At 42.7% G+C, this 144,179-nt stretch overlaps 2 protein-coding genes across 4 annotated transcripts; one reads left to right on the forward strand and one right to left on the reverse strand.

Moving 5' to 3' along the window:
- Nucleotides 1–1,333: 1,333 nt before the first annotated feature.
- Nucleotides 1,334–27,681, reverse strand: MTCH1 (mitochondrial carrier 1). 2 transcript variants are annotated; one of them, XM_033917788.1, is made up of 12 exons: nucleotides 27,499–27,681; nucleotides 24,807–24,891; nucleotides 21,666–21,772; nucleotides 17,343–17,420; nucleotides 16,212–16,269; nucleotides 16,009–16,060; nucleotides 13,449–13,508; nucleotides 13,029–13,122; nucleotides 11,951–11,998; nucleotides 11,575–11,642; nucleotides 8,482–8,557; nucleotides 1,334–5,945 (listed from the first exon to the last, which is right to left on the reverse strand). In XM_033917788.1, the coding sequence occupies exons 1-12, from the start codon at nucleotides 27,631–27,633 to the stop codon at nucleotides 5,886–5,888; spliced, it is 921 nt and encodes a 306-aa protein (XP_033773679.1). In that variant the 5' UTR covers nucleotides 27,634–27,681; the 3' UTR covers nucleotides 1,334–5,885. The 2 variants fall into 2 exon arrangements, with proteins under 2 accessions (XP_033773679.1, XP_033773678.1); XM_033917787.1 differs by having other exon boundaries at nucleotides 11,951–12,001.
- A 134-nt stretch (nucleotides 27,682–27,815) lies between these two features.
- On the forward strand, nucleotides 27,816–83,447 carry FGD2 (FYVE, RhoGEF and PH domain containing 2). Of its 2 annotated transcripts, XM_033917785.1 has the most exons (17): nucleotides 27,816–28,088; nucleotides 37,311–37,476; nucleotides 44,901–45,384; nucleotides 48,238–48,318; nucleotides 49,261–49,409; nucleotides 52,908–53,064; nucleotides 54,823–54,961; nucleotides 62,030–62,088; nucleotides 62,880–63,029; nucleotides 69,209–69,301; nucleotides 70,762–70,841; nucleotides 70,926–70,956; nucleotides 75,129–75,221; nucleotides 75,862–75,993; nucleotides 79,441–79,581; nucleotides 81,178–81,321; nucleotides 82,535–83,447. In XM_033917785.1, the coding sequence occupies exons 2-17, from the start codon at nucleotides 37,418–37,420 to the stop codon at nucleotides 82,778–82,780; spliced, it is 2,238 nt and encodes a 745-aa protein (XP_033773676.1). In that variant the 5' UTR covers nucleotides 27,816–28,088; nucleotides 37,311–37,417; the 3' UTR covers nucleotides 82,781–83,447. The 2 variants fall into 2 exon arrangements, with proteins under 2 accessions (XP_033773676.1, XP_033773677.1); XM_033917786.1 differs by lacking the exon at nucleotides 37,311–37,476 and having other exon boundaries at nucleotides 27,819–28,088.
- Nucleotides 83,448–144,179: the final 60,732 nt, after the last annotated feature.

Raw genomic sequence — 144,179 nt, forward strand, 5'->3', positions numbered from 1 at the left:
AAATATTAGCTTAAATCCAGCTCAAGTCCTCAAATGGGATCCAAAATGTAAATAACAGCGAGAATAAAGAAAATCCTATCTTAAAGAAATTATGGTAGGTTGGCAGAGATAAGGGCACCGAGACATCGACAAAAATGTTGTCCGTTGGGGAGGGTCAAAGAAAACAAATTTATGTGATTTATAATATATTACACATTTACATGGGTGACGAAGGAAAAAGGTAGCCCCCAAAGCTAAAACGCCCATTTTCATTAATAAAAATTCTTTCCTACGTCTTTGTGTATCACATGCTAGGTCTGGGAACATATTAACTTTAAATCCCAAAAATTCTTTTGTTTATTTTTTTTTTTAAACATTCGTAACCACCAACCCCCTTTTCTACGAAGCCGCGCTAGCGGTTTTTAGCGCAAAGAGCCGTGCCGAGTGCCTCACGCTGCTCCCGACACTTAGGGCTCCTTTTACTAAGGTGTGCTAACATTTTTAGCGCATGCACAAGATTAGCGCGTGCCACAGTGTGCGCTAGCTGAAAAATTACCGCCTGCTTAAAAGGAGGCGGTAACGGCTAGCGTCCCTTTGTAAAAGGAGCCCTTAGCGTTCCTATGAGCGTCGGGAGCAGCGTGGCTCCCTGCGCTAGAAACTGCTAGCACAGTTTCGTAGAAGAGGCCCCAAGTCTTATCTAAAGTAAGGGCAACTGTCAAAAGTAAAGGAGCTATTAAGGTGCATTTTAGTCAAACTTTTAATGTTATATTATCTGTAATGCACTGACAATGTTTTGGAAATTCAATAAAGATTTAAAAAAAAAAAAAAAAAGTAAAGTAGCTACTTCCCTATCAGAAACTTCTAATAAAGCCGACACGTTCGAGTCCTGGTTCACGCTTTGTTGGTTATTTTGCGCCTTACTTGGAAGGTAGTAATCTTGTGTGAAGGGAGGTAATGAAGCCTCCAGGACCTCCAATATTTCAATCAAGTAGCGTTTTAACATTTCCCTAGGAGTTATTGTAGTATTCCTAGGAAATGCTTGAGTACCTGATTGTAAAACCGCTTAGATAACCTTGATAGGCGGTATATAAAATCCTAATAAACTTGAAACTTGAATCTAAGATTATTATTTCTACAAGCATTTTCTAGTGACTCGAGTTTTCTTCTTAGATTTAGAATCAGAAAATAATATTAAATATTGAACTAGGCCAGTTACTGGGCAGACTTGCACGGTCTGTGTCTGTGTATGGCCGTTTGGTGGAGGATGGGCAGGGGAGGGTGTAGATGGCTGGGAGGGTGTAGATGGGCTGGAGTAAGTCTTAACAGAGATTTCGGAGTTGGAACCCAAGCACAGTACCGGGTAAAGCTTTGGATTCTTGCCCAGAAATAGCTAAGAAGAAAAATTAAAAAAAAAAAAAAATTTAAATTGAATCAGGTTGGGCAGACTGGATGGATCATTCGGGTCTTTATCTGCCGTCATCTACTATGTTACTATGTAGATTTGTGTTATCTCTGATTAGCCTCTCTTGTATTTGTTTTGAAGATTTTATTTCTTGCTGCAAATTTTCTACTACAATTTTAGAGTCGCCAGTCATTTGCTTTAAATTGATAATTATCTTAATCATATTATTTTAATCTCCCTTCAATCTGTTGAAATTGGGGATTAATAGGGCTCCTTTTCCTATGATGCGCTAACGCCTCCTTAGAGCTTGCGTTAGTATTTTTTGTTTAGCGCGAGGTTAGTGCACGCTAATCTTTAGCGCGTGCTAAAAACGCTAGCGCACTTTAGTAAAAGGAGCCCCTAGTCTTAACTAAATTAGCCGCGAGATCCCACAAGCTGTCTAATGGTACTTCGCAGGGTTTTTGAAGTTAAGAAAACTGTAAATGTCAAGTACTTTGCTCACCCACTGGCAAGTCTTCTTGTCGCTGTTCTGGCTGGATTAATCCAGTCCCTGGTGTTATCAAGTCTTCCGAATCCATAGTCAGGCTTCCTTGTAAGGACTGAGAGCCTGAATCTCCAGTCCCCGTTATGATCTCTCTAGCCTCCGAGGGAGGTTGCGTTCCAACTCCCGAAGTTCCTCCACCCACGGGGAACTGGTAGTTTGTGGATGCGGGGGCGATGCTCTCATGTCAGGACTGAGATTGTTTCCAAACCCTGGGAGATCTGCCCCGGTATGCCCTGCATGTGCTGGTCTATATTCCCGAAGACGGCAATCCCGGAGCGTTGCGAGGCACTGGCAGCACTTCTCCCCCTCCTCTTTGGTATTATTCCGAAGAAAATATCAGATAAAAACAATGAAAAGCGGATTTCTAGAGCAAACCCACAGGAGCATGTAACTCAGCAAACCTATCCAGCGGCCATCTTGGATTGTGATTTTTTTTTCCAAATCTCTCATCATTAGTTTTATCAACTGTAATCACCAGCTCCAAACATACCAGCTCTAGAAAATTTTCTTCTAAGTGATACTTTACAAGGGCACCTCTATCAGAACTGTTTCCTATCCAAATCTGCCACATTTTCTTTCAGTTCTTCCCAATTTCCTTACATCAACAAATTTAAAATACAGCATTATAGGGCAGCTTAGCTCTGGTAGTTCACACATACAGCAAAATGTTACAACACACAGGTAAAAATCCATGTATGTTTGTACAAAAGCCTAGATATAAGCTGTACAAATTCACCAAATAGAGACAGCTGTGCTACAAATCAATGAAACATTAAAACACCCCACACAGATGCAAGGCTGGAGATTTTACAAAATATCAATACAATTTAAAAAATGTAAAAATCTACACAATTACTGCAGGAACCCGAGGGTACCCAGTGGACTAATTTGTGAAGTGGGAGTAGTAAGAAGTTACAATGCTTTGATCACCACACATGATAGACATGTGGCTCAGCCAATCTCTAGTGAGCAAAGCTGCAGCATATTTGCACCAGAGAGGTGGAGCTTATATACTCCAAATGCAGCAGCTTTCAGTAGACTTCCGGGGCTTGTGTCATGATGACTAGCTCAGTGGTTCCCAACCCTGTCCTGAAGGACCACCAGGCCAGTCGGGTTTTCAGGATAGCCCTAATGAATATGCATGGAGCAGATTTGCATGCCTGGCCCCTCCATGCATATTCATTAGGGCTATCCTGAAAACCCGACTGGCCTGGTGGTCCTCCAGGAGAGGGTTGGGAACCACTGGACTAGCTGGTAGTATGCATTGCTACATTTGCGTGTTTCATTTCCCTTCAGGTGCACTTTAAAGTTTCCTGAAGCAGATAGGATGTCCTGACTGCACTCACACTCACCAGAGCAGTCACTTTTGCTCCATACCCGATTCCAAATCCAAGTTGAAGGCAAAGCAGAAAGGCACAGAATTAAAGCTAAAGTCCTATTATGTTAATGAAGATCTGTGAAGTCAGCCTTTCATGGCACTAAGCTCCGATAGCAGCTCTGGTGTCTGTCCTTAACAGCGCCATCAATGTCCGTTTCAACGCCCGTAGAGTTGAGATATCACAGTTCTGCTCCTCTCTTGCCCCGCCTCCTGCTCCCAAGACGCATTTTTTTCAGGCGAAACATAAGGACATAGGAAGTAAAACATAATTCCACATTCAAATAAGAGACGCAAAAAAAACTGCAGAGATCCACCTTCTCATATTCCTGTCAGAAATGAACTGATACGTCAATTATGCTTTAATACAATTCTGCCACTGTCTTTCAACAAGAACTGCCACAATTTTCTAATCAAAACCTTAAAGCTGATCTATTTTCTTTAATTAGAACGCTGTATTTGGGCCGGCTCAGAGGCTCACAAGGAAAGTCCTGGGTATCATTCACAGCAGCAGCGTAGGGAAGGAATCAGTGCACAATGGTGACAGCTAGTGGCTGGATTGAGGGCCAATAACCACAGGGTTCCTGAAAAAGCTCTAATGTATAGCCCCCAGGAGAGGTCTACCGCCTCAGTGACCAGGCTATAAGATGAGAGGAAATATTTAAATTACAGATAAATCCCTGTGAGGCACCACGGCCCAAGAGAGCCTGGTTTCAACTGAGTTGGAAGCCCAATGGAGCAGGAAGATATTGCTTTGTAAAAAGTTATATACATACACATACAGTTTTCATTCCAAAAATTCTTGGTAGGTCAGGATACTGTTCATCAAATTAATGTAAGAATTATTCAGAAACACTGCAGGCTGTCAGTTCCTTCCTCAGCCAATATAATAATCCATTCAACTATGTGAATTCAAATGCCGATATCTGCCGATTAGCAAGATCCATATGGTCTATTCCACAGTGAAATCCATTTTATATCATACTGTATGTGACCTGGGCAAATAGGAGCAGATCTCTGTAACCCATACAGAGCACTTCCTCATTATCCAAACCCAGTTTGTCTGGAACTTTCTAACAGACTGAATTTATAGCCCATCCTGTTCTCTGGAAACCCCAGACACACAAGACTGTACTAAATACTGGATCATAAGCATAGTTTGGGAAGGGGAATAGGAGCAACATCCTACCCCCCAAAAAAAGAATAAAATAAAATAAAATTCTGTAGGGGCTGGTACTGAATCGGATCCCCTCCCCCATCTCTATCTTGCCTCCCTTTCCCCTTAAATTAAACAGGGAAACTACACATATGACAAACACTTTTTACAGACTCACTATCAGATTACCTGTGGGTATCTGAAGCAGCCCTCTTTTGTTCCTTCATTCCTCTGGCTCCCAACAAACATATTCTGGGATTTGAAGTTCAACTTCTTCAATGGGACCAGAGCTACAAGTCACAGAGCTAGCCTGGGAGTTAAGTTCAAGAGAAATAAAGAAGGGCAAAGCAGGGAAGGGCTCGGCAAGCATGAACCCTCTATCCTGTTTGTTGCAGGTGGTCCGGGTCCCGTTGCATCTTTGTCAGGTAGAAATCAACCTTTCAGCCATCATGCTATGGCTTTCTTCAGGGTATGCGTTGAAGTCTGCAGAGTGACTCTGGAAATAGCGAGATTGGGAGCAATTTGAATTTTGGCGGGAAAGTCAGTTGGTCAGAAATTTGAATTTGCTGTGAAAGTCCATAGAATGGAAAAGTCTGTGGTAGGTTTAAAGATGTATCCTGTTTCACACAGAGACATTATATTACATTGCATTATATTAGTGCGGATTACAAAAGAGGCGAGCTGGACATTTCCAGAATTACAGGTTCGGATACTTGTTACACAACTATGACACTGTCCGAGATATGAGAAACTTGGTATGGCATTAGCAAGCCTTTACAAAGGTCTTGAACAGTAGGGTCTTTATTTCCCTTCGGAGGGTTTTGAAGTCAGGCGACGTTAACAGGGTGTGGGTGATATGGTGGTCTAGTTTCGCTGCCCGAGTTGCTAGTAATCCATCGTACAACCTCTTGCGCTGTGTGCCTCTGATTGGGGGGGGGGAATAAATAGAATCTGTGCTCTCCTTGAGCGTTCCGGATAAGGCGATTGTTCAGGTAGGTGCGGGCGGTGCCATTCAGGACTTTGTTTAGTAGACAGTAGAATCTGAATAATATTCGTGCTTGGAAGCCAGTGCGTGTCTAGGTATGCTGAAGTGATGTGATCATATTTGCTTAAAGAGTAGATCAGTCTGAGGGCCGTGTTTTGTACAGTCTGTTATTGTTTTATCACGCTTGCGGGGCAGGGTAGATACAGGACATTGCAGTAGTCCGGTAGCCCGAGAACTACTGGTCCCTTATTGCCTGCACCAGAACCCTCTGCAGGTAAGCCACTTACCAAAGACGACTGGCACATCCAGGCCACAAATCCTTTCACATCCAGGGCTTCCACTGCAACTGATAAACTATCTACCCAACCTTTTAAAATGTTCCCTAGACGTGTCCATTTTTAAACACTTTGCCCTCCCCCTTTTCCAGAAATGTAGAGAACTGATCTAATACTTGGATGCTGGCAGTCTGCGAAAAAAGAGAGTCGAACCTCGGAATAGCAGGCCCTGGGGAAAAACAAAGAAAGAAAGATAATTACCAAAGGAAGACAGAGTGCAGCTGAGAAAGAGAGAAAAGGGAAGGAGGGAGAACACGAGGTAAAAAAAAATGAGGAAAATTTGTGCAAATGTGATACCGTGTGGAGGAGGGGAGGGAAGATCAGGAGGAGTGAAGAGAAGCAGAATAGAAGAGGGAATGGGACTTGTACACCACTTTTTTGTGGTTATACATTCAAAGCAGTTTAAATACCTGTATATACAGGTACTTATTTTGTACCCAGGGCAATGGAGGATTAAGTGACTTGCTCAGGGTCACAAGTAACAGCGCTGGGATTCAATCCCACAACCTCAGGGTGCTGAGGCAGCAGCTCTATCACTAGGCCACGCCTCACATCATCAGCTCACGCTTGGTGTCAATATTGGATTGGAAGAAAACTGGGAATTTTCATAGACTGCGATACCGCATACTGGGTCATCTGAAAGCTGCTGTAGTATTGGACCACACAGGCCCCTTCTCCAGAAGAAGCAACACCGTCTCTGGAGGATTCATCAGAAACATGATTTGGGGCTTGAAGATAATGCTCTAATTCAGGGGAGGGCCGGAATCCAGTCGGGTTTTCAGGATTTCCTCAATGAATATGCATGGAAAGCATTGCATGCAAGTAGATCTCATGCATATTCATTGGGGAAATCCTGAAAACCCGACTGGATTCTGGCCCTCGAGGGCCGCAGTCGCCCACCCCTGCTCTAACTTGATGGGCTGTGTCTGTGTTGGTGCTATGGCACCAACTTTTTCTGCAAGTTTTATGTAAATCCCTGACCGACTACTCTATAGCACGTCTACATGTAAGGACTATTATGTCTGCTCTGCCAGTTGGAAAGTCTCCACAGTCTTGTAATGAGTTAGTACAACAGTGGCCTTCACAAATTTTTTAAGCGAGGGACATTTTGGGTCCAAAAGGGCTAAGGAAAGTCAACAAATAATTTTCCAGCTTGGGGCCATGATCCCCACAGCGCTTCTTGACATTCATTCCTACATCCCGTGCAAATACAGGACCAGACTCCGCATGCAATACACCACCAGAGAAATAGAAACGCATTTCCTCCTGAACAGTGCAAAATATAGACAGCAAATGTAAATGCTCAAAACTTCAATCACTGAATTGAAAATAAAATCATTTATGGCCACGTATTTGGACTTGGAGGATGAGATGTACGGTGTCTGCATCTATGAGACAAATGTGGTTTTTCTTGTTAAATAGAGCATTTTGGACTACAGAAATTAGATAGTTCCAAGTCTAATAGATGCTGGCACTGTCATCTCAAAGTTGGGACACTGGATCATCTATTGTACTATTGTCCCTTGATACTTAAACTTTGGAGATCCATTTGGGATCAAGTGAATGAAGTACTGCAAAATCCTGTGGCATTGACGTATGATACTGTACTATTTGGTATGTTAATGAGGGCCAAAAGTCAAATATCTTCCCATACTAATAAACTCCTCTTTATTATGACAGGGGTTGCCATACATCTTATTTTGAGGAATTGGAAAAACTGGGATCGGTTAAATTACACTTTCTGGTGGGAATCTCTGTGTCATACTTTTAAAATGGAACATATGATGGCCATACAACAGGGATAGTATAGGAAATTTCTGGATGTTTGGGAACCATTGACAAAATTCTGTAAGGACTGATAACCAATTTTATTATATGGTCTTTTTAATATACACATCCACATCCAGGGGGGGAGGGGGGCTTTGCATTGCAATCTTAAAATGGGAAAGTTATTAATTGATTCTATGTATTTGGTTTTCTTGATTATTGGGTGGGAGGGAGGGTTAAAATAGTTGCTTATTTATGTCTGTAGGATCAATGTGCTCTTCTTGTACTATTATATGTATATATATTTTATTTTATTGAATCTTTATTGATTTTCCAAACTACAACTGTGCAAAACAAATATAGGCGTTTAGGCAGAGGAAGGCCATAATCAAAACAAGGACGTTTGGTTTGGTTATGGACACTTTCCCTGCTTCTGCTTTGAACGTTTAAGGACTTAGGCCAAAAAGGGACTTAGACGGGTTTTTTGATTATGCCCCTCCACAGCTTTAGTATTAGATAGGAGTCAGTCTATATCTATATATATTTAGTGCATTTTACTGATCTCCCATTTCTGAGTTGTAGTACCCTGGTTGTTCCAAATGATTGGATCTACATCCATTTTTGGCATTAACTTTTTAGCATTCAGCTTCCTTCTCAAATCTGTCTATTTTTCCATATCTTATCCTTCTCTCCCTCCATGTGCACTATCTCCTCCCTCTCTCGGTCCTTCCCCTTTCCTCCCACCTTTCTTGCATCCATCCCCCCCCAAAAAAAATGTATATTTATATACACGCACGCTTTCTATGGATTTCTAGGAGTCTGGATGTCCTGATGACTGGACAGTGAACATTCTGAGTCAGTCTCTCTGAAAAATAAGAACATTCAGCCAACCAAAACCCTGGCTGAATAGGCACCAATTAAAGCCAGAATTGTCTCACCTGAGCAGCCAGAGATTTCCAACACTGGATCCAGGAGGAAAATACAGGAGAATACGGAGGAAGACCAGCAACGAGCCTATGTTTTCAGAGAGAAGCGAACAGCTCAGAAGCAGAACACATGGGGAAGGGAGAGGCAGGGGGGTCTAGCACAAATAAGCGGCCACTAGAAACAAGCTGGCTAATATTTAAACCCTGCAGCTGGCATTTAAGTCAGCCACATACATTCCGCATTATACATCCAGCCCTATGGCTACATAGTTTAATTTAGTCTTTGTGTGACTGGCCTAAATTATACAGATTATACGTAGTTTATTCATTTATATCCCACTTTTATCAAAGTGGGTTACAGAAATACATACATATTAATCATTGCAAACATTGATAAATAGCAGACAATTTAAAAAACCTCCCCTTGAACACATCATTCAAATCCTAAGATAAATATAAGCGCTCAATTCTCATATTTCATTTTGTCTGTTAGTGCAGTCATCTGTGTTAAGTATTCTTGACTATTGTAATATTATTTATCTAGGTGCTTATAAGAAAATCTTTTAAAAATTGAGAGTGGTTCAAAACACTGCAGTTCGACTGATTTTTGGTCTAAAAAAAATGGGAGCGTATTACTCCATATTGTCAGAAACTGCATTGGCTGCCGATTGAGGCCAGAGTTTCGTCTAAGTTTGCTTGCATTTGTTACAAATCAATCTTTGGCTTGTCACCCGCCTACCTCGTTTCCCAGTTTCCTTTGAACCACTCAAATAAGCTTTCACGTAGGGTTCGTTTGTTTACATTCCCTCCTATTAAATTATGCTGATATAAAAGGATTTTTGAAAGATCTCTTTCTTTTCAGGTTGCTCAACTGAATGTGTGGTTTGGAAAAATCATGCATGGAGCTTTCTCCTATCTTGATTTTAGGAAATTATTGAAGATCCAATTATTTGATAAATTTGTATCCTAATTGCAGTTTAATTTTTTCTCTTAAATTTTATACTTTTCTCCTGTTTAACTACCCGACGTATTTCCATTTTTTAAACTGGATTTACTTGTTGTGAACTGCCTAGAACCATTACTTGGTTAGGCGGTATATAAAAAAATAAAATTATTATTATTTACAAAAGAGATTGCGACTACCTAGCACCGCCGTCTGTGTAGTTGGACGGAATACCCTCGCTCCAACCTGGCACCAGAGCAATCTGTAAGAGTTTTAATATTTGCGTAGTGCCGCCGAAAGTTCATGCATAGGGCACAAATATATTTCACAGCCCCTGTGCAAAGGGCAGCTCTAACACTATTTATTTGTATGCTTTAAAGGGACACACATAATTGGCCTAAGTGCTTTTCTACAAGGTTGCGCTTGAGCACAAAACTGAGCGGGCGACACCTACATGTGGGTGGAACATGGGCCTGCCTCCCAGTGAAGTGAATAAGTTATGTTACGTGTGCCCATGCTATGGTTAAGCAAGGCCTATGGCTGGCATAATTACAGGCACCTAAATAGAAAAAGATGTGTCGATGATAGGTTATGCTTGTATTCTGTAGCAGTATCTGGACAGATGCTCCCTGTGCTACTTTGGGGGGCCTAAAAGGAGCCACTCCCCTCTCATAGAATTGAAACCCAACGCACTTTTCCCTCATGATTTGCGGTTTTAGGACTCATGATTTCAATTATTCTCGATTTCCTAAAACTGGAATCACCCCCACCTCCCTCCCGGACCTTACCTGGTGGTGTAGCGGTCTTTCAGGGCAGGAGCAATCTTCCTACGCTCCTGCCCCTTGCAGATTACTCATACAAAATGGCTGCCGTGAGTTCCCGTCGTAGTCTTGCTCCTGCTCCGAAAGACCGTTAGACCACCAGGTAAAGTCCGGGATGCCGAGGGGGGGGGGAAGGCGGGGTGGGTCAGAGCAGGCCCAAAAGTTATTCGCGAATTTTCAATATTTGCGGGCCAGCTCTGCCCCTAACCCCCACGAATACTGAGGGAGGAGTGTAGAGTCAATTCTCAAAACACAACGTCAGCATAACTGCCCAGAGGCGCTTAACAATTAATGTGCGCACAAACGGTTTTAGCGCTCGAAACGTACGCAGCAGCGATGGCCATAAGTTGTAATTAAATGTTGATGACATTGTTTGCTCAGAGAACAGCGTACAAACCAACCCTGCTCTTACCACGGAAAGATAAGGCAGCTCGGAGCTGGAAGGTTTGAAGAGAGGATTTCTTTCAATTTTCAGTTGAAAATCTACTCATTTTGATTTCTTTTGGAAGTGGAAGAAAGCCTGTGGAAGAAGACTGGAAGTGCCGGTACCGAGAAAGAAAATAGGGAGAGTCCAGGCAAATTCGAAAGTACATGTTGGCACTTCTTTTCTGTACTTAAATATAAACCTTCCAAATTAAAAAGAAATGGAAAAGTTTATAGTTTTACCTTGCTTTGTAAAATTCTCCGCATTCTTTTATACTGCATGCATTTTATATATTTCTTCCGCTAGATGCCTTCAATTGCTGTCTTTTTAAATAACTTGTACTGTTTGTATCTTATCCAATTGTTGTGAACCGCTTAGAACTCTCGGGTATGGTGGCATATAAAAATAAATTTATTATTATTATTATATTTAAAGGCACAGAAGAGCATTTGCTTGGCACATGTGCACAAGAACTGCGCTTATTGTGAAGCTCTTCTGCGCATGCATCAAGAATGTTCCTCCTACTTGCTTTTACCTTTAAAGTGCACACACAATTTGATTATCAAATCCTTTGAGCATTGGAGGGCTATTTTTCTGCGCTGCTCTGGAGCTTTGCCATTTGTGCTGTTGTGCAGGCTCTGAGAATTACTACCTAAATGTATAACAGCATTTGAATATAAGGTCTTAAATAGATAAGCAGCAAGGTTATAACAATGTTTTAATCCATTCAGAAAAAATGCTGCTGCAGTTCTCAGCAAGAACCTTCTCCAGAAACCCCCTTTATACAAACACACATACAATGTATTCAGGAACAGTTTTCCTCTTGGAATCCGACTGCTGTGTGTAAGTTCATCGGAGACCACCAGAAGCAACCTAGCCAAGCAGGAATAAGTGGGGTGGGGGTGGGTGGAACTTACCCACAATTATTAATGGCCATCAGGTTACCCACTAATAGGAAGGGACAGGTCAACATGGCTACAGCAATCTGTCCGAGAGAGAGAGAGAACAGTCAATCAGATGAGACCCGTAAAGAGGGAAGGAATTACACAAAGACACAGCATCTACAATGTATATTTATTTGGCTTTGTGGCAGAAGCACAAGCTCACTAGAAAACACGTGGGAATAAGCATTGAACCTCTAGGGAAACAGCTCACATCCAAGCGTACTCAAGCGCAGATATACACAAGATCTGAATTACCCTAGGTATAGTACATACAACTACAGAGGCAGAGTACTATAACCATCCCTTTTGAACAGAGAGGTTGAGGGAGGACAGGGCGACTGGCTCTTACCCCCATAATAAACTTTGTGTAGCTTCGGATCACAGAGGCTTGACGAAGCTGCTGGAAAAGACAAGACAATAAGAGACCACAAACAGGGCTGGATTTACTAACGCAACATAACATTATACTTATAGACTGCGTTACCAAATAGTTCTACGCGGTTTACAAAAGATTATAAACATAATCGTATATTTGAATGAGTCAGCTATTTGGAGAAAAGATAGGTTTTTAGCTGTTTTCCAAAATGTCTGTAAGAAACAGCTGTGAGCTGTGAGGATCGAAATTCTTTTTCAGGAGAAGCTGCCTGAGATGCTAAAGAGTGATTTACTAAAGCAGTGTGTCCCAAACTTTCTGGCCGGCGGCACACTAAACGCAGCACCCCGGCCGGAAGGCACCTGGAAGTGCGCGGTTGTCCACACGCTGATGTCATGCGCGACGTCCGTGCACGGGCCCATCGGTACGATTCAGTGGAGGGATCCGGGAGGAGGGGAGGTACGGTGAGAGGAGGAGAGACGCAGGCGAGGAGGAGACTCACTGCGAGAGGTACGTCCTGAAGGCAGTCAGTTGGCGCGGTTGACTCTCCTCTTCGCCAGTGTGCCGCGGCACACCTGAAATTTCAGGAGGCATACGGTTTGCTATACACTGTACTAAAGCGACATCTTAGGATCTGTGCACGGAAGACTATTAAACCTAAAATTCGCTTCCTATTTAATTGAGGGGGGTGTCTCTTAAATGTTACAGGTTAGGGGTCACAGTCCACATAAATCTATCCCTGACCAAGGAAGCATTTAATCTGTCCTTATAAAGAAAGCTGACTCCAATGTGATAGCAGAGCAAAATAAACAAAATGCCCAATTAAAGCCACTTAATGTCAGTTATAAATCATCAGTGTGCAATCATAAAAGGAGTTACATGAAAGTAGACTGTGCCCCACCCCCCCACTGTGCATCTGAGGTAAGCACAAAAGAAGGTGGCCGGCCTGGTTTTTTTTAGAAGTTCTTACTTTCCTTTACTCAAGTTTTGGTCTGGGAAAGAGAACCAGCATTATTTGTATTGAAAAACTGTTCCATACAAAACTCCCACTCACGTTGTCGTCCACAGCGTATGTATTGATGAAGTGGGACATGAGATTACAGCACCACAGGAAGAGCGCATCCCCTAGGAGATATGGGACCAAACCCCTGCGGAGAGAGAGGGGAGGAAGCCTGAGCAAAGGCATCAACCAGAACTTCACTATCAAAATAAGCAACTTAACTAGGTTCTTAGAACTAATTTGTAGTTAAAAAAAAAAAAAGTATCTGATCACTACTGATCCTAGATATCTCTACTGGTAGATTTTGGTATGGATAAAGACCATTTACTGTTGTTACCCCGACTGTGTCATTCTTTCTGCACCATCTGTCAACTCTCATTTCTCCTTGTCCTTTCTGCTCAAATCTATCTCCCTACACCAAAACCAACTGATGAATTTTGTTTTTTAATTGAACAGAAAATATACAAAACATACACAAAGAATCCCAGGATGCCCTCTTCTTTAAAAATCTTTCCAATGGAGCTTAACACGCTGCTGTGAAAAAGAAAGGAAAAACCAGAGTTATTCTACAGAAAAATGAGCCAACCAAGGGGACCCAAGAGATAAGGGTCAGAAACTGCATTGACCAAGTCAGAGTCAGCACAACTGAGCCCAACTAGGAATCCTGAAGGAAGGGGGTGCCAGAGCTGCCCAATCCCAGCTAGGGACTCAAGGAACTCTTTCCAAAACATAAGCTAACAATTAGAGAATGATATGGGGACAAATTTGTCCCCATCCCCACAAGTTTTGTCGCTGTCCCTGTCTCATTCCTTAACCGCACAAGCCTCGAACACTTATGACTTTAAAGTGTTTGAGGCTTGTGCAGAGGAAGACGGAGCTTAGGCATTGGTGGAATGAGGCATTATGACATCACAATCTGAGCTCTAGAATGTTGCTACTTAGGATTTTAAACTGTTTGAGGCTTGTGCAGAGGAAGACAGAGCTTAGGCATTGGTGGAATGAGGCATTATGACATCACAATCTGAGCTCTAGAATGTTGCTACTTAGGATTTTAAAGTGTTTGAGGCTTGTGCAGATGAGGACGGAGCTTAGGCATTGGTGGAATGAGGCATTATGACATCACAATCTGAGCTCTAGAATGTTGCTACTTAGGATTTTAAAGTGTTTGAGGCTTGTGCAGATGAGGACGGAGCTTAGGCATTGGTGGAATGAGGCATTATGACATCACAAACTGAGCTCTAGAATGTTGCTACTTAGGATTTTAAAGTGTTTCAGGCTTGTGCAGATGAGGACGGAGCTTAGGCATTGGTGGAATGAGGCATTATGACATCACAATCTGAGCTCTAGAATGTTGCTACTTATGATTTTAAAGTGTTTCAGGCTTGTGCAGATGAGGACGGAGCTTAGGCATTGGTGGAATGAGGCATTATGACATCACAAACTGAGCTCTAGAATGTTGCTACTTAGGATTTTAAAGTGTTTGAGGCTTGTGCAGGTGAGGACGGAGCTTAGGCATTGGTGGAATGAGGCATTATGACATCACAATCTGAGCTCTAGAATGTTGCTACTTATGATTTTAAAGTGTTTGAGGCTTGTGCAGAGGAAGACGGAGCTTAGGCATTGGTGGAATGAGGCATTATGACATCACAATCTGAGCTCTAGAATGTTGCTACTTATGATTTTAAAGTGTTTCAGGCTTGTGCAGATGAGGACGGAGCTTAGGCATTGGTGGAATGAGGCATTATGACATCACAATCTGAGCTCTAGAATGTTGCTACTTATGATTTTAAAGTGTTTGAGGCTTGTGCAGGTGAGGACGGAGCTTAGGCATTGGTGGAATGAGGCATTATGACATCACAATCTGAGCTCTAGAATGTTGCTACTTATGATTTTAAAGTGCTTGAGGCTTGTGCAGATGAGGACTGAGCTTAAAGGAATGGGACAGGGACAGGAAAATGAGTTCCCATGGGGACAGGGAAAAATTTGTCCACATGTCATTCTCTACTAACAATCTCTTGGTTACAAGAGAATCAGGAATCACATGTTTTAGGCCAAATAGTCTTTGCCATCTAAACCATTTCATCTGCCCAGTCATGATGGGGGAATTACTAGACGTAATATTTTTCTTTCCTTTGCCTTTTTAGCATCTTCCTTTACCTTGTGTCCTGTGTCGGCAGGTGAGGGCTACATGCATGTCTCTGAAGTGCCAATCCTGCAAGGTATAATGGTACCCTACTTGTGTTAAGAAGGCAGCTGAAGAACCGCTAATTACTGCTGTGTAACAGACTGCTCAGGGGGTGGGGGGTTGGTACTTAACCAGCACATGACCCTGCAGATATACCAGCTGAAAAGTTAAATTTTTATTAAAAAGTTTATTCTTAAAATTTGATAAAACGCTAATCATACATTCTAAGCGTTTAACAGTTAAAAAAATAATTAAAAAGGGGGACAATTAAACTTATTGGTGACACGACAGTACTTACATAGAAACAATAGGGTAGTAGGGAGAAATACAATTTTAAAAGAAAAGAGAACAATTACGGTTAAAAACGAGGGATCATATGAGTGATAAATATAAAAGCAGAATTTGGCATGGAAGGACCCTAAAATTATTTATCAATCATAGGCATCTTTGATTGCTGCTTATCCCCATATGACAGTGATTAACCCTTTCAGGACCATAAGGATCGTAGGCCAATTTTTGTGGTTTTGACGACATTTTTATGGTAAAAAGGGCTTGCAGATGCCAAAAAATTGATTTTTTTTGTGAAATATCATTTTTTTTTTTTTTAATCAAACTTCTGGCTTATGGACAGTGTGGCAAGTGAATCTTCTCGTCAATCTGGCAACGACGCTAATGAATGAATGTCGGAACCAGTTTGTTTACATAAAGGCAGTATCCTATGGAATCCGTACATATCAAATTTAGAACTGTAGACTATCCCAATCAAAATTTATAGGATTTTAAAGTTATGGGACAAATATGTCCCTTGGTCCTGAAAGGGTTAAACTTCTAGAATCAAGCAATGCTTACCTGTACTTCATCTCCCGGCCCACGAACTGGACCATGCAGCGGACAGAGATTACTGGGAATGAAGAAAAGGGAACGAGTCATTCCAACAGATACCATAAAGCAGCGGAGTGCCCCTCACTCTAACCAGGAATGCAGAACAATTTCCTTTTTTCCTAACATCAGGAGGAGATCATTTGCCCTGCGAGACATCCAGCGTTGCTCACCGTGAAAGGGATGGGAGATAATCCTGGATACACATTGTGTGACCATCTCGTGGGAGGTCTGGAGAAGAAGAGAACAAGAGAAGTTGGTATATCTACTTCCGCATACCCTATACCTGTCCACACTCTACACACAGTTTCCAAGTTTATTAAAATTTTGATGAAACGCAAATCAAAACTTCTAAGCGTTTTATAATTTATAATTAAAAAGGAGGCGACAATAAACAAATAAATACTCACAAAACAATACATAACCAATTAGAAACAATAGGAAAATGGAGAGAACTACAAATTAAAAGTAAAGAACACAAAGAAGGCAAACCACAATGGGGAAGCTAGGGAGTAAAGATTATAGAATAACTCTGGCTGTAAATCAAATCTATTTAACAGTCAAATGCATCTTGGAAAAGGAAGGTCTTTAGATTTCCCTTGAATTTATCTAAGTTGTTTTCTACCCTAATATGAAGAGGTAAAGAATTCCATATTGTAGGGGCCATAATTGCGAACGAGGTAGCCCGACGTGTGCTAATAATTTTCAAAGATGGTATATGAAGTAGATACTGAGAAGAGGATCTTAAAGTTCTTATAGGTTCATGTGGAATAAGAAGTTTATGGATAAAGGCCGGTTCTTTGGTGGTTTGAGCCTTGAAAGAAAGGATAGCTGTTTTATATATGATACGGTGTGATATTGGCAACCAGTGAGCTGTTTTTAGTGGTGGAGTAACGTGGTCGAATTTCTTTTTGTTTGTAATAATTTTGATGGCCGTATTTTGTATCAATTGTAGTCATCGGATATCTTTTTGGTAGATACCCTTATACCAGGGGTAGGCAATTCTGGTCCTTGAGAGCTGGAGCCAGGTCAGGTTTTCAGGATACCCACAATAAATATGCATGAGATGGATTTGCATCTCAAGGAGGCAGTGCATGCAAATCCATCTCATACGTATTCATTGTGGCTATCCTGAAAACCTGACCTGGCTCCGGCTCTCGAAGACCGGAATTGCCTACCCCTGCCTTATACAATGCATTACTGTAATCAAGCTTAGATATGCCCATTAGCCACAGGTTTACAGGCTTCTCCCACTTCTCACCACCAGCTCCTAGAAGATAAATGCTAAACTTCGTGCATCTCACCTCTCTCACCACTTTCCTGAGTGAAGTTCTCATGTCATCCTTATTAGACACGTGCTCCATATCCTCCAGAGGACAAACCTTAGCAAAAACGTAAACAAGATACAGAGTAAGAAAGAAGAAAGGAGGTACAGAGACATTCACTCGCCTTGCTGAGAAAAGAAGGGTATATGAGAGATGTATGTGACCGCCATGTCAGCATAAACACTTCCCAGAAAGCCAAAAAGACAACCAGGAGATTCCAACCCAGATGCGCCTCCTGTGTCTACACTCCAAGGCTGCCTCCACTGTACATGAAGATGTGCAGACGCCATACTTCTGCTGAACCTACACTGTGCAGGGGCATGCAGACTGTACATGGCTCCCGCACTTACAGACATAAGAGTTGCCATACTGGGACAGACTGAAGGTCCATTAAGCCCAGTATCCTGTTTCCAACAGAGGCCAACCCAGGTCACAGATACTGGGCAAAATTCCAAGAAGTAAAACAGTTCTTAAGAATAGGCAGTGGATTTCCCCAAGCTTATGGACTTTTGTTTTAGGAAATTTATCTAAACCATTTTTAAACCCTGTTAAGCTAACTGCTTTCATCACATTCTCTGGCATTGAATTCCAGAATTTAATTACACACTGAGTGAAGAAATATTTTCTCCCGTTTGTTTTAAATCTATTACTTAGTAGCTTCTTCGCATGTCCCCTCGTATTTTGGGAAAGAGTAAACAAGCGATTCACATCTACCTTTTCCACTGCACTCAGTATTTTATAGACCTCTATCATATCTCTCCTGAGCCATTTCTTCTCCAGGCTGAAAAGCCCTGACCATTTTAGCCTTTCCTCATAGGGAAGTTGTCCCATCCCTTTTATCATTTTGGTTGCCCTTCTCTATATCTTTTCTAATTCCACTTATACAAAGGGGCATGCAGGCTGCACATGACTCCTATGCTTTCTTGTTATACAGCGTAACCACAAGTTCCTGTGCTGTACCCTAACACAGAGCCATGTATAGAGGAGGAGTAATACACTCACAGCCTCTGGGGCATGCAAGTGACACACTGTTCCTATGCATACAGTGGCTGGGGGTGGGAGGCATGCACAGGGGGCACACAGAACCATATGGAGGTCACTTTATAACAAGCAGCTTACAAAAATGTCCAAAAGATCATTTATTTCAAAAAGGGAAGAGGCACTTACGTACGAGGCGATCTGTTCCAAATCTGGCTAAACTTTGCTTTTGGGAGCACTATGGCCCGGATGCTATAAGCTGCACCGGCGGCCACCGATCACGTGTCAATCATGCAACGGCGCCATTTATAGAAACGCAGCTTTGTGAAAGGTAGGCACCGGAGATGTAGGCCAGGGTTTTCAAGGCCTACATTTCACGTTAATTGCGGCTACGGAGGCGCTTTATGATGCCGTGCCATTTCCGGCATTAGCCATGCCTACAATGTCGTAAAGCGCCTCCACAGTCACGATGCAGATGCCTTTTTATTTTTTTTAGGCACCTACGTTTTTTTTTTAACCGCTTTCACTCCTTTAAAAACAGCGTTTCACACTTAAGTTCGGCGCCAGTAGGGAACCTACAGGCGTCTTAACTTGAGGCACCGTTTATAGATACTAGCTGATTAGCCGGCGTTGCCCGGATATTTATTTATCCCAATCATCTGTCATTTTCGATCATATTTACGTCACCCCCCCTTCCCACCCCCACAGTATTTATTTTTCCAGATAGTAAGTCGTATGTATACCAAGTTTGGTTGAAATCTCTGTATGCGTTCCAGAGTTATGCTGGAACATCATCTCAGCGAGGCCGAAAACTACGGGGTAGAGTCGGTAGACACTAATATCTGTCGTTTTTGAGAATTTTTACATGTCACCCCCACCCAATTTTATATATATATAGATGGACCTGTGTGTACATCACAGAAAAGCAGGTGCCATACTGCTGTATGCCCCATTATTGTTTTAATTTATAACATTTTATTGAAGGAATCCAATAAATATACAATAATATAATAAAATAATCATTACATTTATATTCACAATGTCTATCATCTCTTCAAAATACATTTCCATATTACCCATTACATACCTCTATACCATCCCCCCTATTGCCTACCCCCCTTCCCTTTCACCCCCTCCGGTGTCACCTTTCATTCTGGGATAGGGGTGGGAATAGGAGGGATGATAGTAATATACATGGAATTACTTGAATTGTATTTTTGTTTAATTCATTCATTACAATGTTATAATAATAATATTGTTTTAAATACACGTAGATGCCTACAGGATTTTAGAATAGTCATTGCCTACATATAAAGATAAGCTTTACATGAAGCCAACTCTCTATTAAAGTTTCTCTCATACTGTATATGGCACCAGTGCCTACTCTGCAGGCTACGATTCAAAGGCTCCCAATTTCAGAATAAAGCCTCTCTCATATCAGTCACACCACTGGTCTGCATTCAGACACAAGAACATTAGGGCTGTCCAGAAAAACCTAAAAGTTGGAAAAACCGTGCGAATTGTCATTTTCCCCAAGAATTTGATTGTGCTTGATCAGAAAATAATTTTTTAAAGCCCATCCTGGGCTCACTCAAAGCCACCAATTACATAAAACTCCATTTTTCTTAAAATTTGCTATTATTTTTGCTTAATGGAGCAAATTTCTTGGTGTTATAGCTATAACTTTTGTTTTCACACTCAGCAATGATACATTGAATAAAACATTTATTGCAAAAAAATAATAAAAAAAATCTAGCAGTATTTTATAAAATGAACCTTCAGTGTCTGCACTTTATTGTGGAAAAGAACAGAAATGTAACATACTTCGCTAATAGCTAAACACATACACTTTGGTGTAGTCATCTACCAATGGCGTTCCAAACACTTAAGCATTCAGGCACGGATTCCATAAACCGCGTCCTGATTGTAGGCAGCTGTAGGCGTCCTACAGCTATCTAATCAGCCAATCGGCACGCATGTTTTTTAAAAAAATGCTCCCTAGGCAGGCCGCCTATAGTGAAGGCTCCCTAAGGCTAGATGGTAGCCTTAGGCGAAGGGATCTCCCTGCCACGATTAATATAATGGCCACCAGTCTTCGCCCCTCCCCCTGAACGATCGTGGCAAGAGGGAGCCCAATCCCTCCTGTCGGACCCCCTCCGATGATCGCCGGCAGGAGGGTGCTGACCCCTCCTGCCGGTAGGCCCCCTACCCACCCCCGATGATCGCCGGCAACCTTTCAAGGTAAATCCAGGGGGAGAGTTGGGGGTTTCCATTGGGGGGGTCCGGCAGTAAGGGTTGAGCACCCTCCTGCTGGCAATCATCGGGGTGGGTGGGGGTCTACCAGCAGGAGGGATTGGGCATCCCTCCTGCCTCGTTTGTTCAGGGGGAGGGGGGGGGGGACTGGCAGCCGCAGCCGCTATACTAATTGCAGCAGGGATATCCCTTGTCATGATAAGTGTAGCGGCCGCGTCTAAAGTAACCTGGTTTTGTAACTGGCATCTGTAACATGGACGTCGGTTACAGAATCGAGCTTAGTTTGGGTGGGTGTAGGCCCAATTCTGTGTGTCCTAAACAGAATCCGGGCCTAAATGTCTTCTTTAAATAGTCAGGCTAAAGCCTGCAATGCTGTTCAACTCCTTGCAACAAGGCCTCACGTTGCACTGGGTCTATGATGATGCCAGTGTCAAAATCAGCTATCACTTTAACACCTCACTCAGATGGCTGTGTTGACAAACTGTTCAGCAGTATGGAAGTTTGGATCTTTAAAACCACCTGTCCACTGGTTTTGCCAACCATTCACTGGTAATATCAAGAGCATGAAACAGGAAATGGGATTCAGGTCCAACCAAGTCTCCCAGTGGCGTAGCTTCGGTTTACCTGCTTGAAAACCGGCTTGCCCCGAAAAAACTGCTCGCCAAAAGTGTACGTGTTTAGTTATTAGCAAAGTATGTTAGATTTCTCTTATTTTCCACAATAAAGTGCAGAAATTGAAGGCTCATTTAATAAAATCCTGCTAGATTTTTTGCACAAAATATCTTTTTATCAATGTACCACATAAATTGCTATAATACCAAGAAATTTGCTCAATTAAGCAAAAATAGCAGCAAATTTTAAGAAAAATGGAGCTTTCTGTAATCAGTGGCTTTGAATGACCCCCGAATGGGCTTTAAAACATTTAAAATAATTATTTTCTGATACAAGCACAATCAAATTCATGGGAAAAACTGCAATTCGCAGTTTTTCCAACTTTTAGATTTTTCTGGACAGCCCTAAAGGACATGCACTCTGGAACAGGCGATACAAGCCCTCTTTGCCTCCATTTACCTTCTTCATGCTCCCACGGGTCATCGTACATAAAGCACTGGAGACAAGGCGAGGGGCGAGACCCCGGAAGAGACCCATTCGTCCATCCACTTGCACAATGTGCCTGGCTGGGCAGTAAAACAAATTGTGTATTAAGGACTCATTCCATTACCAGATACACTTGAGCAGTATTTTGTACTGAAATGGCCTAGTTTGTCTTACTCTATACTGAGCTGGCTCTGCCTTCCCTGGAGTTTCCCTCACGTGGCAAACCGGAGAAGAGAGCATCTGGTTTAGTTTCAAGGGGAGAACACAGCAAAGGTTCCTGAAAATGACCACCAACCATTCACTGGAATGTTCTAAAATGACATTCTTATTCTGAGAACGCTTTTTATGACGCTGTAATGGCGGGAGCCTGTTTTCTATCAACAGACCAGTTCCAGCCATCAGAGAATCTCTGAAATTAAATGCAAAGCACCTTCTTATTAAAATTTAAAGAGACATGGATTCATACGAGGGTCATTTCATAAATAATGCACACTATTTTTTTTTTTTTTTAATTTACATGTTCTATTTTTTTTTCAAGTATTTCTTTACAGTCCTTCAATATAGTCTCCCTGCTTTGCAATGACCGAGTGCCAATGTCCGGGAAGCTTCATTATTCCATCCAAGACACCGTTTTCGCTCAGTTGCCGAATGGCTCGGGTAACAGCGGAAGAAAGCTCTGCCAGAGATGCAAAACGATGTCCACACATAGGTTGTTTCAACTTTGGAAAAAGGTCGAAGTCTGGTGGACTCATGTCTGGACTGTAGGGAGCATGAGGTATCACCTCCCAGCGTATTTGCGTAGTTTTTCAATGAGGAGTGGAGAGCTCCATCTTCCCCACAACCAAAAATATTTTGACGAGCTCAATCAAAAGTCAAACAAATGATGATTTTTGCTTATGATCATGAAGGCATCATCATTACAGACAAAGTTCCATGTGGAAGAAGTGTCTTATCGTGATTTTTTTTTACAAAAAATGCACAGAAAAATGCACAAAACCCGACTTCAGTTGCTCTTGGCCGGGCCACTCATTTTTCATGCTTGCCCACACATAGGGAATGTCATCATTGAAAAACTACGCAAATACAGCTGGGAGGCGTTACCTCATGCTCCCTATAATCCAGACATGAGTCTACCAGATTTCGACGTTTTTTCAAAGTTGAAACAACCTATGTGTGGACGTCGTTTAGCATCTCTGGAAGAGCTTTTTTTCCGCCGGTACCCAAACCATTCGGCAACTGAACAAAAACGGTGTCTTAGATGGAATAATGAAGCTTCCCAGATGTTGAGACTCGGTCATTGCAGAGCAGGGGGACTATATTGAAGGATTGTAAAGAAATATTTGGGAAAAAAAAAGTGCAAACTTTTTAAAAAAGTGTGCATTATTTATGAAATGACCCTCGTATATACAAAAGCCTGCTGCCAAACTCATATCCTTCTATGGTAAGCAATTAATGTGGGTGTTGAAAGGGCCATTTACAGGAATATTTGGATGCAAATTAATACGCCTCCAATTACTACTCAGTGTCTTTGTGTTTCATTGTGAGATACCAGCGGCTCCATTTTTAAAGGGAGTTATGGGTCAGCTGCTTCTTACCAGCAACAGACCCAGCTCCGTAGCATCTCCATTTTCTGCCACCTGTGGCTGGTGGGGAGGGCTCTCACCTTGGCACAGAAAGCAAGCTGACAGCCTTCTTCTCATGACTGAGTGGTCAGGTTTATATGTCATTAAATATACAGTATTTTGATTTGGTCAAATCGCTACATACAGATTGAAGAAACTCGGGATTAACGTCAGGAAGTACTCTTTCACAGAGAGGTTGGTAGATGCTCTGGAATGGAAGCGAGGGGGATGAAAATGGTAACTGAATTAAAAAATGCATGGGATAAACATAAAGAATCCTATATGGAAGAAATGAAACCAAACAAGCTTAGTGATGAATAAATGGTAACCCTAGGAACTGAGATGCAAAGCCAGTGCTGGGCAGACTTCTCTGGTCTGTGCCCTGAAAACAGCAAGGATAAATCAAGGACATATATTGTAGTAACATCTTGTTGGGCTGAATGGATAGACCATACAGGTCTGTTTATCTGCTATCATCTACTATGGTGCTAAGCTACCAGGGCGATACCTTCATTGTTTTTGAGAAACTAGGCATGTCTATGCTATGTCATAGCTATGTATATGTTATGTTCTGAATGTCAGGGAGTCAAATGCGAGCAAGCGAGAGCTCCTGGGACTTTTGGAATGCATGATACTTTAACGTACAGCTTTTCTTTCCTGCATGACATCTGGGTTAGAGGGCACTTTCTCCCTTCTAGGTGCTGCTCCATATACCTAATACTGATCCCTTGTCACTGGAGACTGGAAGACAGAAGCCAAGAGTACAGGATCCTAAAGCTACAAAGGACTGTGTTGGTTTTTAGCTGTGTTGTTTGGAGTCACATGTTATCATAGTCTAATCTAATCTTCTATTTGTGCGTCGCTCATACCTATATAGGCTCAAGGCAACTGTAAAAAGAGGCAAGAGGGGAGAGGAAGAGGAGGGAGAGAGGGAAGGTGGATAAGTAGGAGGGAGAGGAAGGGGAGAGTGGAGGTGGGAGGGAAGGGGAGAGAGGAGAGGGTAAAGGAGATTAAGTATCGAGGTGATGTGCTAGAGTGGGAGAATATTTATAGTTTGACTATTACTTGAAATATTAATATGACTCAATATCTGAAAAGCTGTTAGTGAGTCTACTAAAGTCCTTAGAAACTCCATGTTTGAGCAACGGACATGCATGTTCCCTACAGCCCAAATACCTGGGAGCTAATTAACAAAAAACATCAAGAATCCAAAGTTCTTATTTTGTTTTTAAATTGTTCTCTTTATTAAATATTTCTTATGCCTGATACATGCACAATAAAATTATATATCATGAACAATACATATAGTAGTTACACCTAGTGCACCACTTATAACCCCTTCTCTCTAAATTCTCTAGTAATGGAGGCAATTTTCAAAATGATTTCAGAGACCCAAAATGGGAAAGCTTAATTTGACAACAGGCTTGGATTTCCACCTCAGAACTTACAAGAGGTGCTGGCCAGATGTAAAGAGCAGCAAACACAAACTCACCATAGGTGAAAAAGCCAGGCAGGTATAATACTTTTCTACCCAGCAGGTTGGTCCCTTCTACTGGAGAAAGTGGTTCATGTCCAACCTTCAAAGACAGACACAAAATAATGGGTTTGTTGTCAGGTCTTCTGCACTCTGTCCCATCATTCCACAGTCCAGCTCAATATGTCATCATGCAAGTCATGAAGAAACCCAGCTAAGCACAGTAAAATATCCCATCTCACTCAAAAATCCAAGATATACTTCTCCCTCCGTATTCACTGTGATAGGGGATTAACAGAACCGCAAATAACTTTTTCATATGTTATTCGCTGTTTTCTATTAAAAAACATTGCAAATATGGTGAAACTGCAAATAACATGGTGGGAGACCTGGCCAGTTCCTGAAGGAGAGGCAAAACATGATTAAGAAAGTGCTGGGAATCAGCGATTTTTCTCTGTAAACGCTTGGAATTAGCAATTTCTCTATGCAAGCTGACGTAATTTGGGGGGGAGGAGTCAGCAAGCTAGAACCATGAATAATCGAAACCGCGAATATGGAGGGAGAAGTGTAACCTAAATTACAGGACATGGCTCCATACTCTCTAGAACAGGGGTGTCAAAGTCCCTCCTCGAGGGCCGCAATCCAGTCAGATTTTCAGGATAATATGCATGAGATCTATTTGCATGCACTGCTTTCATTGTATGGTAATAGATCTCATGCATATTCAGTGGGGAAAACCAGAAAACCCGACTGGATTGCGGTCCTTGAGGAGGGACTGACACCCCTGCTCTAGAATATAACTCACCATTGAAGTATCTCAGCTATTAACACAGAGCTGTCATTCCCAGTCTATATATACTGTAGCACCCTTCAGGACAATATGCCAGCTAACATAAGTAGCAGTAAGCAGTGCTGATTAAGTTATCATCTAGCAATGGTTCCTAACCCTGTCCTGGAGGACCACTAGGCCACTCGGGTTTTCAGGCTAGCCCTAATGAATATGCACGAGAGAGACTTGCATATAATGGATGTGACAGGCATGCAAATCTGCTCCATGCATATTCATTAGGGCTAGCCTGAAAACCCGATTGGCCTGGTGGTCCTCCAGGACAGGGTTGGGAACCACTGATCTATAGGCCTACTGGATGCATGAAGGTACATTCTCTGTCCCTAGGGGCTCACAAACTAAGGTGTGTTTTGTACTTCAGGCAATAGAGTTAAAAATGACTTGCCAGGTTCACAAGCAGCTGTACTGGAAACCAAATCCAGTTCCTCAAGATCTCAGCTTTCTGCACTAACCGTTAGGCTACTCCTCGACTCCACTATTTCTGGCATCCAAGCCCAAAACCCAACATCACATCCAACAATTCAGCTGCCAGCTCAGTTGTGTGCTTCGTTTCCCATCCATCCATCCCTCTTAATCTGATTCTTTTCCCCAGCCCCTTTACTCATGGAAATGCCTCTCGTCACCTCGCCCAATACCAGTTCTGGGCCATGCTAGATTGTCCTATTGTATTAGCTTATATTCTATGTCATTCTTTCTCTCCAGCACATCCCCCCCCCCTTTCAGCTTCACTGTCTTCTCAAATCTGTTTCCTGAATCAGAATGCCTTTAACCCAGCATCATCATTCATTCCAGACTTCTCCTTCCCAGGTTCTCCTCCTTCCCATCATCCTTTTATTTCATTTTATCCTGATTTACTGATCAAATATGCACCTCCATTATTTCCTCCTTAGACCATTACCTTCTCCTTCCACTGCAACTCACCGACTTCATCTTCTCCTTTTAAACCCTTCCCTCATTCATTCTCTTCTGCACTCATAGATTCTAACCATTCAAAATGATATGGGGTGTCAAAACATAACACAAGTTTATTTCATCTATGGACACAAATTAGGCAGCTTCTCCCTGCTTACTTCTCCAGCACTCTCACCCTCTTCTATAAGAACATAAGAATAGCCTTACTGGGTCAGACCAATGGTCCATCAAGCCCGGTAGCCCGTTCTCACGGTGGCCAATCCAGGTCCCTAGTACCTGGCCCAAACTCAAGGAGTAGCAACATTCCAGAATCCCAAAAAGTAACAAAAAATTCTAGAACCCCAAAGAGTATCAAGATTCCATACAGAATCCCAAAGAATAGCAAGATTCTGGAACCCCAAAGAGTAGCAACATTCCATACAGTATCCCAACGAATAGCAAGATTCTGAAACGCCAAAGAGTAGCAACATTCCATACAGAATCTCAAAGAATAGCAAGATTCTGGAACCCCAAAGAGTAGCAACATTCCATACAGAATCCCAAAGAATAGCAAGATTCTGGAACCCCAAAGAGTAGCAACATTCCATACAGAATCCCAAAGAATAGCAAGATTCTGGAACCCCAAAGAGTATCAAGATTCCATACAGAATCCCAAAGAATAGCAAGATTCTGGAACCCCAAAGAGTAGCAACATTCCATACAGAATCTCAAAGAATAGCAAGATTCTGGAACCCCAAAGAGTAGCAACATTCCATACAGAATCTCAAAGAATAGCAAGATTCTGGAACCCCAAAGAGTAGCAACATTCCATGCTACCGATCCAGTGCAAGCAGTGGCTTCCCCCATGTCTCAATAACAGACTATGGACTTTTCCTCCAGGAACTCCACTCCTCCCTCCTCCGCTTTTCCCCCCTCTCCAGCCTCGACGCCTGCCCTCGTCCCCCTCCCCACCTGAATCAACAGCTTGGCATAAATCAGCGGGTGGCTGAGCAGCGTCACGCCCGCTCCCAAGAGGACAAAGAGAGCCTCTCCCGCCTCGCCCGGGGCAGGGCCGCCAGCCTCCGACTCCGTCCCCTTGGCCGCCATAACTAAGCCCAAACAGAGCAGAAAGGCCAATAACACCGCGCGACCGCTTCCCGGAGAAGCCTGCGAGCGAGGGCACGTGATTCGGGCAAAAACCAAACTGCCGCCGCCGCCTCCAATCACCTGCTTCGCCCGTGCCGCGTGACGCCGGAGACCCGCCCGCTCACTTCCTGCAGCCCCCTCCCACGTGACGCGGAAGCGTTCACGTGACGAAGAAGAGCGTTCCCGCCCTGCTGTGACTGTCATGCCTGGAATTAAAGGGAGAGGAGGCGCTGCGCTTGGGTCGTAGACCGAAGCGGTGCTAGTCAGTCACCAGCTCGGAAAGTCCCGCTCAGGAGTAGTTTGGCCCCACTGTTTGCGCGGGAAGTATTACTAGTCCTCGAGCAGTCAGGGAGAACATCTCCCAGCATGCACCGGAGCAAGACCCGAACTGGAGCAAGCTGTTCACCTTAACCTGGGTAAGGTAGTACTGATCATTCTACCTGTGCTATCTTGTGAGCAGATAATCTCCAGTCTTCCCAGTTGCCCCTTCCCACCACTTCCATTTAAATTCTATAACTGCAGAGATGCCAAATTACCAGCTTCAGGCTGGACGTTTGGCGTTAGTCCTGATTTCAATGCTCCACACACTGCTTTGGAATGGAAGCTCACAGCCGGGATTGGCCCCAAAGACTCCCGGCTGGAGTTGGGGAACTTCGCCTCTTGGTGGCTATCTGAATCCAGATTCGCCTAACAGGCTTGATCCAGTCCGGTGTTTACCCCATTGCGAGCAGGAACTTGTAGTTCTCATTTCCCGAATGCATTTCCCAAGAAAAGCAAGACTAAAAAAGCCCTGCATAAATGTCTGGTGAATCTGTTTCTGGTTGGCAACTTATTTTTTTACGAAGTAAGGCTTATTTATTGCCAATTCTAATTTATAACATTTTATTGAAGGAATCAAATAAATATGCAATAATAAAATATTCATTACATTTATATTCACAATATTAATTTTCATACATATTTCTATCAATCCTCCAAAATATATTTCCATATTATCTATTACATACACTCCCCCTATTCCCTTCCCCCCCTCCATTGTTTTAATTCTAAATCACTGTAATTACTTTGGTTTCATTTCTGCTGCTGACAACCACCACCTCGCTGTAAGTTATGTTGATTGTTTCATTGTGTTTTTGTTATTGTAAAACTTAACACTTTTTCAAGAAAATGTTTGAACTAAAACAAAAGTTTGTATACTTCTCTTGAAGTTGAGCCTTCTTTTCCCAGCTTCCTATCACACTAGAGACATGCCACTTTATCCTAGGTCAGTGGTCTCAAACTCGCAGCCCGCCAGGTATTATTTTGAGGCCCTCGGTATGTTTATCATAATCACAAAAGTAAAATAAAACGGTTTATTGATCATACGTCTCTCTAGCTATAAATTACAATATTATTATTAAAACTTAACTAAAAGGAAAGATTTATGAACTATAACGAGTTTTATCTCATGCAAAATTGTCATTTCTTTAATAAGACATTAACTATTCTTTTTCTGAGGCCCTCCAAGTACCTACAAATCCAACAATTGGTCCTGCAAAGGGTTTCAGTTTGAGACCACTGTCCTAGGTTAATCCATTTCTGGTTTTTGCACCATTGCATCAGAGCTGCCAAGTAGAAAGTTGCACAGAGACAGAAATTTCATTCATCCCTAACGGAATCTAATCTGTACCACTAAGATCCATTCCATCCCTACCCTCTCCACAATTAATCTCCTCTATCCTCACCTGTACCAGTAGGAGTCAATGTTATAATTATTTGCATTCTAACCTTCAATCTGGCTGCCTTGCTGGGCATTCCTCGGGACAGAAAGGGAATTTTTTTTAAGTACCTTTATTATTTTCATATTTTTTAATTTTAATGTATATTTTCTGTAAACCGCTTAGAACTTAACGGATGTAGCGGTATATAAGAAATAAATTACATTACAATTACATTACATTCCAAGCTTCATTCTGGTGCTCCAATTTGCCTGCCTTAGTGCATTCCAAACCACATTCTGGTTTGAAATGCACTAAGACACATTTTGGAGTCACCAGAAATTTTGACTACACTCCTATGGGAATACTTTGGAAACTTCTTCTATGCCCCCGGGAATCTCCCAGTCCCCATTATTGTGCAGTTCTCCACTGCCAAGTTACCCACTTCCAGGAAGGAGATTATTGGGCAAGTCATAACTTTAAACTTATATCCTAAAGCTGTATGCCTTTTGTAGTGTCTGACTCTAATTAAATCAATGCTGCAGATCCCATAATGCACTGGGACAGAAAGTTGCCAACTTTTGGAATGAACAAAAATTTGCCATCTGCCTAATCCTTATCTCACTGCTGGAACACCACTTCACTAAGGAGGCAAAAAAGAGGCATTATTGGACACCATATCTTGTGGTGAAGGAAAGCTCTGTTGCTATTAATGATGTGTGATGTCTAGTTCTGTTTTGTTTTTATTACAGGATTGTTCTTGAAGGGGAAAGGTATTGCCATCAGTGCTTTAGTAATCAAAATCATGGGTGGAAGCTCTATTGGGCTAAGTCCTGATTGTTGTTTTTTTGTTGGGTTTTTGTTTTTTAAAGTACCTGGCAATTCTTCTATCTGCTGCTCATGGGCACTGTCACATCTCTGTAATTCCATCTGTGTCCTGTGGCTAATTCTAACTGACAGCAGGGGACTGCATTTACTGGGGCGACGGGTCAGTCCTCTCTGAGCTATCTTCCTTGCCTCTCTCAAAGCTGTTTGAACCATACTTTTGAGCCACTGAATATGCGGTAGAAATCTGTGGAGCAGCCTGTGGACCAAACAACTTAAATCTAAGTTGTGAACCACACTAGCAGAAAAAGGTATTGGCAGCACGAAGAGCAAATTGAGTGCCAAGTCCAATGTGTACCAGCTGCACTCTCCTGCTTTCAGCTGAGATTAGGTTGCTATAGCTGTAGGCAAAGTGCGAACATTAGTCAGAGGCCCTTGCCAAACCACTGTTAGCTTCTATGGCGTAGCACACTGTTAAGTGGCCTGCTTAAGGTGGGAAGAAATCTAATCAATAAAAGTCAAACTGGACATATTATTCTGCTAACTGAGGTCATGGAATTCAGCATTGTTCTAGTAGCTACAAAAGTCATATACTATTCTTTTCTTCCTAATTTAAATCTAAAAACACAACTGAAGCAAGAGCTATAAATAGCAATGTAAATCAGGAAACAGAAATCATTAAATATCATATCATATCTAAAATACTTTTGATAACTTTCACTGTACTAACTACAGACGAGCCTCTTTGCCTTGTACGCCTTTTTGAGCCCGTATATATCAGCTAGACCTTTAAGATCTGCAAATAAACAACTTCTTGCTGTTCCATCTTATTGGGAACTGGTCCGTGAGCACATTAGAGAAGCCATTTTTTCTGTTAGTGCCCCAAAGTTTTAAAACTCTTTTACCAATATCTCTCCAGGCAGCAACTTCGGCCAATAGGTTTAAATCGGATCTGAAAACTTTTTTCTTTTTTTCTGAGGCATATTAAATCAGGTGTTACTGATTGTGCTGATGGTTTAAGCAGAATACAAAATATCCCAAATGTGTTACCCTTATACTCTTTCTTTTGGAATTTGTAGTTCTTCCCCTTTTTTTAACCTTAATTTCATGTGACTGTATAATTGCTTTATTAATGTATGTTTTTAGACTGTAAGCAGCTCAGATGGTAATTCCCTTGCTGCGGGATAGTAAAATTTTAATAAATTTGAAACTTGATTTAAGTCACTTTCAAAAAAAGCTGAGGGAGTTGAAGGTTTTTAGGCTGCAGTACGGTAATTTTTTTATTTATTCAGTTTTCTATACTGTTCTCCCAGGGCAGCTCAGAACGGTGTACATTAATTTATTCAGGTACTGAAGCATTTTTCTGTCTGTCCCGGTGGGCTCACAATCTATCTAATGTACCTGGGGCAATGGGGGGGATTAAGTGACTTGCCCAGGGTCACAAGGAGCGACGTGGGTTTGAACCCACAACCTCGGGGTGCTGAGGCTGTAGCTTTAACCACTGCGCCACTCTAGAAATCAAAATGTAGTCAAAGGGAGCCAAGAAAAGGACAATCACGCTATTGTGACATCACTGATGAGATTGGCTGTTAGGCATTGGTGGAATGAGGCATTATGATGTCACAATACCAGCTCTGGTTATCAGAGGCTGAAACTTTTCACACTATTTATTCAATTTTCTATACTGTTCTTCCAAGGAAGCTCAGAATGGTTTACATGAATTTATTCAGGTACTCAAGCATTTTTCCCTGTCTGTCACAATCTATCTAATGTACCTGGGGCAGTGGGAGGATTAAGTGACTTGCCCACGGTCACAAGGAGCAGCGTGGGTTGAACCCACAACCCCAGGGTGCTGAGGCTGTAGCTTTAACCACTGCTAAAGACTATCCTTTTCTCAAACTACTTCAACTGAAATTATAAAGTGGATAGAGAGAGGGAATTAGAATTTTCAGGGATGCATGTAAATAGATTATAGTTAGTTGAAATGGCCAACTTCCCGTAAGAGGTATATAAAATTTTTTAGTAAAACCCAAAATGTATAGTATATTTAGCTGCAATAGTAAACCTAGTAACACATGTGTACATAAATAGGACAACTGATTTGGTATAAACGTGCATGTAAGTAGGACGATGAATTATTGGCATAACCATGCTAGTACTGTATTAACTCTGTAACACCACCACAAAGCTCTGTGAATTTCAGTATAGAGCCCATTCATTATAACACCTCAACTCCATGGTAACATCTCTACAGAAACTAAGGTATTGTAACACCTTTACAGAAGCTCATGTAGTGTAGTGCCTTTGCAGAGGCTCATGTAGACAGCTCTGAATTGACACCCCAGTCATTAGTAGCGGTATAGAAGTTCTCAATAATCATAATTAGGCAGGCCAGATGTTGGAGATGTGCTTTGTGTGTTATGCTGCATTTGCGAGAAGAGTCAACTAGCAGTAGTGGTGAGCATTAGCACAGATGTAGTGTGTTATTGACACTCATCCTTGTGACCCCTGATGCAGACACCAGCCAAAACAAGGGCCACGTCAGGCCGTTGAATAAAGTTGCTTTCCCACAAATTTGGGTCTGCCTCGTTCCATCTGTGGCCTTTCACACTCTTATTAAGTTGTTGTTTAAGGCTGCCAACTGGATCCAGATTTGCAGGACAGGTTTGATCATGTCCTGGGTTTACGCCATTGCATGCACGCCCTTTGTAGTTCTGGTTTCCGAATTGCATTCCCTAAGAAAAGCAAGACTACAAGTCCCAGCATGCACTGGGGTAAACCCAGCACTTGATCACCTAGAGCTAGGGGGCCTGGCCTACAGCCGTAGCTCACTCATAAGATTCCAGTTCAGGGCCAAGAGAGACTAGAAAGATGTCTAACTGGCAGGCAGGGTGGCCTATCTCAGTCAAGTCTGAACTGTCAAATAGTCAGAATTGTTGCTTTATCTCATTCTAGGACAGAGATTGTCAACCCAGTCCTTGGTAAACAAAATCAGTGAAGGCCTTAAATTAGTGTTCAAAAATTAACAATCCCATGGTAGACAAATAATGTAGAATACTGAAGACATCCAAACAGAGGCAAAAAGACCTCAAAGAACCCCCGGAGTCTAGTCAATAGAAAGACTTCAATTGGGGTTTAGGGTACTATCATAGGTCAACAGTCTCTGTTTGAATTAATTAATTTTTTTATTAAATCCTTATTTTTTTAAAAATTTTTTGATAAGTTATTTTTTAATCAATTTTACAAAAAAAAAAAAGGCACTTATCTTTTCTAACTCGACGGAGGCCAGATCCATTTCACACTAACAGGCTTCTTCAAGGGAAGTGCGTTGAATATAAATAAATCAAATATAATGCTCTTTCCCTGGAAAGATAATTTAAACCTTAATTTCCCAATCACTATCAAGGGCATTCCGTTAGAAGAAGTTAAAAAAATAAAAATCTTAGGAATTATATTTGATAATAAACTCACTTTTCATGATCATATCAGCAGTGTTGTCAAATTATCTTTTTTTAGGCTCAGACAAATTCGCTCTATTTCTCAATTTCTTTGTGAAAAGTCTCTTAAAATTCTTATCCATTCTTTCGTTTTTATCTAAGATAGACTATTGTAACTCTCTATATAATGGTATTGCTCAAAAGGAACTTAAACGCCTTCAGATTATTCAAAACACATCTATAAAATTGATTACCAAAGCAAGGAAATTCGACCATGTGACACCTCTTCTTAGGGAAGCCCACTGGCTCCCAGTCACACATCGTGCAACTTATAAAATATGCCTGCTTACATATAAAACTCTTCTTTTCAAAACCCCAGCATTTATTCATAAATATTTGATTCCATATACTACTAATCGAATATTAAGATCTACAGAACAACATCTGCTATCGGTTCCCTCTCTTAAATTCATAAACACTAGACGACAAGCTATCTTTTCTGTCTCAACCCCCAAATCTGGAATTCTCTCCCTATCTATTTAAGGGAAGAAACAAACATAGAAAAATTCAAAGGTAAGCTGAAGAGTTTTCTCTTTAAAGATGCCTTTTCTAATTAATCATTTTTACACTAATTAATAATAATTCTTTTACCTCTAATCTTTTACTGAAATATTCAGCCTTTTCCTTTTCCTTGTGTATTTTCCCTACTTGTTTTTCTATCTTTAAAATATATTGTAACTTTTACCCATGCTTTTCCTCATGTCTCATGTTTTGTTTTTTTTTTTTGTTTTTTTAAATTTTTGTCAATAGTATGTTTCAGTCTTATTCAGTGTATTTTTCCCCTTCTATTGTAATTTTAGTAATATGTAAATCGCTTAGAATGTGGATTAAGCGATTAATCAAACTTTTAATAAACTTGAAACTTGCTATGAGCAGTCAACATAACTTACAGCGAGGTGGTGGATGTCAGCAGCAGAAATAAAACCAATTTATTCAGGTACTCGAGCATTTTTCCCCGTCTGTCACAATCTATCTAATGTCCCTGAGGCCATGGGGGGATTAAGTGACTTGCCCAGGGTCACAAGGAGCAGCGTGGGGTTGAACCCACAACCCCAGGGTGCTGAGGCTGTAGCTTTAATCACTGCACCACTCTTGAAATCAAAATGTAGTAAAAGTGAGCCAAGTAAAGGACAATAAAGCGATTGTGACATCACTGATAAGACTGGCTGTTAAGCATTGGTGGAGTGAGGCATTATGACATCACAATGCCAACTTTGGTTATCGGAGGCTGAAACTTTAAACACTATTTATTCAATTTTCTATACTGTTCTCCCAGGGGAGCTCAGAACGGTTTACATGAATTTATTCAGGTACTCAAGCATTTTTCCCTGTCTGTCCCAGCAGACTCGCAATCCATCTAATGTACCTGGGCAGTGGGGGTTTTAAGTGACTTGGCCATGGGTCACAAGGAGCATAATGGGTTTGAACCCACAACCACTGCGCCACACTCTTCCCCCTTCAGCCAAAGACCGTTGCTGTGTTCGCACTAGAGTATATTGGGAAGGGGAAGATCTTCAGCTAATTAAAACATAGCATGACAATACTTGTGCCGGAAAACTCAGACCACCAAAACAGCCTTGGTTCCAACTGAGCTAGAAATACAGAGGGAAGCTGTCTGGTCAAAGACAGACATGCAGAAATGTATATTTAGAAGGGGAAAACATTCAAAACATTTGGTTTTTACCATTTGAGAGGAAGTTGACAGCAATTTGCTTTTACATCGCAAGATCTTTTAAGAAAAGTAACTTGTCTGGGCTAATCTTGTGGTTCACTTTAGACAGGGGTGCCCAAATGGTCGATCGCGATCAACTAGTAGATCGCAAAGGCAACTCGAGTCGATCGCATTGCCTTTGCGATCTTGTTCTTCTTGCCTCTCCGAGCCAGGCCAGACGCATACAAGCGCCGGACCCACAATACTTCACTTCCGACGTCAATTCTGATGTCGGAGAGGAAGTACTGGGCCAGCCAATTGCTGTCTGGCTGGCCTGGAACTTCCTCTCTGACGTCTGAATTGATGTTGGAGGTGAAGACTTGTGGGCCCGGCGCTTGTATGCGCCAGGCTTGGCTCGGGGAAGCAGGGAGAAATCGGCGGGGTGGCTTGGGTGGGGGCAGGCGGGCAGCAGGAAGAGAGAATCGGGGAAGTGGAGAAATCTGGGCGATGGCTTGGGGGTGGGCAGAGGGAGAGAGAAAGACAGACAGGCAGGCAGGCAGGGTTGAGAGAGAGAGAAAGACAGAAATGAAGAGGGGGCAGGGGGAGAGAGAAAGAAAGAGACAGAAAGAAAAGGGGAAGGGGCAGAAAGAAAGAAATATTGGATTTACAGAAGAAGGAAGTGCAACTAGAGACTCATGAAATCACCAGACAAAAAGGTAGGAAAAATGATTTTATTTTCAATTTAGTGATTAAAATGTGTCCATTTTGAGAATTTATATTTGCTGTCTATATTTTGCACTATGGCCCCCTTTTACTAAACCGCAACAGTGGTTTTTAGCATCAGGAGCTGCGAAGGGCATTCAGCGCAGTTCCCTGCGCTAAAAACTACTATCACGGTTTAGTAAAAGGAGAGGGGGTATATTTGTCTATTTTTGTATAGTTGTTACTGAGGTGAGATTGCATATTTTAAAGTCATCTACCTTGACCTCTGAAAAAAATCCCTGAATACAAATGGTAATTAACATTTTCTCTGCGTACAGTGTGCTTTGTGTTTTTTAAAACTTTATTGTTGGTAGATCATTTTGACTTGGTCATTTTAAAAGTAGCTCGCAAGCCAAAAAAGTGTGGGCACCCCTGACTGTAGAGAATGACACGGGGACAAATTTTTCCCCATCCCCGTGGGAACTTATTTTCCCATCCCATCCCATCCCATCCCAGTGAGTTCTTTTCCTGTCCCTGCCCCATTCCTGCAAGCTCCATCCTCAGCTACACAAGCCTCAAACACTTTAAAATCATAAGTGTTTTATCTCCATGCATAATTAAGCTCTGGAATCCATTGCTGATGAATGTGGTAAAAGCGGTTAGTGTAGCTGGTTTAAAAAAAAAAAAAAAAAGGCTTGGATATGTTTCTGGAGGAAAAGTCCATACCTGTTATTAAGAAAGAATTGGGGAAAGCCATGTGGTAACATGGGATTTTGCTACTTTGGAAGCGCTGCCTAGATTGACCATATTGGAAACGGGATGCTAGGTTTGATAGACCTTTGTTCTGGGAGTACTTATGATGTCATGAAAGGACCTGATCTCCGTGAGCAGCTCATTTTAACAAGGGTCTTTAAATCTGGCTAGAAGATGTGAGCAGTGCTACATCTGCCACTTTAGCCAAACTCTGAATTTTAATATTATTTCATGTCATGATTTCTGCAAAATTATATAAAGACAGTAGTAGGTAGAGATATGAAGGATGAGCAAGAAAGGAAAAACCCGGCAAATGATATGAAAAGGATGCACTGAAGCTTGTCCGGAAAATGCAAAACCTTTTTGACAGTTCAGGAGTGGAGTCAGCTTAGAAAAGTCCTTATCGACTTTAACGGTTTCATTTTCCATACTTTGCTTCAAGGCTGGAGTTACTTCCTCTTTGCGTTGGACTTTTTCTTCTGGTAGTGATACAGTTGTCTGACATTTCCACAGCTTACTGGAACTGAGCTAGGTGCTGGAGAGGTTGGTTTCCTTTGCCCAGCTCTGGAGCCCCTGTTTGGTCCGTTCGCGCCTGGTCAGTTCCATGTAGGAGATCGGAGATGAAGGAGGGGGACAGCCTGAGTGTCATGCACCTTGTGGCCCGTTTTGAAAATGAAAGGTAACTGCTTACGAATGTTCCGTGAGGAAGAAGGGAAGAGCCATGAGGCAGGGGGGTATGGGGAGAGGTAGGAAAGAGACAACAGGTGTCGTGTAATGCCACAAGCAGAGGTTCATTTCCACGCAGATTGTAGACTATTCAAGATGGTTGCATGGCATTCCCACCATCCCTACCTGCTTGGTATCGGGGGTAATCGCTCACCTTGCTCACTGCTTGTGACAGCTTTGATTGCTTAGATTCTAGTTGCCAAATTTCAAAACAGATATGGTGGAATTAGAAAAGTTCTCAGCCCAACCAACAAGGTTGAGGTAGCCATCAAGGGTTATACACTTAGTCCAGCGATGTTTTTTTATTCCCCCCCCCTCCACTTTTTTTGTTCTGTATTTTTCCGATGGAATGAAAAAAAGTGGAAAATCACTGGACTATTGTGTATAGCCCTCGATGGAGACTGCCCCAGCTTTGTTGGTTTGGTCTGAGAACTTTTTAGCGGCCCCCTCGTACAGAGAAGAATGACCAAAATGATAGGAAGGAATGATTCTCTAAATGATAGGAAGGAATGATTCTCTGATGAGGAAAGCCTAAAGCATATTCAGCACGCAAAAAGAAGGCTGAAAGGAGATATGAAAGGAGGTCTGTAAGATTACTAGTAGGGCACTGCTTGAGGAAGCTCACGGTGCTGGGCTGATACGTTGCTTCTAGTAAACACAAGGGGTTCTGAGGAGCTTTGTAGACTGGAAGAGTAGACCTAGGGCTCCTTTTACTAAGCTGCGATAACGCTTTTAATGCACGCTAAACCTGCGCTATGTGGCTAGAGCTAACGCCAGCTCAATGCTGGCGTTGGCGTCTAGCACAGCTTTGTAAAAGGAGCCACTAGTGATTATAGCACCAGGCTGACAACCAGGGAAGCCATATTCAAATCCTGCTGCTTGTTGCTTCTGATTTTCAGCAAGTCCCCCTAAACCTCCATTGCCTCAGATACAAATTTAGATTCTATGCTTTCTGAGGTAATATATAGGAAGAAAAAAAAAGCAAAAACAACCCTAAGGTAATACCTTTTTTATTGGATTAACTCAAAAAGGTAACCCTTCTTCAGATCAGAAATAAGCAAATGTTGATAAATATTAGTATATATAAGGAAAACATGGAAAGCATTTCAGAGGTAGTTTCATAGGAAGAGGGTTGGGTGCTAGGTGCCGAAGCAGTTTTAGATGTCTTTGTAGTGGGTAAGGAAGCCCAGGTCTTTGTTATTTCTAAATATTACCTTGGAAAGTGGACTAACATGGCCACCACACCAAGAGGAGAGGGAAATACCTGGTGTCGCTAAATGCAACTCGCCTCGAGCAACTATTGAAAAAAGCACCAAGTAAAATCCAAATAAAAATTTGGCGAGGCCTAGCTCCTCAACATTTTCGGTACTTTGTTCTTGTCTGCGTGCCTTTGTTTGCAGCCTGTAGTTCTTCTAATCGCCTTAGATCTCTTTCTGTGTGAGGGTGGACACAGAACTAAGAGGGGGAAGCTTGGAATAAGTAACTGACCCTACATGAGGAACAGAAATAGGAGAAATAATACCAGCGCTGCAAAATGAAAATACAGAAGTGGTCACCGCAGCTGCAAGAAATTCAAAATTTAATAGGGCGTGCATAGGTACTGCTTTTTCAGGGAACAACCATAAATAGTTTACAGCAGTGGTCTCCAACTCAAACCCTTTGCAGGGCCACAGTTTGGATTTGTAGGTACTTGGAGGACCTCTGAAAAATAGTTCATGTCTTATTAAAGAATTGACAATTTTGCATGAGGTAAAACTCTTTCCTTTTGGCTAAGTCTTAATAATAATATTGTCATTTATAGCTAAAGAGACATATGATCAAGAAACTGTTTTACTTTTGTGATTATGATAGACATGCTGAGGGCCTCAAAATAGTACCTGGCGGGCCGCATGTGGCCCCCGGGCCGTGTGTTTGAGACCACTGATATACAGTTACTTTTCTCTGTGCCTAATAGACTCTCAAAGCTGAGTTGTTGTAGCTGACACAATGGAGGGCTAAGTGACTTGCCCAGAGACACAAGGAGCCACAGTGGGAATCAAAACCAGTTTCTCTGGTTCTCGGCCCACTCTACAAACTACTATGCTTCTCCGCTCCCCTCCATTATCATTCCAAGCAGGCAAATGGAACAAATGTTTAACCAACTTCATCTCAAATGCACTTTCTTATCAAACTTTTAGGAAGTCAATCAAAACCTATCCCTTTGACAAATATCTCTGACCCCCCACTTCAATCTTGATGTATTTCCAAAACTCTTCCAGACAAACTTGTCTAACATAAGAACATAAGAAACGCCTTCACCGGATCAGACCCTAGGTCCATCTAGTCCGGCGACCCGCACACGCGGAGGCCTGTTGGAGACCCTGATTTCCCGTATCCCTCGATGTGATTTGCAAGAAGGTGTGCATCCAATTTGCGTTTGAATCCCAGAACGGTAGTCTCCGTCACAACCTCCTCCGGGAGAGCATTCCAAGCGTCCACCACTCTCTGTGCGAAACAGAACTTCCTGACATTTGTCCTGGACCTGCTGCCCCTCAGTTTCAGTCCATGACCTCTTGTCCGTGTCACATCTGAAAAAGTGAATAACGCTGTTTCTTGGTCTATTTTGTCAAATCCTTTTAATATTTTAAAAGTCTCTATCATATCTCCTCGCAGTCTCCTCTTTTCAAGGGTGAACAGTTTTCCGAAGCGTTTTTTGTAGCTCAAATTCTCCGTACCTTTGATTAGTTTCGTGGCTCGCCTCTGCACCTTCTCCAGCAGGGTTATATATCTTTCGTAAGGTATGGAGACCAGTGTTGGACACAATACTCCCAAGTGTGGTCTGACCATTGCTCTATAAAGCGGCATTATGACGTCCGCCGATCTACTCGTGATGCCCTTCTTGATCATACCCAACATCCTGTTTGCTTTCTTTGCCGCCGCTGCGCATTGAGCCGACAGCTTCAGTGTCTTGTCTATCAGTACCCCTAAGTCTCTTTCTTGTTCGCATTTACCTAATGTTAACATTCTATATTCATGTTCCTTGTTTTTCCTACCCAGATGCATCACCTTGCAATTGTCTATGTTAAAATTCATCTGCCACTTTTCCGCCCACTTCTCCAGCTGGTTCAGATCCTTCTGGAGATCCTCGCAGTCCCTTTGATAGCCAACTGCCCGACATAGTTTTGTGTCATCTGCAAACTTGATTATATTGCTTGTTGTTTCCTCTTCCAGGTCATTTATAAAAATATTGAACAAAACGGGCCCAAGAACCTTAACATGCAAATGTAATTTCAAAAGTTTTCTGCAATATCGCCGTCTGTACACAGTCTCTTCTTCTGCAAGCCGCTTTGAACTGTTTTTGATATTGCGGTATATAAAAAAATAAAATTATTATTAAAGGGCAAATTCTATAAGAAGCGCCTAATTATGCACTGTTCAGTGCGATTCAAGTCAAACCGGGTGCTGTTTAATGAATCGTGCTGAGCGGAACCTGTTTTGGAGAGCGCTCAAGAAATAGGCCAGCTCTAGGCCCAACTAAAAGTTGAGCGCTGAAGCACGCTTAAGAGCAACAAGGTGGCTAACACGAAGCCACGCCCACACCTAACATGCATAGTGCCTATTTTTTTGAAGGCCACCTAAATTTTTAGAAACGCCTTGTTACAGAATCATGCTTTTTTTTTTTTTAACCTTTTTCATTTCAACATCAAGAATTACAATCTTGAAAAGAGATCAGAATTACCAACTAAAAGATACAAGAAAATTTTTACATTTATACTAGAAAATTCAATCAACTATTCAGTCCACAAATTTAGAATCAAGAAAGAAAATAAATTCAATTAATTATACAATACTGATATAGAGTAACGGCAACGGGTAACCCCTCCCCCCATAGCCGGTAGACAGGTCATTCACCCATAAACTAGGAGACCAACCCTTCTTTTGGCCCTATAAAGTCTAATAGCTGTTTGGGCTCAAAAAAAGAAAATTTTTTTATTTTGATAGGAAATAAAGCATTTTGCTGGAAATTTAAGTAAAAAAGTAGCACCAAGGGCAAGGGCTCTCGGCCGCAAAGCCAAGAACTCTTTTCTGCGCCTCTGGGTTTTCAAAGCTAGGTCCGGAAAAATTCTAACATTTGAGCCCAAAAACATATCATTTAAATGACGGAAATATAAGCGTAAAACATATTCTCTATCACTTTCCAAGGCTAGAGTCAATAAGAGAGTGGTTCTATCTGTAACCACCTCAAGAGAACTTTCCAGAAATAGAATCGTGCTTTTTTTTTTGTTTGATAGGCGCCTAGGCTTCAATCAGTGCTGATTAAAACGCTCAATTGAGCTTGTTCTTCAATTTAGATAGGCGCCTATCTAGTTGGGCGCCTCCAAAATAGGTGCCTAACTTTAGACGCTGGTTGTACAATTTGGGCCTAAGTCTCTTACCCGCTGGCGCCGGGTTGGGGGTTGGATAGCGCTCAGTTTCACAGAATGAAGGAAAACAGCTGCTGTTTCTACGGCAACTCAAACAGGAAAATATGTAAAGGAGAGGAATAGATGGATGAAAAGAAGAACAATGTAAAATCTTAATACAGAGGTCACTCTATTGAGCTGGACCGTGACTTCTCTTGCAGAATTTACAGGTCTGGACTCGGTCAGCAGTCCCAAATGAAACTGAAAATAATGTCCTTTAAAGTAAGCTTTAACCCTACTTGGTTGCCTGTACACTTTTGCAAGACATCTGAAAACCAGACCTGAGCTAGGGAATCACTGACCAAAAGTGAAAGTGAAAGCTTATTCCTATGTCTCTGCACTTGAAGCACTTCAGGCTCTTATCGTTTCTCGACTGCAGCTGCTGAGGTTGTTATTTCCACATCAGTAAAAGTAATAAAAAGCCACTTGGTGGCTCAGTGGCCCTGATGAGCACCGCTATGAGGATGCCCTGCGCTCAGCTGCTGGCTCGGATCCTCTGCTGCCTGGACTGGCCAGGGCTAGGGATGGTGTGAAGGTCGTACTTATAAACTCTTGGAGAGAAAGGAAGCCTTGGCGGTTCATAGACAACGGCGCGAAAGACAAGTTCAAGTTCAAGTTCACGTTTATTTGATTAATCGCCTATATAAGAAATTCTAAGCGATGTACAGTTAAAACAAATTAAGGGGAGACTGACTATCTAATTATTAAGAAGTTAAAAAACGTAGAACAAAATTATTAACAACTTATATAAAAAAGAAACAAATTTAAATAAAAACATAAAGACAAAAGCGCTCACCAACAATTGAGCGCAGCGTGTGCTGCCGCGCCGCAAAAATTACAGTTTTTAGGGGCTCCGACGGGGGGTTTTGTTGGGGAACCCCCCCAGTTTACTTAATAGACATCGTGCCGGCGTTATGGGGAGTTTGGGGGGTTGTAACCCTCCACATTTTACTGTAAACTGAACTTTTTCCCTAAAAACAGGGAAAAAGTGAAGTTTTCAGTAAAATGTGGGGGGTTACAACTCCCCACACAACGCCCCCACAACGCGGCGCGATGTCTATTAAGTAAAGTGGGGGGGTTCCCCCCCACGCCCCCCATTGGAGCACTAAAAACAGTAATTTAGGGCGGCGCGTGCTGCGCTCAATTGTCTGGGTGCGCCTTTGTCCCGGCGCGCTTTTGACCTGACACCAGCCTTGGCCATTGCTAGACTCGGAGGACTGCCTTTGTTCTGTCCTAACTTTAACCAGATAGTTATCTCTGCTAACCAGATAACCTCTGGCTGTATTCAAGCCCTGCCCCAGACTACATTGGCACAACCCAGATAGTGCCAAGCAGTGTTTGGAGGCCCTTTGTTAATAAGCTACCCTAGAAACAATACGTAAATGGAATTTTAAAAATAATTTTAGTGTACATTGATATATACTATGTATTGTAATCTGAGTTTTGTGATTTTGTATGTTTTGTCTATTTTGGGTCCAAGGTTCAGGCCTCTGAGGCAGTGGGAAGTAAATTAACAAGACAGCAGCCAGGGATGGTTTGGAAAAGGTATATAAGAATAGGCTTTTTACAAATATAGAACATGTATTACCTGCAAAGCAAAGTGTGTGCCTGAATGAATGTGTGTGTGTGAGCAGAGCAGACAGGTTTGTATGAATGAATGCCCTGTGTGTCTAAATGTTAGCTGTAGAGGTGTGAAAGGCTGAAGGAGGAAGAGAGAAGAGGGGGCAGGGAGTTTGAAGCCTGTCTGCATAGATTTGAATTTGATCTAAAAATAATATCTTCTACTATCTGGTTTGTATTCCTTTTGCTTGTTCAAGCGCCAAACCCAAAAGACTTTTGTTGGCCTTAAGTAGTGGTCTTGCTATTTCCCAGTGTCTCTCCATGTCACAATTTGGTATTTGGAATAGTGGTCCTCAATTGACAAGGAGCACCTGACTTTATCACATCTTTTGAAAGTCCAGGACTTTGCAGGATACTCCCAAGTACTAGGCAAGAGGTCTTTTGTTTAATTTTACGAAGTACTGGTCTTTCAGGGGTCATTTTGACTGCTTGCAGTGGCATTCTAAGTAAAATGTCTTTTTGTTAGACTAAAGGGCTCCTGTTCGTAAGTTATTGTGTTCACTAACATTCCCAGGGTCAGATTGTTTTAATATAATATCCCAGAATCCTTCGCTTGCACTCTGGCCTTTCCAGCACACGGTAATGTAATGCTGACAAAATTAGTAATTTGGATCACTTGTATTAATATAAGTAATAAGGAACTTTTGTGCAAAATTGTGAACTTTTGTGAGGCCCTTGCAAATTGTAAGGCCTTAAGCTGTGGTTTATTTAGCTTATAGGTAAATCCGGCACTGGTGCCAAGGTGGTTTGGGAAAATATAAAGTGGCACTTTCCAGTTAGTTCCACTGAGTATTCCTTTGGCCGGCCACTGCTAACTGGATAAGTGCCTTTGACTACTGGCCCCAGGATGTGACTGTTTTGGACTCTAAAGGAAGCTCTGCTCTGTGGCTCCTAGCCAAGGACCATCACTATAATGGCTGGGCTGGGTGGTAGGAGGTGGCTGATAAAGATAAGAAGAAAAAACTTAAGTGAGTTGCAAAATAAACACTCCTGGTGCCCTGGATAGCTAACCAAGCAAAGATAGGGCCGCTTTTTAAGTGGCCCTGTTAGCTATATGGGCACCAGCTCCTAATATCACCAGTGCCCGTATAACTTCCTGCACTACTTCAACTCTGTCCCAGGACCATCCTGCCCGGACAGCGTTACTGTGGTCAGAGGGGATATTCTGTGGCATCTCCTGGTTAAGTGCCCTTTCTGAGCTGCTCAGCGTGATTTCAGTATTCTAATGATTTTAATATTGAGCCCATAGTGGGGGGTTTTGAAGTTGCAAGAGGCATATTCCCTAATGTTTCACATAACTGTCTTGTGTGTTTAGGGTAACCAGCAACAGAAATGAATGGAGCCCTGCTACTCCTTCAGCTTTCCAAGAGGTTGTTCATTCCGAAGCCTTGATTAAGCCACCTCTACAGGAACCGCCAAAGCTGCTTTGGAAGCCGCGGGCAATTCAAGAACACCTAATTCTGACACTAACAGCCGCAGTCGGTGATGGAGAAGAGAAAGAGAGGAGATTGAGAGCTCCATGTCCCCTTCCCAGAGCCTCTTCTCCCTTTCCTATGATCTTATCACCCCCATCCAAGACAGAGACACAGTTGCATCCCCAGGAACTGGAAGTTATACCAGGCAGGATTGAACTGCAGGGTTTGGAACAGACATCACTGCAGAAGCAAAGACTGGGGAAGCAAGTCAGCAAGAGATACCTGCACTCCTTCCCAGACCAGATTCCTAACCTCTCCTGGAGGATGCTGGAAGGAAATGCTCAAGTGGGGCAGAATTCGGACACTGGAGAGAGCACAAACCAGGTAATTCAGCACCTGGGTCAACCGGGCAGCCCAGCTCATTTGAGTAATCAGGTATTCTAGAGGTCTGGATAACTTCCTGGAAGAAAAGCCCATAAACAATTATTATCCAGGTATACTTGGGAGAGGCATTGCTCAACCCTGCACGTGAGTTATGGAAAATAGATCTACTTTTTGAAATTTGCTGGTTACTTCTGACTTAGACGGGTCATTCTGGGAGATCAGATGCTGGTCTTGATGGACCCGAGTCCTACTCGGAATGTGCACCGCCTAGAAGGTTTGAGTGGGCAGTATAATAAATTTTAAATTATCTTGAAACTTATCTTATTATGTTAGCTGGTGGGAGGTGCTGGAGATCACGCCAAGTCTTGAATACTGGAACGGCAGCCAGATGTGTGCACGAATTTTAATGAGTGCCAATTAACATCAGCGATTGGTTTTTAGCATCCTCTTACCCACTTCTCCAAAAATGCCCCTTTTCACTCTGGGCGCACAGAGGCAGGGAAAAGGCCTAAGCTGGATTTAGATACGTCTAAAACCCTGGTCGAATATCAGTACTTGGATGACCTGTCTTTTTCATCATCCAAGTGCCGATTTAGGTGGGTTTTTAGACATATATTTATTTTTTGATTATGAGCCCCATACTGTATAAGATATACAGTACATGTTTTTAGGGAATAGTGCTTAGGTGGAAATTTGGGAACATTTGCCTGTATGTGTGCATATATGCCAGTATTCTCATGATTTGCACAAATGATTGCCACATAATTGTTGCTCTGTGCTGTATAGAATTACCCCCTTTCCCCCAGATTCTACATCCGGTGTCTAAATCTGTACGCACTATTGAAATGCGAGTGCAAATGAATTGGCTAATGAGCTCTTTGCCATCAATAACTGGATGCCAAAAACAAATTACTGATGTTAAATTGGTGCTCAATAAAATTTGTGCACACATCTGGCTGCATGCTTTTTTCTTTTTTTTATATCTTTATTAGCAATTGCAAAGGGACAAACAACCAGAAGTGGATAAAGCAAAGATAAGCATAACAACCAGGGAAAGCAACAAGTGAAAAAAACATGACATCAGATGAGGCTTAATACAGAAATCCTTTGGCTGGACACCCTACACAATTGACATTTTAAGTAGCAGAATACCCCCCCCCCCCAAGCAAACACACACAAACTCCAAACGAGGCCGAATGCATGCTGTTTTATAAGGCAGAGCCCCTAACTCCCATAGCATGTATCCCAAAAGGAGGCGAGGCCATGGGAGGGACATGAGTGTGCCAGGGATGTTCCCAAAAGTTGCACATTTAGTTATAGAATATGGCCTCAGCATGCCTTACCTTGGGCACCAACCTTTAAACCAAGATTCAGCAGCTGTAAGTCTGGCGTCCGAACTTAGGTGTGGGAGTCAGTGCTACGTGCCCATCTTTAAACACTAATTCTGTCACGTCCCTTCCAGATTCTATATGCCAGATGTTCAGTTCCTTCCCGCAATCTGGGAGTTGCAGAAATCCAGACACTTTCTGAGTTGTGCGCCTCTTACCTTAAAGAGTAAGTTGGAGCCCCCTACAGTTTCAATTTCTGCAAGCGATCCGTGCAGAAGCCTTTTGAATTGCTCTGCTTCTTTTTCTTATTTTTTGCTAGAAGTTCATATTTTTTCAGTGGCTTCAGTGTCTTGAGACCCCTTTGTGGTGGGCCCATGGGGGGAGGGGGTGGAATCATGGGGTTGGGAGGCAAATTAAAGGGTTTGGGGCCTGGAGAGGGGAGAGAACCTTGACTATGGGTTGGAGGAGGGGGAAGGGGAGGGAGGGAAGAGAGGTGCAGAGACCTGTGAGGGGTTGGAGGGAAGAGGAAGAAAGAGGGCAGAGAAGCTAGATCTTGGGGGGGGGGTTTCCCCATTGCTTTCAATGGAAGCAAAATCTGGATGCCTCAATCTGTGCTCCTTTTTCTGGAGCTGTATGGTAACCCTACTTATTCTACCTAGGCACGTATTTACAGAATAGTGCTTATCTTGCACCTCTTGTATTTGCAGGGAGGGGTGTGCACAGGGGTGGGACATAAGCAGGACTCCCAAGTACATGCATAACTTACAAAATGCTGTAAATGTGATGTATCATTACCATATTTAGATATTTGCACTTATTTCAGCTCTAAAGCAGGTGCCTAAATGTTAGACATGTCGGTAATGGGTTATACTAGTATTCTCTGAAATGTAGGCCTCCTAGGTTCTGATTTAGAATAAGTTCCTACTAGCGATTGACGTGGGGAAAAAATTTGTCCGTATCCCTGTGAGCTCAGCCCTGTCCCTGCCCCGCGAGCTCAGTTCCCATCCCCGCAAGCCATCTAATCACCAGAAGTTACATCGGAAGGAGGGACTCGGCAGGAAGAAGGTTCAGTGAACTTCAGCACTGTGTCCCTTCTGTGACGACACTGCCTCTTCATCCTACGAATGCTTCTAAGAAGCTGGTAGGCCCACCCCGGGAGGTGCAAAGAGACCGACAGTAACCATGATCGCAATGGAGTTTGGGGGGCTGTTGGACCCATGATAGGGAGGGAGGGGGGCTGCTGACTGGGAGGGGTAGGAAGGGAGGTGACTGGCAGCAGATCCTTTACGTAGGGACAAGGCCATTCACTGCTCCACGGGGCGGTGAAAAGCCTTGTCCCCATACCCGCAGCAACCAGTCAATTTTTCCCTCCGTTCCAGCGGGTTAGCCGTGGCTAGCCATGGGAAACAGTCATCGTGTCATTCTCTAGTTCTACCATTCACCTCGGGGTACCCAGTTGCTGAAGTGGTGACTAGTGCTGGGGGATTTGAAACTGTTTTTTGTTTTTTTTTTTCCCTGCCATTAGGACCCAGAAGAAAAAAAAATTGCTACTGAGCTGCTGGAGACAGAGAAGGCCTACGTGAAACGTCTCCACCTGCTGGATCAGGTCAGTAGTGTCCAGCTGACTGCAGTGCAAAGACACACACAGATCTGACAAAACCAGGGCAAGCTATGGTAGCGATTGAAATAGATTTAATGAGGAAAATTTCCTCCCTCCTCAAAGAAATGGTTTGGCAGCCATGGTAGTCCACTCTCTTTTTTTTTTTTTTTTTTTTTTTTTTAATTCAATATTATTTATTAACTATTTAAAATCACAAATAACAGAAACATCCCCACATCCACCAAGGCGCCAACAAGAGCCAGGTTTTATACATGTATACATCAGTCTGACAATAGGAATCCAACAAACCCCTGATTGTCTTACTTTCCTTTAATGATTTTGATTTCCTTTTTCTTTGTGTTTATGGTTTAAGTTTGTCTATTAGTCCGCTTGGACGTAATATATTACTAAGTATTATATTGTTCCCCAAATATTGTAATTTTAAAATGTTCATCGCTTAGAAATATGATTAAGCGATTAATCAAAAATTTTATTAAACTTGACACTTTACATTAGCCACGTCTTCATACTTTCGCACCAAACAAACGGCATTCCACCAGGCACAATCCGAAAGTTCAGAACTATTCTTCAGCAAGTTAAAATTTGCTGAATCGCTAAACCCATTAATACATCAAATAACTTAGCCTCTGCTTTATTTAACATTGCAGCCAAGACTGCAGAACAACCAGTCTGTAAGTTAGTGGAACATGAAATTTAAAAACTCTTTCCCACACTGATTTTCAAAGCAATTGTACACAAGAACAGGCAAATAACATATGTTAAAAGGTCCCCACCTCTAGGCAGCAGGACCAACCAACACCCAGGCTAGAGCAAGCTATGACTGACAGTATTAGGGATCAGCTGCTGTGTGGCTGACTGTTCAGAAGGTAACAGACCCAGCACTATTTCCTTTCTAAAAAAAAGGTTTCTGGCATGGATTACTTTCAGGTGTTCTGCACAGAACTGTTGGCAGAAGCTCGAAGCATGAGGTCCTTCCCTGAAGATGTCATCAAACTTATCTTCTCCAACATCTCTTCTATCTACCAGTTTCACTGCCAGTTCTTCCTGCCTGAGCTGCAACGACGCATGGATGATTGGTAAGGCTGGATAACAGCGTGAACGTATGTATGTGTGTCCTTAAATAGGTGGCTGCATTTAGATAGGTGTGCATTTGTGCTGGAGGAGGGACTGTGCTTAAATAGCAATATATGAAAACCAGAAAGAAGCGAGTGGGAAACCAAGTGTTCAGTCGGGATGAATTAGGATTAGCGGTACATCGCTTAGATCCATTCCAGTTCAGCATCGTGTCGAGTTATTGTTGCTCTCTGTTCTTGATGCTTTCATTTATAATATTTTATTGAAGGAATTAAATAAATACAGTAGTACCTTGGTTTACGAGCATAATTCGTTCCAGAAGCATGCTCTTAAACCAAAACACTCGTATATCAAAGCAACTTTTCCCATAAGAGTTAGTGTAAACTTGAACAATTCATTCCACATCCCCAAAAACTTAATTACCATTAGGGACGCCTCCACCGCTGCCTCTGCCACAGACCCATCCACGCGGCTCCTCCAATTCTCCTCCTCTGCTGCTGTTCGCTGCCTCTCACTGCAAGTGGTGCTGGCTAAGCAAACACCACCGCCGCCTCACAGAGCCCGACTGGAAACTGTTAGATCTGCCGCTCCCAGACGCTCCATCCGAGACCACCGGCCACTGTTGGTTCTCGCGGTCGGGTCGGGTGGGGGCTCGCAAATCAAGTCAATGCTCGGTTTACGAGTCAAAAGTTTGCTGAGTGTTTTGCTCGTCTTGCAAAACACTTGCAAACCGGGTTACTCGTAAACCGAGATCTGACTGTGTACAATAATATAATACAAAAAGATATTCATTACAATTAGATTCACAATTATAATTTTTCTATACATATTTCTATCATTCCTCCAAAATATATTTCTATATGACCTATTTCATTCCTCTATACAGCCCCCTGTTTCCTTCCCCCCCCATTCTTTTTATTTCCAATTATAACATTGTAATGAAGGAATTAAGCAAATATACAATTCAAGTATTTCCATACAAATTACTATCATCCCCCCTATTCCCTCCCCTCCCCCGGAATGGAAGGCGACACAAATTACCAGGTGTTGGAATGCAATGAATGTTTCCAAAGCTTCAATGTAAAACATTAAGTACTTCGTGCTCTAGAGGAAAGATTTTGAATATAGGGGTCTCAAATTTTCAAAAAGAGACGAGTTTGTCTAGGAAATGTATGAACCTCCCAAACCTCAAATAAAATTAAACGATGCAGTTGGTTGTTGTTGACGCTTTAAAGGAGGGTGTAGATGGAAAACGGCGTTATTGTATGATCTCCCTAGATGTGTCCAGAACCTTTGACACCGTGAATTTGCAGGCATTATTATCGAAATTAGAGAGCTTAGGAATTGGGGATGTTGTGTTTGAATGGTTCAAAAGAAATCCTATTTGATAGGAAGATCAATTTGTGTAAAAGGAGATCAAAGTGTGTCTGAAAGGATGATGGTAAAGAAAGGGTATACCACAGGGCTCAGCATTGTCCGCGTTGCTGTTTAATATCTTTTTTTTTTTTTTTTTTTAATTCTTTATTTAAATTTTTTCAAATAAACAACAATTGTGCTTAACAGGCAATTGCTGTTTAATATCTATATGGCAAGCTTAGGGAAAGTTTTTGAAAAGACGTTAACATCGGAGGATTCGGGCATTTTGAAAATAAATTAAAAAATTAAAAAACACAGCTCGGGTCAAAGCCGGGGACAACCCTTGTCATTATTTATGAAGTTAAAGTGTGCATTTTGATCATCTATATAAGAAATATATTATCAGAGTTTTTTGACAAAGCAAGCTACTTGAAGCCTGTGTGCTGCGATTAGAATATGACACGCACCGCTGGTAAAACTGATTTACCGCATGACGCCCTGTGAATCATTGATCTATGAGCACATAGAGATTATTCATTTAAATTCCTGTCTCCTGCTTATCTGGACCATTCTGCCCTGCTCCAGTCCAGGCCCCGACAACCTAAATGCATTATTTCAGGAGTTTTCCTGGAGAATACTATTAACACATTGAGAACTCTCTCCCTGGAGTTATGAGGCCATTTAACCCTTTCAGGACCAAGGGACATATTTGTCCCATAACTTTAAAATCCTATAAATTTTGATTTTGGGATAGTCTACAGTTCTAAATTTGATATGTACGGATTCCATATGATACTGCCTTTATGTAAACAAACTGGTTCCGACATTCATTCATTAGCGTCGTTGCCAGATTGACGAGAAGATTCTCTTGCCACACTGTCCATAAGCCAGAAGTGTGATTTTTTTAAATAAAAATAATGATATTTCACAAAAAAAATCAATTTTTTGGCATCTGCAAGCCCTTTTTACCATAAAAATGTCGTCAAAACCACAAAAATTGGCCTACGATCCTTATGGTCCTGAAAGGGTTAAAGATCGTGCATGTTTTAGGAAACAATTGAAAACTCAATTGTTTGTTAACACATGTATGTAATATGTATTGTTCAGATATGTTTCAGGAAAGTACCGAGAACTTACCTGTTTGTCAGTGCATTTATATGATATGGATTGATTGTATATTGCTGTAATTTGACATCTCATTGCTGTTTTGGGAATGAAGGGATTTTGCAAGAATAGGTGAGAATTTCTATCTCAATAATTCTGCCACGTAGAGGTTATTTTGTTTGATGTATATGTAGTTTGTTAGATTATGTATGTTAATTGTGTACTCCGCGTTGATTTAAAGCAGTTTATATATTTTTAAAATAAGAACATAAGAAATGCCTTCACCGAATCAGACCTTTGGTCCATCCAGTCCGGTGACCCGCACACGCGGAGGCCAATCTAGGTGTTCCCTGATGAGAATCTTATTTTCCCGTATCCCTCAATGTGATTTGCAAGGAGGTGTGCATCCAACTTGCATTTGAATCCCATAATGGAGGTTTCCGTCACTACCTCCTCCGGGAGAGCATTCCAAGCGTCCACCACTCGCTGTGTAAAACAGAACTTTTTGACATTTGTCCTGGGCCTGTCGCCCCTCAATTTCAGTCTATGACCTCTCGTCCTAGTCACATTTGACAACGTCAAAAATGATGCTTCTTGCTCTATTTTGTCGAAACCTTTTAGTATTTTAAAAAGTCTCTATCATATCCCCACTCAGTGTTCTCTTCTCAAGGGTGAACAAGCTTAGTTTTCTGAGGCGTTCTTTGTAGCTCAAATTTCCCATACCTTTTACTAGCTTTGTGGCTCGCCTCTGCACCCTCTCCTGCAGGGTTATATCCTTCTTTAGGCAAGGAGACCAGTGTTGGACACAGTACTCCAGGTGTGGTCTTACCATTGCTCTGTAAAGCGGCATTATGACGTCTGCTGATCTACTCGTAATACCCTTCTTTATCATGCCTAACATCCTGTTCGCTTTCCAGATTAATCTACAGCACTCTCCCATTCCCGTGTCGAACAACTCCCCTACCCCACCCCAGTCATTCAGTTAGAAGCCTAGAAGTGGCCTAGAATTGGCTACATATTCTTTTTTTCTCTGGTTTCAGGACGCATAACCCGAGAATTGGGGATGTAATACAGAAGCTTGCTCCCTTCCTGAAGATGTATGGAGAGTACATTAAGAACTTTGACAAGGCCATGGGACTTATTGCCACTTGGACGGAGAAGTGTCAGCCATTCCAGGACATCATTATGGACATTCAGGTGAAGCAGAAGAGTTAACGGGACCTAGTTACTTTTTACTCCAAGTCTTTCTAAACTGATTCTAGTGACCCCCCCCCCCCCCCCCCACAGCCAGGTGGATTTCCAGGATATCCACAATGAATATACAGTAAACCCCTGCGAATTCGCGGTTTGCAAATCGCGGACTCAGTAATTTGCGGTATTTTCTGATCGCCTCTTCCTAGTACTAAAGTCATGGTTGCACCAATCGGGAGCTGCTTTGATATGCCAGATAGCGTGACAAAACAGCTCCTGATTGGTGTAACCATGACTTTAGTACCAGGAAGAGGCGGTCGGAAAATGTGCCCAGCTTCGTAAGTAGAATTTAAGCATCTGCCGGCGCCCCCAGCTGCCCTCTCCTGCCTTCGATCAGCTTAAAAAACATATTTGTGTTTGTTTTTTTTTAATTCACAGGTGTTCCTGGAACGGAACCCCTGCAAATTTGGGGGGGAGTACTGTACATGAGATAAAAGTGCAAACCAAATATATGCAAATTTGTCTCGTGGATATTTCTTGTACTTTTCCTAAAACCCTTTTAAAATATCTCGGAGGCATAAATCACAGGAGGGAGGTCTCTTGCAACTGAAAGGAAGCTCTGGAATGGGACAGCATAAGATTAAGTTGAAGGGGGCTAAACTCGCAAGTAACTTGAGGAAAAACGTCCTTCTTTATGGAGAGGGCGGTAGATGCATGGAACGAACTCCCGATGGAGTGGGATAGAGCTATGAGGACTGTGTCTGAATTCAAGAAAGTATGGGACAGGCATATGGGATCTCATATGGGGGGAGAAGATAGCAGATAATATGGATGGGCAGACTGGATGGACCACATGGCCTTTACCTGCTGTCTTTTTCTCTGTTTCTTTTAGGAAGTCCTGCTTTATCCCATTCTTTCGGCCATTAGAAGGTCCATACAGCCTTGCATACAAGTTTCAAATTTCAAGTTTATTGGTATTTGATTAATCGCTTGATCAATTTGCTAAGCGATGTACAATTGTATAAATAGAAAATAGGTTACAAAAAAAAAAAAAAACTTACGAAGTAACATTAATCTTACAATTAAAACAAACATGGAGCAGGGAGGAAAGGAGGGAAAAGTTACAATTCTTTCTTAGAGGGAATAAACAAAGAAGGATAAAACAAAAGGGAGGGGAGGAATTTAAAAGCCTGAAACATTATATCATGTCTAAAATTTAGATATTAAAAGCATCTTTAAAAAGATAAGTTTTTAAGGATTTTTTTTAAAAGAAATAAGGTCCTTTTCGTCTTTAATATATTGAGGTAATGAGTTCCACAATTGAGGACCCATTACGGAAAACATATCATGTCTTCTTGTGCCTACTATTTTTAGAGATGGGATAGCTAAGAGGTTCTGGGAGGTCGACCGAAGAGATCGAGAGGTATTATGAGGGATTAGCATTCTGGTTATATATTGGGGTTCATTGAAGATTAATGTTTTAAATACTAAAAGTAGCACCTTAAAGGTGATGCGATAGCTTATTGGAAGCCAATGGGAATCGATCATTAAGAAACTACCCACTCTTCCCCTTACTGCTTTAGTAGTCCTGAAATCTCCAACCAATTCTGGGGTTTTTTCTAGCTGTTCCAGTGATTGCTTACCCCGTTCTTTCCTGCCTCTAAAGCCATTGGATACATGCTGTCGTAGAAACCAGCTAGTTCAGTGGAGTAGATTTCTACCCTAAAAGCCTTTTCGTTTTCTCTTTCCTTTTGTTCCTGTCAGAAAAGGGAGGTGTCTGCTAACCTGAGCCTGCAGCACCACATGCTGGAACCCGTACAACGGATCCCACGTTACGAGCTCCTTCTGAAGGATTACGTGAAAAAATTACCTCCAGAGTCGCCGGACAGAGCAGACGCAGAAAGTATGAAGGGGCAAATCTGGCATCAAAGGCCAAGGGAACGGGGCTCAAGTTCAGAACCTTAACCTGGTCTAGAGTTTTTGGGAATGGGCTGATAACGTCAGTGAGCAGAGAAGAGAAAGGAGCAAGCAAATCCCTAAACTTCAAATTCGTTAACCAAGAGCATAGACTATTCTGTTTGCCAGTGAGGAAGGGGCTGGAAGCATCATAATTTTTACACCATTCCTTCCCCCCCCCCAGCCAGCAACAGTCACTCCGATTCTATGCTACTTCGATCTGCCTGAATCTGCCCCTTGCTGTCTCTTAGCATTCCAGCATCCACTGATTAATCATGGCTAAAAATCTGCAGCTTCTCTTGATTTGGCATTAATAGCAACCCATCTCCTGTGCCATTCTCCTAATTCTGTTACCTTGTATGCACATTTTCATGCTTAGATGACACGGGTTATAAAATAATGGCAATTAACTGTATAACTTAATTATTAAATTGCTAATTGGCATTAACCAGTTGGCTATAATTTAGTTAATTAGCTGTAATTACTAGTTACGCACGTAACTGCCCTGAGTCAATATTCTATGACCGTTGTGTGTAGTTCCTTTACGGGCTGATTCTATAAAGGTCACCTAAAGTTAGGCGCCTAATTGTATTGGCAAAATACCCTTAAAAGCCTCAATAATTGTTTAATTGGGTGATAGGCACCTATCGCATGGCGTTTAAGTGGGCATTTCTATGGGCAGAGCGTGATTTAAGCTCTATTCTCTAAAAATATAGGCCTTTAAAACCCTGGCCTACATTTCAGGGGCCTAAGTTTTTACATAGGCACCACTGGCTTTGATTCTGTAAATGGCCCCTAAGTGATTTACATACAGATGGCACTTTTTTAATTTTTTTTTTAAAAGGTGCTATTTATAGAATCGGACCCTTAGTGCACAACTGCTGGGCAGTGTGGAAGTGGGAGAGACCCGGGCAAGTTGGGGGTGCCCAGCACTTATACGCTAAGGTTATAAGACATGTAAGTCCAGAGGAAGGCGACAAAAATGATAGGAGCTTTGTGCCAGAAGACACATGAGGAGGGAAGCCTTGAATATGTATACCCTAGAGCAGAGGTGGGCAACTCCGGTCCTTGAGGGCTGGAATCCAGTCGGGTTTCCCTAGTGAATATGCACGAGATCTATTTGCATGCACTGCTTTCAATGCATATTCATTGGGGAAATCCTGAAAACCCGACTGGTTTCCGGCTCTCGAGGACCGGAGTTGCCCACCCCTGCCCTAGAGGAAAGGAGGGACGGGGGAGATATGATTCAGACATTCAAATACTTGAAAGATGTTAACGTAGAACAAAATCTATTCCAGAGAAAGGAAAATGGTAAAAACCAGAGGGCATAATTTGAGGTTGAGGGGTGGTAGATTCAAGAGTAATGTTAGGAAATAATTCTTTACGGCAGGGGTCTCAAAGTCCCTCCTTGAGGGCCACAATCCAGTTGGGTTTTCAGGATTTCCCCAATGAATATGCATTGAAAGCAATGCATGCACATAGATCTCATGCATATTCATTGGGGAAATCCTGAAAACCCGACTGGATTGTGGCCCTCAAGGAGGGACTTTGAGACCCCTGTTTTACTGAGATGGTGGTTGATGCGTGGAATGCGCTCCCGAGGGAGGTGGTGAAGAAAACGGTGACAGAGTTCAAAGAAGCGTGGTATGAACACAGAGGATCTCTAATCAGAAAATAATGGGTCTATATTGAAGGAACTAAGGCCAGTACTGGGCAGTAGTGGCGTACCGCGGGGGGGGGGAGGTAGGGGGGATTTCTGCCCCAGGTGCAAGCCATGAAGGAGGTGTTCCTGGCCTTGGAGTCATGGTCCAAAGCTCTGGGTAGTCCCCATGGCCCAGCATGTTCCCAGCCTTTTCGCTTGTCTGGTCCGATGGCCCTTTTCCTTCCATGAAGCTGAAAAAACTGCGAGCCTCGGCAGTGATTCAGCTACGTCACCCGCGGCTCCCCTTCCTGCTTTCCGCGTTTGCCAATGACATAACTTCCTGTTTCCGCCCGGGTGGATTGCGGCAGAGGCAGACACAGAAAGCAGGAAAAGGAGCCACAGGCGACATAGCTGAACCGCTGCCGAGGCCGGCAGTTTGTTCATCTTCACAGAAGGAAAAGGGCTGGGAACATGCTGGGCCATGGGGACTACCCAGAACCTTGGCACTGGGCCGTGAGAAGGGATGTTCCCGGACCATGACTCCCAGGCCGGGAACACCCTCATGGCCTGCACCTGGTGGAACATTACTAAAAAATTTTTTTTACATTGGAGGAGTGTCAAAATGATGGCAGGGGTGTCAAAAAACAATGGGCCCCGGGTGTCACATACTCTAGGTAGGCCACTGCTGGGCAGGCTTGCACGGTCTGTGTACCATATATGGACATTCAGTTGAGGACAGGCTGGGGAAGGCTTCTTTGGCTGGGATGGTTAATATAGTCTGGAGTGAGCTTTGACGGAGACTCCAGTTGATGGAACCTAAGCACACTACCGGGCAGGGCTCTGGGTTTCTGGCCCAGAAATATCTAGGAAAAAGGACCATTTAAATTAAATTAATTTATGGAGCATGTATGGTTGGGCAGACTGGATTGGCCATTCAGGTCTTTATCTGCCGTCATTTACTATGTTACTATGAGTATTTATACCAGCCTTTGACATGACTCACGACTAAAGTTAGGCCCTACAATGCAGATTTCACTCGTATACTGTGACGGCAGTTATTTGCATAATTCCCGATCTAGAACTCACACTTAGTATCCAACAAATTAGCGCCTGATTTTAGGCGACCTTTCAAAAATTATGAGGGCAATTCTAAAACTGGGTGCCTCCATTTAGGTTTCTTGTGGTCATTCGGTAGGCACTTTAGGTTCCATCATAAAATACTTGCATTACCCAGTATTGGCGCATACCCTTCTGGATTCTGTATAGGTCACACAGAGCACCCAAATTTGGATGGCTAGAGCCGATGTAAGCACAAAGTAATGGAACCTTTGACTATTCTGCCTTTTTGTAGTATCTAGCACAAAGTAATGAGGCATCAACCATCCATAATTGATGGTCATTGGCAACAATTTGGATTTTTCCGCCCGTCTGCCTCTTTTCTATATCTGTGCTTACATTTTGTAGAGTGCAACTCAAAAAAGGGCCTGGCTTTGAGAGGAGCATGGGTGAACTGGGGGCATTCCCAGGAGGTAGGCCATTTGCATGCCCAGCTACCAAAAATTAGGTTAACACGGAGGCATATTTTCAAAGCACTTAGACTTACGTAGTTATGGAACTCGACGTAACCTATGGAACTTTGTAAAGTCTGAGCGCTTTGAAAATGAGATGATGGATCATAAAGACCTGGAGGTGTCCATCGAGTCTGCCCAACAAGATAGACTCGTAGCATGAGTTACGATGTGCCTACTCGATCATGATTTGTTCTTGCCATTTTTCAGGACAGAGACCGTAGACGTCTGCCCAGCAGTGACAGCATTTACATCAAGTGTCAGTAGGTGTAAATGCAGACACCAAAAGTTAGGTGTGACGGGTTTACTTCTACCAGAAGCGATTTCAGTATTGCAGGGGGGTGGAGACGGCAGCTTGAGGGGGGCTGTTTGAAATGTGGGCAGGTAGAGGGGACCTTGGGTCACATGTTTTGGTCTTCTAACAGAGTAAATGATGGCAGATAAAGACCTGAACGGTCCATCCATTGGTTATTCTCATTAGAAATACCATGATTAATTAACTTGTCTCTTCTTTGATATTTCTGGGCCAAAGTCCACCTGGTAATGTCCTAGGTTCCAACTGCTGAAGTTGCTGTCCAAGCTCACTCCAGCCTGTCCAAGCTCACTCCAGCCTATTCAACCATCCTGTTTACAAGATATCTACCATAAAGTCTGGCCAGTAACGTCCTCATGCTCCAAGTTAGTGGACCTCCCATTGTGTTGCCTTACAATGTTTTTGGAAGGATGTCTTGTGTTTTATATGTAGGCCAGTGCTGGGCAGACTTCTATGGTCTCTGTCCCGGATATGGCAAGGCAGATCGTGATGGGCTGGAGTGGGCTTCGATGGCGCCTCCGGTAGTTGAAGTGTAAGGACAGTGCCGGATGGACTTCTACAGTCTGTGTCCCATATATGGTAAGACAGATTTGGATGGATTGGGGTGGACTTCGATGGTCTCAGGACTAGGATGGTCTAGGACTAGGATGGTCTCAGGACTCAAGGATCTCCCATATGAAGAACGTCTAGATAAGTTGCAGCTATACTCTTTCGAGGAACGCAGAGAGAGGGGAGACATGATAGAGACATTCAAATATGTTACTGGCCTTATTGAGGTAGAAGAAGACATCTTTTTCCTTACAGGATCTACGGCAACAAGAGGGTATCCGTTAAAAATCAAGGGTGGGAGATTTCATGGTGACACTAGGAAGTATTTCTTCACCGAAAGGGTGGTTGATCATTGGAATAATCTTCCACTTCAGGTAATTGAAGCCAGCAACGTGCTCGATTTTAAGAAAAAATGGGACAAGCATGTGGGTTCACTTCGAGGAAGTGCTTAGGGGGGAGGGTTCTTAGAGTGGGCAGACTTGTTGGGCCGATGGCACTTTTCTGCCGTCATATTCTATTTCTATGTTTCAATGGCAAATCCAGGAATTGGGACTCGAGGACAGTGTAGACGGACTTCTATGCTTTATATCCTGAAAAGATCAAAGAAAGATCAGGATCGAATATATGTATTTTCTACCACATTCATTATTGATTTAATTATGACTTGACATTGAATACGATAGTTGGGTAGACTGGATGGACCGTTTGGGTCTTTCTTTGCTGACATCTGCTATGTTACTTACAGTATCATAGAATCATTTCTGTACCACTACTCGGGCATATGCAGGGCTATACACATTATATGCAGGTACTTCTCTGTCCCTTGTGGATTGTGTACCTGGATTAAGTGACTTGCTCAGGGTCACAGGGAGCTGCAGTAGGAATTGAACCCAGTTCCCCAGGATCTCAGTCCGCTGCATTAACCATTAGGCTTAGCCTCCACTTCCAAGTTCTGTGCATAAGTATGTACCTGCCTATGTCCAACCCATGCTCTGCCTTTGTATACACCCCCTTGCAAACACATGCTATATAAGATGAACAGGTATCTGCAGAATAGTGCTTTTGCACCTTACTAGCTCCTACCTGGGTATGTGTTCAAATGCAAGCATACGTACTAGTATTTTAAAGATTTATGTGCATGACATGTTAGGGCTGTCCAGGAAAATTGTGCAAGTTTTTCCCATGAATTTGATTGTGCTTGATCAGAAAATAATTTTTTTAAACATTTTTAAAGCCTATCCTGGAGTTCCTTAAAACAGAAATTTAACATACTTGGCTAATACGAAATCTGTTCAAAAAGTTGATTGAACAGTCTTGCAACTTATTTCATTGGGTCCCCTTCAAAGTACTCCCTTTCCCTACATATACACTTTTACCAACGTCGTTTCCACTTCCGGAAACAGTCCTTAAAACGCATCTTCAGGAATTGCCAAAAGTTGCTGCATCAAATTTTGCTTTATGTCTTCAATGGTGTTGAATCACTTTTCCTTTCAGCGTGAATTAAAGTTTAGGAAACAAGAAGAAGCCAGCAGGGGGTCAAGTCAGGAGAGTAAGGTGGCTGGGGAAGAACTGTCATCGTGGTTTTTTTGCGCAAAATTCACGCATTCTGACGCATTCAAAACACCTTCTACGACTCATGACATGTTCCCCATAAGCCACTTTCAACATTTCACAAGTTTCCGTAGCGGTCTTGCCCAGTTTAAAACAGAACGTTACGCTGTAGTGCTGCTCATTGAGGTCGCACATGATGGAAAAATAGCCGATCGCGAAAACGCACTTTCACAAAAACTGCTGCAACTTGGAGATGAAAACAGATATCAACAAGCGGGGGAAAAAAAGAGAGGTTACTCACGAGGTTTCAAGCTACTCAACGCTGCCTAGCCGTCTCAAAAGAACGTCCCGTTGGTGCGTAATTCAAACTGTCCTGAAACTTTTTGAACAGACCTCGTAGATAAACACGTACACTTCGGTATAGTCATCTACCAATGGCGTTCCAAACACTCAAGCATGCAATGTCTTCTTGAGATAGTCAGGATAAAGCCTGAGATGCTGTTCAACTCCTTGCAACAAGGCCTCACGCTGCACTGGGTCTGTGGCGATGCCTTTATACCGACTGTCTCAAAAGCTATTGAATGTTTTGAGTGTTTGGAATGCCATTCGTAGCTAAGCATGTATACTTTGATGTAGTCATTGCAGGTTTTATCCACACTAAAAACCTGTGGTGCTGCTTGATAGAAGGGAAGGCAACTTTGGCACTCGGCAAGTTTTTTTTTTTTTTAATCTTTATTGATTTTCAAACTTTGATAGTGCAATACATTTGGTTAATCATGAATACTACATGAAACGCACTATTAACTATACAATTGATACGTTAAACAATCATTTTCTCCCATCCTCAACTTAATTATTAAAACAATAATACATATCATTACATTACATTACATTAGTGATTTCTATTCCGCCATTACCTTGCGGTTCAAGGCGGATTACTTTCAAACTAAAAACAAGAATTACATTCAAAATTTGAAAGAATAGAATAAGCGATGATATAAAATTTTTAAGGTAATTAAAAAAAAAAAAAAAGCCTTGGTTAAAGAGTTACCAATTGGAAGTAGAAGTCTTTAGGAGATAAGAATGGGGTGAATTATGTGGTTTTAGATAGCATTAGGTAAATAGAAGAATATTAGAGAGTGCTAAGGGTATAGAGAGTGTTGGATGCACTAAAAACAGTAATTTAGAGCGGCGCGGCAGCTCGCGCTGCGCTCAATTGTCTGGGCACGCCTTTGTCCCGGCGCGCTTTTGACCTGACACCGTGTGGTATTGCGGTATATAAAAATAAAGTTATTATTATTATTATTAGAAAATAAAGAGCTGACCTGTCCTAATCTGAGAGTCTCGCTGTTCAGGATCATTCCTTATTTGCTTGTCTTCTCTTCCTTTCAGAGGCTTTGGACATGATTTTCTCAGCAGCCAAACATTCAAACGCCGCTATTGCACAAATGGTGAGTCCTGGCTCCATTGCAGACAGCCTTTTCTCTCAAACTGCTTCTCCCTTATAAAGAGGAAAAGAGGTAATTATTTAAATGGGAAAGGAAAAGTTTTTGTACAGCATTAAAAGTACAGAAAGGTTAACTTTCCTAAAAGGAAATTATCACTGGCTTTTACAAAGCCACGGTAGAGGTTTCTATCGTGGACCAGCAAGGTAAATGGTCCGACGCTCACAGAATTCATATGAGCATCGGAGCATTTACCTTTTTTCGCAGCTTTGTAAAAGGAGCCCCTATATTTTGGGGGGGAAGAGGACACAGCTATAAATCCATCCCCACAGCTTCCTCGCCCTTGGCTGGCAAAGGAGGCAGAAGCTGGACCTGGATACTACCCCCTTGGTATGCAGCAATGTTCTGAGTTACCAGGCTGTCACCAAAATGTAATTTAAAAGTCATCGGTATAGTGGATGGGTGGAGATAATCCTGTAATTAGGCAAGCGGGTATCGCCCTGTCTCTCTGACCTGTTACTTTGCTCTTTGCTAATGATATATTTTCTCATTCTGTATTCCTATGTCTTATTTTTTCTGTATTTTTCTCCTTTTCCTTAGCATTTCTCTTTTTTTCCACCGTATCCTGTTTTCTTCTCAGTGGCATAAAATCTGTTGCAATACAGGGGAGCCCAAGGAACAAGAGGGTCCACTCCCAGAACTTCTGGGTAGATCCCCCAGCTCTAGGGTTCCCTTTCCAAAATGTCATTTGGGCGCCCTTAAGTTGAATATGTGCCTCTGATTCTTCCCCCCTCTAGGAACGTGTCCACAAGCTCTGGGAGGTATACGACAGGCTCGGGATCGCCGAAGATGATTTTGTCGACCCTTCAAATGAGCTTCTTAAAGAGGGCCCCATCCAGAAAATCTCATTTCGCTACAACACCACGAAGGAGAGATACCTCTTCCTGGTATGAAGAAATTTTTTTTTTTTTGCAAGTCCTGGGGGAATGACAGAAAGAGAAGTGGAAATACAGAGGGAGACAGAAATTGAACGAGAGAGTGGTGAAAAAAGTATGAGAGAGAGATGTTGGAAAGAGTGAGACTGAGAGACCGAAAGAAAAAAGGGTCCTAGAGATAAGCAAACAAAAGATGAAGGAAGGATGAAAGAAAGAAAGATTAAAAAAAAAAGGTAATTAGAGAATGTGAGACAGAAGTTAAAGAAGGGAGAACTGCAGAATTCTTGCATTTCTTATTGATATTGGGGGCAGGACTTAGTCTATAGTGGTCAGTGTTTGTTTTTGGGTTGTTGGGTTGGTTTGTTTTTTAATACCAGCTACAGAGGCTTTTTATACCTAGATATTTGATGCCGGGCCACACTCATGCACTGAGCTGGGTACTGGAGATATTCAGAAGGTCAAACATTCCACAATCACACAACCCCAATGAAACCAACAATTCAATATTCCAAACACCTAGGGGATATATTCGCTTGTTCACTAATTAAAAGGGATTAACTTTCAATATAGTGTTATGCTATCATAATGTATTCAGCTCACAAGGAAAGGAGGAAAGAGCCTCAGACTCCCAGCCTGCCACTGCTCGTTAGCTGTCAAGCAGGCTGTAATCATGAGCTACATTGGCTCAAAAAACCTCTTCCTCCCTATGTTTCTTTGTTAATTTTATAACTCCCTATCAATTTTATAATTTTTAATTTAGTAATAAATTATTTTAAAATTTTTAAATGTTTTTATATTTAAAAAAAAAAAAAACTTCCTCAGAGCTAAACACTACATTCCAGACTTGCTTTCTTAAGCTGGAGGGGGCCTAACAGAGGTACTCGGGAGTGACATAAAATCACTTCCCGCTAGTGTGTTAGAACTGGGATCGGATGAGTACTAGCCTAAAATATACACAATAGCCTTAAGCTACACCACTTCTCACTATCCCTTGCAGTTCAAGGTATCATCAGCATTCCACACTCTTGTTCAAAAACAGCAAGTCTGTTAAGCCCATCAACCAAAAGCCGACGAAGGCCTGGCAGCGTTTCGCAGTGCTGCATCGGGGCAATAAGGCTGCTTATCAGCACTTAAAGCCTGTGCTCAAAAGGCTAGGGAACAAGTGAAAATATCCCCTAGGTGTTTGGGCTATTCAGAAGGTCCCCTTATAACAGTAATTATGCAGATAAAGGTAAAGCAGCCTTTTTGTTGTCCCATCTTTAGCCAGATAGTTACCCCAGTTTGCAAACTGAATATTGCTGCTGTGTTTTTTTTGCTCGGTTAGATTTGGACACTAATTTTCCTTTTGGCCCCCAGATTAGGGGAAAGAGATGAATTCTATCTCTATTTATATTTGATGCGTGTTTTTTTCATATATTGTTTTTCACACATAGCACTTTTTGTTGTGCACATTAGTTATTCACACGGAGAGAGCCCGGGGATGTTTCGCAGTTAACACCTTTTTGAGTGTAAACCCGCGGCAGCTTGTCCCTGGACGTTCCAGGGGTTGCTATGTGACTGAGGGTTCTCCCGTTAAAAATTAAAATATAATACACAGTTGGCTAGTTTGAGCAATCAGTAGACCTCATCTCTTTCCCTTAATCATTTTGCCTTCTTGGGGTGAGGGAGGGTTTCAGATTTTTGTGTACTTACACCTCCACTCTTTACAGGGTTCTATTTTTTGTTCTGTGTGATAGAGAATGACATGGGGACAGATTTTTTTTTTTTTCCCCTTCCCCGCTAGTTTTGCCGCTGTCCCTGCCCCATCCCTGTAAGCTCTGCCTTAACTGCACAAGCCTCGAACACTTATGATTTTAAAGAGTTTTGAGGCTTGTGCAGATGAAGACGGAGCTTGCAGGGATGAGGCAGGTAAAGAACTCGCTGGGACAGGAAAATGAGTTCCTGGGGCGACAGGAAAAATTTGTCCCCGTGTCATTCTCTACTGTGTAACCCCTTGCTCCACCCAGATTCCTTAGACTGACCTGGTACTGCCCGGATACTACCTAGGTGGTCTGTCTAGATTTTCAGCAGCACTGTGGGAGCCACTTACCTGGATAATTCCTACTAAATATCTTTCCCGTTATTCTTTGGAAGGGTAAATTTCCACCCATTTCCTTGGGTAAATAGCAATTCACCCTGGTAAAATGGCTTGTGTGACGATTTGCATTGTTCAATCTAGTCTGATTTTTCCATAGTGCATATTCTTTTTGTCGGAGGGAGGAAAGGAGGTGCTCCTAGGGGTGTATGTAGGGTGGGGTTAGAAAACAGTGCACATGGATTAGATTTTAAAATCTAAGCATGTTGCTTTCCAGCAAAGATCTGTGCACAGAAAATGTAGTGGAAAGTCCTTGTACTAATGGGCAATGTTGACAAGGGAAAGTAGGTGCACCATTTATTTATTTAAAAATATTTCTTTTTTTTTTTTTTTAAGTTCTTTATTCATTTTCGTATGTTACAACAAGTGTAGCAAATAAACTTATTTAAAACTTAAAGATACACACTTGATTAACTCTCATATAAGCATCAAATTTAACATTTCATTACAAATTAAAATTCTATAATATTTTAAATATTATGAAAGAAATCTAACATTTATATCATTCTTATTGAATCTAATAGTCCCTCCCCCTCCCTCCCTCCCTCCCTCCCTATTCAATAAATCATAAAATCATCCTTACTGTGAAATTATTGAAATACTCATGTATTATATAATAACAACAAGTAAAACCCACCCTTTTCCCCCCTAATCAAATACCTTAACATGGGAAAAGTTAATCATTCATTACAAAAATCTGTTAATGGTCCCCAGACTTTCTTTTACATAGAGCTTTTTGGACCCCCTGTTCGTTTGCAAAGAATAGATAGTTCTAAGTCTAATAGATGTTGGCATTGTCATCTTGAAACTGGGACATTAGATCATCTTTCATTCTATTGTCCATTTATTTTATCATTTTGGAAATCAATTTGGCCTCAAATTAATAGGATGTTAGAAAATCCGGTAGCCTTGGCATATTTTATTTGGAACAACTATGAGAGCAAGAAGTCAAATCCTTTCAGATAACAACAAGCTTTTGTTTATTTTAACTGGAGTAGCAATACAACAAATAACATACAATTGGAAAACATATGACAGGTTAAATTATAATTTTTTGTGGAATTCTGTGTGTCATATATACAAAATGGAGCTCACAATAGCAACGCAAAAAGGTTATATTAGTAAAATATTTCTTAACTACCTATAACTAGGCGATTTTACAAAAAAAAAAAAAACCACAACAACAACCAATCGTATAAAAAATAAGAAACATACAACACATATGATACAAACAGTAACATCAGTTCCTTCATATTGGCCATATTTTACAGCACTCGACAGCATATCCATTTCCCTCTCAAACTCTACCCATGGACTCTTGTGCCTTAGGTAGCAGTTTATAAATTGCCCCTTAAATCGGGTCTTATTGGTTTATTTTGGTACTTGAATATATCTTCCAGGACTTTTAGGATCATTTTGTGTTTTCAGTTCATCCACATCTGGTCTCTGCTGGGCTATGAATGACAGATTCTTTGTTTACACCCAGCCCCCATTTTTATCCCTCAAACTCTTTCCCAGGGGAGCTCAGAACGGTTTACATGAATTTATTCAGATACTCAAGCATTTTTCCTTCTCTGTCCCGGTGGGCTCACAATCTATTATCTAGTGTACCTGGGGCAATGGGGGGATTAAGTGACTTGTATGCTAGGACTGGCAGAGACAAAACACATTTTCAATACCATTGAACATTCTACCTATGAGCTAAGTAGTTTTGACTTTTCTGACACCATTTTGAAACATTTACTGTGTCTGCTGTAGGTAGGAGGGGGGTCAAGAGCCGATGAAGATCTTTTCCCTTTCTAGTGCAGTAATTGACATTATTACGCACGGGGTTCTGAGGCTTTCCCCTCATTCATAATTGATGTGCATGAAACTTTCAATGAAATTGTGGCATAAGTAAATTATTGCTTGAACTAGTGTTTTAGCCCGTTACATTAACGGTTGCTAGAGTAGATGTCTGTCTGTCTGTTTTGTTTTGTTTTTTTTTAATTTGTATCTCTCTCCTTGGACGCTGTAATTCTTTCTGTCTGTGTCTTTCCCTGGCCCCCTGTCTGTCTATCTTTATTTCTAACTCTATCCTCTTCCCTCAATCCTGCATGTGGCCTTTTTTCTTTCTCCTCCCCACTTCCTTCCAACGTCTGCTCCCCTGTCCTCCACACTTCCATTCGGTGTGTCTCCCTCTCTCTACCCCTTCCATCTACTGTTCACCCTCTGTCTTGCCCCTCTCTTCTCTTTCCATCCAGTGTCTGCCCTCTCTCTCTCTGTTCCATATGGCCTCTCTCCATCTCCTCCTTCCTTTTCCCTTGATCTGGCATACCTTCCTCCTTCCCTCCAAGCCATTCTCTCCCCCTCTGCTCCCTTTCCTCATTTAACTACTTCATTGGTCAGCAGCAGCATTCACAATTCATTGCTGTTGCTGGCTTCAGGTCTTTCTCTCTGGCCGGTCCTGTCTTCATGACAACAGGAAGTAGGCAGGACCGGCCAGAGAGGAAGGCCTGAAGCCAGCAACAGCAGTGAATTGTAAACGCTGATGCTGCCTGAAGCAGCCGAGGCAGACGCTTCTCTCCCCTCCCAGCCCAACCCCCGCTGACTCTGCGACCCTCCCAGCAAGATGACTTTAATATCAAACCTCCCTCCAGCGTTGGCAGCCACAGCACGCTAAACAGGCTGCTTCGTGGCTTTCTTCTGCCATTGAGTCCCTCTGTCGCATTATTGATGACGTCATCAGTGACGCGGCAGAGGGACTCAACTGCAGGAGAAAGCCCAAAGCAGCCTGTTTAGCGTGCTGCGGCTGCCAACGCTGGAGGGAGGTTTGTGCCGGTATGTGCAGAACCGGTATGTCCCTCCCCCTCCAGTACATGTGCAGCACTTTGCGCGGCGCATCCTCCCACGATCCTGGGTCGGCCACAGCGCTCCAGTGTGGGCCCTAACCACGCATCCGCTCTCCTGCCTGCCACGGACCTACGGATCATGGAAGCATGCAGGCAGGAGTGCGCATGCGCGGCTAGCGTTTTATTATATAGGATATAAGTGAGAAAGTTATAGGAGTTGGGATTAAGTGACTTGCCCAGGGTCACAAGGAGCAGCGTGGGTTTGAACCCACAACCTCAGGGTGCTGAGGCTGTAGCTTTAACCACTGCGCCACACTCTCCCCCTTTGATGAATCCTCCCCCCCCCCCCTTTTAATGTGTGAACATGCCTTTGTTTCCAGATGGGAATCCAGCACTAGCCCAAAATCCAAAGAAGACTCTTGTTTTCTGAATTTTGACTGTTTATTGCAAGCAAAATATAAGCAATTTATTTACAGTATGTTGAAGCTAAAACCAGAAGTCCTATTGCCCCGGGGCAGGAGTCTTTGAATTGGAGATTCAGTTACTGATTGGTGGGGATGGAAATTAAGAACATAAGAATAGCCTTACTGGGTCGGACCAATGGTCCATCAAGCCCAGTAGCCCGTTCTCACGATGGCGAATCCTGTACCTGGCCAAAACCCAAGGAGTAGCAACATTCCAGCATCTCAAAGAATAGCAAGACTCTGGAACCCCAAAGAGAGCTGAGATTGTGATGTCATAATGCCTCATTCCACAGTGCCTCAGAGCCAACCTCATCAGTGATGCTACAATGGTTTAATTGTCCTATAAGAATAGCCTTACTGGGTCAGACCAATGGTCCATCTAACCTAGTAGCCCGTTTTCACAGTGGCCAATCTAGGTCACTAGTACCTGGCCAAAACCCAAAGAGTAGCAACATTCCATGCTATCGATCCAGGGCAAGCAGAGGCTTCCCCCATGTCTGTCTCAATAACAGACTAGTTCAAAAGCTACCTAGTGAGGTCTTTACTCTTCCATTCTCCTCCTGTAGGCACAATCTGCAACTCTAGGATATTGAACGTCTCAGGGCCTCCACAAACTATTAATCAGATTGAGTAATTACGCACTAAAAATAAAAAGCTCCTGAAAGCATTCACTGGGTTTTACTTCTCGGGGACTATAATTACATCTCGGGGTCCCCTGGACTCTGCCTCTCTGACCTCATATGTTCTCTCCCTTCTCCTCAGTTTAACAACATGTTACTGTACTGTGTGCCAAAAGTTATCCAGGTGGGCTCGGAGTTCCAGGTCCGAATGAAAATTGAGGTGGATGGCATGAAGGTGAGGATCCAGTCTGATTCTTTCTTTCTTCACTGCTCCCTTGTGACCTGTCGTATAATCTGCAGAAAAATGTGAGATGCTCAGGATTTCAAACTGATATTCACTAAAAGATGGAAATGGAAATACTCCAAAACAACAAAAGATCCCGCTATTCAAAGCATAAGGTATAGATTGGGGAGGAAAAAGATCTCGGAAACCCTGGTTGGTGATACGGAATAGACCATATTTATTATTAAGATTTAGCCAAAAGGAAAGATTTATAAACTACAAAGAGTTTTACCTCATGCAAAATTGTCATTTCTTTAATAAGACATAAACTATTTTTTCTAAGGCCCTCCAAGTACCTACAAATCCAAAATGTGGTCCTGCAAAGAGTTTGAGTTTGAGACTACTGGAACAGACCTCAGCCAAGTCTGACAAGGTTCTACGTTTCATTCATTGATCCTGAGAAACCTCCCCCTCCCTATTTTCTGATTTTTACTCTTCATATACTTTGTCTTTTTCCTTTAAAAAACCTTTTTATATTTTTTTCTTTAAAAATGTGCATATGTAAGCTATTCTTTATGAATTACAGTAAAACCTTGGTTTGTGAGCATAATTCATTTTAGAAGCATGCTTGTAATCCAAAGCATTCATATATCAAAGCGAATTTCCCCATAAGAAATAATGGAAACTCAGACGATTTGTTCCACAACCCATAAACTTGAATACAAAATACTATACATACTTGTATTGCAAGACTTTGCTCATTTAGAACAGTCACTATACTCCTGCAGTGTCAGAGAGAGAAGAACCATCGGCTCAGTTGTGATGATGTGACACGTGTATACTGTATGTACTCGTATTGCAAGACTTTGCTTGTTTAGAACAGTCACTACACTCTTGCAGCGTCAGAGAGAGAAGAACCATCGGCTCAGTTGTGATGTGTGTATATTGTATGTGCTTGTATTGCAAGACATTGCTAGTATATCAAGTTAAAATTTTAATAAAATGTTTTGCTTGTCTTACAAAACACTTGCAAACCAAGTTACTTGCAATCCAAGGTTTTACTGTACTTATCTTCAGTGTTGCAGGCAGCCCACATCCGATGGGACCCGTTTAGCCAAAATTAATGGCTTTATCAAGGGTTCATACAAGCTGCTGCATAATTTCAGGCTGTACTGCACGCGATTTCTACTGAATGAAACGTGGAACCTTGTCAGACTTGGCTGAGGTCTGTTCCGTATCACCAAGCAGGTTTCCGAGATCCTTTTCCTCCCCAATCTATACCTTATGCTTTGAATAGTGGGATCTTTTGCTGTGTTGGATGCTTAGGATTTCACCCAGATGGACTGATATCTGGCAAGTTTATTGGACTCTCTGAGAGCAGCCCCTTCTCGTTGCATCTCCAGTTTGTTGCTCCTACTTTTCCCCTGCCACTGCCTAGAATATTAATGCTGTTTTCTACGTGGGTGTTGCAGGTCAAGGAACTGAAAGATACTGAATTCCCACACACCTTTTTGATTTCTGGGAAGCAGCGAACGCTAGAGCTACAAGCCAGGTAGGACAGGGCCAGTCCCCTGCTGCTATAGCTGCATGGAATCGCAGTCGGTGCATCTAATTCCTCTGTTCTTTTCTTCGTCAGGTCTTCCGAAGAAGCAGAGTCCTGGATAAAGGTAATAGTCATGGAATAGCAACGATACGCAGAAGAGCTGAGTGCTTCGAAAGGGGTACACCGACAAATGAGTGCAGGACAATTACGCTCCGACAAATGTGGGCCGACAATTGTGCGCAGGGACGAGTGCGCACAGGACAGTTGCAGCCCGTGAATCAGGAAGGCCCTGATTAGCTGAGACTCCTCGGGCCCCGTCCCTTGGGAGGGGCTTGAGGCGCCTCAAGCCCCTTCCAAGGGACAGGGCCTGAGGAGTCTCAGCAAATCAGAGCCTTCGTGTTAGGGTAAGGTTTATATCATGATTTGGGTTCCCATAATCGTGATATAAACCTTACACTAACACTAGATAGCAAGTGAATGTTTAAAGTGTATTGGGGGGGGGTTCCCCCCCATCCTACCCACCCACCCTCAAAAAATAGTATCCACCGCCGCAATTGTCCATGCATGCGTCCGTTCACCCAATTGTTGGGGCGCGTTTGTCAGAGCGCAATTGTCCTGTGCTTATTTGAAGGGTCACCTCCGAAGGCCAGATCAAGGGTTTATTGACGTAGCCAACGCAGACTTTGTAAGAGGGAGAGCGTTCTTTTGCCGTTACTGTCATTTAACAATCCAAATGAACTTCTGCCGAGTAAAGTACAAATAAATGAGAAAAACTGTAGAGGACCAAATGTTCCTATGTTAATAAATAAACTGGAGGAACTGGGAAAACCAGCAGTGTCTGCGCCAACATTTCCCTGCTTCAAGGCCATGGGCTGCCCCTGTCTGTGCAATTAATGAATTAATAATGCTTCAAATGGCGATTCTATAGGCACATGACCCGGGGGAGAGTGTGGCGCAGTGGTTAAAGCTACAGCCCTTGCACCCTGAGGTTGTGGGTTCAAACCCATGCTGCTCCTTGTGACTCTGGGCAAGTCACTCAATCCCCCCTTTGCCCCAGGAACATTAGATAGATTGTGAGACCACAGGGACAGACAGGGAAAAATGCTCGAGTACCTGAATAGACTCCATGTAAACTATTCTGAGCCCTTTCTGGGAGAACAGTATAGAAAACTGAATAAATAAATCAGGTTTCAGGTTTATTTAAAATTTGATATACCGATATAAAATGTTAAAGTCCAACTCATAGTGTTACATTCATTATCCCAGGACAAGCAGGCAGGTATTCTCACTAATGGGTGACGTGATCCAACGGAGCCCCGATGCGGATGCCTCGCAAGCATTTTTGAAGTTTCGAGTCGCCTCCACCGCGCATGCGCGAGTGCCTTCCCGCCCAGACCAGGGCGCGTCTCCTCATTTCTTACTTTTCCGCGGAGCCGAGAAGTCCGTCTTCGACTCTCTGCGTGAAGATTTTTCACTTGTGCCTTCTAAAGTCCGCGGTTTGGGGTTATTTTTCTCTTAATCACTGATTTTCGTCGTTCTTTATTGTTTTTGGTTTTTTTTTTTTTTTTAAATAATAATAATTTCTTCCATCCGTTCGACCGGGCAGCCACGCGGCTTCGATCTTGCGGCGGAGCTTTTCCGGCCTATGTCCCGGCCTATCACCGGTTTTAAAAAGTGTGCCAAGTGCCAGCGCGCGCGATTTCGCTAATGGACCCTCATCGACGCTGCGTTCGGTGTCTCGGGCCTGAACATCTTCCGAAATCGTGCCGGCCCCAACTCGTAGTGTTACATTCATTAGTGCGTGCTGTGAAGTCATTCAATTATTCAAAGTCACTCTCAACCCTCTAGGGCATATAACCCGACACAGTTTAATGTGTGTATCACAGAACTTAATCTGACCAAGCTTCTGGTGCAGGCTTGTGATGCCTTATTTACTCTCAATGCTATAGATTTATTACGTACGTTTATTCAGTGTCTTCTCTAAGAATGGAAGGATGAGGAAGCCTTGGAGAAGAGCTGGCTGGTGAAGTTTTTAGCAGCCAGAGAGAGGACTGCTATTAAAGCGGTCCGATTTGGCCGCTAAACTTGGCCAGTCGGCACTGAAAATTGCCGGATATTGTACGACATAGCCGGTTAACTTTTAGTCTCTAATCGGGAATATTCAGCGGAGGTAACCTGTTATCTGGCACTGAATATTCAGATTTAACTGGCTAAGCACTATGGGGCCAGAACCTAACCACGCCATATTCCAGAAGAAACTGAAAACTCATCTATTCGACACTTAATCTCCTGTATCCTCTCCTTCCCCCTCCACCCTCTCTCCCTTCTCCTTCCCATCCTACCTACCTTCTTCTCTTCTCCTTCCTCGCCCCTCTCTATAAATCGCCTTGAGCCTGCCCAGGTATGAGCGACGCAGAAATAGAAGATTAGATTAGATTCTGCAAACGGCGCTTTAAGTTAGGCGGAGGTAGGCGTTGTACTGCTGCCCCAACTTAAGGAACCCGCTTCCATAAAAACTACTTAACATCCAATTAAAATTTTTTTTTTTTTTTTTTAAATGTAGGTGCCTACCTGCGCCGTAATCGCGGCTATGAACGGCCAATGCCAGAAATACCAGTTAGGCACCTCCGTAGATGCAATCCATTTAAAAGGGAGATGCCACAAATGTAGACCTTCAAAACCCTGGCCTGCATTTCCAGCGCCTACCTTTCACGCAAGTTGCAAATCTGCAAGCTGCGCTGCCTCGTGATGGACGCACGATCGTCGGCGCTTTTGCAGTCGGCTACCGATAGCAGCGCTGTTTGCAGAGTCTGGCCCTGTGAAACGTGTCAGCACCGTTTCTGGCCAATTAAATAGCGCCAAATAGAGCAAGAACTGTAGAATCACTATTTATAGTGTTATTAATTGGTTCATTTTGCATGTGTGGCGTGTGACCTGTGCAGTAGAGAATAATACGGTGACAAAATTCATCACCGTCCCCATCCCCGCGGATAACCGCGGGAAATAATCCCATGTCATTTTTTAGTGTCTATTTCAACCTCAGGTTGTTCTACTCCAGCATTCTTCAAAGCAAAGCTTTTGGGTCAGTGGTTGTGGCCATTCATACTCTGATTCTTATGTGAGCCAATGATAATGAAGCCATTGTGACATCACTGATGTGATTGGTTCTTAGGCACTGGTGGAATGAGGCATTATGACATCACAATATCTGCTCTGGATACCAGAGACTGTCATTCTGTAGTGTCTGTTTCAACCTCAGTCCTTCTACACCAGCATTCTTCAGAGCAAAGCTTGAGGGTCAGTGGTTGTGGCCAATCAAACTCTGATTCTTCCCTCTCTCCTTAAAGAATAACATGAAGATGATTTCCCGCGGATATCCGCGGGGACAGGAACGGTGATGAATTTTGTCACCGTGTCATTCTCTACTGTGCAGCATAAACACTGGTGGCTTTCCCAGTTTCTCCATTTTACTGTATTTATTAACATAGGGAATGTTTGGTCCTTCCCAGTGTTTCTCATGTACAGTAAAACCTTGGATTGCCAAGTAACATTATGCAGCATTATGGGGTAAAGACCTGGAACAATTACTTATGCTAGCTAATACGGGGAATTTAGGAAACACCTAAAAACATGTCTGTTCCTGAATTACTTCGGCAACTGATTTGTTCAATCTTTCCCACTTAACTGATCCCTAGAGCCACGATTCACTAGTATTAACTTGTCAGTTCCACTCAGTTTGTACTATTTTTAATCATTGTAAACCGCATAGAACTTCACGGTCCTGCGGTATATAAACTGTTATTATTATTATTAACGTGTTTTGCAAGACAAACAAAACATTTTATTAAATTTTAACTTGATATACTAGCAATGCCTTGCAATACATCACGACTGAGCCGATGGTTCTTCTCTCGCTGACGCTGCAGGAGTGTAGTGACTGTTCTAAATAAGCGAGGTCTTGCAATACAAGTACGTATGGGTATTTTGTATTAAAGTTTTTGGATTGTGGAACAAATCATCTGAGGTTCCATTATTTCCTGTGGGGAAAAATTTGCTTTGATATACGAAATGCTTTGGATTACAAGCATGCTTCTGGAACAAATTATGCTCGCAAACCAAGGTTTTACTATATTTGCATTTCAATTGATGGGAGAAGTTCATTTTCATTGTTATTTGCAATTCTTTTTTTTCTCCTGTGGGGTTATTGTTGCTCTGTGTATCTCATTCCATGTAGATCTCTGCCAGCATTTTCTTCTTCCCAGCACGTTCTCTCAAAATCTGTCTGGACTCTTTTAGGCCTGCAGGGGCGCCATTGAACAGAATGAGAAACGGAGTGAAACCTTCAAAGCAGCTGCCCACAGCTCAGACACTGGAACTCCAGAATTTCAGGTAAAATATATCGGAGATCAGAGTATTGTAATGTAATGTAATTTATTTCTTATATACCGCTACGTCCGTTAGGTTCTAAGCGGTTTACAGAAAATATACATTAAGATTAGAAATAAGAAAGGTACTTGAAAAATTCCCTTACTGTCCCGAAGGCTCACAATCTAACTAAAGTACCTGGAGGGTAATAGAGAAGTGAAAAGTAGAGTTAGAGGAAAAATAAAAATAAAATAAACATTTTAACAAGACAGCATTGATCTAAATACTTTGGAAGGTAGAAGAGAGGAGAGAAAGGAATAGAAGCAGAAGGGGGAACCGTTGAACAGTAGAATTCTGGAGAAATTTAAATGATAGAAATAGAACAAAACAAAGACAAAAGGCAAAACAATAGATAAGATTAAAGATAAATCAGAAGCTGGAAAGAAAAATAAAATAAAACTTTGTCTTCAATCCACGGTGAGAAGGGGAGTTTAGTAATCCCAAAAGCTAGCATATTTAATGTTCATTAGCCCCATATATGCATCGGCTCTAAGTGCAGTGTTAGAACTAACTTAAGTAGTCACAAATACGCGCACACATGTGTGCATTGCCCAGTTCTCCTGAGGATCTGGTCCCTTCCTCACCTCCTCTGTCTTTTATACAGGCACAGTCTGAGGAGCTGGGAAAAAGAGCCCCGCAGTGGATCCGAGATAACTTGGTCACCTTGTGCATGCGCTGCATGGAGTCCTTCCATCCGATCACACGACGAAGGCACCACTGCAGAGCCTGCGGTTATGTAAGTAGCAACACCTATCATCCTGTCATACTCGGGTACCATCCCAAAGCTTGCCGCTCTACAACAGCTATACCCTCACCCCGTCGTACTCAGGTGCTTCTGCAGAGCCTATGGGTATATGGAGAACAGGTATCTTACACTTCTCCAGAGAAGGGGTAGTTTGTGTTGAGTTTAGCACCTCTAATGGTTAGAGTAGGGGGCTGAGAACTGGGGAAGCCAGAATGCTCTTGGGCAAATCACCTAAGACTTCATTTCCTCAGAAACAAACCTAGATTGTAATCCTTCCAGGCAGCGGTGTAATAAGGGTAGGAGGTTCCCCCCCCACCCCCCGCTCCACACTCGCGCTCTCCCTCCCCCCGTCCTTCTAAATCTTTGCCAGTATAAGTGGCTTCTCTAGTATGCTCCTTGTGCCAGCGTTGGATTTCTCTCTGATGTCACTTCCTGGACCCATGATTCGGGGGGGGGGGGGGGAGGAACCAGGCTGGTGCAAGCAACAAGCAGGAGAAGTTGCTCATGCTAGGAAAGACTTACCAAGGTACGGAGTGGGGGGAGGAGAGGGATGGTGCGAGCGTGGTGTGGCGGGGAGGTGCCAGCGCCTGGGGTGATCCATCCCCCCATCTCCCCCTTACTACGCCACTGCCTCCAGGGAAAAGAAAATGCCAACTGTACTTCGGTGTAACTCACCTTTACCTGGTGTGAGCTAAATTCACCCCTCGTGGTTCTGCAAAGTCTCCCTTGGTATTTAGGTACCATCATGGAGCCTGTGAATAACTGAGTAGCAATCACCCACTTCTACCCAGGTCCCAGTGTATGTGAGTTAACCCTAGCACTCTTGGTTTCATTTTCAGACTGGCACTTTCCTTCGGGCAGGCCTGGTGAAAAACCCCGGGCTGCGCTGAAAACCAAAGCTGGATTGGCCACGCCCGTTGACGCACGGCTAGAAGAATCTCCCATGAGATCTCGGCATTTCTCGGGAGTCGCTGGTTGTCATCCCATTCCCATGAGTTCAGCCATTTCTCTATCAATTACTGCACCAAAGCAATTGGCATTTGCTGTGCTTTTTTCCTCTTGTTCCTGGTGCCCATGGAGGCTTCTTCCAGTTCTTAATACTGAGACATCACCTGTTATAAGAACATAAGAATAGCCTTACTGGGTCAGACCAAATGTCCATCAAGCCCAGTAGCCCGTTCCCACGGTGGCCAATCTGGGTCACTAGTACCTGGCCAAAACCCAAGGTGTAGCAACATTCTAGAACCCCATAGAGTAGCAACATTCCATGCTTCCGATCCAGGGCAAACAGTGGCTTCCCCCGTGTCTTTCTCAATAATAGACTGTGGAATTTTCCTCCAGGAACTTGTCCAAACCTTTCTTGCATGATGGGAGTCTGGGGCTATGGGAAACGAAGGTGGCTGCCCTCATAGCACAATGCTACTGCTTTTGGGGAGGACATACTCAGTATAGTTTCATAGTTTATTAAAATTTCAAAGTGTTGTACATTAAAATCTTTTTTTATTTTTATTTTTTATATTCTTTATTCATTTTTAAAACTTTAATTGTGCACAAAAGACGATGCATTTACATAAATTTAATATAAGTACAACACAATATACTTAATAGAATAAAGACAAAACTTATTTTTTCCCACCCATTTTCAATACACAAACATCTCATAAAATACTTGTAATCAACCCTTCTATATTTCTTAACAAATGCCAAAACATATCCCCTCCCCTCTCCCTAGATGTGCATGTTTTCCCCAAATTATACAAATAAATCAATCTTTACAATATTTAGTTAATGGTTCCCAAACTTCAATAATTTTTTTTATAATAACCCTTCTGAATGGCCATAAACTTTTCCATTTTAAAGATATAACATAGGGATTCCCACCACGAATTTGGTCTTGGAGGATGAGATGTACAATGTCTGCATATGTGAGACAAACATGGTTTTGCTTATTACATAGAGTATTTTGGACCCCAGTTCGTTTGCATAGAGTAGCTAGTTCTAAATCTAATAGATGTTGGCATTGTCATCTGGAAGTCGGGACGTTAGATCATTTACTATACTATTGTCCTTTGATACTAAAATTCTGGAGATCGATTTGGGATCAGGTTAATAATTTATTAGAAAATTCAGTGGCACTATCGTATGATACCATTTTATTTGGAACATCTATGAGGGCAAAAAGTCAAATTTTGGCAAAAAAATAACAAACTTTTGTTTATAATGATGGGAGTTGCCATGCAGCTTATTTTAAAGAATTGTACATTAAAATCTAAAATAAACAAAAACCGTACAAAAACAGACTAACTTGGGAGGGGGAAGGGTAAGACAAAAAGGATAGAAGGGGAAAAATTATTTTAAAAATTATTTAAAAAAATAAAAAAACAGGATAAAAACAAAGGGAAAGGATTGGGAAATATTTAAAACTTTTTTAAAAAAAGTGAAGATAAATTAAAAAAGCATGGGATAAATCAATCGTAGGCATCTCTCAGAATGGGTAAATAATATACCACATGGATAAAAATGAGCTATCCCAGTGGTGAGGATAGATCAGTGGAGGGAAACTGCCAGGACTGATGCAAGAGAAGTGACATAGAAAGGGGGAGGGGCGGAGCGCCATCTTGGTGCAGGCGCTGACACCCGTCCTTCCCCACTACCTCATGCGTGCCCCCTCCCTTCCCACGTACCTCTTTAACGCAACCTCACCCTGCTGCCCCGCCAGTGCCGGCTCTTTGGCTTCACTTCCTGGACCCACACCTAGGACGTGACGTCGGAGGAAGAGCCAGCGCTGGCGCAAGCAGCAGGTTAGGGTTGGGTTAAAGAGGTACGTGGGGGAAGGGAGGGGACGGGGAAGGAGCAGATGGAGGTGGGGAGTAGAGAAGATGGCAGGCGCTCTAGGTAAACCTTCAGCCTTTAGGCTCGTAAGCTCCTCCCTCTCCCAAGATTTTGATCATTAAACCCAACAATTATGATCGCCCTAATTCCACCCCTTCTAAATGTATCCTGTGGAAAAAAAAAATGTTTAAAAAGTGTAAAAGTACTTACTAATAGTCCTTTCTGTGGCTGTGACTGCAGCTTCTCTTTGCTACCCCCAGAAGTTGCCACCCTAGGGAATCGCCTAGTTTGCCCAATGGTTGCACCTTCCCTGGAAAAATACACACTGATTTCATTTTCAGATCTGCAAATGTATTTTCTGCCCAGATGCAAGGTGTTTGGGTTCTTTTGTATCCACGTGACATCCTTTTATAAATAGATCCAGACCTTGTACCTATGTGGGCAAGTGAAAATGATCTTCTAAATCTTTAATTATTTAATCAAACGAGGCCCAAGAAAATCATCAAATATCTGAGTGCCCTGTAAGAGAAAAGAGAGAAATTCTGACGTAACATGTCTAATCTCTGTCCTGTTACTTCCACCTTGTTCTGTCCATCTTGAAAGCAGGTTGTGTGTGGGAAATGCTCGGATTACAAAGCAAACCTGAAGTATGACAGGGACCGGCTGAACCGGGTCTGCGTAGACTGTTACATCTTTCTGACTGGACAGGTGTTGAGCAAGGATGACAAAAAGAAGGGAATTCTGCAAGTGAGTACTGCTGCTTTCAGCTCAGGACCTTGGAACTGCTAGGAAAATCTATCAGCCCAGCATCTGCCCCTTCTTTTCTTGCTTTCTATCGTCAGTAGCAGCCACCGAGAATCCTATGCTAATGCGTTACAAGGAGCTCATTTGTATTCTAATGAACACTCCATGTAATGCACAGCAGGGAATGTTGTTTCCCATACAAACTTTACCGGCAAGGTCTAAGCTGTCCTTAGTCTTACTTTCCTGTCAATACCTGAGCACTGATTGGCTCAGGCACTGACTAGAAAGTAAGGCCATGGCAGCAGACCCTGTCAGTAAAGGCCCTGATACCCAATTTAAATTATTATTTTTTTAAAATCCATCCATTGATCCCCCTTTCCCCCACCTGCCGAGCCCTCCAAGACACCCCTGAAAATTACCAACCCCATACTTTAAATTGCAGATTGGCAGAGGGGATGCCCACTCCCTCCTGCTGCCAGAGCCCACCCCCCTTACCTTTTTCTTGAAAAGTTGAGCAGGAGGGATGCCCACTCCTTTCTGTCACAGGTCCAGGCCTCACCCCGATCCCCCTTGTACCTTTTTGTTGAAAAGTTGGGCAAGAGAGATGCCTACTCCCTCCTGCCAGCAGCCCCGCTTCTTCGAAATGGCACCTGAGCGGCAGGGGAAGCCCCGAAGCCAGTGGCTTTGGGAAGTCCTGTTGGCTCAGCTGATCGGGGAATCCCCTGCCCGTGATCAGCTCAGCTGGTAGGGAGAGCAGTAGCAGTGGCCAGAAGAAAACTTTTTGTTTTGACAGGACGGACGGGGAGAGGAGTTTTGCCTAGCAATTGCTCTTCTGAGCAGGCCCCAGGCACAGTTCTTCTCCCTTTGACTGGGGCTGCTCCACACGAACAGCATGCATATAATTTGCATGCCATTCGTGAAAAGCATCACCCGGAAAACAAAAAATCGCTCCCGCCATGGTATTTTTTAGCGTGGCGTCGGAGCGTTGTGCATTGGGGCCAGAGTGGAGAGTAGATAGTCTGTGCAGTTTTACAGTGCGCAGTGCTAAGAGGACCCGGAGGGATAGTTTTATTCAAAAGCATCCTAGGGATGACTTGTACATCTTGCTGGGATTCAGAGGCACTCGTTTTCAATAGCAGATCCTACTGAGTGGAAGAACTTCCCGGATATTTGTGAAACTAAGCAAATAAGGTAACTTTTAGGAAACTTTGGAATGCATTATTATTTCAGCAACTGTTCTCTCCTCCTATTGGTGAAGCATGATCAGGCTTGCAGGTTAGTGGGTTAGCATTCCAGCAAGATGTCGGTTGCACACGTGTTAATTTGTGACTGTGGTGTTAAGCTGTGCTATTATGTTTAATGTACCCTGCCCATAAGCATGGATGGTGCAGGCAATCAATATTGTCAATTAAATTACATTTTAAATTAATCAGATTTGTTTGACATGATTTCTCTTTGTTAAACTGTAAGTCCAGGCATGCAGTGGTGTCAGTCCATGACCAAATTAGTCTGCCTTGAAATAATTAAGTTGGTTGGACTGTGTAGTATCAGCCGCTGGTACAGGAGTGTTTGACCTAATCTTATGTGCATTTGCAACAGAGAGATTCGTCTGAGGTTAGCAGCCAGAGTCTGATATGTGGCTTCCTGCAGTTGCTTGACAAGAGTGGGAAAGGTGGGGTACGGAGCTGGTGTGTGGTCCCCAAGGATGACCCCTACGTTCTCTACATGTTTGCAGCGCCCCAGGTATGAGAGCAGCTATGCAATGCTCATGAAAGAGCTGCAAAGTGTGAATGAATATTAAACTGATAAATGCCTCTTATTCCAAGTGATAAATATCTGTTGTGATATGATTCAACACTCTTAATAGCTATAAATTTCATAACTTTACTGAAGCTTCAGACCTCTTAAATACCACTCATTGCTCAAGTGTTTATCATAGCGATAAGCAATGCAGTTTTTAAGTGCAATAGTCTCAAAGTGCTTAAAAAGTGCTACTAGTCAAATGCTTTTACATTTGTACTAAAGGTTTATGACTTATCTCAGTTTTTATGATCGGGGAAACTCAGATCCGACATGTTTCACGTATTCAACGCTTTATCAAGGATCGTTTCAACATATTAGATTAAATATTTAAATTAAATAAATAAATAAATATATAAATTAAATAATTAGATATATATATAGATATATATATTTATATAGATATATAAATATATTAATATATATATATAAAAAAATATATTTTTATATATATATATATATACATATATATATATATATATAAAAATATATTTTTATATATATATATATATATATATATATATATATATATATATATATATATATATATATTAATATATTATTTTATTATCCTAGCACTTACCACAATCACTCCGTCGTCACCCGACCATTCATTTACAATGTGTCAAGATCAGCTGACCTTTGATGTCATTATTAACAGACATCCAGATCAAAAGAGAGAAGCCCATTCTGAAGCTAAATTCAAACCCCCGGGCACTACAGAATTAATTTTATAAATCCATTTTTGCTCAAGATAATTTAAAAAAACGTCCATCATACCTAGTCAATATTAATCTGGTCACGTTCTTTCTTTTTCTTATTTATTTATTTATTGAAAAACATTCATATCCTCCAAATCTACATATTCTCAGTGGGTTACAGTAAACTCTTTAAAATACTTACTATATTTTACTGTAAGTATTTTGCTTATGTAATAAAATCAGTTGCGAAAGCTTCATTAAATAAAACGGTTTTCATATCTTTCTCTCTGTCTCACTTCATTTACATCTTACTTTCTCCTTTGCGTTATCTCACTTGTGTGTTGTCTCTCCGTTTACATATGTCTGTTCTCTTCCTCTCTCCATTAACTCTCATTACTTACTTTACCCGCTGTCTTTCTTTTCCTTCTTTCCGTTCTCTCCTCCATCTACTACAGGATGTAAAAGCGCACACGTCCATCCCATTGCTGGGCTACCAGGTGAATGAGCTCGTGTCCCATGATTCACGCCATCTCTTCCAGCTTGTCCAGTCCACGCAGGTTCACACATTTTTGGCCGATTCTGAGGAACTGAAGCAACGCTGGGTGAGGACTATTAGCCAGGCAGCCAATGGCGAAAATCCCAGTCCACAGGATGAACTGAACCAAGTCTGGCCCCGGAAAGGGTCTACTGAGGCCGTTTGAGCCTGCGCACAGTAACTTGTGTCTTTGAGAGGGCATACAGGCAAAAATCTGAGGCTTGGCATATCAATGTTAACGAATATACCCAGAATGCACTGAAACGTCACACCACTGTGAAAGTCCGTTCCTTCTTTTCCATCTGATTCTTACGCTGCTTCACTGTATAGACAGGTTGTACCAAACTCCTTCCTAAAGAAATCTTTTAATCTTGTATTTAGATAAGAAGACACTTGGAAAGGGGAGCATGTGACCAGAGCTAACACTTTTATGGCCAGGCTCTAATTATTTGGGAAACTATGTCCTTCCTTCCCTGATTTCTCACTAGTTCGTACCTTCTAAAAGAATTTTCTTTGTACCTGCTTATGTGTTGTAAAACATGTGATAATTTAAAATTATAGGAGACCAGCAAAGAATCCATCATCTTGCAGGTGGACTTTGAGTTTGCCTCAAGGTTTTTTGGAACGTAGTTCATCAGACTGAGTACGACTTTAAGAAACAAATTATCTCCTGAATGTGGCAGAATATGGTCTCCAGACGCCTATCTCACTCTCAGAAACCAGTAATTACCCTCAGTCGGGTGGATTCCAGTACTTTTTATCTCACTTGTTATTTTTGAATGCTAGAATCTGCAGGAATTAAAGGTTTCGATTAGTGGTAAATTTTGCTACAAGTGATGTTTTCTTTGTCCTGTTTTTCTTTTCTCGTCTCTTTCGTACGTACCTTCTTTACCCATTAAGGGAATGCTGGTTAAGAAATTCTTACTGCTCATGTTGTGTTTGCCTGTAAGAGTTAAAGAGAAAATTCCATCCTCAAATTGGAATGCTATCAGATGTTCAAGGACAATATTGAGAAGATCAAGAAAAGGTGGAAAGAATACACTGACTCATGTATACCATAAGGATCAAGTGGATCGACAGTCATTTCAATTCTAGCTTACTACTGGGAACCATTGGCAATGAAAGAAGTTGAAGCAACATTGTAATTTTTATAAAGAGCAAATCACCTGGCATTGATGGCATTCCAATTGAAGCATTATAGCAATTGGATGTAGTTGTTACAATACTTTCAAAGCTCTGCCATAAAATTTGGAAAACATCATGGCCCACTGACTGGAAAAGATCTGTGTTGATCTGAATCGCCTGTCTTTGGTATTAGTATTGACTGTTGAAATTATTGCTCAATTGCTTTGATGCCACATGGTAGGATCATTCAGGCAAACTCCAACAATAACTGCCTGAAGTTCGAGCAGGATTCAGGAAAAGGCAAGGAACAAGAGACTTAATCAGGGATGCGAGATGGCTCATTGATAAGAGAAAAGAGTATCTAAATTTTTTCCTTAACTACAGTGTGAAACTCAGACCTGGCAACATTCAGGCAAAACAAGTCTAGTTCCGTGCTTATTTAACTGCTTCTGAAGGCATACCTAGTCAATCTGAGTTTTCAGGATTACCAAAGTGACTATACTTGAGACAGGATTGTTGCAATTGTCTGAGCTTCACCACATCTGGGTAGGTAGAACCAATGTTTCAGCCATCGTGCTGTGGCTTTCTTAGAGTGTGCTTAAAGACAGATCTGCATGCATATGGTCTTCAGTGATATGCAAATCTCTCTCATTCATATTCATTGTGGTAATCCTGAAAATCCAACTGGCTAGGTGTGCCTCCAGGAGAGGGCTGAGAAGCACTGCCTTAGGAATTGGAACAGTAAGTTAGCTGCTAACCCTACTAGCTTGGGTTGGTGGGGAACTGAAGAGGGGGATAGCACCCCCCTCCCTCCCGCTAAATTTGACTAATCCTAAATTTCCAACAACTTCATTCTGATGCATTATCGCAGAGGGTTGGCAATTCTGGTCCTTAAGAGCCCCAGGCAGGTCAGATGTTCAGGATATCCACAATTAATATTTATAATTTTAGATTTATTAACCACCTTTTCATAAAGAGATTCATCCAAAGCAGTTTATAATTTATTGGTTAAGTATTTTCCCTATGTGTCCCAGCAGGTTCGTAATCTAACAATGGAGTACAAGGCTCGTATCTGGGAGAATTAAGGGCTCCTTTTACAAAGCTGCATTAGGTTTTTTTTATCGCCGGCCATGGCAGTATTAACTCCAAGGCTCATAGAATTCCTATGAACTTTGCAACTAATACTACCACAGCTGGTGATAAGCCTATCGCGGCTTCATAAAAGGAGGGGGTGGGGGAGTAAGGGACTTGCCCAGAGTCACAAGTAGCAAGCTGGGATCGACCCCGCAACCTCGAGGTGCTGAAGCAGCAGCTCTAACCACTAGGCCACCTTTTCCACTCCATGCATATGCATGAGATGGATTTGCATGCACTGCCTCCTTGGTGAGCAGATTTATTAGCTGCATCATCATTGTGGATATCCTAAAATCTGACCTGCCTGGGGCTCTTGAGAACTAGTAATGCCTAACCCTGCATTATAGGACCTGTAATACTGATTTAAATGGGTTGAAACAGGGATTACAAATCTGACACTGATTTGGGATAGTAAGTTTTTAAGGCCATGATTGTTGCAGTTGTCTGGGTCTCGCTGCTTCTGGGTAGGTAGAACACGGCTAGACCCAGACACCTTCAACAAGCATGACGTCATTTGCAGAAACCTAAGAGAACAAAAGTTGAAGGCCAGTTCTAGCCAAAAGGTCTCCCTCCTGGAACTGGGTAATTTGGCTGCCTCTGAAGCTGTTGCCTATCTTAAGAAATCAACCTCCCACTGACCTGATAAAGATAGCAGACCTCTTTAAAATTAATCAAAGGTGTATTGAGTTAATTCAATAAAAAAAATTGTACCCTTACAACTTTTGCTAACCTTTATTTCTACAGTCCCTTAGAGAAAAGTAGTGGAGGTAAATCCAGGATTAATTTGTCCTGTCCCTTATGCAGTATAGTTTAAGGTGGGTTATAAATGTGAAAAATAAATAGAAAGGAGTAATTTAATTTAATTCCACATTTTATAACCTGCTTAACCGCAAAGTTCCAAGTTAAAATATATAACATACTATTATCTTATAATAAGCATGCCATCAACATTTCTTTTTAAAGACATCGTTAACACTTTGAAACCTCTCTTCTTCTCTGATATACATGAACATATTGGCAGAGTACCACAAATGCTTCCTAAGAAGCGACACCCCCCCCCCCCACACACACACATACACACACTCTTTTATTTTTCTCTCAATGTAATTTAACTCCCTGGTGTTATTTGCCTACTTTTTATGTAAGATCTGTTTGTAAAAAAAAAACCAAAAAAACCTTTTTTCTTTATTTTGTATACAATACTTTTGATTTTATGTTTATTTTAAGTTATAGTTTATAAAACTTATTGTAAACTGTTTAGCCAATATTTGATAGACAGTATATAAAAAAATAATAAACTTGGAACCTTAATCTAGGTACATCTGAAATAACCATCAGCAGGTTATATTCATTTACAATATCATTAACATCAATCAAGGTCGTACTGAAATAACCACATCTTTATTGTCTTTCTAATGTTGGATAGATTTCTAATTTCAATGGGTAAAACATTCCATAGCTCTGCATTTTCTTTTTAGAGGAGAATAATCTTTAACGGATGGTATCACTAACTGCAAGTCTCCTGAAAAATGTAAATCTCTTGTTGATTTGCATACAATTATCAAATCTGTCAAATAACTAGGACATAACCCATATAAAATCTTAAAATCAAATTTTAATAATCTATAACTTTTCATTCATCCACCACTGGAGGGCAGCAAATCCTAATTTATGATTGAAACAACAAGCAAAGAAAAGACAGGAATCTGGCAGCATAAGTCTGCTGAAACAAATCTCTCTTCATCTACTTGCCAAACTGTTTCCCATTCAGCTCCAGCGCATTCAGTAGGGGATCTCTTCTGCCCCCCCCCCCCACCCGGACTACAAAGTGATACCCTTGCTGCCACAAACGATTCATGATGTCAAACAGCAGTGCAGCATCCAACCTGGCTTCCACCTGTACTAATGACTTTGGCGCAACAAATCGTTCAGACACTCCATGGAATTATTTTATTGTTTTGTTATCAAATAAGAGAGATATTAGCCGGTGACAATTGCTAGCTTTAAGCCCAGATATTGTAGCTTAATTACTTGATTTGTTTTAAGCTTCTCTTGATTATCTAATGCTCTGTTTTTGATACTGTGGCCTTTCTTTTAACCCTTTCAGGACCAAGGGACATATTTGTCCCATAACTTTAAAATCCTATAAATTTTGATTTTGGGATAGTCTACAGTTCTAAATTTGATATGTACGGATTCCATATGATACTGCCTTTATGTAAACAAACTGGTTCCGACATTCATTCATTAGCGTCGTTGCCAGATTGACGAGAAGATTCACTTGCTACACTGTCCATAAGCCAGAAGTGTGATTTTTTTTAAATAAAAATAATATTTCACAAAAAAAATCAATTTTTTGGCATCTGCAAGCCCTTTTTACCATAAAAATGTCGTCAAAACCACAAAAATTGGCCTACGATCCTTATGGTCCTGAAAGGGTTAAGCTGTATTTTTCCTCTCTTACCCCCCTCTTTTATGAAACTGCAATAGCAGTTTCTAGCTCAGGGAGCTGCGCTGAATGGTGCGCGCAGCTCCCGACACTCATAGAAACTCGGTGAGTGTCGAGAGCAGTGCGGGCCATTCAGCGCGGCTCCCTGCGCTAGAAACGGCTATCGCAGTTTCAAAAAAGGAGGCCTAATTAGTTTTTGATCTTACCTTTAGAAGGGGCTAGTGGCCTGTGCTCGTGACCTAAATCCTAGCCTGTGCCCTGTGACCCTGGCCAAGTCTCTTAACCCTCCATTGCTCTAGGTATCACAGTTAGTTTGTGAGTCTGCCAAGAGAGAGAGAGAGAGAAAATACTGACTCCTGTTCAATGCATTGTAAATTATTTTGGGTGAATCTCTTCATGAAAAAGCAGTTAATAAATCCCAATGAATAAATAAGACCATAAGAATTGTCGCTGCTGGGTCAGGCCAGTGGTCCATCGTGCCCAGCAGTCCGCTCCTGCGGCGGCCCTTAGGTCAAAGACCAGTGCCCTAACTGAGACTAGCCTTACCTGCGTATGTTCTGGCTCAGCAGGAACTTGTCTAACTTTGTCTTGAATCCCTGGAGGGTATTTTCCCCTATAAGAGCCTCCGGAAGAGCGTTCCAGTTTTCTACCACTCTCTGGGTGAAGAAGAACTTCCTTACGTTTGTACGGAATCTATCCCCTTTTAACTTTAGAGAGTGCCCTCTCGATCTCTCTACCTTGGCGAGGGTGAACAACCTGTCTTTATCTACTAAGTCTATTTCCTTCATTATCTTGAATGTTTCGATCATGTCCCCTCTCAGTCTCCTCTTTTCAAGGGAGAAGAGGCTCAGTTTCTCTAATCTCTCACTGTACGGCAACTCCTCCAACACCTTAACCATTTTAGTCGCTCTTCTCTGGACCCTTTCGAGTAGTACTGTGTCTTTCATGTATGGTGACCAGTGTTGGACACAGTATTCCAGGTGGTGGTGTACCATGGCCCGGTACAGTGGCATGATAACCTCTGCTTGGTTCGTGATCCCCTTCTTAATCATTCCTAGCATTCTGTTCGCCTTTTTTGTCGCCGCCGCACATTACGCGACCAGCTTCATTGACTAATCGACCTTTATCAGCGCCTCTACCATCTTTCCCGGTACCGAGGTCAGACTTACCGGTCTGTAGTTTCCCGGATCTCCCCTCGAGCCTTTCTTGAAGATCAGTGTAACATTCACCACTTTCCAATCTTCCAGAATCCTTCCTGATATGATAGACAGATTGGCTATTAGTTGAAGCAGTTAAGCTATAGCCCCTTTCAGTCCCTTGATTACCCTTGTATGGATGCCATCCAGTCCCGGGGATTTATCATTTTTAAGCCTATCGATCCGCCAGCATACCTCTTCTAGACTGACTGTGGACCATGTACCCTGTCAGTTTCCTGTCTTCGTTTCCTGCTTATAGCCAGTCGGCTTCCGGTATGTTGTGTATATCCTATTCAGTAAATACAGACGCAAAAAACGTGTTCAGTTTGTCGGCGATGGCGTTGTCCTCCTTTAGCACTCCCTTTATTCCATGGTCATCCAACGGCTCCACCGCTTCTGTCGCGGGTTGTTTCCCCATAATATATCGAAAGAACGGCTTGAAGTTTTTTTGCCTCTTGGCTATTTTTTCCTCGTAGTCCCCTCTTACCGCCTTATGGCACCTGCTTTGATATTGCTTGTGCTTTTTCCAGTTTTCATCCGTGTTATTCAACACTAGATCTGTCTGGGCTCCAGCGCTGAATAGTCAGGTTATAAGCAGCCAGACAAAATATGTCAAGTTAAGAGTGATCTTAAGCAGTTATGGTAAAACTACTGGCATAGCGAAGGTTGGGAGGCGGCCGGAGCGGTGGCACCCCCCCCTCGCCCTCTTATCTGCCTCCCCCCGCTGAACACATGCCCCTTCCCCTATACCTGTTTAGCATACTGCCAGCATTGGCTCTCCCTCTGATGTCACTTCCTAGTCATGGGACCTTGAAGTAATGTCGGAGGGGAGCGCTGGGTGGCAAGTCAAATGCGTGCAGACATTTGGGCACAGGAAAAATGGGCGCTAGACAAATACGTGCAACACAATGACATGCAATAAAAATGCGTGCAAGACAATTCCGTGCACGATAAATAAGTGCGAGATGATCGCGTGCAAGACAAAAACACACGTGGCTGGCTTGCGCGCAATTGTCTTGTGCATTCTACAGCTGCGTATAACTGTCCTGCGCACATTTGTCTATGAACTGGAGCGCTGAGGCCGGCGTGAGCAGCGGCTTGGAGCTGCTGCTCACAATGGTGGGGGGAGGGGAATGAAGGTGCGCACACAACGGGGGAGGAGTGGGAAGGAGTGGGGGAGGAACAGAAGTGCTAGTGCCCCCGCCAAGACAGCCCCCACTTTACCACACCACTGGGTAAAACCATATAAAAATATGACTTTGTTTCATGAGTCAGATTTTTGCACAATATCAGCATTTAACCAGCTAAGTGCCAGGGATTTTGGCTCAGATGCTAACCAAGCGTTTTCAGTGGCACAGTTTGGTTAAGGGTCACTGAACATGCCTGATTAGCCCCGGATGAGCAAATCAAATAGCTAGAATGGACATGGACAAACTACGGCCCATGGGCTATATCCAGCCCGCCGACCATCCGAATCCTGCCGACCACGAGCCCTACATACCTCCCTCCAGAGCAGCGTCAGGTCAGCAGCACTCTAAACAGGCTGCTTTGCGGCCTTCTCTCTTCAGGGAATTCCCTTTACTGCATCACTGATGATGTCATCAGTAATGCGGCACACGGAAGGCCCCAACAAGAGAATGCTGTGAAGCAGCCTGTATAGAATGCTGCTGGCCCAACGCTGCTCTGGAGGGAGATATGTAGGGCTTGTGTTTGGCAGGGTTCAGATGGGTGGGAAGGATGGAAGGTCAGCAGGGGTTTGGCTGCACGGCGGGGGCGGGTGCTCAAGGGATGGGAGAGAGGGAGGGAAGGATGGAAGCTGGGCAAGGGTTCTGCTGCACAAGGGATGAGAGGAAGGGAGGGAGGGAAGGATAGAAGCTGGACAAGGGTTCTGCTGCACAGGGAAGGGATGGAGGGATAGAAAGATGCTCACGCCGGAGCAGTTAAAAAGGGAAGGGGGCGCGCACATGGTAGGGGAGGAATGCCACCACCCCGGGCACCGCTCACCCTTACTATGCCACTGCCTCATCTCTAAAAGGCAAATAAAGAATATCCTAAATTTGTTGGCAGTTGGTTGAATTATTAATATTCTGCATTGTACTACTACTACTACCATGTTTCCCCAAAAATAAGCCCTACCCCCAAAAATAAGCCCTAGTTACCGGCGGCAGCAGCGCTCCCCCTGCGACTCTTCCATCTCTCCTATCCATCCGAATCCTGATTGCGAGACCGAAATACAGCACCTTATAGCAAAGTGCCTCGTCGGCAGCACAGGCCCCAATGCAGCGGAGGAACACCCGGGCGTGAGAAAGCCGCGATAGGGCCTGTGCTGCCGACGATACGGTTTGTTATAAGGTACTGTATTTTGGTCTCGCGGTAGGGGTTCGGATGGGTGGGAGAGATGAAAGGGTTAGCAGGGGGAGGGGGGTGCGCGGGGGCGGTGGGATGGGAGGGATTAAAAAATGTTCCACGGGGGGATGGGAGGAAGGAAGTGATATAAGCTGCAAGGGTTCTGCTGCACAAGGGATGGGAAGGAGGGAGGGATAGAAAGATGCTGCACAAGGGGAAGGGTGAGGGGAGGAAAGATGCTGCACATGTGGGGGAGAGGAAGGAAATAGGAAGAATTGGAGTGGAGGAGAGGAAGGGAGAGATGATCATTGTACATGGAAAAAAAAAAAAAAAAAGACCTTCCCGAAAATAAGACCTAGTGCCTTTTTGGGCCCAAAATTAATATAAGACAGTGTCTTATTTTCAGGGAAACATGTCACTTACTTATCATTTTTATAGCTCTGCTAGACATACCCAGCACTGTATATTTTATTTCAAAGGGAAAGAAATGAACAGGCAAAATTTCCCCTCCGAGCTGTAACTGGCTGTCCTGGGGTGAGGAGGCTACCAGGAAACAAATTCAGAGTTTCTCGGTATTTCACTGTCATTTTCTCCCCCAGTCTAAGGGACCAGTTCCAGCTGTTCTCTGTCTTCATGATAATACGTAGGACTGGAGACCCGGGATTCAGGAAATGATATTAGCACGGTGGGAGGAGGGGGGGGGGTCCTGGCAATGGATGTAGCATCCGTGAGTCAGGAATCTGATTTGGCTTTTGGCACCCGCAGGCTCACACTGTGTGTGAACTTGTTTATTGCCTTCAGATGCTCCTCTTCTGGGGCCTGGAGTCCCTTTAATTGGAAAGACAATTCTCACAGCTCATTACCGAAGTCATGTCTAGGTATCTCAGGGAAGCCAACTGGCACAGAATCACTACCAATAAAACCTGGTGTTATCTCAGGTGAAAGCCGAGGGAGCAGCGTAGCGCTTGTTCTCTATCCTCGGCCCATATAATAATAATAATAATAATAATAACTTTATTTTTATATACCGCCTCTAATCTTGCGACTTCTAGGCGGTTTACAATAAACAAAACTGTAAATACAATCAAGAGAAGTTTTACATACAGCGAATTAGAGAGTATAGCAGTGTATATCTCGTACAACGACTTACAGAGTGTAGCATTGTACTTCTGATAACTTTAGTAATGTTAGCGTCATATTGTGTGTTACAAGGCCAGGAAATGCCAAGTTGTTTGTCCAGAAGTAGAAATATTCCGTAAGTTCATATAGTGTTCATGTTTAGTGATTAGGGGTTTGGGGTTAACAGTTGCAAGTTCAGGTGTGTGGTGATGTTACGAGGGAGATTGATGTTCCGGTTCGATACCTAGGTATTTCAAGAATAGGTAAGTTTTTAGGTGTTTTCTGAATATAGGCTCACACACTGCCCCACCACAGGGCAGCTCAGGCACCCCCCCCCCCCTAATCAGGGGGAAAACTCAGATGACGCTCTTGAAAAGCAAAGGATCCCTGGTGTTCCTTCCTCTGCACATATACAAAGCGCCCACAAGCAGAAAGAGAAGCGCCCGGGCACCTTCTCATCGAGGGCAACTCTGGACGAGGACCAGGAGACAGCTTCTTCTGTATCTCCTCACTGGCCTTCCTTCTCTTTAGCTCTCAGGGTCACCTTGAGCAGAAGATGATGCAGACAGGTTCTGCAGCAAGGAGATGAATGCAGGTGTTTGCACTTTTCTTTGTCATATCATTCTCTTTTCCCTCCCTTCTCTCACAATTGACGACGACAACAATTTATGGTTTCTTTAGCGCTACCAGGCGCACGCAGCACTGTACATTCTACAGGTGACGGGACTAAATCGCGCGAGACAACGGCGCGCTGACAACCGAGCGCAAGGTTGACGGCGCGCCGAAGAAAAGCACTATTTTAAAGGGCTCCGATGGGGGATGTGGGGGGGAAACCCCCCACTTTACTTAACAGACATTGCGCTGGCTTTGTGGGGGGTTTGGGGGGTTGTAACCCCCCACATTATACTTAAAACGTAACTTTTTCCCTAAAAAACAGGCAAAAGGTTTGGTTTCAAATATAATGAGGGGGGTTACAACCCCCCAAACCCCCCACAATGCCAGCGCGATGTCTGTTAAGTAAAATAGGGGGGGTTCCCCACCAACACCCCCCGTCGGAACCCTTTAAAATAGTGCTTTTCTTTGGTGCGCCCTCAACCTTGCGCTCAGTTGTCTGCGCGCCGTTGTCTCGCGCGATTTTGTCTATGAACCCATTCTACACCAGGGGTGGGCAACGAGGGCTGGAATCCAGACGGGTTTTTAGGATTTCCCCAATGAATATGCATGAGATCCATTTGCATACAAAAACTGGAAAAATTGTTTCATATATTAACTCATCAAGCGCATCATCGAGTGAGGATGTACATAATGTTTGAGTCTGGCAATATTCCTAACGCAGGGGATTTTTTACATCTCCCATCCAAACCAGGAATTAAAACACAAGGAGTAACAAAGGGGAGTCAAAACTCGGAGGCAGATCAAACCCTAGTAAATATTATCAATCTATCTGATAGAATGCTTACATGAATAGAACAATCGGTGCTTCACTATGGTTTATCCTTTGTACCTCATGTCCTGTATGATGCCTTTATGTTAAGAACTGCCCTTTATAGATTTTTTTTAGAAAATTTCGTCTTCGGGTTTATTTCTCTGATTCTGAGGTGCAAGGGAATATATCAGATGATATTCAACTATGTAAAGTTGATACTTTTTCTGATAAATATAGGGTGAAATCCAATTGGATGCCACCAGGAATAGACTTAGTAGATAAAGACAGACTGTTCACACTCTCCAAGGAAGGGAGAACGAGAGGGCACTCTCTAAAGTTGTAAGGGGATAGATTCCGTACAAACGTAAGGAAGTTCTTCTTCACCCAGAGAGTGGTGGAGAGCTGGAACGCTCTTCCGGAGGCTGTTGTAGGGGAAAACACCCTCCAGGGTTTCAAGACTAAGCTGGACAAGTTCCGGCTAAACTGGGACGTACGCAGGTGAGGCTGGACTCATTTAGAGCCCTGGTCTATTGGGCCGCCGCGTTGAGCGGACTGCTGGGCAGGATGGACCACTGGTCTGACCCAGCAGCGGCAATTTTTATGTTCCTAACGGCTTGTTTTGCAGGGGTTAGACCAAATTAAAAGTGCATCTAACTCAGAATTTCATAATCTATTTTTTAAAAAAAAGCAAATTAGGGCGCTTAATGAATTAAAATTGGATTCAGACCTTATGATCACTAGGGCTGATAAAGCATTACCATATAGACGCTTTGCGTCAATTGAATGATTGCGAGTACTACCAGAAGCTAAGGGATCCCACTGGTGATTACTGGATTAAAGTCAATGTTTAAACCATGCTAAGGAGAATCAAATTATCGGTATCTTAGGATTGAGGATCCTAAAGTAGCTGTCACTTACTTTACCCCAAACATTCACAGAGTTTTACAATGTCCACCAAGTCGTCCAGTAGTGTCTAGTATGGGTTCCTTATTTCAGCCTTTATCTCAGTATTTAGATTTTCATTTGTAAGAGCTAGTACCCAATATTCCTTCCTTTATTGAGGACTCTAACCATTTGATTAGAGAATTAAATTTAATGACAATAAAACAAAATGTCATTTACGCGTGGATGCAATTTGCGAGACATTCTAGCTAGTACAAATGATAGGAGGAAAGTAGGAGATACAGTGGGTCATTTCAAATGTTAAAAAATGTGTATATTGTTCATTTGTGATGGAAGCAGACAGCATTCAAATCCCTAATAGTGGAAAATTGTTCTATTTACGAGATGGAACTGACTTTAACACTAGTCAAGTGATTTATGTTGTCTACCCATGTAATAAGTGATATTTGGGACAAAGTAAACGAAAAATTAAGCATTGCATTGCTCAAACATTTAAGTAATTTAGGTTTAGGAAAAATTGATTTACCTTTGGTGGCTCATTGACATTCGGGATTTGAAATTTGTAACATTGATGACCATTCAACTCAACAGGAAGAGAGGGGGGGTAATATATCTGAAATACTGATAAAGATGGAACAAAGATTGATATATTTATGGGAAACAGTGGAACCTAAAGGTTTGAATAAAGAGGATTGAACGGCACCTGGTGTAGAAAGTATTTAAATGGAAGCAGGGATATCATTTAAAAGGGAAACAGGAAGTGTGGAGAACAACGGAAATGAACTTTCTTGGAGTCTTGCTGGGTAACCGTGACTTGGAAAGCTCAGTCGCTTTAGTTGCCTGGTGATAAGCAGACAGGTATAATGAACAACTAGGTATTTATAAATGTTTTAGGAGATACGATATAAGGTTATAATTAATATGTTGTTAAGGATGTTAATAGAATGTTATACTTGTTTTAAGGAGTGGAGCCGCTACCAGAACAGCTCCTGAAGAAGCCTTATGCGGTGAAACACAGAGTAACGTGTCAAACGTGCCTATTGCTTATGGCATTTAAGGATCTATAATATTGAGACCAACAACAAAAAATACTGCTGCTAAGTTAAGGACATCGCTATGCACTTTAGAGATTTTATTGAGTTGAATGAATGAACTGGCGGGCTCCGTCTGGGTATTGAATGTATGGTGGAATATAATGTAATTGATAAGTTATATAATCAGGCTTTGATGTATCGTAATAAATAATTAAGTTCCAGATTTTCCGATTGGAAAATCTGGCAACCCTACACTGAATGCAAATCTCTCTCAGCCATATTCATTGTGGATATCCTGAAAACCTGACTGGGTAAGTGTGTCACAAGGACTGGTCTGAGAACTCCTGCTCTAGGAAGCAAAAGAGAAAAGCTGAAAAATGTGGAAAGTCCTATATACAGACAAACTAGAACATCACAGTTAGGATTACATAACATAAGAACTGGGTCTGCTGGGACAGGCCTGAGATCCATCTTGCCCAGCAGTCCGCTCACGCGGCGGCCCAACAGGTCCAGGACCTGTGCAATAATCCTATATTTATACCCTTCTATCCCCTTTTTCAGCAGGAAATTGTCCAATCCTTTCTTAAACCCCAGTACCGTACTCTGCCCTATTATGTCCTCTGGAAGCACATTCCAGGTGTCCACCACACGTTGGGTAAAGAAGAACTTCCTGGCATTTGTATTGAATTTGTCCCCTTTCAACTTTTCCAAATGCCCTCTTGTTCTTTTATTTTTTGAAAGTTTGAAGAATCTGTCCCTCTCTACTCTCTCTATGCCCTTCATGATCTTATAAGTCTCTATCATATCCCCTCTAAGTCTCCTCTTCTCCAGGGAAAAGAGACCCAGTTTCTCCATCTCTCAGCGTATGAAAGGTTTTCCATCCCTTTTATCAGACGTGTCGCTCTTCTCTGAACTCTCTCGAGTAATGCCATATCCTTCTTAAGGTACGGAGACCAAAACTGGACGCAGTATTCCAGGTGTAGGCGCACCATCGCCCGATACAGCGGCAGGATAACTTCTTTCGTCCTGGTTGTAATACCCTTCTTGATTATGCCTAGCATTCTATTTGCTTTCTTAGCGGCTGCTGCGCACTGTGCTGTCGGCTTCATTGTCATGTCCACCATTACTCCCAAGTCCCTTTCTTGGTTACTCTCATTCAAAAACATCCCTCCCGTCGTATAGTTGTACCTCGGGTTTCTGCTTCCCACATGCAATACTTTACATTTCTCAACGTTGAACTTCATTTGCCATTTTGTCGCCCATTCCCCTAGTTTGTTCAAGTCTCTTTGCAATTCCTCACAGTCCTCTTTAGTCCAAGCTAGTAAGTTTCATCATTATTGAAGGAGTATCACTGGCTATCTAGTGTAGCCCATAGGGTGAAATTTAAGATTCATATACTACTGTTACTGTGTACAACGCACCAGTCCCTTTGTTCAATTGCTCCACTGTAGGCTCTATAATCACAGAAGGATGATAGATCCTTATGGATTCCTCCTCCCATTATCCCAACATCTATCCCTAGAGAAACACACTGATCTTACAGTCAGGAAAAGCATCTCAGTACTCTGGAAACTCCGCACCATAAAAAAACACTTTCACGACTCCTCTTTCCGACTGCTGGTACAATCCTCCATTCTCAGCATCCTGGACTACTGCAATATTATCTACCTGGGCGCCACAAAAAAAACCATCAGGAGACTAAAACTAATTCAGAACACCGCCGTCTGCCTTATATTTGGCCTGAATAAATGGGAACACATCACCCCTTTCTATCTCAAACTTCATTGGCTACTGTTTGAATCCAGAGTCATATTCAAGTTTGCCTGCTTCTGCTACAAAACAGTACTCGGTTTATCCCCAACCTACCTCAACCCTCACTTCTACCTGAGTTGCAACACTAAGAACTCCCGCAGAATTCATCTGTTCGCCTTCCCCCCTGTAAAACTCTGTCACCTCAAAAGGTTATTCGACAAAACCTTCGCCTTTCAAGCGGCTAAACTGAACCCATGGCTAGCCCAGATGGTGCTCGAGGCCCCCACCTACCTCAACTTCAGAAAGCTACTCAAAACTCACCTTTTCCACGGACACAACCCCTGACACCCCATCCTCTACAATGCACTGAATCTCCCCTCTCTACTATGCACTGAAATCCCCTCTCTCTCCTTCTTAGAGTAATATCCCTCCCCCCTACCCTCAACCTTTTCTTCCCTTCTCCAGTTAACCTTAACGACATCATTCTATGTCAATTGTTCTTTATTGTTGTTATCTGTAAACTCTGATATGTTGATAATTTGATAAATCGCTGTGAACCGCCTAGAACTCCCTGGGTATGGCGGTATACAAGAATAAAGTTATTATTATTATTATTATTATTATTAAAGCACTGGCCTAAGCTCTGCCTGGTTTTGCCCCATTGCATGTAGGGAGCTGTAGTTCTAATTTCCCAAAGCAAAGTAGGACCTGCATCTTCCCACATTCCATGTTGATGTTTGTGGCATGCACACGTTTCATGCACGTATTATGTGCGTTTAACCATAATCTACTGAAAAATAGATGGATCAAGAGAATATATATATACTGTATAAATTAATGCAGGCATGCATGCAAAACCTGGACTAGATCAGTTTCTTTGGGCTGACCTGGCCGAGGTGGCCTCCCTTTCCACTGTACATTTCATGAGTCATTGCCTGTGTAATTAGCAGAACAATTTGTATCTTATTGTCTCTGTTTCATTTAACCCCATCCGAGACCTCATTCCTTGTGTGTTTCCTGTTTGTTCAGCCTAACTCGCTGCCGCGTCAGAAAGGAATAACAACGGTCCCTGCCTGTTGCCCGATAAGTCAACCTCCAAGTAAGCTTCCTCTTTTATCAAAGGCCAGTAACCGGACACCTTCCTTCCCGGTCCAAAGGTCAAACTGCAACGATTTCCACAAGCCATAATAAGCCGACAATGTTATTTGCCAGGAAGGAACTAGAGGACAGGCACTGGCTGCTCGATGGTTTTGATATCCTAAATAGAAAACTATATTTAAAATGTATTTCTGATTTCGGACTGTAGTAGAAGGAAGCTCGGTGTCTCAAAACATATGCAAACATTTGAAATATGTCATCACTGTATACAATCCTTCATCCCTCCCAAAAGCTGAGGAGAAACGGTTTGCTTATCTGAGAAATTTTTATTTATTCCGTTTTCTATACCATTCTCCCAGGGAAGCTTAGAACGGTTTACATGAATTTATTCAGGTCCTCAAGCATTTTTCCCTGACTGTCCCGGCGGGCTCACAATCAATCTAATGGACCTGGGGCGATGGGGGGGGATTAAGTGACTTGCCCAGGGTCACAAGGAGCAGCGTGGATTTGAACCCACAACCTCAGGGTGCTGAGGCTGTAGCTTTAACCACTGCGCCACTCTAGAAATCAAAATGTAGTAAAAGTGAGCCAAGTAAAGGACAATCAAGCCATTATGACATCACTGATGAGATTGGCTGTTAGGCATTGGTGGAATGAGGCATTATGACATCACAATAGCAGCTGGTTATCAGAGGCTGAAATGTTTCACACTATTTATTTATTCAATTTTCTATACCGTTCTCCCAAGGGAGCTCAGAACGGTTTACATGAATTTATTCAGGTACTCAAACATTTTTCCCTGTCTGTCCCGGTGGGCTCACAATCAATCTAATACCTCGGGCAATGGGGGGGATTAAGTGACTCGCCCAGGGTCACAAGGAGCAATGTAGATTTGAACCCACAACCTCAGGGTGCTGAGCCTGTAGCTTTAACCACTGTGTGTGTATTTATTTGTGACATAGAAACAGACGGCAGATAAAGACCATCCGGATGAAATTCAGCCGGCAGTAGTCGGTGTTTTTATGTCCGCCGCCAGCTGTCTTCCTAGATATTCAATGCTAGACCATGTCCAGACACCAGCAATTAATATCCAGCTCTTGGTGAGCCGCTAAAGCTTATGCAGTTAAGGGCCAATCTTCAACCCCTGACCGCGGAAGCTGAACTGATTTATGCAGCCCCGTAAAAGTGGTAAACTTATGTGGTCAAGGGCTGAAGATTGGCACTTAACCCCATGAGTGTTAACTCCGCCTTTAGAATACCCACAAGTTAGTTGGCTTTGGGCGCAGGCGCTAACTGCGAATAGTCGGCGGTTAGCGCCCACAAGTGATTTAAGTGGGCAGGAGCTTTTCCTGCGTGCTTAAATGATTTTGAATATCGCCCATTAAATATGCTACCTTTCTAGGTGAAACCAAATCAAAGCTGTTTACAAACTTCTTTCACCAAGCACTCCATGAAATTAACAACCTGCAACATATAAAAAAAAAACACAAGAAATTACCAATGAAACATAATAAATCAGTAAGCCTCAAGGTAAATTTGGATCACTCAAGCTTTATCATGACCCCCAAAAGAGCTACAGACATGTTTCTTAGGGGCCTTTTAGAAAATTGTTATAATCATGTCTCAGTTTGAAGATCATCTAGCACACTAATAACCATTTAGCCCTCCTCCTCCCCCACCTTTTACTAAGCCATGGTAGAGGTTTCTACCATGGCCTGTAGTGCTCATATAATTCCTATAAGCGCCAGAGCAGCATCGGAACATTTAGCAGTCCAAACGGCAGTAGAGATCTCTACCTTGGCTTAGTAAAAGATGGCCTTAATTTGAAAACAACAATCAGAAAACTTCTAAAATTATGTTTTCACCTCCACTGAATTGTACCATGGGACCAGTATAGATCGAACTTTACATGAGAGCAGAAAACCATCCATTGCTAGGTGAAAAGCGAACGTTTTGGTGATTCATGTCAGCGTATGTAGGTAAGCAGAAGCTCATATCGGAACCAATCATGTCCACTATATGGAAAAGGGGGAATCCATCACTTGGCCAGGATGTGTGCATATTTGTGTATGAAATTCACTCGAAATACCTATGATCCCCAATGACTCTCTTGTAACCTTACTTCGATGGAACTGGTGATGGGAATGGAGAGTACCCATTTATGCTATTGGGTACAAGCTACTCGTACAATCAAGTTGATAAATTTAGCCACTTCTGTAGACTGAAAGGAAAATGGTAGACTCAAGAGTAATGTTATGGAGAGGGTGGTTGATGCCTGGAATGCGCTTCCGAGAGAGGTGGTGGAGAGGAAAACGGTGACAGAGTTTAAAAAAAAAAAAAAAAATAGCATGGGATGAGCACAGAGGATCTCGAATCAGAAAATAATGGTATCTGTTGAAGAACTTGGCCAGACTTGCACGGTCTGTGTCCTGTAGATGGCCATTCAGCTGGGAAGGGCTTTGACAACTGGGATGGTTTAGATGGGCTGGAGTGAGCTTTGATGGAGACTCCTAAGCACAGTACCGGGCAGAGCTCTGGGTTTCTGGGCCAGAAATACAGTAAAACCTTGGATTGCAAGTAACTTGGTTTGCAAGCATTTTGCAAGACAAGCAAAATATTTTATTAAATTTTAACTTGATATACAAGCAAGGTCTTGCAACACAAGTACATACAGTATACGCACATCATGACTGAGCCGATGGTTCTTCTCTCTCTGACTGCGGGAGTGTAGTGACTGTTCTAAATAAGCGAGGTCTTGCAATACGAGTACATACAGTATACACACATCACAACTGAGCTGATGGTTCTTCTCTCTCTGCCACTGCAAGAGTTTAGTGACTGTTCGAAACAAGCAAAGTCTTGCAATATCAGTACATACAACTGAGCCGATGGTTCTTCTCTCTCTGACGCTGCGGGAGTGTAGTGACTGTTCTAAATGAGCAAAGTCTTGCAGTACGAGTACGTACAGTATACACTCGTCACATCATCACAACTGAACCGATGGTTCTTCTCTCTCTGACGCTGCGGGAGTGTAGTGACTGTTCTAAATAAGCGAGGTCTTGCAATACGAGTACATACAGTATACACACATCACAACTGAGCTGATGGTTCTTCTCTCTTTGCCACTGCAAGAGTGTAGTGACTGTTCGAAACAAGCAAAGTTTTGCAATACGAGTACGTACAGTATACACGCGTCACATCATCACAACTGAGCCAATGGGTCTTCTCTCTGACGCTGCAGGAGTGTAGTGACTGTTCTAAATGAATGAGGTCTTGCAATAGAAGTACGTATAGTATTTTGTAGTAAAGTTTTTGGGTTATGGAACGAATTGTCTGAGTTTCCATTATTTCTTATAGGGAAATTTGCTTTGATTTACCAGTGCTTTGGATAACAAGCATGCTTCTGGAACGAATTATGCTCGTAAACCAAGGTTTCACTGTATCTACAAAAAAGGACAATTTAAATTGAATCATTGAAAGTGTATGGCCGGGCAGACTGGATGGACCATTCAGGCCTTTATTTGCCATCATTTACTATGTCACTCTGAATATTACTTCAGTTTTTTCCTGGCCATCGTTGAAGACAGGTCTTCCCAGGAGCAGAGGACATTACAGTGGAGTTAAGTGATGGGAGGACAACTCATTCAATCAGGCATTGCTCTAGCCTATCTTGCCACTGGCAGGAACTGAAATTCTGGAAGACGCTCAACCACTTCTTCTTATCAAGCAGAATGAGGAAGAAACCAAGACCTATACTGGAAATGTTTTCCATTCTCTGTCATCCTTTCCTGTAAATATGAAGTAAAACTGGTACACACAGGAAGCAAAAAGATAGAAGCTGCGCAATTCATTGACAAAAGCACTTTCTCTCTGGTCAGTTGCCTGTTTGCAGAGATGGAAATGGAAAAAGCCACTGCTTTTTACAGTATTTCCTATTTGACCACTACCTGAGTGCGCTCAGCTCAGCTCTGCCATGAAGTCAAAGGTCATCTGAAGTCCAAGACTACAGTTGAGGGATTGAGGGGTACAGATAGGAGTGGAGGTAGGTTTAGGGCTAGGATTAGAGGTAAGTTACAAAATTAGTCTGGGACCACTGTTCAAGCAGTGGGCCTGATGGGCCGCCACGGGAGCGGACCGCTGGGCAGGATGGACCTCTGGTCTGCCTCAGCGGAGGCAACTTCTTATGTTCTTATGTTCTAGAGGAACCATCAGGGACATTACTATCTAGAAATACAAGGATTCCCTTTACAATTGAGCCTGGAGCAATTCTGGGCTTCTCAACAATCCAGGTAGCGCCATCTGCGTCCTTCTTTCTCTGTGAGCCCACTTTATTGCCTCCCTGTCTGCATAAGAACATAAAAATTGTCATACTGGGACAGACTGAAGATCCATCAAACCCAGAATTCTGTTTCCAACAGTGGCCAACCCAAGTACCTGGCGGAAACCCAAAGAGTAGCCACAGTCCAGAGCACTGATATCAAAATGGCTTGATTATCCTATACTTGACTCACATAAGAACATAGCTGCCAAACTGGGACAGACCTAAGGTCCATCGAGCCCAGGTATCCTGTTTCCAACAGTGGTCAACCCAGATCCCAAGTACCTGGCAGAAACCCATAGAGTAGTAATATTCCAGAGCTCATATTGTGACATCATAATGCCTCATTCCGCCAATGTCTAAGAGCCAACTTCATCAATGATCTCACAATGCTTGATTATCCTATACTTGACTCACATAAGAACAAAATGAGAGGGAAAAAACCCCAAACAAACCAACACATATTAAGAATTAGTGATTATAAAGTGAGCAGCGAGATTTTCATTTTTGTCATGCACTGTCCTATATTAACACACTTTTTTTTTTTTGCAGGGCTTATTTGCATTTGGTTACTTCACCGGGGAGCTAACATTTTGTGTTGGGCTTGCGTGAGTGCACGGCTTTGACACAAACTGGCCACGTGGACCCCCTAGGTCAGCGTTGCTTCTCTGCGATTCTGACCCAGCGCCGTCTAGAGCAGGGGGTTCTCATCCCAGGCCTCAGGACACGGCGAGCCAGTCAGGTTTACAGGTAACCGCAACGAATATGCATGAGTTCAATTTGTACACACTACATCCATTCTATGCAAAGCAGCTGTATCTCATGCATATTCATTGTGGGTGTGTTCTGAGGACTGAGTTGAGAATCATTGGGCTGTGTCCACTTCACTCAATCTGCAACATCTGTAAGTCCTTTTGCCCTCACAGAACTCATTCACCCTCCCCCCCCCCCCCCCTGGAATACCAGGGCAGTCGTTCTCATTTTGCTCACCTTTAGCATTCATATTCAATGTGGGGAAAAGACTGACACAAGCAAAGATAAGTTTTTTTTTTTGGGGGGGGGTGATCCAAATAAGATAATACAGCCAAAATAAATTTACGTTTCTGATATGTAAAATCGTGTTCCCAAATCTTTTTGCTTGTATCAAATCTCATAGGAAGGATGGGAGGTAAAATTTCCATAGGGAATAGAAGCGGGTTTTCAAAGGTTACTGTTGAGGAAAACAGAGGGGGTGGCATCTTTTACACGGCTGAGAAGGACATCCCAGATAGTTATGAAAAAGCTCAGCATTTGGCGGGTCTGGAAAGAGGTGGGGGGGGAGGCGCGGAATGAGGTCTCTCCTCTGGCACAGCTCTGCCTGCTTCAGACAATGAATGGACACTCTGTGGCTTTCCCGCCCTTTGCATTCCACTGCTGTACTTCAAAGACCCCCCACTCATTCATGCCAAGAACACCAGAGAGCCAGCAGCCAATGAGCACTTGCAGGAGGGGTCTCTTCCCCATCTCTCCTCCTCCTCCTCCTGTGGCCTCATGCTGGGAGCGAAGCCTTCTCTTCATTCTCTTCTGTAACAAAAGCGTTATCCTGCCCTTTTGCTGTGCCCCAGAGGAATTCTGCCCATAGCAATTCTGCTACCCAGCTACACACAGGAGCTCCCCACTGGGGGGAGGGGGGGTCATAGAAACATGACGGCAGATAAAGGCCAAATGGGCCATGTAGTCTGCCCCATCCACAGTAACCATTATCTCTTTCTCTCTCTCAGAGATCCCATGTTCAAAACTACCACTGGTGTTAACATGCTAGATTTGTGCAGATGTTATACAGCGGTGAACGCTCAGGGGGGGGCTTAAAATGTGAGCCAAAGATGGCCACAAATTACATTGAAACTGTATTTAAATGGATGCAAATGAGGTCAGTGGTATTCTTTCCCACTGCTCATAGGGAAGCGCTGCAATGCCCCGAAGCCAATAATGGCCTTTAAAGCCTAAATCTTAACTACCAGCTCAAGGGCAGCATTAAAGGTTTTCAAGAGAAGATTTATTGTCAATTTGTCACATCAAATTCTGGGTTTCTTCCTCTTGGGTTTTAAGTGGAAAGAAGTCCGTGTAAGTTTTAAATGCTGATAACGAGAAACAAAGGTGTGCAAATCCGAGCGAAACCGAAAGTGGAAGTACACATCGGCACCTGTTATGAGGCGCTAAAATATGAGCATTTAAAAAAGTGCAAACCATATTTGAAAAGCTCAGATTTAAAGGTGCAGAAGAACAGTGCTGAGGGGTGTTTGCTTAATGTCTGGCTTTGAGCATCGGCTGCAGCACAGTTCTCTCTCATCAGCTGAGATCAGAGGAAGGGACTTGCAGTTAAACAGCCACACTCAGAGCGGTTTACATACAGGTATTTCAAGCATTTTCCCTATCTGTCCCGGCGGGCTCACAATCTGTCTAATGTACCTGGGGCAATAGAGGATTAAGTGACTTGCCCAGGGTCACAAGGAGCAGCACAGGGCATTATGATGTCACAATACCAGTTCTGGTTATCAGAGGCTGAAACTTTTCACACTATTTATTTATTCAATTTTCTATACTGTTTTTCCAAGTAGAGAATGACATGAGGATAAATTTTTCCCCGTCCCCGTGGAAACTCATTGTCCCATCCCATCCCCACAAGCTCTTTTCCTGTCCCTGCCCCATTCTTGCAAGCTCTGTCCTCATCTGCACAAGCCTCAAACACTTTCAAATCCTAAGTAGCAACATTCTAGAGCTCAGATTGTGATGTCATAATGCCTCATTCCACCAATGCCTAAGCTCCGTCCTCATCTGCACAAGCCTCAAACACTTTCAAATCCTAAGTAGCAACATTCTAGAGCTCAGATTGTGATGTCATAATGCCTCATTCCACCAATGCCTAAGCTCCGTCCTCATCTGCACAAGCCTCAAACACTTTCAAATCCTAAGTAGCAACATTCTAGAGCTCAGATTGTGATGTCATAATGCCTCATTCCACCAATGCCTAAGCTCCGTCCTCATCTGCACAAGCCTCAAACACTTTAAAATCATAAGTGTTTGAGGCTTATATGGTTAAGACAGAGGGACAGGAGCAGCGACAAAACTTGTGGGAACGGGAAGGAAAAATTGAGTTCCTGCGGGGAAGGGGACAAATTTGTCCCCGTGTCATTCTCTAGTTCAAATCCTATTGTGGCTCCTTATGACCTCAAGTAAGTCACTTAGGACCCAGTTCCATAAATGGTGCAGAAAAATCGGCGCTGACAAAAAAAATGCCCCTGCCAGGACTATGTGCTATTCTGTGAATGGTGCTAAAGGTTAGGCACCATTTATAGAATAGCACTTGAGCTAGGATCTGCACCTAACTTTAGGTGCAAGGATTTGCACCAGCTAAACCCTGGCTAATTTAGGCACGGATATTCCTTATTCCATAACAGCACACATAAATTGCAGGAACACCCCTGATCCGCCCATGACCCTCCTGTGGCCATGCCCCCTTTTTGGAACTGCACTTATAACTTAGGTGCAGATCCCGGCACCTAAAAATGCCCGTGTAAATTTTAATTAAAGCCAATTGGCACCAATGATCGGCGCTAATTATTATTCAGTCAAATTACACATGGAAACTGAATGCGTGCCCAAATTGCCACGTGCAGTGTTCAGCACCATTTATAGAATTAGGGCAGTAACCCTCTCTTGCTCCAGATACAAACTTCGATTGCATTCTCTCCATAAACAGGGAAATACCTATTGTATCTGAGTTAAAAAGGAAAAAGATGTGAGTCTTCTGAGGGGTTCCAAATGGCTCCATTTGTATTTTCAGAGCAATTCAGTCCAGTCCTGGTTTTACAACATTTTAAACCTAGACTTAAGCTTCACGCGCTTCAGAAAACAGGAATGCAGTGGGATACAAAGAAACATAGAAATATGATGGCAGATAAAGGCCAAATGGCCCATCCAATCTGCCCATCCACGGCATCCACTATCTCCTCTTCTGCCTAAGAGATCCCATGTGCCTATCTCATGCTTTCTTGAATTCAGGCAGTCTTTGTCTCCACCACCTCTACCGGGAGACTATTCCATGCATCTACCAGCCATTCTGTCAAAAAGCATTTCCTTAGATTAGTCTTGAGCTTATCACCTCTTCATCCTATGTCCTCTCATTCCAGAGCTTCCATTCAAATGAGAGACTCGCCTTATGTGCATTTATGCCATGTAGACACTTAAACATCGCTATCCTATCTCCCCTTTCCCACCTTTCCTCCAAAGTATACAAATTGAGAGGGAAGGGGTAAAACGCGGACCTCGCAGATCTAAACCTGTACGGCCTTAAAAATCTGAGCTCCGTGTCGGTCCGGTGTCCGTGCCGCTTGTAGTTTCTGTCGCTGACAGACCTTGATGAGATTTTAGCGCTGACGGATCCGTCTCAGCATAGGGAGGGAAAAGTGTTAGGATCCGTCAGCGCTAAAATCTCTTCGAGGTCTGTCAGAGCCAGAGACTAGTGCTGGAGCGGCAGAGCAGAAGCCAAGAGAGCGGGGACATAGGTTTTGGACGTGCGTTATGGAAAAGAAGTCTTCAGACTCCAGCACTAGTCTCTGGCTCTGACAGACCTCGAAGAGATTTTTAGCGCTGACGGATCCTAACACTTTTCCCTCCCTATGCTGAGACGGATCTGTCAGCGCTAAAATCTCATCAAGGTCTGTCAGCAACAGAAACTATAAGCGGCACGGACACCGGACCGACACGGACCTCAGATTTTTAAGGCCGTATGGGTTTAGATCCGCGAGGTCCGTCAGGTCCGTGTTTTACCCCTTCCCAAATTGAGATCTTTGAGTCTGTCCCTATATGCCGTACGATGAAGACCATCAACCATTTTAGTAGCCTTCCTCCGGACCAACTTCATCCTATCTATATCTTTTTGAATCTGCAGTCTCCAGAATTGTACAGAATATTCTAAATGAGGTTCCATCAGAGTCTTATACAGGGGCATCAATACATTACATTACAGATTTCTATTCCGCCATTACCTTTCGGTTCAAAGCAGATTACAAAAAGAGTTATGGAAGAAGGGTTACAACGTTAGATCAGAGAAGGTTTCCAAGAGAGGGAAAAGTAGGATCTGGGATTAGGGAGGGGATGGTAAGAGGGGGGTTAAGCTTTATCATGGTATTAAGCTTTATTAAGGGATTTCTTGAAGAGTATAGTTTTTTTATTTCCTTTCTGAACATCTTGTAGTCTGGGGTTGTTGTCAACAGGTTGGAGACTTGGTTTTCCTACTGGCCACACCTCTCCCTATGCACTGTAGTATCCTTCTAGCTATCAATGTCGCCGTTTGGCCAACCTTAAGATTATCACATAATCCCATCCAAGTCCCGCTTCTCCTTCATGAACAAAAGTTCTTCACCCTCTAGTCTAAACTGTTACTGTTCCTCACCTTTTCTCAGAGATGGCCACAGAGTACGGTACTGGGGTTCAAGAAAGGATTGGACAATTTCCTGCTGGAAAAAGGGATAGAGAAGTATAGACAGAGGATTACTGCACAGGTCCTGGACCTGTTGGGTCGCCATGTGAGCGGACTGCTGGGCACGATGGACCTCAGGTCTGACCCAGTGGAGGCATCGCTTATGTTCTTACCTATTTGTATTCCTTGTGTGTTTTTGACTGATTATAAAAAAAAAAATAATAATTCCCAGAACAGGGACCACCTCTTATCTGTGTGTGCTCATTAAAGGTAAAATACTTCCACAGCATCTCCAAGGAGGAAAGAGAAATCTGGCACTTGGTCCATTCCTAGGTACAGGGATTAGATTTGGAGAAAAAAAAAAAGTGAAGAATTAGGAAAGTGCCTGATTGCAAATGAAAGTCTAGGAGAGGGAAACCCACAGCCATTCCCCCCTGGTTTGGCATTCAGGGTGTCTGTCTGAGCTGTTCCCCCCTCTCTTCTCTTCCTCCAGTCTGGACGTGAGTCATCCTTGCAACTAACATCTCTGTGGATGTGACTCATTTGTTCTGTTCCAGCTGGCAGGGGCAAGATCAGCCCGCAGATGGTAGGGAGAATCCCAGGGACGCTGCGCATAACAAGTCACGAAGATGGAGGCGGAGGAGAGAAACAGCCAAGAGATGCCCAGAACTGAGATGTAAATATAGCACCCACAGCTGCACGAAAGCTTTCACACCGACTCCCCAGTGGTAAACCAGAATGTTATGTTTCAGAGGGTGCACCAGGCAGAAAACATCGTCTGATGTTTCTAGCCAAGATGAGGAGATGGTTGAGTTAATGAAAAAAAACCAAACCATTTACAGAGGCTAAATTCCTGAAAGACTCCCACCCATTTGCAAGGATCTTGACTGGTCTGAGCCTATCCTGAGTCTATTCCCACACCAGAATCCTTCTTTGCTGCTACAGAAGGTGGTTTAAATCGGAAAAGATCCGTTTTCGTTTCGCATTGAATATGGTCTCTGTTTATTGATTATGGATTTCCTTTCCATGTTCATTGCTATTTCCTGATGTTTCTGTTTTAGACATGTGAACAAAATTATTATTATTTTTTAAAAACAAGAAAGAAGATGCTGTAAATCAAACTGCTTTGGCTCTCAAACTCTGGATCAGATTTCAAAGGTAAAGTCGGTGTCCATTTGCACTTTGAAACCTTATCTGCAGACATTGCTTTTGGTATGGAAGAATAATGCCTATCTTCTCCCCCTCCCCCAACTAACCGCGCCCCCATATATGCTGTTTCTGTACACTTCTCCCTCCGTATTCGCGGTTTCGATTATTCGCAGGTTTTAGCTTGCTGGATCCTCCCCCCAAATTACATCAGCTTGCATAGAGAAATCGCTGATTCCAAGCGTTTACAGAGAAAATCGCCGATTCCTAGCACTTTCTTCACCGTGTTTTGCCTCTCCTTCAGGAACAGGCCAGGTCTCCCACCATGTTATTCGCAGTTTCACCATATTCACGATGATTTTTAATAGAAACCGCAAATAACATATGAAAAAGTTATTCACACTTTTTCTTTATTTGCGGATCTGTTAATCCCCTATCACAGTGAATACGGAGGGAGAAGTGTAGATGGATAGAAGTCCACGGAGAGGGAAAAATAATCTTCTGAGGGTCAATGTAGATGCCTAATGCTTCTTACCCTGGTAAAAACCGCAAGGATTTTCGATTGGTTAACCATGAACAGATTAAAAATCAGTTCTTGTAAAACTTCTACCGTGATCTTTTCTCCAATTAAGCGCGCGCTGAGTCTCCCAGGTCATACTTTCAGTTTGAAGGGTGGTCCTTTGTCATATTCAACATCGATTAAAATCCTAGGCGTCGCCTTGGATTCCGCCTTGTCGTTTCGCTTGCACATCTCCACTGTCGTTTCGTCCTCTTTTCTAAAGCTTCGCTCGCTCAGGTCACTACTAAGCCTCAATTCTTTACGCATCTACCTCCCTTTCTATAAAAACGTATTTCCTTAGATTACTCCTGAACGTATCACCTCTTAACTTCATCCTATGCCCTCTCATTTCGGAGCTTCCTTTCAAATGAAAGAGACTTGCCTCATGTGCATTTATGCCATGTAGGTATTTAAACATCTCGATCATATCTCCCCTCCCCCTCCTTTCCTCCAAAGTCTACGTATTGAGATCTTTAAGTCTGTTCTCATACACCTTATGACATAGAGTATCAACCATTTTAGTTGCCTTCCTCTGGACCGACTCCATCCTTTTTATATCTTTTTTGAAGGTGCGGTCTCCAGAATTGTATATAATATTCTAAATGAGGTCCTATCAGTGTCTTATATAGGGGTATCAATACCTCCTACTGGCCATACCTCTCCCTATGCACTCTAGCATCCTTCTAGCTTTTGACGTCAACTTTTCAACCTGTTTGGCTACCTTAAAATCATCACATAGTATCACACTCAAGTTCCACTCCTGTTTCGTGTGCAAAAGTTCTTCACCCCCTACCATTCCCTCAGGTTTTCTGCAGCCCAAATGAATTTCCTTATATTTATTTACATTAAATCTTCGCTGTCAAATTTCAGACCATTCTTCAAGCTTTGCTGGATCCTTCTTCGTGTTTTTCACACCATCAGGAGTGTCTACTCTAGTGCAGATGTTGGTATCATCTGCAAAGCGGCAAATCTTACCTGACAGCCCAGCAGCAATATCGTTTATAAAAATGTTAAAAAGAGCAGGCCCAAGAACAGAACCTCGAGGCACGCCATTGATAACATCCCTTTCCTCAGAGCAATCCCTCTGTTGCCTTCCACTCAACCAATTCCTCACTCAGTCTGTCACTTTGGGGCCCATCCCGAGGGCAATCACTTTATTTATTAGATGCTTGTGTGGAACACTGTCAAAGGCTTTGCTAAAATTTATTCTGCGGAGATAACCAGTTATCTTGCACTAAACATTCAGTTAGCTGGTTAAATGGTTGGCAGCCCTTTCTGGCTGGTTAAATAGCTTTGAATATTAGGGGGAAAATGTTTAAATTAGTGGGGATGGGGTGGGGTGAGGAACAGCTGCATGGGGATGGGGTGGTGATGGTGAAAATATTGTTGGGGTGGGACTTTTTTCCATTACCATGCCATTCTCTACACTGGAATATAATTATCCCCTGTTCATGTCACACTGAATTGGATTTTCAAACCTGCTAGCCCATGGCTTCTGTACCAGAAGTAAAGCAATGGGACTGAGGAATAAGCCGTTTAGAAACAAACTAAAAGCAGACAATCAGGTTATAAAGTTTTGGGAGGTCGAGACAATAGGCTTAAGGTTTCTAGTGCAAAATCCAGTCATTTTCTAGACATATCCAATACAAAATACTTAGACCGTAAACCCACCAGCTACAAAGAAAGCACCTGCGCTTTGGTTGTGCCACAGAAAACCGGTATACCAAATTCATGATCCACATCACACCCCAGAAAAGAAGTGTCCCTAAAGATCCCGGATCTGGGAGATTATACATGGTTCAGGCCTCCATATGCAAGGGTGTCTATTTGGTTACCAAGCAACGAATCAAAGCTGTTCACGTCTCCTTGAAACTCTTAGCCTATGGGCCTGAGAATCCTTTTTTTTTTAGGAAGAAATGGACTTGGTCCATATCTACAAGGACAAAGCCAGAACTCTGCCATCTTGTCCTGACAATGACCCCGAGGTATCTGGTAGGCCTGTTTCCAAGATGAACCAGTTAGGTTATTTATGGATCAGCTCTGTGGACTCTGTGAATCTGTGTGCGGCATGAGCAGTGATTGAAAGCCCACACAGAGCCCTCCACCTACTCCAGGATCTCAGTAATTAAGAAGTGTATTGAAGGAGCAGGATCCCAGCTGTGATTCAACTTGTAGGAGAGGAACATTCAGGATGGAGATTTTGTATTATTATCAGTGCCAGCAGCTAACAAATAAGGAAGTGTGATTATTAAGACAAACTGTATTCTCTGGAACATAGGGTTGCCATCTCCACCCAAGCCCACTGAAAAGGCTGATCTATTTCTGGGTTTACCCCCAAATTATGTATGTACGGGTATTTGCGGTTCTGATTTTCTTAGGAACAAAGATCCATAAATAGAAACAAACAACAAGAACGTAAGATGGACTTAATGCATTCAGGGCTGCCAATTATGCACACAAAGAGGAAAAATCAGGACCAGATCAGTCCACTGAGTTGATATCGGGGATAAAGGAGAACCCCAAAGGTCCAGCTAATTCTCAGTAGGACGCAAAGGAAGGTGAGAAAGTCCCTAAATATGACTGAGAATGGAGACGGTGAATACTCAAGAGAGGGAAGTGAGGCAATAGGGGCAAAATGTGCAGGCAGAATGAACTCGGCCCTTCCTAGCACAGATGGCTACTTAAGAACATAAGACCAAGTTCTCAGCCCAACCAACTAGCTCCCTAAATTCTGAGAATTATTTTGCAACCTTATTTCGTTAAGTGCCTCTTTGCAGAAACAAAATTCTATATTTTGTCATGGTTTCAGATCATGGAGTGAACCACAGTCACGTCATTCTCTTCGTGGTTGGGCTGATATTCCAGAGCTGAGATTGTGATGTCATAATGCCTCATTCCACCAATAATAGCCAACCTCATCAGTGATGTCACAATGGCTTGATTGTCCTATACTTGGCTCACTTTTATTACATACAAGGAGGTGCTGAAAAGTTTCCAGCCCTACCCACCAACTTCCTAAATTCCGAGTGTTATTTTGCCACTGTAACTGAAAAGACTGTTATCTTATTTCGTTAAGTGCCAAGCTACAGAAATGAAATTCTATGTTTTGACATGGTTTCAGATAATTGATTGAACCATACCCACATCATTCTCTTCTTGGTTGGGCCTAGGACCTTTCAGCAGCCCCTCGTAGATGTTATTCATTTTAATTGTGAAAGCTTCATTGTTAGAATAAGAATTCTGTCAAAAGAATAAGAAAACCCATATTATATTACATTACATAAGCATTTATGAATCTCTAATGTACCCCAATAGGAGTTCAATGCGATTTCCAAATTAATAAGAGACTGGCCATCTCCAGGAATTACGTTTCTTACATTAAAATCAAAAAATAGTAGTTCTGCTCATTTGTTAGCGCGAAAGAGAAAGAGATATCTTGCAGACATTTTCAGCAATTCCAACCTACACTTCTCCCTCCATATTCGAGACTTTGGCACTCGCGACTTCGGTTATTCGTGGGTTTTGCCTTGATGGCTTTGCCTCCCAAATGACGTCATCCTGCAGTGCTGAGAAAGTTCAGCGTGGTTAGTTTTTTAGTTCAACGTGGTCGGGCGAACGGTGTATAGTACAATGCAAAAACGGCAATACCAAGCTTGTTTTTATAAGCAATCACAAATAACGACGATAAGTTTTATTCGTGAGTGCACTGTATTTGCGGGGGCTATACCAAAAACCCGTGAATACGATATGAAAAAGTTATTCACTTTTTTTGGTATTCACGAGCCGTCTTTTAACGTATCCCCCGCAAATACGGAGGGAGAAGTGTATATCCGTTTCAGTCAGAGATTATAACTCAATCCTGCTTTTCAACCAGCGTCCCAATGTAGTCTTCAAGGCGTGAAGCCCCATCCACGCAAACTACCAGCTAACCTCCTCCCTTCTACTATTATCAGCACTATGACCCTTTCAAGAAACCAACCCTAAACCTCTTCTTCCCTTCTAATGATCCTAGCTATCCCCTTTGCCTTACTATTCAACTCCCCTAATTTGTAATTCCCCTGCATCCACTGTATAAGCGTCACCTGCATCTACTGTGTAAGCATCACCTAAATGACAACTTCCTGGAAATGTCCAGCAATCTTATACTGTAAATTGTAACTTCCTGGAAATGTCCAGCTATCTTATAGTGTAATCCGCTTAGAACTGCAAGGTACAGGCGGAATAGAAGTCACTAATTTAATTTAATGTAATGTAATGTGCCACTTCATCCGAGCCATTAATCTGGGGAGTGGAGATTAGGACGGAACCATACCAATGCTTAATGATGCCATATGCTAAAAGTCGGTAGGCGTTGTTATGCCTCCGTCCCAATCTTCACTCCCCAATGCCCGTTGTCCCCTCTTCTGCTTTGATCACTAGACTTCTTCCCATCTTAACCCTCTTGCAACTCCTTCTAAAGTGTTTACACGACTATCAATGAAGAAATATTCATGAAACAACAACTCTAAGAGGAAAATACCCTTTTTTTTTTTTCATGCCCTGATTAACAGACAACAGTGATGGTAAATGCAGGTCATCCAGAAGAAAGAAAGGATGATTACCGGAGTGCCTTAGGGGTCAGACTTGTGGTCAGTTCAGTTTAATATCTTTATGTATAATATTAGGTAGGGGAGTTTACTGGGAAAAGTGGGCTCACCATTGGGAATTAAGGACAATGAAAATTCAAGCAGTGAAGTAAACCAAGTGGTCCAACCAGTAAGATGAAATCTGAGCGTGCCTTCCTGCCTACTGCTTCCTCTTGCCCTGTCTCTTTTCCCTTTACTGCAAGAAGGATGCTTGGGTGCAAAGGGAGAGGTATGGCCAGTAGGAAAAAGGAGGTATAAGATTCTGGTGAGACCTCATTTAGAATACTGTGTACAATTTTGGAGGCCGCACCTTCAAAAAGATATAAAAAGGACGAAGTCAGTCCAGAGGAAGGCTACTAAAATGGTCGGTGGTTTTCATCAAAAGGTGTATGAAGAGGGGAGATATGATAGAGACATTTAGATACCTCCTGTGATCTAGCATCTCTCATTCTCTTCCCTTCTCTCCACTTCCTGTTTTCAGCTGGTGGGACACACACAAAGGGAAGGCTCAGAACAGCCAACGGCAGGCTGTCGTCAACATTGCCACTGCCTTTGAGTTATGGCAAGTTCAAAGTACTGTCACCTAGAGGGGTTGGGGTAGGAAAGGGGGGATTTGATGGGGAGAGGGAGAGATACTGGGACCTGTGGGAGAAGGATGAAGAGGGAGAGTTTCTGGATACATGTGGAAGGGAGGGGGACAGGAGAGACAGATACTTGCTGGACCCCCAGGAAGGGCAGCAGGAAGGAGAGATTTAGTGGGAGAGAGGGAGGTGGGAAGGAATGGAGATAGTGAGATGCTGGCCTTGAGAGAAGGGGAGAGATGCTGGACCTGAGGATTGAGAGAAGGATGGAAGAAAGAGAGGGGACAGGAGGGCAGGAGGTAAGGAAGAGAGATGGAAAGATGCTGTTCCAGACAGAGGAAGGGGAGAAAGAGAGATAGGGACAAGGACAATGCTGGACATAGAGAAGGGGGTAAAGATACAGTGGGGCAATACTGGACATGTGAGAAGGAATAGGGACACATGATGTTGGGAAGCATGATGTTGGAGAGGGGAAGAGATGGACAGAGAGGGAAGATACTCAATATGGCAGGAGGATAGGAGCAGAGACGAAGATGGACCAGATGGATAGGGACACAGAAGGAAGATGGATGGTGAACATGGAGAAGAAGAAATGCTGAAAGGACAAGAGAGTTAAGAGAAAAGAGAGGAAGCAGTACCAGTGACTGAGACCAATGCGATAAGAAAAATAAAAAAGCCCACCAATAAAGGTAAAAAAAGGAATTTTGGTTTTCTTCACTAAAGGGTAGTGGAGCTGATGTCGACAAAAGCAATAATGAATACGTACAGAGGATCCCTAATTTTGATGAAGTGAGGAGACAACCAGAGATCAACTGGGGTCAGTGGTATTGCACAGACAGACATGCCGCGTCTACTGTCTGTCTGTAGGTTTAAGTGGCAGGATGGATTCTCTGAGTCGATTCAATATCCTGCTTCCAGGGATGTTTGGAACACAGAGGAGAGCTGCCCCCTTTGAACTTCCCCCTACTACCCCAGGGACTGCTTCTTCCTCCCCTCAGGAGTTAGTCAAAAAGGGTCTTGCATACTGCATGAGCAGCTGGTGTGAAGCTGTAATTACTTTAATGAGCCCTGGGAGTGGGTTACTTCCCAAGGCTAATTCTGTTTCTACAGTAACCAGCCAAAGGAGTGGAGCCCTGTAACATGCAGCTCGATTTTTTTCTCTGCTTTGAAAGAAGCCAAGGAGCACAGAGCGGGGGCATCAACCCTTAACCTAGCCAGTCGCCTGGCCCAAGATTTGACCACTTCCTGAACACAGCACAGAACCAGTTGCACCTCACAGTTCTCCTATGGGTTATTTTTGTCTTCAGTCTTTGTTGATGGTTGCTGTATCCTGCGGATATGATGCCCACCATCCCTAGTGCTAGGGTTACCATATGGCTCCGGAAAAAGGAGGACGGATTGAGACATCCGGGTTTTACTTCCATTGAAAGCAATGGACGTAAAGAGGACAGATTAAGACATCTGGGTTTACTTCCATTGATAGCAATGGAAGTAAATTACGGATGTCTCAATCCGTCCTACCTAGTGTAAACTTATCAAAATGTAAAATTGTCACCTCATCCCAGATCAAGCAATGTCAGAATTAGGCAGCCGTATTTTTGAAGATACCTCTGAGAAGGATGATGGGGGAAAAGAAACTGAAGTGTTAGCATATCCTCCTTCTGTTTATCCCAGGCACAAAATATCTCCTTCCAGTCCTGGATACAATCCATGTGTAACCTTGTAATGCTGATTTTCTCAAAAAGGTTCTGTGGGCAAATCAGCAGTGCAGCCCGTGAACAGAGCTGCCAGAAGGGAGACATTTTAGCCAGTCCTGGTTTTGAGTTTGCATCACCAGTTCTCTGTGCTCGTTGTACTTCTTGATTCTACCCACTGTAATCAGTACTGCAAATGCATCAGGTCGGCATTGGTCGCATAGGTGCAAAGCAATGCTTCCCCCCCTGAACACACACACACACAGTTCACCCCTGGGCACCCCCAAAATTGGAGAGTTGTCTACATCCCTGTGTCACGCTCAGTTGAAGGCTTTCTCAATCTCACACTCTTTGAGCCACTTCTCTCACTCACTAGGAGTTTGTTGAGCTCATTTTAAGGTGCTCTTGCTTTCACACTCTAATTCAGGGGTGTCAAAGTCTCTCCTCGAGGGCCACAATCCAGTCGGGTTTTCAGGATTTCCCCAATGAATATGCACGAGATCTATTTGCATGCACTGCTTTCGTTGTATGCTAATAGATCTCATGCATATTCATTGGGGAAAATCCTGAAAACCTGACTGGATTGCGGCCCTCGAGGAGGGACTTTGACACCCCTGCTCTAATTCATTACAGGTGTGTCACAGTTGAAGGCTCTGTCACTCATCAGAGCCTCAGTGTCCAGTGTTACAGCTTTCACAAGAGACAAGTTTTAGAGAAGCCAAAAGGTCCCACTAGCAGGGAGAAATCTGAGCACCCCTTCCTGTGTCTTTTATCTCCCTGTGCCATAACCCCTTTCCCCATGCATACAAGTGAATACGAACATAAGAATAGCCTTACTGGCTATTCTCACAGTGGCCAAAACCCAAGGAATTGCAATATTCCATGCTACTGATCCAGGTCAAGCAGTAGCTTCCCCCATGTCTTCCTCAATAACAGACTATGGGCATTTTCTCCAGGAAATTGTCCCAAACCTTTCTTAAAACCATCTAAACCAGTGGTTCCCACCCTGTCCTGGAGGAACACCAAGCCAATCAGGTTTTTAGGATAGCCCTAATGAATATGCATGGAGTAGATTTGCATGCTTCTCACTTCCACTATATGCAAATCTCTCTCATGCAATTCATTAGGGCTATCCTGAAAACCCAATTGGCTTGGTGGTCCTCCAGGACAGGGTTGGGATCCACTGGTCTACTCTATCCGCTCTTACCACATCCTCTGGCAATGTTCTCTCAAACCTATGCAGATACTTTAGCCACTGAGCCAGGAACAGTTTTCAGCCTGGAATATTAGATAAGTAGCTGCTTTATTATCTGGGCAAATTCCTTTCAAAAATGATCTCATATTGCCTCTTCTCTGTCTATATCCTTTCAAAAGAAAAGCAAATATGGTTTCATACAGCTTTTTTTCCCAAGCAGTACATATGACGCAAATCCTTCTAGACTTACACCCCAAATATAGTATCTGTACAAACCTCACTCTTTGGCCTTCAGTCTCACTCTTTGAGGTGAAAAATCATTCTTTGGGATGGTCCACGCTTTGCATCTGTATTGTCAAAAAATCCAGGACAGGCCTGCAGTCTTCCTCCTGGCACATGGGTTAAAAAAACAACAACAACAAAACAGACAGCAGAGAAGGCCAAGAATAGAGGCATAACCACTGGTCCAAAGACAGGAAGAGTTTTTATTAGCTGACCCGACATGGCCGTGTTTCACTACAATGCTTGCAAGCATTATGGCTCAAGTTTTGAGATACATTTGCGAATGCTGTGTTGATAACTACCCTTGTAAAGGCAACAGTTGAGACTACTTTAGATCGCAAGTGCTGTATTGGAATTTGCTTTTACAAAGGCATGAGCCCTGATGCAGGTATTTTGCTGAAACTCAGCCATATCGGGTCAGCCGATAAAAGTTCTTCCTGTTTTTGGAACCTGTGGTTAGCCCTCTGTCCTTGGCCATCTCCACTGTCTGGTTTTCCTTGTGTTCCCTGCAAAGATACATTCTTCTTTGTTGTGTTCTTGTATACACTTGGGTAACACCCGAACTGGAGGAAAAGTCCATAGTCTGCTATTGAGACAGACATGGAATGTTGCTACTCTTTGGGTTTTTGCCAGGTACATGTGACTTGGATTGGCCACCATGAGAACGGGCTACTGGGGTAAATGGACCATTGGTCTGACCCAGTATGGCTATTGTTATGTTCTTACATGAGCCAAGTATAGGACAATTAAGCCATTGTAGCATCACTGATGAGGTTGGCTCTGAGGCACTGTGGAATGAGGCATTATGACATCACAATCTCAGCTCTGGAATGTTGTTCTTATTGGGGTTCCAGAATTATTTTTGAGATGTTGGAATGTTGTTATTCTTTGGATTTTGGCTAGGTACTAGGGACCTGGATTGGCCACCGTGAGAACGGGCTTGATGGACCATTGGTCTGACCCAGTATAGGACAATTAAGCCATTGTAACATCACTGATAAGGCTGGCTCTGAGGCACTGTGGAATGACATCACAATCTCAGCTCTCTTTGGGGTTCCAGAATCTGGCTATTCTTTGAAATGCTGGAATGTTGCTACTCTTTGGGTTTTTGCCAGGCACATGTGATTTGGATTGGCCACCGTGAGAACGGGGTAGATGGACCATTGGTCTGACCCAGTAAGGCTATTCTTATGTTTTTATTTTTGAATAAGGTGCTCTTTGTAGAACCACTGGTTTCCCCTGGCTAGTCACCTGGCATTCCATAATAGTCTCCCATCCAACCATTAGCCATGTTTCACTAAATATGCTGCTCTCAGGATGCAAGATGTATTTACTGTCCATTGCTCACATGACTCTGAGCCAAACAAAAGAATCTGAACTGGAGTTCCTTCCATCCACATTGCTGGGATTTTTTTTTCCATAGATAATTTTGCATTAAATCCCACTCCGTTCCTTCCTCCGCCCTCACAACCAAATTACATCGCATGATACAATGCAGTTTATTAACAAGCTGAAAGAGAAACTGCCTGAGGGCGCTGGAAGTGTTCAATCATTTCTAACCATGTACCTCGCTGCCGCTAGCCTGGTCAGCACGTTCTCTGGTTTTGAAACCCATAAAATCCATCCATCTTCATGACATCAAACGGTTAAATAATCTTCCAAATGCTTCAGATTGCTTCAGGTCTTTGCAAAACGCATTTCAATTCTGAGTGCAAAATCCATTGACCAGGGATTCTATGGTGACCAGCAAACACTGTCAATTATAAATGAAGGGCAAAATAGTTACAGCTACTCTCGTGAAAGCATTAATTTGACAACTAATTTTGTTCAATTTATTGTTTGTTTACACTTACTCAGCTTATGAAGAGATACAAAGTAATGCTGAAATGATTAACCCTCAACTAGAGACTTTGTTTGAACAAACATTTCACAAATACTCAAGTTGCTGATTTCAAAGAGCAGAGTTTATATATAATACAACAAAAACAAAAATCATTTGCTGAGGGTTGATGGATCTCCAAAGGGTCCTGGACCATAGACTAGAGAATGACACAGGGACAAATTTTACCCCGTCCCCCTAGGAGCTCAATTTCCCTGCCCTGTCCCCATGAGTTTTGTCGCTGTCCCTGCCCCATTCCTGTAAGTTTCAAGTTTATTTAAGATTTCTTATGCCGCCCAGTCAGCCTTCTAGGTGGTGTACAATGTCATAAAAACATGTATTGACTTAAAAAAAACATATTTAAGATGACAGAACATCACTTATGATTTGAAAGTGTTTGAGGCTTGTGCAGATGAGGACGGAGCTTAGGCATTGGTGGAATGAGGCATTATGACATCACAATCTGAGCTCTAGAATGTTGCTACTTAGGATTTTAAAGGGTTTGAGGCTTGTGCAGGTGAGGACGGAGACTGCAGGAATGAAGCAGGAAAAGGAAAAGAACTCTCCAGGATGGGACAAGAAAATAAGCTCCCGCGGGGGACAGGGAAAAATCTGTCCCCATGTCATTCTCTACCTTAGACCTCTTTTACTCCACCTAGCTTGGATTTCCCTCGGGTAGTGGCTGAAAAGGATTTTGCTTCCTTTTCCATCCCACCAGCACTTTCTCCTGAGCACCACTTAACCTGAGCAGGGGCAGAGACTCAGCCAACTTGCTCTTAAAGGAAGACAATGTTGCTCGGAGGGGTCCCATGGTGAAGGCTCAAAGGAAGATACATACCTCTCCCATTCACACCCACCCACATCACTCCCACATTCTTGTAAAGTTATATCTCCTTTCCACAAGTTTCAAGGTTATTTAAGTTTTGATATACCACTTATTATAATACTTAGCGGTATACAATAAAAATGTGTGTGTGGTGGGGGAAGGAAATATAAAAATAGGGGGATACATTACATAGACAGACATAAAATACAATAGGGAAGTGGATGGAACGACAATATCGTGATAGGAAAGAAGGAGGGAAAATCACATTAGGAACTAAAATACTTCTTAAATCGAGTTAAAATTGTTGTGCCTTAAGATATAATATCATAGGCATAATTGAACAGAAAAAGTTTTAAGACTGGTTTTAAATTTAGTCACTGAGGTTTCGTGGAAGGGCGTTCCAGAAAGTGGGAGCCATTACTGAGAAAATGTGGGGGTGTTTCCGGAGAGGGAATGGTTAAAAGATTTTGTTGACTGGAGCGGAGTGTCCTCGTTGGGATGTACGGAGTGATTAGTCGGTCTGTGAATCCAGGAGAATTATTTTGCTTAACAGGGTTCAAAAGGTAAATCTGACCCTACCTGCAACACGACCCTGACCCTGACCCTAACCTCCCAGAACTCTCGGCTGCTGGACGTCCACTGGTGAAAAAGAGAAGTTTGCAGCTCATAGAAACAGGGGAAAGCAATTGGTTTCTTCCTTTTTCTTCAATTCTCTTTCTTGGATTTGGAGTTCCAATGTATAACTTGTCTTTTCTAAATCTGAGCACTTCTTTGAGACAGTGTGATGTGATAATTATCGGAAGGCAGAGTCCTAACTCAGGCTGCATCGTGTTGAAGAAGGAAAGGGAAGCTTTGATTCATGTATTTTTTAACCTTTCTTTAACCTCACAGCTTTCTCCTGCTCCTTTGGGCTTCCTTGGAATTGGCTTCTAGGGACTATGATTTTTCTGTCCTCTTGGCTTTCAGCTCAGCACAGCTACAGTTCTTAGCCAAGGAAGACAAACCAGGACCCCCCTCTGGAACCTTCTGAAGTGGACCTGAGTCTGCCGAGGCTGTAACTCTTTTGCAATGCCTACCCTGACAGACCCAGGGAGCAGAGGTCAAGCCCAGGCCCTCTGTAGGGCAGTGCCTTTGAGGCACTGGGCTGGCTACCTATTTCTCTTGGTTTTCATTATATTTTTATTAGCAAAAGTTTTATATTCCAAGTTTATTTAATTTATCTTAGTATTTACAGTATGCTGTATACCACTTATAGCCTCACGTGGTTTACATTCAGGCACTCAAACATTTTCCCCTATCTGTCCCGGTGGGCTCATACTCTATCTAATGTGCCTGGTTGTGGTAACAGCGGATAGTGTTTTTCATAAATCTTAACGACATTGGTTGTCCATTGCTCAAAGAATCCATTTTAAAATCTTTCTCCTTAGTTTTAAGGCCTTCCCTACACCTGATCAAGTTTCAAGTTTATTAGTGTTTTTGATTAATCGCTTAATCACAATTCAAAGCGATGAACATAAATGATAAACAGTAAAATTACAGTAATAAGGAATAATACAATACTTAACATAAGCTTAAAAACAAACAGGACTATTAACAAACTTTACAGACAAGAAAAAGGGGAAAAAAGGGGATTGAACTACAAAATATTAAAAATAGAATAGTCAGGGAAAAAACACAAGGTAGGGGATGTAAAATTCAATAATCATAATCAACTCACTTAGCTCAATTAACTCTCCTTTATACACCAACTAGATTTCTCTATGCCATAAATGCCCATCGACTAATTCTACTATGCCCGTCAGAAGCATACTACAAATCTACCAAAAAGAAGGCATTTTTTTGTGGAATGGCCTTCCATTGTCTCTACCCTGCTGGGTTTTTTTTTATTATTTAAAAGGAATCTAGAAACACATATTTTCATTTCAGTTTTTCAAGGTTTGGGAGTCTGGTCTGTGACTGGCATATTTCTAGAGACTTTGGATACTCCAAGAAGCTACAGCTGGTTGATATGCTTTGAATGATACATCTTGGTGTTGCTCTTGAATGAATGGGTGCTTTCCTTTATCTGATGGAGTTCTTTTCTGATTTTATAGATTTATTATTGCACAGCACCTAAATTTACTTGTAAGGTAGTCAATTTTATCAAATAAATTATACCATAGTACATAAATAAATAAATAGACCATCATAGATCCTCTTGGCTGCACAAACTCAACTATCGGTGCACACTTTCACCTGCAGGAAAAATGGATAATTTTCAGATAATCCATTTACCCGTGTAAGTGACTTGCTAGTTGAATATTTTAAAGTATGATGTCCAGGAGGTGCATTTTTACAGGACCGTTGTGCTGAGATGATCGTGATTTTGGGTTCTCCAAAATCATGGGGGGAAAGGGCTGTTCTAGGGGGTCTAAAATTAATTGAGGGGGGTGCAAGGCTGAAGATTCACTTAGGGCACTTAAGATTCTTTTATCAGCCATTGCCCCAGGTACATTAGATAGATTGTGAGTCCATCAGGACAGACAGGGAAAATGCTCCCTTGGGAGAAAGGTATAGAAAATTGAATGAAGGAATAAAAATAAAAAAGGAGGCTTTAAATCTAGAAACAGGATACTGGACTTGATGGACCTTTTATCTAATTCAGTGTATCGCGAACTGTGTGCCCTGGCACACCAGTGTGCTCCTGAGATTTCTGGTGTGCCGCAACACACTGGCAAGGAGGAGAGTCGTCCATGCCGGCTGCCTGCCTACAGGCCTCTTGCGGCGAAAGGCCCGTCCCGTAGGAAGTCAGCCGGCGCAGGTGACTTTCCTCCTGGCTGGCATCTCTCCTTTTCTCCCCGCACCTCCCAGATCCCTGTTACAGTGGGGGGTTATAGCCAGAGAGGCCTCCGCGCATGCACGGACATTGACGCGATGACATCACGCATGTGCATGAGGTCATCACGTCAACTTCCGGGTGCCTTGCGGCCAGGGCGCTGGATTTAGTGTGCCGCTGGCCGGAAAAGTTAGCGAGACACTGATCTAATCCACTATGGCAATTCTTATGTTCTTATCTTTTAGAGAAAGATGTTTTCTTATTGGAGGAGACATCAGTTAAAATCAGCAAATCACTTGGCAGCTTCTGTCGATTTGCCTCCTATCAGTTTTATTGGTAGCATGGAATCACATCAGTCTAATTTTGGAAGGGAATCGTGCGTTCCACCTGTGGTTTTGAAGTGACGGTTATTGTGGTCAGAGGGCCGGGTATGAAAATACACACCCGAGCTAAGTATTATCATGGTACATTATGAAATTAAAATAAGGAATAAATTAACTTAAATAATTGTATTAAACAAATCCATATACTTTAAAGTGAATGAAAAAGATATTAGGACCGATGATAGCTCGCGAAATAGTCACAAGACTAGTTCTGTTAACTTGTCACCGCGAGCGCTTGAGATCCTATTTCATCAAACTTACTCAATTTAAATTAAGTGCATGAATTTTTGGGTCTAACATCAGCCTAATTTTGGAAGGGAATAAAGAGAGAGAGGCCAGCAGTTAACTGGTTTCTTTTATCTCTGAGCTGAAATTTCAGCAGTCTTGAAGATCTTTGTTAATGTCTTGTGAAACAGGACTATGAGGCAGCTCTGGTCCTAGGTCCAGAGTATACTGTGAAATATTACTTTGAATACTAACATTTATACAGTGCTCCAAACTGTACTCAGCACTGTACATATACATACAGAGAGAGACCTTCTCTGTCGAGCTTACAGTCTAGTCTTAAGAACATAAGAACAGCTATATTGGGTCATCAGACCTATGGTCCTTCTAGCCCAGTTTTCTGTTTCCAACAGTGGCCAATCCAAGTCACAAGTACCTGGCAGAAACCCAAATAGTAGCAAGATTCCATACTACCAATCCAGGGAGAGCAGTGGATTTCCCCTCGTCTATTTCAATTGAACACTATGGACTTTTCCTCCAGGAACTTCTCCAAACCTTTCTTAAATCCAGCTACACTAACCGCTGCAATCGGTTCATAGACAACCCTGCGAAAGACAAAGGCGCGCGCCGACAACTGAGCGCAAGACGGAGGTGCGCGCCAAAAGTGAAGTTTTCAGTAAAATGTGGGAGGTTACAGCCCCCCACAACGCGGCGCGATCTCTATTAAGTAAAGTGGGGGGGGGTTCCCCCCCACGCCCCCCCCCCGTCGGAGCCATAAAAACAGTAATTTCTTCGGCGCGCGCCTCCGCGCTGGGCTCAATTGTCTGCGCGCGCCTTTATCCCGGTGCGCTTTTGACCTGACACCACCTGTTCTACACCACTCAGGATTTTGTAGACCTCAATCGTACCCCCTTCCGCTGCCGTCTCTTTTTGAAGCCGAGAGCCCCAGCGTCTTTAGTCTTGCCTCCTACGAGAAGAGTTCCATCCCCTTTATCAGTTTGGCTGATTTTCTTTGAACCTTTTCTAATCCTGCTGCATCTTTTTTTTTTTTTTGAGATACGGTGGCCAGACCTATGCACAATACTCAAGGTGAGGACACACCATGGAGCAATACAGAGGCATTAGAATATTCTTGGCCTTATTTGCAATCTCTCTCCTAATAATTCCTAGCGTCATGTTTGCTTTTTTTTTTTTTTTTGCTGCAGTGAGGAACAAATACATTTCTGGCACTTCTCTCTCTGCTGCACTTTCACCCATTAACAGATGACTAGGATTGCAGTGGAATTTAGAAAGCGCTCTTAAACAATGTATGAGGAGGGAACATGATAATACACACCTTAGCCTGCTGCTAGTGCTAGAGGGAACAGGCTGTATCTCCTGTAATAAGCAATGTTATTAATACTATTCATTATTTATTCAATTTTCTATACCGTTCTCCCAGAGGAGCTCAGAATGGTTTACATGAATTTATTCAGGTACTCAAGCATTTTTCCCTGTCTGTTCCAGTGGGCTCCCAATCTATCTAATGTACCTGGGGCAATGGGGGGGGGGGGATTAAGTGACTTGCCCAGGGTCACAAGGAGCAGTGAGGGTTTGAACCCACAACCTCAGGGTGCTGAGGCTGTAGCTTTAACCACTTCACCACTCTAGAAATCAAAATGTAGTAAAAGTGAGCCAAGTACAGGACAATCAAGCCATTGTGACGTCACTGATGAGGTTGACTCTTATTGGTGGAATGAAGCATTGTGATGTCACAATACCAGCTCTGGTTATCAGAGGCTGAAACCTTTTACATTATTTATTCATTCAATTTTCTGTACTGTTCTCCCCAGGGAGCTCAAAATGGTTTATATGAATTTATTCAGGTCCTCAAGTATTTTTCCCTGTCTGTCCCTGCGGGCTCACAATCTTATCTAATGTACCTGGGGCAATGGGGGGATTAAGTGACTTGCCCAGGGTCACAAGGAGCAGCGTGGGTTTGAACCCACAACCTCGGGGTGCTGAGGCTGTAGCTTTAACCACTGCGCCACTCTAGACATCAAAATGTAGTCAAAGGGAGCCAAGAAAAGGACAATCACGCTATTGTGACATCACTGATGAGATTGGCTGTTAGGCATTGGTGGAATGAGGCATTATGATGTCACAATACCAGCTGAGTATCAGAGGCTGAAGCTTTTCACACTATTTATTCCATTTTCTATACTGTTCTTCCAAGGGAGCTCAGAATGGTTCACATGAATTTATTCAGGTACTCAAGCATTTTACCCTGTCTGTCCCAGTGGGTTCACAATCTATCTCATGTAGCTAGGGCAATTATTCTATAGTGCTACCAGACATAGTCAGCGCTGTACAGAGTCACAAAGAAGACAGTCCCTGCTTGAAAGAGCTTACAATCAGACAAAGTAGCGTATCAATGTCCAAGAGCATTTTGGAGGTCCACAACTCTGGGGGAAGCCTTTATCTTCCACTGAAATATATTGGAGTCAGGGAATTTCTTTCTTTTTTTTTTTTAATCTTAGTTTATTTATTAAAGTTTGCATACAACAATCAAAGGAGACCAAAGAAGAAAACGAGAACAAGAGTCAGGGAATGTCTGAGATGAATGGGTGGAGATTTAGGAGTAAAAATTTCTCATTTATTTGTTAAGTAATGAACGTATGATATTCCATGCTGGTCAAAGGTTCTAATAGCCCGAACGAAAAAAATGCTTTATTCACCCTAACTTAACCTTGTCCAAACTGGTAAACAGCCATTACCTCATCAAGATTTCTCTTGCATTTATGATTTCTCAACACGTATTAAGCTCTTCCGCTTCCAGTGTTTTCTCTACCAGATAAATAAGTCTTTCACAGAATAAAAGATAAAGTGACAGCTTGTTCCTGGGAAAATAACACAGTTACCAATTTTTGGCTCATTCAGAAAACAGACTGTAGCTATAAAAAGCTTTTTGGGGAGCTGTAATGCATTCTTCACCCATCAGCTGGTCGCTTGCTCACTCTCCAGATTCCAGGAAACTATTAGAATACAAATCTTTTATTCACATCATTTGTTTCTGTTTTGTTCTCTTTCCTGCACTTAATATTCTTACCGACAGAAGCTTTATAGAGCGCTGCCGTGGTCCTTCCCAGCATCAGTGTTTCTTCTGGCTTTCTGTCCCAGGAATAGGATTCTCCCCCAACTGGGAAACCTGTCTGTGAGGACTGCCGGGGAAAATAGGCAGCCGATAAACTCTATGACCTGCAGTTCCCATAAGACACTTAAGCAAAGCAGAGGTCTAAGCTGGCAGAGGGCTGGCTCTTCAGCACAGAGATGTCACAAACTAAGGAAACGGGGTATACAATTTGAATGCTGTACAATGCATTCAAAATAAGAAGTATACTGCGGGGGTAACACTGCACTCTACATACAGGAGATTATATATGGAGAAAAAGACCTCAGTGTCACGTAGATTATTTTAAATCACTAATCCTCTGGACATATCAACTTCAAATAAACATTTTGAAGATGAAACATCCTGGGTCAGAAAAAAACTCCACCAGTCTAAATTATTGGGAAGGGCTAAAATGCGGACCTTACGGACCTCACGGATCTAAACTCGCACGTCCTTAAAAATCTGAAGTCCGCGCCACTTTTAGGGCTCCTTTCGCAAAGGTGCGCTAGTATTTTCAGCGCACTCACCGAAGTAGTGTGCGGTACCCAAAAAACCACCGCCTGCTCAAGAGGAGGTGGTAGCGGCTAGCGAGCGTGGCATTTTTGCGCTGCGCTATTCCACGGGTTAAGGCCCTAACGCACCTTTGTAAAAGGAGCCCTTAGTCTCGGCATAGGTTATGGCTCTGACAGACCTCTATGAAAATTTAGCTCTGACAGATCCTAATGCTTTCCCCAGAAAGAACTCACGGGAACGGGACAGGAAAATTAGTTCCCGCGGGGATTTGTCCCTGTGTCATTCTCTATTACCAAGGTCTTACTTTCTTACAGCCTTCTATTTTTTTGGAGTGCAAGTTAACAAAATAACAGTCTGAGTAACAAGGGCAGCCAGTTCCTAGAGAACAATTGATACATAGGTTTCACTGGCTTCCAGTAGAGGGACCAGCATTTTTTAAATTTAGCTGTAAGTTTTATAAAACCTTAAACGGCTTCCTGCCAAAATATTTAGTTGATGCATTTTAGGTTGCATCTTCGGAACGTGTATCACAAAGTCCTTCTTTGGTTTTCTTTCGGTGGGGGACGAGCCAACAGCAGAGAGTTCACAGTGCAAGGCCAGCCGAAGGGAGACTGCAGGAGCTGTGCCTAGTCCTGAGCACATGGTAGCAGAGTTCTGAGCACATGGCAGAACAGTGAGCGGAGAGTGTGCTAGCAGGAAGAAGCAGAGAGAGGAGCAGAGAAGGCGGTGCTAGCAGGGGAAGAGGCGAGAGCTAACTCCGCCCACCCCTGACATCACCAGCCAAACTCCCCCCATAAAAGGGGACGAGCCAACAGCAGAGAGTTCACAGTGCAAGGCCAGCCGAAGGGAGACTGCAGGCAGTCCTGAGCACATGGTAGCAGAGTTCTGAGCACATGGCAGAACAGTGAGCGGAGAGTGTGCTAGCAGAACTATCAATCTACAACTTTCTATCTCACCAACAAGCTACTAAATCTTTCTCACTAAACAGGCACACTAACAAACAGACGTTCTTAACTGACAATTAACTAACTGTTAACTAACTACTACTACTAACTAACTAACAAACTAACTACTCCATCCCTCAGACCAAGAACTAACTAACTACCTCTATCCCTCCCTCAACACTTACTGACCAACACCTAACAGCCCCAACCCTAACAAACATCCTAAAAAAAACCCCAAAAAAAACCAATTTTAAATTAAGAAATAATAACAATAAACCTTTGTAATGGCAGGTAGGACTAGAAGCAGCAAGACTTCAATCAAAACAGGCAGTTCAGTCACCGAGAGCACCCAGGGGATGGCTATGGTCCGAGTACAGATGGAAGGAGAACCAGGACGGAGGGCAGAGGTCTCTGTACAGACCGAGGCCATCCCCTCAAAGATGTCTACAGTCTCAACGCAGACAGAAGTAATGGATCAACCGGACGAAAGCCTTTTGATGGAGCTAAAGAGCCTGAGAGAGGAGGTTCAGCGCTTAAGGAGCATCCGAGACGACGAGACCTTCATCGATGGAGTCATCCAGGAGCTGTCTCAGATCGCTGAACAGGAACCTGACAAGACCACCCTGGGAACACCCATAGCATCCAAAACGGCCACCTTGAGACAAACTACCGGAATGCAGGAAGTGGTTGGAGACGCTGACTCCTGGCAGTTGGTAACTTCCTCCACAAGAAAACGCAGAGGACCTAACTCTGTCTCTTTTTCCCCCATACAGGACAGCTCAACATCGACACCTCATATCGCCCTGAGGAACAGATATCAGCTGCTACAGGAAGGTCCGGAGAAAGAGCTACAAGTAGTTGTTCAGCAGACGGTTCCAACTCCGGAATCAACAGTACAGCCCACCCCTAAGAAGCGTAGAGTGGTGGTCATCGGAGATTCGCTGCTGAGGGGCACCGAGGGACCAATCTGCAGACCAGATCTACAATCAAGAGAGGTCTGCTGTTTGCCAGGGGCCAGGATCCGGGATGTCACTGCTTGCATTGACAGACTCATCAAGCCCCGAGACCACTTCCCCATGGTTCTAATCCACGTCGGAACCAACGACACCGCAAGGAGCAGCCCGGACAGCATACCTGAAGACTTCAGGGCCCTGGGGGAGAAGCTGAGATGGATGGATGCGCAGGTAGTCTTCTCCTCGATTCTCCCAGTGAGGGGCAAGGGCAGAGCCAGAGAGGATCGAATACAAAGGGCGAACGACTGGCTGCGAGGATGGTGCAAGGAGATGAACTTCGGGTTTCTGCACCATGGAGAAGCATTGCAAGGACTACAGGGACACGACGGGCTACACCTAACCAGAAGAGGGAAGAATGTCCTTGGACACCGCCTAGTCCGCCTACTCCACAGGGCTTTAAACTAGGTAAGTCGGGGGAGGGTACAGGCACAAACAATATACCAGGCGAACTAAAATGCCAATACATTTATGAGGCTGAGGAAAGTAGACACCGAAATTCTGGGTCAGGGGTGAGTGCACACACTTTTGAGTCGGGAGTAGGATCACATCATATTTATGGGTCACATTGTAATTCCGGGTCTAGGGGGAGTACACACTGTAGTTCTGGGTATATGGGGAGTACACATTGTGGTTCTGAGCCTCAGGAAAGCACAAATAACACAAACAATGCTAAAGGTGTTCAAATAGCTCAAACAGGAATATCCCCACTGAGACATAACAAAAATATAACATGGAGGGCTATGTACGTCAACGCACACAGTTTAGGAAACAAGATCCTGGAATTGGAAACAGAAATAAGGAATGCCGATCTGGATGTGGTGGCGATATCCGAAACCTGGCTCACAGACTCCCACGGGTGGGACATGGTCATACCGGGTTACAACTTGCTTCGCCGGGACAGAGAGGGTAGGATGGGAGGGGGTGTAGCATTATATACTAAAGATGACATTAAGGTCACGAGAATCTCAGATGTCCAGTATACTGGGGAATCCCTTTGGGTTAATTTGGCCAGAGGGAAGGACAAATGCTTGTATCTTGGTGTAATTTACAGACCCCCAAGACAACAGGATGACCTGGATATGGAAATAATCGAAGATATAGAAAATATCACCTTGCGTGGGGACACAGTATTGCTAGGTGACTTCAACATGCCTGATGTGGATTGGGTTACACTTACCTCTGCTTCCGGCAGCAGCAGGAGGCTATTAAACTCTATGAAAGGAGCAAGCCTCAGGCAACTGGTGTTGGAACCGACAAGGGATCAGGCAATACTGGACCTGATACTTACCAATGGAGAAAGTGTCACAGAGGTCTCGGTGGGCGACACATTGGCCTCCAGTGACCACAACATGGTATGGTTCAATATCAGGAAAGGTTTCACTAAATCTACTACACTAACCAAAGTCCTCAAATTCAAGGACACAAATTTCAAAGAAATGGGAGACTTCGTTCACCAGGCGCTACATAGCCAAGAAGAAACCGATAACGTGGAAGACATGTGGTCAACTTTGAAAGCAACCATACAAGAAGCAACAAACCGCTATGTAAAATCAGTAAGTAAACGGCGAAGGAACAATAAGCCACAGTGGTTTACTGCGGAGATCTCAGACCTGATCAAGGAGAAGAAAAAAGCATTCATCTCTTACAAACAATCAGGGAAGCAGGACTCTAGAGCAGACTACCTGGCCAAATCAAAAGCCGTCAAAACAGCAGTCAGGGAGGCTAAATTCCTCATGGAGGAGTCTCTAGCAAAGAACATCCAGAAGGGAGATAAATCCTTCTTCAGGTATATCAGTGATAGAAGAAAAAACTCAGGCGGGATTGTACGTCTTAGGAAACCAGACGGAGACTATGTGGAAAAGGATTCGGAAAAAGCCCAACTATTAAATGAATACTTCTGCTCAGTCTTCACCCGAGAAGCGCCAGGGCTCGGCCCTCAGCTACAGACAAGGGTTGGCTCAGTTGACCCGTTTAGTAACTTTGAATTTACGCCCAGCAGTGTCTACGGTGAGCTGTCAAAGCTCAAGGTTAACAAAGCAATGGGGCCGGACAACCTGCACCCCAGGGTGCTTAGGGAGCTGAGTGATGTCTTGGCGGAGCCACTGTCCGCGCTCTTCAACCTCTCCCTTAGTACAGGCAGCGTCCCGTTGGACTGGAGGACGGCTAACGTCATTCCACTCCACAAGAAAGGCTCAAAGATGGAGACAGCAAACTACAGACCAGTGAGTCTAACATCGATAGTGAGCAAACTAATGGAAACTCTAATCAAACACCAATTAGATAAGATCCTGGATGAGGAGAATCTACGGGATCCCCGACAACATGGATTTACTAAGGGGAGATCCTGCCAATCCAACCTGATCAGCTTCTTTGACTGGGTGACGGGGAAGCTGGATATTGGGGAGTCCCTGGACATCGTGTACCTGGACTTTAGCAAAGCATTCGATAGCGTACCACACCGCAGGTTACTGAGCAAGATGAGTTCTATAGGATTAGGTAACACATTGACGAAATGGGTTGGGAGCTGGCTTGGAGGTAGGCTCCAAAGGGTGGTGGTGAACGGCACCCCCTCCGAAATGACGGAGGTGATTAGTGGAGTACCACAGGGCTCAGTCTTGGGCCCAATCCTATTCAACATCTTTATAAGAGACTTGGCAGAAGGGCTTCGAGGTAAAATAACATTATTCGCCGATGACGCCAAACTGAGTAATGTAGTGGGCAAATGCACAACAGACGAAGATTCAGTGCCCGACAACATGATGCACGACCTATTCCTACTGGAGCGATGGTCTAGGACATGGCAACTCAACTTCAATGCCAAAAAATGCAAAGTTATGCACCTGGGCAGCCAGAATCCATGCAAGTCTTATACCCTTAATGGCGAGATCCTAGCAAAAACGGTAGCAGAACGAGACTTGGGGGTAATCGTCAGTGAGGACATGAAGTCTGCCAATCAAGTGGAGCAGGCTTCGACCAAGGCAAGACAAATCATGGGCTGCATACGAAGGGGTTTCATCAGTCGTAAGGCGGAAGTCATTATGCCATTGTATAGATCCATGGTGAGGCCCCACCTGGAATACTGTGTGCAATTCTGGAGGCCGCATTATCGCAAGGATGTGCTGAGACTGGAGTCGGTGCAAAGAATGGCCACCCGGATGGTCTCGGGACTCAAGGATCTACCATATGAAAAATGGCTTGACAAATTACAGCTATACTCGCTCGAGGAGCGCAGAGAGAGGGGAGACATGATCGAGACGTTCAAGTATCTTACGGGCCGCATCGAGGCGGAGGAAGATATCTTCTTTTTCAAGGGTCCCACGACAACAAGAGGGCATCCGTTGAAAATCAGGGGCGGGAAACTACGAGGTGACACCAGGAAATTCTTTTTCACTGAAAGAGTGGTTGATCGCTGGAATAGTCTTCCACTACAGGTGATTGAGGCCAGCAGCATGCCTGATTTTAAGGCCAAATGGGATCGGCACATGGGATCTATTCACAGGGCAAAGGTAGGGGAGGGACATTAAGGTGGGCAGACTGGATGGGCCGTGGGCCCTTATCTGCCGTCTATTTCTATGTTTCTATGTTTCTATGAAAGTTTGCTCACACCAAAGATATGCTAGCAGGCAACTCGCTCACCAAGCAGCTTTTTGGGACCCTGAAGTTCTCTTAGGCCAAGATTCTCAAAACTTTAATACAGTCGCTAAGCAGTTTTCCGGAGGTTTAGCCTGCACGCATTTTAGCGGCGGATTATCAAAACGGATTGTCTCTGTCTTTAGCGAGATTTCTAGCAGTCTCCGGCAACGGCATGCAAATGGGCTCTTTAACATTGAAATGAGCGCTCCGGTGGATTCTTAAAACTCGCCGAGGCATTTTCAAAGAGCGGCTTTGGCTTTTGGCGACTAAAAGCAGCAACTGGTCCGGGAGTGACGTTACAGTTACCAGCACTTGTGTTTTGAATGTGGCTAATTAAAATAAAAATGGGTAGCTTCTTTTGAGGTTTTGGGAGAGACAGGCATGTTTCACTTTCTTATCAAGAGCATATTAACTATATAGTCAAAAGTTGTTTTTATCGTCTGCGTTTAATTCGCTCAATGTCCAAGTACCTAGAGCCAAAATCCTTAAATATCTTAGTTCACTCTCTAATAATTTCCAAACTAGATTATTGTAATTCACTGTTATTAAACATTACAAATAAAGAACAAAGACGTTTACAAATAATACAAAATATAGCTATAAAAATAATCCATCACGGGAAGAAATATGATCACGTGACTCCTTATCTGATAGAATCTCACTGGCTACCCATCAATCAAAGAATAACATATAAAATAGCATTATTAGTATTCAAAACAATAACTTCTAATGAACCTCAGTTTATTGATCGTCTACTAATTCCCCACGTTTCAAACCGCCTTCTTCGATCTAACACCCAAGAGCTACTCATGGTCCCTTCATTAAAAATAATAGGAACTAGACGCCACGATATTTTTTCAGTCAAAGCGCCGCTTATTTGGAATACTCTCCCTTTATATATTAGAAACATCAAAGACCTCACTTTATTTAAAACCAATCTTAAAAACATTTCTCTTCAAAGCTTCTTTTAATCTTTAAAAAGGAATTTTTTTCCTCGATAATTTAAAATAATAAAAAGTGAAAAGTCTTTACTCTTTTTAGACCCCATCCCTAGTGTTTTTTTCCTATCCTTCATAGTTTTCTTCTCTTCCCAGTGGGGAAACAACAATTTTGTAACTTTTATACCCTTATGTTCTTTCCCAATTATTCCAGTTTTGTCTGTATTGACCCTGTTTCTTTTTGTTTTTTTATTTAATTGTCCTATCCCAATTTAACTGTTATGTAATTCGCTTAGAATTTATTAAGCGAACCATTAAATCCAAATAAACTTGAAACTTGAAACTTGTTAAAAGCCAACATTTCTTCTTGAGTGCGTGTAGGACACTCTTGTCTTGTGTGTTTCTGGCTGTGGGTCTTGATTAAATTTTACATTCAAAACAAATGACAAGATTTACCTGAATTATAGTAGTTTTTTGGAGAGAAAGTTATGTTTTAAGCGCAATTGATAAAAGTCGATGTTGCTTCTCCCCTCTTCTCCCTTCCATTCATCCCATAGTGCAGCAGGAGAGTGTGGAGTGCTTCTTTTTACGGCGTTTTTCTGCGCATGTGCCCATCAGCGACGGGCACATGCAAAAGTAGGAAATCTTTGTTGCTGTCCGCCGATCTTATTTGCATGCACGATTTTTTAAGAATGTCTCGGGTTTTTAGATTCAGTATCAAAACGGCTGCGTTAGCAGATCGGCACTTTTTAACGCAGGTTTTTTTAAAATCCTCTCCTTAGAAGGTTATTAAAACTCTGCATTGTTTCTCCCGTTTACAAAACTATAGCGTGGTTTTTAGCTACGGCCATGGAGGAAACAGCTCCGATGTGCATAGAATTCCTATGGCCGGCACTAAAAACTGCGCTACGGTTTTGTAAAGGGGAGGGGGTTTATATATGTTAATGACTGAATTGGTTTTATAATTTTAATCTTATGTAATTTCACTGATAATGGCCAGTTTTTTTTTATACATTGTTTTTATATTATGTTTATTATTACTGGTGGTTAAGATTTTAATTGAAACCTCCTGACTCATTACTGAGAAGAAAGAAAGTGACAGAGGTAAAGAAAGAGGAAAAGACGGATCTCCCATGTGCATGGTACAGAAGGAACTTTTAATTAGCTCTCTTGTACATATTTTTGATGTGCCCGAAAGATAAACCGATGATTATTATACATTATTTTCTTGAGATACTGATTATTATTCATTATTTCCTGTATTCAGGCTTTTAGTATTTCCCATTTGTAAAGAAAGACAGGTAGATGGCCATATAGAAAAGTAAAGTGAAGCCATCCTAATTGTACTGTACATTGGCGTAAGAGGGAAAGAGGAAACAGAGAGAGAATTCTAGGAGCACTTTAGCACTATGCTGGAGTGTTAGAGGAATTCATTTTGCTGGAAATTTGGCCACAAGAGACACTCTCTTGGATGTTCGACATGCCACAAGAAATTAACAAATGGGGAAAGCATGCAGAGCATGGCTCCTGCAATTCCTTCCAACCCCTCTGCATACGTGTGTCTGCTTGTATGTGCATTATTGCTTGCTTGCAAGTGTGTTTCTGCAACCCCAATAGCCCTTATGTTTGAAGGTGGCACCTATATGGCAGTAGAGTATGGTTTGGGTTTTTTGAGGGGGCCCACATTTTCCACCATGAATGTAGTGGTTAGAGTGGCTTATGCGCCTGGATCCTCCTCTCTATGGTTCATTAGCTCACCCCCCAGGCTACTTAAGACACCTATATGCAGCTCTACTAGGCAGGTGCTGATGTTCTGGAGACAGGTACTATATGTGTGTTTTTCAAGTTTCAAGTTTATTAAAATTTTTGATTAATCGCTTAATCTTGCTTCAAAGCGATGTACATACATAAAAAAAATATTTAAATTACAACTTTAAGATAAAATTGCATTTTTAAAATTAACAATAAAACATTAATTAATATATAACCATTAAATAAAAAAATTGAATGCAAATTAACAAACATGAATGAAGGGAAAAAGGGGAAATGAAATACAATTTATAATAGAAAAGAAGGTCGGGAAAAACATAAGGATGGGAGTTCAAAGAATTGTCAAAAGCAGCATTATTGAATTCAAGGGAAGAACTTGTTAATCAAAAGCATCTTTAAAAAGGAATGTTTTTAAGTTAATCTTAAATTTCTCAATATCATGTTCTTTCCTTAAGTATATTGGCAGAGAGTTCCAAATTTGTGGAGCAGTAACAGAGAATATATATTGTCTTCTAGTATTAATGATTTTGAGAGATGGAATTGTTAATAAATGCTGTTCGTTGGATCGTAATGTTCTATTTGTAGAGTAAGGAATTAGTGTATTAAAAATAAATGCAGGTGTTTTAAAAAGCATCGCTTTAAAAGTGAGTAGGCTTAGTTTATATGTTATTCTATGGGATACTGGAAGCCAATGAGCTTTCTTGAGCAGTGGTGTTACGTGATCAAATTTTTTTGTCCTTGTTAGTAATTTAATTGAAGTATTTTGTATTATTTGAAGTCGTCTTATTTCATTCTGTGCAATTCCTTTATAAAGGGCATTGCAGTAATCTATTCTAGAGATTACTAAAGAGTGGATCAGGATATTTAGAGATTTGGAACAAAGATATTGTGAAAGAGAGCGAATTTGACGGAGTCTATAGAATGATGATTTTACGATACTACCTATGTGTTCATGAAAAGTTAATTTACTGTCAAATATGACTCCTAGAATTTTAATTGAATCAACTAATTGCAAAGGAATATTTTTTATATTAATAGGGGTGATAAGTTTAGGATTTTCTTTCCATGGAAAAAGCACCGTTTTTGTTTTTTCATTCTTTATTCTTTATTCTTTCATTTTTTATTCTGATCTTTGCGGGGGGGTGAGACGGGGGTCAGTGATCACTGGGAGAGTGTGTGGGGGGTCTTTAAGTTGTCTCTGCAGGGCTTATCTGGTCACTTTGGATACCTTTTTGGCACTTATACCTGCTTTTACATCGTCTAACTAAGTTTCGCCCAGGAAGTCTTGTGAAACATTTGATTATCCCTGCAGGACGACTAAGTCTAGGTCAGCCCACATCCTGCTCAAATTATGCCCTAACCACTCCTCCCGATACACCCCTTTTAGCACTGGGCGCACAGCGGCATTCAGAGGCCTAACAAGTCCCTGGATGCGTCCAGAATGTCGGTTTGATTATCGTCACTTGGACGACCTGTCTTTTAGTTGTCCAAGTGCCAACTTGGGCGGGTTTTCAGACGTGTTTAAGCTTCAATTATGAGCCCCATAGCCTCAGCACCCTAAGGTTATGGGTTCAAAACCTGTACTGCTCCTTGTCATTCTGCGCAAGTCACTTAATCCCTCACTGCCCCAGGTACATTAGGCAGACTGTGAGCCTGCCCAGACAGAGGGAAAATGCTTGAGTGCCTGATTTGTAACTCATTCTGAGCTCCTTGGAGAGGACAGGCAAAAAAATAAAACTACAGGCAAAAGCACCTCCATCCTCTTGTCCCAGAAAAAAATGACGCCCGGTGTCTTATTTATAACATTTCCCTGAACTCACTAATGTAAAAGGCTAATATAGACAGGGGGAGGGGGAGGGGAATGGGGCATCTCTCTCATTTCACACAGGAAACCTTTTGAGGTCAGGGAAATACCTGCTGTACTGGAATGTAACTCCTCTTGAGCTACCAGAGAAAAAGCATGAGCAATCCAAAGAAATAAAATTCATGCACACGTGCACGTGCGAACACGAAATATAGCGTGTCAGCAAAAAGGAACTCCATTAGCTCTGCACGCACTAGGCCCTCTGTGCAGAGGGGGATGAGGATGCATGGGAAAAGGAGGAGGGAGGAGGGTTTGAAAAGAGAACCTCTCCATTAGTAAAGACAGGGAAAGCAGGTGGGAAGCAATTAGTGCTATTAATGGGAGTTCCTCTTACTGGGGAATAACAGTGCAGACGATCTCTCTCTCTCTCTCCTGTCTCTTTCTGACCATGCAGTGTACATATTTGATCAAGTCAGTACTTCTCTGGCTGTAATCTTCAGCTAGTCTTCTTGCCCCTTGGTTTCAGGGCTGTGATGCTGAGTCCTGGGACGTCCCAGACTCAGACCAAAGATGTCAAATTCAGAGCCCACCAAGAGAGGAAGGCAAAATTCCCCCAGGTCCAGCCATCAAGGGGGGGGGGGGGGCCAGTGCTGGCAGCCCAGATATTCGACACCAAAGCCAGCCTGTCAGCTTTGCTCAGCCAGATCCAACCCTTCCCCTGCCTCAGAGTCATTGCTTCAGCCATTGGCTGGCAGGCAGCAGCAGCAGCAGCAGCAGCGATCAAGAGAGATTGTTCTGCCAGCCACAGTTTGTTCTTCCTGCTGCATCCTGTTTCCTGTGATGTAACTTCCTGTTTCTGCATAGGTGGGATGTGACAGGAAAAAGGAGCCATAGCCGGCAAAGCAGTCTCTCTCTAGTCTCTATCAGTGCTGCCTACCAGCCAATGACTTTACTTTTGACTGATGGTGAGATGGGCGGAGGGCAGCAGAGCTCTTAAGATTATTTGCCCTGGGCCCAACTTTGTCTCTTGGCAGTCCTGGTCAAATTGCAATCAGGGAGGGTTGCAAAAAACCAACCAGGTTTTCAAGATATCCCTAAAAAATATTCATCTAACTGCCCTCTTGAACGGGACACTCTAGAAAACAAAAGTTAAAATATCGAAATACAAAAGAAGCTATTACATACACATATTATTATTTTCGATCTTCAAATCATACATAAAATATTATGAGAATCAAATTTAATATTACAAACACCAACTCTTCACACTACTACATAAACAATATTTTTTTTTTTTAAAAACCCACCCCTCTCTTATTTTCACATACAAGCTCTTTCGTAGTCCACTAAGGGCTCCTTTTACGAAGCTGCGTTAGGGCATTAACGAGCAGAATAGCGAGCGCTACAGTGCCACGTGCGCTAGACGCTAATGTCAGCATTGAGCTGGTGTTCATTCTAGCCGCGTAGCACGGGGTTAGAGTGAGCTAATCCGCTGTGTGCGCTAAAAACGCTAGCGCACCTTAGTAAAAGGAGCTCTATACACCAGTTCATTAACAACAATACATGTTTTCAATTTTCTTTTTAAAAAAAAAAATTCTTTATTAATTTTCAAAATTACAACCAATGCAACTCATTGTAATACAATGAAAGCACATTCATCTTTCTCATGTTCATAATCATCCTTTTCCCCCCCCACCCATCCACCCAAACAATTATCATTCTATATAACACAAACATATATTATCATAACTATCCTATCTATTCTGAATAATGATATCTTCACACCCATCCCAATTATAAATATTCAAAAATCAATTTATGACATAAAGAATCCCCCTCTCCCCCCCCCCCCCCCCGCCCTGGATATGTACCAAAGTAAAGAACAAACGGATTCACGGTCAACAAACAATTACAATGAGGTAACATAAGATGCCAATGGGCCCCATATTAATTTAAATATATTACCATGTCCTAAAGTTTCAGTTTATTTTTAAAACAATTCCCTTCATAAGTATACACTAGAATAGATGACATGCACGTCACATATGCAAAAGTCTGTCAATGTTATGAGCATCTGTGTGCGTAAGGATACAACTGCCCAGACAAGCAATCAATCTTTTTTTTTTTTTTTTATAATTCTTTATTAATTTTCAAGCTTTGACAGTGTATTACAATTAATATAACTTTAACAGATTGCATACAATACACCATATTACACACATTATTAAAGAAAACATCCATTTTCCCCCCTCCTCCCAATTATTAATATATTAAATCATATTATTTATTACAATACTATATTTAAATATTTTTTAACTCTTCCAAATACTTTCCCCTCCCATCCCTCCACCCTGGATGTGTAAGGAAATCTAAGAAATAAAAGATATAATTTCTTTTTTTTTATGCAGTAGTTATCCTAACTTGAGCAACAAAGCAATTAAGCCGTTGTTACTATTTGGATCTTCTTATCTTTGCGAACTTGGATTTTTAGCCAGACAGAAATTAAATTTAAAAAAAAAAAGAACGACTGCAGATGGTGGATGATGAAATGCGTGTTTGCTTGTCGACTATCGAGCCGCTTTTTGAGTTAATTTGCATTCAAAAACAAGCACGTCCATCGCCAATTCTGTTCTATCTACTTTAATTTCACCGTTGTTACAATTACCCATACATAGCTTAAAGAACTTTAAATAATTCTCAAATCTAATTTTTTTTTTTGTTGGTTTTGCAATTTTATAATTTCAATTTATAATGTGCCGCAAAAAAAACATATGCTTCTTTTAGTGTGCCAAAGCTAAAAAAAAAGGTTGAGACACTGGTATAAGCTGTTGCCTGTCTACACAGTGTTTAAAGAAATGCTGGTTGCACTGGTTGAATATTTCCCCTTAAGTTTGTACCTGAAGATTCAGTGCCTTGTTCAAGATCACAAGGGCATCAATAGGATTTTAACTGTGGCTTCCCCGGCTCTCAGTCTTCTCTAACCATTAGGATATTCCCCCATTGAAGGCAACCCAACCTTTCTGTCTCACTTTTCACCTTCTGCAACAAAAACTGTAACACAACAAGAGCAAAGGCTTTGGTCTGGCAGTTACTTGTTTGTTTAGTGCTGGAAAAATTAGCCACGAATATGCAGTTACCTCCCTTTCGTGGTTGCGTTGCTTCTTCCTCTGAGTTCCTTTTCACCTCTGTTCGTCCTGATCTACCCTGATAATAAACAACAAGCACAAAAGAGAAACTGCAGTAATGACGTACAAGATGCCAAGTTCTTAATTTAAAAAAAACAATATTTTTATTCGCAATCCTTAAAACATTGAACGGTTTGTATCCAAAATATGGTTCAGTTGCGTGGACAACCGGGACCCGACTCGGTCCGTGTTTCGAAAAAACACTCCTTCCTCAGGGGTCCTAACCACTTGCGGGGGAGCCATTAGGATTACAATGGTCTGATGAACTGAAACGCACAAAGGATGAACTGCTGTGTGTTACAACATCGAAAGCGAAAGAACTTGGTATTTTGTACATTATTGCCGCAGTTTCAAGTTTAATGGTTTTTTTGATTAATCGCTTAATCATATTTCTAAGTGATGAACAATTTAAAATTACAATAAATGGGAGACAATATAATACAAAACTATATATAATGACATTCGGGATTAAAAGTTTAACTTAACAAACTCAAAAACACAAGGAAAGAGGGGAGGTGAAATACAAAATCAATATAGAAAAGTAGAACAAAAAAGGGAAAAGTACAAAAAGGGAAACAAATAAAAGATATAATATGATACAATAAAAATAATTTGACCTATGGACTGTTTAGTTAATTACCAAAGGCATCTCTGAAGGGAAATGTTTTTAAATTACTTTTGAATTTCTCCAGATTCTGCTCTTCTCTTGTTGCTTGACATTTTTTACTGCAGTTCCGTTGGATTTTTTTTGCTTGTGTCTACCATGAAAAACCGCTGCCATTCCATTTCTGACTCAGCTCAACAGTGTTTTACTACAGATTTCAGTCACGTTCAACTGCTGCAGCTCCAGCTTTGGCATGCACCACCGATCGTATCAAGACAGTTATGCAAACTTCTCAGTGCTCCTAGACAGGGGTATTATTCTACTCTTTGGTCTCTTGGTCACCTGTTGCCCCATTTTTAGCCCTTCTCTCTACTGGGTCCTGCTTTGTGCACTGCCAAATTGGGACAATCACATCCACAGCCATGAAACGCCTCCGCCACGTGAGGCTGGCTTTCAATATTTTAGATTAATATTGTGCTAGCAAAGAGACAGGAAGTATGGAAAGTTAGAAATGTAGGAGTAATATTCAGCTGTCAGTGTTTGTTTAAATCAGAAAAATTAAATCCACATATTACATTACATTAGTGATTTCTATTCCGCTTGTGCCTTGCGGTTCTAAGCGGATTACAAGTTAGAAGACTGGACATTTCCAGTATCATTGTAGTACATGTAATCAAGAATGCGTCAAGTTACAATTGTTATTCTGGACTTTCAATATCCACTCCTATCCGGGTACTCGGCAGCCTAACAAGAGTGACCTTAGATGCTACAGATATTCAGAGGCAGGACCGGAGAGCTACTCAATTAACTTAGAGCAGTGTCTCTCAAACCTTTATAGCTCTGACCCACTAAGCAGAGCAAAAGTTTCTCATAGCACACTAAATTGAGCAAATGTTTTGCGTGGCACATTATAATTGCAATGATAAAACTGCAAAACCAACAAAAAATTAAATTTGAGAGTTATTTATTTAAAGTTTGTATGTGCTTGTTTTTGAGTGCAAATTAGCTCAAAACGCAGCTCGATAGCCGACAAGCAAAGGGTGAAAACCTGAGTCAGTGTGAACCTGGGAAGGAAGGCTGCAAAGGAATGCCATTGGTACTGCAGTGGGATGGAGGGTGCAGCACCGATTGACAATAGCCAGTCCAGTGAGCGTTTCACCCCTTGGACTTCTAGTGGAGGGGTGCAGAAAAGGAGTGTGGGGCTGTTAGATGGCATTGGTCCCACTGGTGAAAGTCAGCTGCATTGGGCACTGAATGCTGGCAATCACTATTATTTAAACAAGGAAACTATCCATGGGAGCCAGCAGGATAAAACAAAGCTTGTTTATTTTGGTCCAGGATATACAGTAAAACAGACCCCTGGACTGAAATAAACAAGCTTTGTTTTATCCTGCTGGCTCCCGTAGGTTGCTCATTGTCCATTCCTACTATTTTCCTTGTTTGCTTTGCTTCTATGGGTTCGGTGGTGTAATCACCATTATTCTGCATGGAAAGGGACCGGAGAAGTGGGGGAGGTTATGAACCTTGGGATGGGTCAATAATTATGTACTGACTCACATGTATATATGCTCACAAATGAAGGGTACGGCCCATTTTGACTACAATGGTTCTAAAATTGGGGGGGGAGGGAGGGTAATAACTGGAGAGACAAAGTGCAAAGGGTGAACCAATAAGTACCAGTGTCAATGTCCACTCCAGCCTCTGAATCATCATCATTTTGAAACGGTGCTACCGTGCTGCTCAATAAAACTAAACAACAGAGAAAGTCCCAGAAGATCCAAAGGAGGAGCAGAGTGAGCCAGGCTTCAAACAAACCCCACTTTCATGGCAACCAATATATACACAGTATCATTCAGATTTACAGATATATAGATAGAGAGAGAGAGAAAGAAACAGATAGAGATAGAGAAATAGAGAGAGAGAGAGAGAAAAAGAAGTAGATAGATAGAGAGAGAAATAGAGAGAGAGAAAGAGAGAAATAAAGACAGAAAGAAGTAGAGAGAGAGAAAGAAATAGAGAAATAGAGAGAGAGAGAAATAGAGAGAGAAAGAAGTAGAGAGAGAGAGAGAGAGAGAAAAATAGAGACAGAGAGAGAGAGAAATAGAAGTAGATAGATAGATAGATAGATAGAGAGAAAGAAATAGATAGAGAAATAGAGAAAGAGAGAGAAAGAAATAGAAATAGAGAGAGAGAGAGAAAAAGAAGTAGATAGAGACAGAGAGAGAGAGAAAGAAATAGATAGAGATAGAGAAATAGAGAGAGAGAGAGAGAGACAAGGGCCGTGTTTCGGCAAATGAAGCCTGCGTCAGGAGTTCAAGCCAGGTGTAAATCAATGCATCTGAATCTAGTCACTGTCCGTGAAGGCAATACCAGATCTCGAAATATGTTAACATAGCACCGCAGCTCTCAAAACCAAAGTGAAAGTGTGAATGCAAAATA

The sequence above is a fragment of the Geotrypetes seraphini genome, chromosome 13 (genome assembly GCF_902459505.1).
Source record: "Geotrypetes seraphini chromosome 13, aGeoSer1.1, whole genome shotgun sequence".
NCBI lineage: Eukaryota > Metazoa > Chordata > Amphibia > Gymnophiona > Dermophiidae > Geotrypetes > Geotrypetes seraphini.

What these genes read in the sequence shown, in the direction of transcription:
- MTCH1 (XM_033917787.1), bottom strand. Translation starts at nt 27,633, where the DNA reads ATGGCGGCCAAGGGGACGGAGTCGGAGGCTGGCGGCCCTGCCCCGGGC. An exon ending in TATCTCCCATCCCTTTCACG is followed by an intron (nt 16,061 to 16,211) that starts GTGAGCAACGCT and finishes CTTCATTCCCAG; the next exon opens with TAATCTCTGTCCGCTGCATG. An exon ending in GGCATCCTGGGATTCTTTGT is followed by an intron (nt 13,123 to 13,448) that starts GTATGTTTTGTA and finishes CTCTCTCCGCAG; the next exon opens with GGGTTTGGTCCCATATCTCC.
- FGD2 (XM_033917785.1), top strand. Translation starts at nt 37,418, where the DNA reads ATGAAGGAGGGGGACAGCCTGAGTGTCATGCACCTTGTGGCCCGTTTT. An exon ending in GGACAGAGCAGACGCAGAAA is followed by an intron (nt 54,962 to 62,029) that starts GTATGAAGGGGC and finishes TCTTCCTTTCAG; the next exon opens with AGGCTTTGGACATGATTTTC. An exon ending in AAGCAGAGTCCTGGATAAAG is followed by an intron (nt 70,957 to 75,128) that starts GTAATAGTCATG and finishes GGACTCTTTTAG; the next exon opens with GCCTGCAGGGGCGCCATTGA.